The sequence below is a fragment of the Schistosoma haematobium genome, chromosome 1 (assembly GCF_000699445.3).
Source record: "Schistosoma haematobium chromosome 1, whole genome shotgun sequence".
Classification (NCBI taxonomy): Eukaryota; Metazoa; Platyhelminthes; class Trematoda; order Strigeidida; family Schistosomatidae; genus Schistosoma; species Schistosoma haematobium.
In genome coordinates this window covers 46,584,957-46,729,135 of record NC_067196.1, presented here as the reverse complement: position 1 = coordinate 46,729,135, position 144,179 = coordinate 46,584,957, and the positions used below count along the sequence as shown (strand labels likewise).

At 32.3% G+C, this 144,179-nt stretch overlaps 3 protein-coding genes across 7 annotated transcripts in view; all 3 read right to left on the bottom strand.

Moving 5' to 3' along the window:
* Nucleotides 1–13,092, bottom strand: part of MS3_00001411 (uncharacterized protein) — a gene marked incomplete at its 5' end in the record, with an annotated part of 16,475 nt that extends 3,383 nt beyond the window's left edge. The window contains one exon of the mRNA XM_012940253.3: nt 12,876–13,092. Within this exon, the coding sequence (XP_012795707.2) occupies nt 12,876–13,092 (217 nt within the window). The remainder of the gene's footprint in view (nt 1–12,875) is intronic.
* A 42,052-nt stretch (nt 13,093–55,144) lies between these two features.
* On the bottom strand, nt 55,145–78,450 carry QSOX1_1 (Sulfhydryl oxidase 1; the record flags this gene model as incomplete). 3 transcript variants are annotated; one of them, XM_051208867.1, is made up of 11 exons in its annotated part: nt 55,145–56,763; nt 66,669–67,152; nt 68,057–68,189; nt 69,491–69,604; nt 72,548–72,710; nt 73,880–73,963; nt 75,442–75,551; nt 77,588–77,648; nt 77,683–77,804; nt 77,835–77,935; nt 77,985–78,450. In XM_051208867.1, 11 exons carry the CDS (start codon nt 78,211–78,213, stop codon nt 56,592–56,594), a joined length of 1,773 nt encoding a protein of 590 aa, XP_051074268.1. In that variant the 3' UTR covers nt 55,145–56,591. The 3 variants fall into 3 exon arrangements, with proteins under 3 accessions (XP_051074268.1, XP_012795708.3, XP_051074267.1); XM_051208868.1 differs by lacking the exon at nt 55,145–56,763 and adding an exon at nt 63,687–64,965; XM_012940254.3 differs by having other exon boundaries at nt 77,683–77,935; nt 77,985–78,213.
* Nucleotides 78,451–93,095: 14,645 nt separating this feature from the next.
* Nucleotides 93,096–132,741, bottom strand: MS3_00001409 (uncharacterized protein; the record flags this gene model as incomplete). 3 transcript variants are annotated; one of them, XM_051208866.1, is made up of 11 exons in its annotated part: nt 93,096–93,877; nt 94,988–95,167; nt 96,840–97,042; nt 98,009–98,175; nt 98,996–99,236; nt 99,611–99,833; nt 101,103–101,133; nt 102,292–102,335; nt 106,579–106,888; nt 109,312–109,479; nt 112,163–112,246. In XM_051208866.1, the coding sequence occupies 4 exons, from the start codon at nt 98,156–98,158 to the stop codon at nt 93,706–93,708; spliced, it is 705 nt and encodes a 234-aa protein (XP_051074266.1). In that variant the 3' UTR covers nt 93,096–93,705. The 3 variants fall into 3 exon arrangements, with proteins under 3 accessions (XP_051074266.1, XP_051074265.1, XP_012795709.1); XM_051208865.1 differs by lacking the exons at nt 98,996–99,236; nt 101,103–101,133; nt 112,163–112,246 and adding an exon at nt 132,454–132,741; XM_012940255.3 differs by lacking the exons at nt 98,996–99,236; nt 101,103–101,133.
* Nucleotides 132,742–144,179: the final 11,438 nt, after the last annotated feature.

Sequence of the window (144,179 nt, the reverse complement as noted above, 5' to 3'; positions counted from 1 at the left end):
ATAAATTTACCTATGTATTTGCTTACATATACTTATTCGCTTCTCCGCTTCAAATTCGCTCGATGTGCTTATAGCTTTGTGATCGGCGCTGTCCCCTAACTAACTGTAGTTGTCGCTTCTCATTACCTTTTGATTTGAATCACCGTTGAGATTTATATTATAACGGTGATTGGGGTGAATAAATAACGAAGCAAAGTCACTACAATTCCGTATTAATTGACCAAACAAAAAATGTGATATTTCACTGACATAATATAAAACTGTATAACACAGTAAACATTTAATATACCGTATTTTTTTTTAAATTATCTTTTTTAAAATGTTTATTTTCCTGATAAGATCTCTTACATAAAGCAACTGTCAAACAACAAATCCGTTCATATTAAGATTCACTGAAAAAAAATATCCGTGATGAGGCTAATTCAAATTTGGTAAATTAAGGAAGTAACAAATAAATATTTAACATGTAAACTAAATCAGTAAAACTGAATCAGAATTTGTTATGAAATTATCGACGAAATTTTGCAAACATTGTGAATTGGGTTTTGTTTTCAACTGAGTAGAATCATTTGATTTATTGAAATTCCTGATTGAATTCTTTTCAAACGAATGATAAAACTTAAATGAATATTATAATTTTTGTCAACATACGACTGAGAAGTGTTAACGTTTGGAGAAAACATTAATAATGAAATTCCCATCTTTTATTGAATGTAGTCAATATACAATTTTAAAAATATGCTTCATTTTTCCAACATGATCATATGTCACATCAAGCTACATAACATCCAGATTAAAATTTTATACTCACAAAACGTTTTTATTTATTGCTAATAACATTTCGCACAAAAACATTCTAGAAATGTTTACTCATATATAAATTGTATGAAACATTTGATTCTTATAACTAGATGGGTGGACACATACCCTATATTCATTAGTTAAAATTTCGGATTCAGGAACCAATTGGTAGCATTGTGAAAATCATACTTTTTTCTTCAACCACAGTCAATTACTCATGACTAAGTCCACTTAACAAAAAGAGTATTGTTTCAATTGTTTTTTTAGTATAAGGTTATCGAGATTGTTAAGTCTCAATTGATATCATGAATGAATGTATGTTAGACCACCATTGAAAATCTGGAAGCAATGGACAGTCATTTCGTCTTAGTGTGAGATTCCACAGCAGTGCAAATCCACGATCCCGGTTTTCAGTGGTGGTCTAACATTCGTCCACTCAACAATCTCGATAACCGTATACTGATAATTAACATTTGATCGCTAGGGACTGGCTTCAATATAAGTTTCCTGGAATTTTTTTTCGTCAGATGGTTGACTACTGATATTGGGTACGGTGTTAATTTCAATGATTACATAAAATTATTTGTGAAAAATGATCTATAGTGTTCAGTATTGTTTTTGGATTTTAGAATGTTATAATCGATTTAATTGATCATTTGATTTAGCTCCAAATATTTCGTTTCGAACCCTCAAAGATGTACGAAACTACGTTATGGGATATCGATCAAAGTGTTTTATGTAAACAAAAGGGTCCCTTTCAGTTGCTACGTTATTATTAACAGGATGTTGTGAGTTCTTACTTTGAACACATTAAAAAGAAGCAGTTACTGACATTCTGAATACCAATGGTATCGGGACTAGTATGCATTCCACCTTTTGTTACAACCAAATTACACAATTTACATGCAACAGTGGCTTAATCCATCATATTATACCACTGTTGCGTGTTTTACACACTTCGAAAAGGAATCTTCAAAAACGTACTTGACAGTTTAATGGTGATCAGTGGAGCTAATCCGTGTCGGGTAGAAACAGGTGTCTACCTCAGTGCAATGGAAGATGGTCACTCAATTTCGTGGATTGGTTGAGGTTAGACATTAATACCATTGGATGCCGGCTCAGTGGTCCAGTAGGTTAAGAGTTCGCGCTCGAGACTGAAGGCCCTGGGTTCGAATCCTGCAAGCGGTATCGTGGATCTGCACTGCTGAGGAGTCCCACAATAGGACGAGACGGCCGTCCAGTGCTTCCAGGTTTTTAATGGTGGTCTAATATCAATCGGTTCATGATCTCAATCAAAAATGTTTAATGGTAATTAGATTTACTTTTTTAATCTAGCACGAAACTTGAATTCACCATCTCCATCCTGATTGGCTAGTGGTTTGTTCATAATTCAACTGACAGTATGTATTTGTTATAGATACTTTATTATGACTTTTCAGCATTCATCTCAATAAACTACAAAATTAAGTTAAAATTATTTACAATTAAAAGACCAGAAATAAATATTTAGCTTAACAGCTGATCTAGTTCGAAGAAAAATTCCAATTTCTACTACTTATTGGGCAATTGTTGAGTATGATATATCAATGTCATGTTTCGGTTTTTTTAACATAATATCAATTTACAATGGAAAAGCTACATATGCATGTATATCTGGTAGGTAAACAGTAATATTACCACTCAATTTTCACAGAAAAAAATATTTCCGTTGGGATAGTTGTTTAAACCTCAATGATATTATTTTTATCCTATTTCTGACTTGTTCTAAAATAAGAGAACAGGGACCACCTTCATATGGATTATAAAATAAACAACCATGTCTTTCGTGGCAGAAATATACAGTTTGATCAAGAAAGTTTTGAAACTCGGTAAGCGAGACATATCTCATTGTTCAGTTGATGTAGGAATATATTAATAAACCATGGAGATTATTAGATACTCCTTTATAAAAAGATACGACTTGACGGCTGTTGTAAACGTTTTGATTCCTAGATGAATATAACCATAGAATCATGGGATTGATTAATTGGAACTATATCACACCTACATTATCTCAGTTAATGGAGAATTGCATTTTTAATGTGTGGCGACCTGGTACAAGCTGCTTCTTCAAAGATGCAAATTAGCATAATTTTACTTGTATAGAGTTTTGATTAAATTAATATGGGTTGTAATAGTACATCGAACAAAAATTCCATTAATATTTAATAGTGACAAACAAATCTTGTTGTGCTAACATTTTGTCATCCAGGTCAAATTTGATTTTGTCGATATGTTATTGGGTGTGAAAAATGTGATTTTTGTCATATGAACGAATAATTTACTTTGTCTACACATTTAATGTGTGGCTATGACAAATTTAAATTCGTTTATTTAGAATAATTATCTAGGCTATTTGGATTATCAAACTCTACTTTTTATCTAGAGCATGATGAACTGTTAATACCTGAAATGCTCAATTTACACAATTTTCTTTGAATTAATGAATGGCTGCCCCGTCCTAGTATGGGACTTCTCATCAGTGCGCACCCGTGTTCCTGCATGCGGGATCCGAACCCAGAACATTCGATCTCGCGCGCAAATCCTTAACACCTAAACCACTAAGTCAGCATCCAGCAGTATTAATATCTAACTACAATCGGTTCATGATCTTGAGCGACCCTTCATTCATTGTCTGAGGTGGATAACTGTCCATTGGTCACGGTTTCTCATTAGAACTCAGAGGAATCTATCTTGGAGCTAGTCATTAGTGAGCACATTATTGTTATTATTATCAGAATAGGGGTCTGTGGAGATTATGGTATTGTACAGTTGAATTCATCAGTCGAGTTCCATGTGCGGGATCGTGGATGAGCACTTCTGAGGAGACTCATACTAGGACGAGGCGGTCATCCATTGATTTCGGGTTTCCAGTGATGGTCTAGCTTAGATCAACTAGTAAATTCAAGGGTTACAATAATACAATCTCCAAAATTCTCATATTTAATTCTATAAAACTTTAGAAAATATTCGAGCGGTAAACATTGTTCAAATAATTCATAAAATGTTATATAATCGATTGCAGTTTTCGTAATCATGTGTATACGTGTATGTCATCAAGTAACTTATTTATTTCAAATAAGGCATTATCTATCACGGACAATCTTAATAACAGTAATAAATAATAATAGTATCGAACGATAAAAACTAATTACGGCATATTTTTAGTACTTCCAATAAACCTTAATGTCTGTGTTATTGACCCTCAATAAATAGTTGTTTTTATTATTGTATGGTATAATAACAAGTTTATTTAAATAATAGGACAAATACAGAAAAATGATGTTTCATGGTGGACTAGTTTAATGATGGTGTATAGATTATTATTACTTAAACTATTCATTTTGTACATGAACAACATAAAAGCAGTTTTGTTATCACAATCGATATGATATTGTTTATTCAAAAAAGAACATTCTAAATTGAAACGTTGAAGCAATAAACTAGTATTGTTTAACATTGCTTCATGACTTGTATAAGTGGATTATATGGTTATTTAATAACATCTCTCGATTTCATTATAGTTTGTAATAGTTCATTTATGTCATTTCTGAAAGTATTCTTATTCAGATTACTGAATTCCCTCTATGATAGTATACTATATTTATTTAAATTGATTCATTTATACCGTGTTAAAGATATTTAACAGTATGGATCACTGTTCTAAAACATCAACATAATAGAATGAAGACGAATTCACCGAAATTCATTGTTTACACTGTAGTTATAAACTATCGATGTTAAGTCATCAGTAAGATATAAATTGTTATATGCTTTGAAAATGAAGACATAGTATCCTATAAACTAAAAGATGACATGTAATTGATAATTTTGAAAATAATAAAACTGAACAGAATAAAAGCTATTTATTAAATAACCATGACAGAATATCATTTATTCAGATATTTACTAAATTATCCTGATGAAAACAATAGAAACACCGAAAATTTTAAAAACTGCATTCTCATGTGAAAAAAAGGAAAGTGAATAGAGAATTTAACGACAATCAAAATATATGTTCTGAAGAGAAGTTTGCACTTGACCATTGTATTAACTTCTACAAGCTTCAGGTGAAATTTAGAAAGTACTCTTAAACCACCAATAAAAAGGTTTAGATGTTCTATAAAACTTATCGTGTAAAGTGGAAGACGTTCTTCTACTCTGTTGTCTTTCTTTGTTCCCCTGAAATTCACCTTTTAATTCATATCTACCTGAAAACCAGTAGACAAACTTAATGGCTATTAATTAATATCTCACTGGGTTGCTGAATGTTGCATAATAGAACTTTTCGTAATTTTGCCTTTGAATAATTTCTCCACCAATAATCTCTGAATTGATTTTAATATTGTACACAAAATACCATAGTGTCAATGGTCTGCCTTTCACAAACATAATTCTCTAAATTTACGAAAACTCTTCAAATATTCTATAATAATCTCACAATCCATCCCAAAGGACTCCTGTCTCCAAATAATTTCTATCTCACCCACCTATGTTCTTTTTAATTCCATCTTCAAATGACATATATGCTAATTCCCAACTATTCTGAGTATTTCTTTTATTGATTTATATTTCTTCATACTATATCGTACCTTAATAATCTGTGTTAATACGAAGAGGGTTTTAAACAGACTAAGAGGAACCATATAATTAAAATGAATGAATTTTGAATTAGACTTTTATATATCACTTCAATAATATTATAACTTTCCAAATTACCATCGACATACCTGGTTCATCGTCTGCTTGCTGTTATCTGCATTTATAATTTGTTATACTCGATAAATTGAGCCAAACATAATTAAGTACTAGCTACTACTAAATATAACTTCCTTTCATTCTGAAGACTAATAATTTATCACTGAAATTTTATGTTTGTGTGGCATGACTATGAAGAATTGTTGTTTACATGTAAAAAGTTTGGTATTCTTTCATGAATGATTAGAATTCGAACAGTAGGATAATGTAAAACGTTCTTAGTGGAAATTATGATTATTATTATTATCAGCTTTATTCAATATTATATTTTTGGTACAATATAGAATTCTCAGCGTAAAGTATTTCAACAAGTTTCCGTTTCTTTCTTCTTGGTCGGTCCTGGCGATAAATAATGAGTGATCGCCAGTTAGATGTTAGCAGTTCACTAAATGAACATCTGAATAATGTGCATTCTTTCCGTTGTATATTGCCAGCAACCACATAGCCTCTTATTGAGTTTTTTGTAACTTTGACAACGAAAGGTTGTACACTTTTCAGAAACGCAGCAGAATAGGTTATGCGATTAATAAACATAGTGATATATTAAAACAAACAAAAACAGATAACTTGTTGAAATATCTAGATGGCAGGAACAGGTAGCCCAGATGATCAAGCAGGCCGCCCTTGCCAAAACCCATATAATCCACTGATCCTGTTTAATTTAATGAAAAATATTGTTCCCTGTTTAAATTATCTATGCCACAATTTTATGTGTGCTGTAACAAACTAGAGTTCTTCCAAAATGTGTGTTAGTACTAATATGTTATCATCTGACAATATATATTTTCAAATATATGAACTTTATATTCTTTTAAGTTTATATTATTTGTATGCAGGGAATTAAATTACACATGATATAACTAATAATCATAGAGATAATACGAGCTTTTAGATAATTCTTGGTATTATTTCATTTGAAACTGTTATAACATGTAGTGTTTGGCCGAAACGTATGCAGATATAAATCATTCGCTAATTAATTAGTACAATTAGAATGTGAAATGCCCAAGTTATCGTGTTGTAAGAATATTTATTAAAAGGCTTAAAATTTCAAATAAATCTCTATTTTGTACGAATATTCGTCAATATTAGAACAAACAGTTTGACAAAAATTAAGCGCCAAGTATAGAAAAGTCATTATATATGAAAATTATGTTTGAAATAATCTCAGCGATCAAAATTTAAATAAGTCCACCATAATTATTACCCTGAAGAAGTTCAAACAAGCTCGCTGGACGAAACGTTGGAATTATACTAAATTTCAATCGCTGAGATTATTTCAAATATAATTTTCACATATAATAATAATCTCATTTTATATTTTAATTTCTTAACATTCTGATCTAGAACAGTTATTTAAAAAGAATAATCATTTTAGTGGAAATAATAGAACAACCCATTTATAGTGTGACGTAGCCAAAAAGAAAGACTAATCCTATCAGGAAGGTCATATTGTTATCTGAAACGATCAGTAATTAGTGTAAGATTATAATTTTGATATTGATGACCAGTGGTCAGTTCATTTTATAAGTACATCATATTTACGTCTTTTATTTCAATCCTATCATAATATAATGATACATATAATAATACAGTTTATATTATACCTTATTAAATAAATAAGATTGTAATAACACGCATTATGTTCTAAAAAGTTCATTTATAATCATATTGTTTTGGTAAGATCCAAATCCATTCATAAATTCAACATAATTTATATGATATTCTAGAGGATATTAAAAGGATTACTTTCATTGTTGAATTCTTGATTTCATATTTATTAAAATATATTGAGAAAGACATCAATTGTATGGCTGTATTTATAATACAAAACCAAAAAATTTATTTACTAATGTGAAGGTCATTACTGATGGAGTTTATCATCAAATAAGACGATAACATTCTATTTGACTGGGTCATATTATTATACCCCAATTTTACTGCCTTACATTATTTGAGTTAATGGATGTACAAAATGAAAGCTTAAGTTGATGAATATTTTGAAAATCAGTGAATTAGAGAAAAATTATGAGACCGCTTAGATTTAGCATACCACTATATAAGAAATAATATTCGATAACTGTTCTGATAGGATAAATAGTTTAGAATAAACGCTGTCCTAGTGATATATATATATATATATATATTTAACAGACAATGTGTAACTCCATCTCGTTAATGAATAAGCATAAAATGTACAAAGAATTCTTATACAAATAAATTCTTTGTTTAACGACTAAATGATTTGATTTGTTTTATACTCCTTAATAATTTATCCTCAAAATACCGGTAGTTTACCTTACTTTCATCAAGTAAATAATAGTAAGAAATAAACTTTACAATGATATATGTAGTTCTTTCTTAAAGATAATTTGTCAAACAATTAGAAAGGTTGCAACAGTTTTCAATATATGTAATATATACAGGTATGTTGGCCAAAATTCATGGAATGTGTTCATACCAGAAGATTAAATAGTATCTGAACCGTATATGTAGATAAATATTCACTCAATAGAAAAAACACTCAAACATTGTTGTCACTCTTACTGTATAATAGTATTTCTTTATAAGATAAATTAGGATAATATGTTTATCATGAATAAAGTATTTGGTTTTTTCAAATAAGTTTTTCTATCGTATGTTGTTGATAAGTTTTCAGTTGAAGTATATCTGAAATAACTAGTTTGTCGCAGATTAGGAGCATAGGGTAGCTTGTTTTTCCTGTGGTTATTTTGATGACTTCCCTATCTTTGTGTTTATATGCGAAAATTAATTACTATTCTTTGTCTTGTACTAAACAATAATGAATAAAAACCGAAATATTTAAAAATTATATATGAAGCCAAGAGGAACGGCGTTGATGACATATCTGACATTGTATCAGTCACAGACGAATGACAACACGTCAAATTATTATCATGTTATTAGATTAAAAGCAGCAACTGAGCTACAGTTGATAGTACCGGTAAAAAAAACATTGCAATATTTTATACTATCATTGCATTTTTTCCATCATTAGTTACATTGATCTCAGTTTTAATCATCCACTGATTCACTCATTGTAAAACATTGTTCACAAGTTCAACGGCTTTGTAAGAATTTAAATCCATGTTTTTTATTCCTAAGTAAAGTGTACGATTTTTGAGATAGTACACTGCAAAAACGGAGTAAAGCATTAAAACAACGAAAATGCTCTATTCTGAGCAATTTTCTATACATCACCTTCTATAAAATTTTAAATTTTAAATAAAAATTGAGTATTCGCATTTCAAATTAACAAAAATCTTTTTTATAGTTGAATTTGCGAGTCGATCTAAGCCAGACTACCACTGAAAACCTGTAATCACTGGAGGGTTGTTTCGTCTCAGCAGCACACATCCACGATCTCGCGCGCTAATGCTTAACACCTAGACCACTGAGTCAGCATCCAACAGTATTAATGTCCAACTACAATCGGTCTATGATCTTGAGCGACCCTTCATTCATTGTCTGAGGTGGATAACTGTTTCATACCCGACACGGAATGGACTCCAGTGATCACAGCTTCTCACTAGGACACCAGGAAATCTATTTTAAAGCTAGTTACTGGTAAGCACATGATTATTATCCATACTGATAAAAATCTTTGTGTTTGTACGTGTATGTGTGAAAGAGAAACAGTATGCAACCTACTTTAAGTGGTTTGAAGAGGTAGCATCATAAATTGTATTACTGATGACGTATATTAACCAGATAAATAAAATCATAGAAATCCACAACAAATGACCCCAACTACAAATTTATTCATCACAAACACACAAAATATTTATGTTTATCAAAAAATATGTTGTTTTATTTGAAACAAGTAATTCTAGAAGTCATATGAAATAATTATTTATCAGTACTAGGTTGTGAAGATCATGATCCGATCAATGTTAGACTGCCATTGAAAACCTGGAACCACTAGATGGACTGTCGAAATTCTACAGAAAAGTCGCGACCAGTGGAGTTCAACACCATGTCTGGTGTGAAGCAGTAACCATTTAAAGTCAGTGGAATATAGTCGTACAATGTCGTGGATTAGTTGGAGTTATACAATAACGCAGTTGGATGTTGGCTCAGTAATCTAGAAAGTAAGCGTTTGCGTGTGAGCCCGTAGGTCCCGAGTTCGAGTCGCGCGTGGAGATGGTCATCGAGTACTTTCGAGAAGATGCGTACCAGGATGAAAAGGGCTTCTAGTGCTTCTAAGTTTACAATGGTGATCTAACATTGTTCGTTTCACGAACTCAATAAAAGTAACTGTTTTCTATAATATGAAAAAATATTTTCTTGATGGCGTATGATTACTTGTCAGACCATAGTTTTACTAAGAGTTTTTACTTTAACATATCTTCTTAAAATAAAAAGAGAATATTTACAAACCGTTTGCAGCAGTGCAGGCTAGTAATGGGTTTTAAATTAGAACCAGATATCAATCCAGACTCTCTCGATTCCTATTGTTTCTCCTAGTGACGTCAGTTTGTGATTGAAACAGTCGTTAAAATTTACACAAGCATTCCAAGAAAACCAGAATTTGTTCAGGGTAAATTCAGAACTTTGTCTACTATTGTTACTTTTCTCATTAACACTGTTATCAGCCAACAACGATTATTTTCAACGGTCGTCTAACTCATATTAATTGATGATCTTAACAACATTCAGTGATCCCCGCAAACCCCCATAATGATCGTGTATAACTTTCAGTTGAGTATTATTTAGTTCTAGATACCTGAAGTTATTTTTCTAACACAAATCTTTAAGTAATTTAGTCTTTTAACATATTATAAACATTTTTCTCCTCGATTTCGATTTTACAGTAAATAATCTTATTTCACAATTTAATTTCAACAGAAGAAACTGAAACTGTCCCGTAAAATGCACTTTGAAATCAACCAAGAATTAAAAAAATACCAAAGTAAATTGTGAAAACCGATGATTTTAGGTTCATTGTTTATAGCGTTATCCTGCTAAAACTTATGGATGTTCACCGTGACATGAGTTGTGAAGGATAGTTTATCGTTATTCATACGTTCATACGTAAGGCTAGATGTTCAGTATACATCGAAAATATTTCAAATAATATGAATCATTTAATATAAATAAAACAAACCATTGAACACGAAAACGAAGTGTAAATAAGAATGAGAATATTTGATTAGATGACGTAAAAATACTATATAAGATAATACAATGAGAAAATGAAGTTTATTAGAACCATTCAGTGTATTAGCGCAATACATTTCGAACAGTCTGAAGAAACCTATACCTGTTAAGGCATTTACATATAAATAAAATTTAAGTCAACTAGACAAATTGTCAAGCAAAAATAAACAGTAAGCACGCTATAAATTACATCACTCTGGATAATAAACCAATAATACCGGAAAAGATATGGGGTGATTGAATCAAAATGTCTGCAAAAAAGAAATAAAGTGACACAAAAGAGATGACAAACACAGTACGTTCAAAAACGAGGTGTAATTAAACTATTCAAACCCTGGTAACATTGACTCATTATCCAGAGTAGTGTAATTCACATCCTTTCTTCTTTACTATCTTTGTTTTCCTCATCTTCCGATTAGTCTATTTTGACCTTTGTTTTTTGTCCTATTTGAATATTACACAAGCGTTTTACCAATTTATACCAGTTTCACACCATTCTCAGTTTTCCCAGAGTTTATGAAAAATCGTTTTTTTAACGAATAAAATGCCTTATTTTGTTACATATTATCTTTAGAGATTTGTTAATCGGGTTATCTGGAAATAGTTTGTTCAAAAGTAAAAGAAAAAGGTGTTTAAGAAAAAAAATCAACGTCTGACTACGATTCTGTACTATGCAAGTTATAGTATACTAGCCTTCAGTAACAAAAGTCAGGGGGTAACTCAGCTTTGATGATTGATTTCTAAACGCAATTAAGAAGAAGACATTTACATATAATTTGCGCTAAATGAAGCTGAGTAATGAATTTTAATATTTTGAAAAGTTACCAGCTTTATAGGTATTGCTCGTATCTTAATGGTACAAACATTGAACATACTATCACGACTTCCTCCCAGCTACCTGAAAAAATTTATGACCTCCACGAATTAATTGTGATGTAAAGTTAGTTAGTTTCATTATCACACCTTACAATATATTAGTAGAGATAGATACGCTCTAAGAAATAAATATGTAGTAAGATGATATGTATTTTCAATTTTCATTCAGTATGACTGCCACATAAGATTAACTAATGTCAGTTAGGATAACGTTGCATGGAAGCTGACTGTCATGCATATATTGTTTATAGTTTCTGATAATCACATTATTATTTATTACAAATGCAAATATCTAACAAAAATCCAAAACGTCAACTTTATTCAATATATTTGACAGTATTCAATGTAATTAGTATTTAATGGTAAAGTTAACATTAGATCATACTAAAATATCTCATAAACAATAAAGTCTTCAACCTTTTTAAAACGTTTGGTTTTCTTGAATTTCATCAAGACCCACTACATAACAACAATAATTTTTTTTATGATTCCTTTAATTTACCAATATTTAGCAACTGACCTATCTTTGGAACGAATCATATCTAAGTGATTTGTGTCCAGATAAATGACATTTTCATTTTTAAAATCAAGAAAAGCTTTGTAGTTTGATTTTAATTACCAGAGATGATAATACTTGAAATTATTATAAGTTTATTATTATATAGTTATTAGATTTTGACAACAATCGCATGGATAACGGTTCTCTGCTTATTTATGTAGAAAAACTCATTACAGATATTTTTCTCCGTCAACAAACAAGTAATCTATAGTTTTCAGTTAACAATTATACTAATCTTCATGCAAAAGATTTAGGTAACTAACCAAAAAGTATTTATTTCAGTAGATTCTCGTCCAATTTTCACTGTATTTATTATTAATACTGTAATGAAACGAAAAATTTCATGAAACGAATTACAAACCATATTAATAACAGATAATACATTAAAGAAAAACAAATTAAACCTTTTCATGGATAAGTCATTATATGTGAAAATTATATTTGAAATAATCTCATCGATTGAAATTTAGTATAATTCCAACATTTCGTTCAGCTCATTTGTCTAGACTTCTTCAGTGTATAAATACTTGGCGCCCTATTTCTGTCAAACTATTCATTCTAATCTTGATGAGTATTTTGGTATAAATTACTTTTCATAGGTATTTTTTATAGGTAAAAAAAACAAAAAGAAGAAACATTATTTCTCTAAACATGAACTTACATGATCTTGTTTGACGTGGATAATATTTTAATTCACTCACATTTGTTAAATAATCAATTAAATCATGATCAAAATTATATTTCACTGGTAAATAATATGCTTCACATGAATTTAAAACAAACATAGACAATAATGATATAAGTGATGATGGTGATAAACAAAGAATCAATATAAATTTAATAACCATTCGGTTACTATTATTATTATTGTGAAACATTTGATTAAATATTTTTTTTCACTTTCAAAAAAAAATATTTTTTTTCGTTTTTCGTTTATTCAACTAAATAAGATAAACACATATGACATTAATTAGACTAAGGACAATTGAATGATAGATAGTATACACATTAGATAATTATACATGAAATCTCAATAAATTTATAAATTAGATTATTAAAAAATAATTGAGAGTTGACAAAATTTGTGTGTAGTTTTCTTCTTTTTTGATTGGTTAAAACTGTCGAAAAAAATGTTTGTAAGCATAGCAATAATAATAATAATAATAATGATAGAAGAAGAAAGAGGAGCAAATAAACAATACCGAAAATGACTATTGAATACTATGAATTGATAAGAAATTATTTTATAGAATGATAAACACACACATACCCCCCATACACCAATTATTCCAAGATAACTATTGTATTTATTATATTAACGATGAAATAGGTGGAAGTTTTGCAAGAATTTCCTCTTAGGAAATACAATTAATGAAAACAATGTTTCTTGATAGAATGTTTAACTTATTATCATAGAATAATTTCTATTAGTTTAATCCTGTGAATGATAGATAATAAAATACAATGCCCCCAAATGCCCTGGTACGACCGAGAGTGGGGAGAATTCGCTCTCCCTCTCGAAATGCTCTCACATGGCCACGCGTACATAGTCTCTTCCAGGGAAGTCCTACTCACTGCCTTCTCGTGGCGGGGGTGTCGTTTACGAAATTGAGAGGACGAAAGGCGAATGTCCGGCGCTTTAACCGGATTCCAAACTAATGGTGCACATAGGCTCCAGTATCCTGAGGGAACAAATGTAGTATGAACCAATCTTGGTCACCGGCTTCCATGGGACTGCATCTCCTTACGATACTCCACTATCTTGTGGATCAGACCTTCAGGTCGAAGGCTTGGGGAGTGGCCCCTTAAGAATACCACCTGCTTCGGTTCCAGCACCCGGACAGTATCACAGCCCACACACATATCGAATGAGATTTGTGTGGCGCATATGTATTTGGTGCCTCGTTGTACCAATATCTATGTGTTAAAATAAATAAATAAATAAAATACAATACATTTGATAAATGATTCCTAATGTCAAATGGATGACTTTTTTGAAAAAAAAACGTTGTTCACTGTTTTAGAGCATTTTTTACCTGAATAAAAAAAACTTTTTTGAAACTTAAATCTCATTTTAGACGTTTTGTGAATTATTTCATGCTTATATAATGAGATACAATAAAACAATTCAGTTATAGTAGTTTGTTGAGATTCAGTATTACAACTGATCAGTCTCTCTTTCTGTATTAAAATCTTGTACTGATTCCCCCTAATATAGCATCATCTTATTATATTTGGTATATGGTTAGAATTAGAATCCAAAATACACTTTTCCTACTATCCAGCATATCCGAACTAATTGAACCTATTATTTAAGTGGATAATCCATTAGTGGAATGCAGATACAATTAGATCAAAAGTTCCGAATAAGTCGAAACGGACATCCTAGTATCCACTGATAACCGCAAATCAACTATACCAAGGACGATATATTTTATTTGTTTGCTTTTGATTCTTATACACATAAATAAGATTATTCTTTCAGCTGACTGTCAGCAACCATCCAAAATTGTTATCTAAGCAACATGCTTTTTAAAAAGAAGTTTGCAAGTAACTCTTGAAAAAACGTATATGGTGATAAATAAATAAGTCAAATGTTGCCATAACAGTATTTCTTTATGAGACGTTAGTTGGTTAGAGGTAGATGAACGGCAACCCTACTTGACTTAGTTTTCGTTTTAGTTAACATTCTTTGATAAGGCATGCACTGCGTTTAGAGGCAGCTAATGATTCCTTTAAGATTAGAACCTGTGTCATCTATCTTCATAGTCTGAAACGTCGTCAATCATATAGTCGGACCAATTAAAAACTAGACAGAAATCACACTGATCAGTACTCACCAATCAACTAACTGTAGATTTTAGAATGATTGTGATAAAACTATACACTGGACAGTAAAAACAGGTCGATTCAAGAAAACTTAGCTTTACGCTTTGCATCATTTCATTGTCATTTGCTTTGAAGTCTGTGAACCTCCAAAATTCAGTAAACTTAAGTTATGTACAAACACGTTTTCAGTATGTACATCTGTTAGCAATCACACTCTAAAACTATGTCCCATTACGTTATGTAAATAGTTGGTTTGCTGAAAACATTTTGTTAAGTCAACGGTTTACTGTAATCCTAAATTTATATGAATAAGGTTAGATCTCTACTATTTTTCTGAATAACAAGTCAATCCTTACATTTCATTTCATATAATTCTTTCGAGAATAAAGAAGAGAATCATTCGATTTAAGCCTTAAACTTTACTTGTCGATTTAGTTATTTGTCTAAACAAATGTCACATGCATCACATTCACCCCTAACGAGACTTGGTGCAACTGCAACGTCCACCGAATTCAGTATAATATATGATTATTTTTAATGACAACAATAATAAATCAAAATCAGTTATTCAGTTACAACAATATCATATATTGAAATAGAGTTCGTAAATGTTAATTATTCAAATTCACTTGTTTATGATATATGACAACTATGATTTTCATCAAAAATATTATGAATATCTTTGAATCTAATTTCATGTCACTATTTATATGATAACATGACTAGTTTCTGTTACCTGTTACAAATTCTTTCAACTAGAAGTTCACTTTAATTATGTAACTGTAATGGAAATGTACTACAAAACCAATCAGTAAATTATCTCAGAAGTGTTTTTTTTATAGTTTTGTTCTATATTTGCATCAAAGACGATGTAATATATGATGATAAATGATACATAAATGCTGCAGTAGACAACTGTATTTACACATTCATCACTCATTTTAATTAAAATGTCAAATCTGACTTTTTCCTAATAATTCAATCTTAATAAAATGACATGAGAAAGATTATTAGTAATTCATTAATAAATTATTGATGATGCAATGATTATTTTACATGTGGAAAAACCGTGACCGACTACTAAACATAGTAACTTTCACATAAAATCAAACTGATTTTATAAAGTAAGAACAGTATTGATCAGGTGATAATGATATTATCTAGGAAACCAGTTGAAATCAGTTATCATAGTGAATAACTGTTTTTTCCTGTATTGCCTGCACCCTAATGATGCACTTTCATGGTTGAATCAATGATTATAAAGAATTATGGAGCAAACACCATACAACCAAAGCAAGTAGCTAATAATTGGTGCTGCCAACCACTTAGCTTTTATAGTTATACCAAATAAATAAATGTTTGTTAACTATTTTTAAGGGTTTGTTTTATTGATATTCAGTACTACATTAGACTAGTCTCTGTAAACTCTGAGTGGGTGCCTTTGTAATGCTTCCAGGTACAACTTTCACTATATTTTTGTATCGTAGTTAACGGTAAATTCAAAAATCGTGTGTCATCCTCTTTATGTTTCGTTATTCAGATGTGTATGCATCCTAACGTCCATTCCAATAATGAGACTCAAAAACATTGACTGTTACTACATTTAAATGGTCTCCATAGTTACTTATCCATCCTAACAGATTCCCACAATAATATTTTGGTAGCAGGTTATAAGAATGTAGTGATGAGACATGGCAAAAATACATACTTCCTTGGAGGGTCTTGTTGAGTTTTATTTGTAACAATAAAATTTGTAAACACAAGATATATGGCATAAGTACGGTACATATGTAATACAAAGTTGATTTATTTTACTGGTTTGATCAATTCACGTATATAAGATATAATGAAATTGGTAAGGGGTTATATTTTCTCCTTGTTGATATTCAGAACCCCAATTGATGAGTCTTTATTCCCATATGTGCATTCTGAACACATTACTTCATTTTAACATTGTCAAAAGTTTTTGTATAATTAGTACATTCCGCTTTTCATTATATACTGGGGCCTTGAACCTAGGTTATCAGTAACTCGTTCAATGGATATTAATACATTCATACTCGTGGAACAAGTTAGTGTCTATTCGAACTAAGTAGAGCAGTGGATAACGTGTTTAGCGCATGAAGCAAAAGGTACTAGGCTGAAGACTTCTTGTGATTACCAATACTGTAGTGTAGGTTATTAAGCTGATAGGATTTAAATAGGATAAAATCACCGTCTCGATTTCCGCTGGTAGATGCATATCCAGTATACTAAAATGTAATAAATTTAGAAACTTTTCACCAGAATTGTATCTAAGGGAATAGGAAACATGATTGATCATAAGTGCTAACTAATAGTTTTAAAATATTCTTACTGAGCAGTAAACTATAATAAAAGATTTTGGTGGTTTTATTTCCAAGTTATTTCATTTAAATAGGTATCATTACCATGGTTTGATTTGATAATTTCGAATAAATTGGGCATTGAGTAGATTGTTATAAATAAATTAACATATTTTATTCTCTGACGAAGTGGCTTACACTGAGTCATAAAACGTCAGAAAATTTAATTTTTCTACTCATTGAGATATTACAATTATATTAATTTATTTATTTATTATCGATAAGACTTCTGATTGAATGCTACTTGTTATATCGGGTCGTCGCTAATTACGATATCAGAATCGCTTAGTAGTTATACTTGTAAAAGGATGCATCACTGCGATTCCTGCGATGCGAAAGTAAGAACACAAAAACTGGTACATATGAAGATTTATTAAACTCAAAACACAACGACAGTGGTCGAGAATACACTCATTTATATACTGATTCGTACACCCATTTTGATTAATAATTGGGATGGAATCACATATATTAAAAATACATACAGTTAAAACAAATTACATGCTACATATCATTCTGTGCATAGTTGATGTTAATTTAATACAAAGAATATTGTATATTATAGAGAATAAAATGTCATACAAGAAAACAAAAACACGACTAAACCATTCAGCTCAAAGAACAAAACTTCATCAAAACAAATACTACAATGAATAATCAGCATATTGAACAAAGAAGGAGTTAATGTTGAACAAAAATCATAATAAGTAAATCAATCTAAATTTGACTTTTCTTCCTGTCATATCAATTATGATTAGAAATTCAAGTTTTAATTTAATTTCAATAAACAAAGATGAATAAGTTACATTTACATTTAGATGAGACTCATCTAAACTAGATGATGTAATAAGTTTGGATATAACAAAGGAAAACATTCGATAATAAAGAAATCAAGAATACGATATTAGAAGAGTAAAATCAATATAAATATGATAAATAGAGATAACAAATTATATATTAGAAAAACAAAGATGTTTATACATGGAAAGTTAGGGAAATGAATAAACTTTCTCAATAGAAAGTTCGGAATTCTTTTCAAAATACTAACATGACTAACTTTGACAGTTTGAAGACGTTTCATGAATAGCTTTATCCCCAACTTGAAATGAACTCCAATAGTATAAATCTGTTGAATAACCAGAAACAATCTAACCGTTTAACTGTGGTTTACTGAAGACGATATTTTATTATATGCAGAATCTAGAAATTAATCCGTTAATCAAACATTTCAATTTTTGTTAAAATAAAATATACGAATAGATAAGTTTAGGACGAGCATATCTTTCAAAAATCACAACACTTACGTTTGGAATTGTCGATAAAATGAAATAAATTTGTTTATATTGTAATGCGTAATACGGCTTATTAAGTTGAATATGTTTATATATCAATTGAAGCTGTGAGATTAATACATTTGGTTGTCGTTTTGTAACATTAATTTGCACTTCCAGTTGTGGGATCTGAAGGAAACACTATTGAAAATTGTATTCTCTGTTTATTTTGCATAATTATTTAATCAATTGGTGTAGGCATTTATTTCACATTGATAATAAAAAAACTCATGAATTACAGTATGCACATAAATAATTTCGTGCAGTACACAAATTCTATAAGAATAATATGAATTCATTTTATTTCGCCTAATTCACATCAGCTACTTAAAATTCTTGATACATTAAATTCAAGAAAGACAAGTGTAGATTAACCTAATCATACTGATGAAGTTGGTTAGATAAAAAATCCAAATAAAGTCTTTATTATATGCCGTATTTTTCGACTCATGAGGTAACGACGCTTTAGAAGCAATCAAAAGAGGGTTGAACACTATGGTGGAGAGAATTTATAGCTCAGGTGGACATCGGACAAAGCGGATGCCCCCTTCACCTTCGCCTACATGAGCATCAATTAGCAGTCAGACGCCATGATACTTCCCCACTTATATCAATACACGTGGACAACTGCGGACACTCATTCAAGTGGAAAAATGTGGAAATCTTAGACAGAGGAAATTCCAAAAACACCAGAGAATTTTTAGAAGCGTGGCACTCAGTTCGATCAGCAATCAACAAGCACATTGAAATCGTTCCAATTTATCAACCAATCAGGAAAATTATGCACAAATATAGGAACAAAAATCAAACCAATGAGAGACAAAACCAAAACAAAGAAGTAAACAATGACAAATTTAAGGTCAATAAGAACCAATCAACGTCGAGGTGTACAGAACAAGCTTTGAAACGCATATGGAGAAATTCGAACACTTCGCTTCTATCTCAAATTTGTGCTGATGATGTCGTTCAGAAGAACGATGAAAGCTCCACGACCAAACCATCCAGCTCAGAGAAAGAAACTTCATCAAAAAGGTTTAACACTATCTTATTCATAAAGCACCCTGTATTCGAATCAAATATCTTATAGAATACTAAATATTCCGTGAAAAGCTCAAAGATCGATAACTACTATTTTGGTATTGCAATAAACTGTGTATATAAATGTACACATCACTGCGAAAGCAAGTATACTAATAGGACAGAAAGAAGGGTTCATTTTTGAGTTAACGAGGAATTTTTAAATGACCTCCAGTTTTCTGTGACACACCTTGAAATTGTCAGAATAATAAGCAAAAACCGAACTCTTGACTTTTAATATTTGCTAAAATTACAGCTACCGAATATTTGAAACCGGATTTGTGTTTAAAAAAGCAGCTGTAGATCTCTGCTGCTACTAATCGTATTAAACCTACGTTATTGCGTCATCTACTCAACTCTTTTTCTTACTTTGATTGCGGGATTTTTAAAAGCGTATGCGGATAATCAGAACTACATATACAGAAGATCATATGATTAACCTGTTAAGCCAGTAGGTAAATCAGATTTGTGAACCTTTATCTATTCTCCCATACAAATCTAGATTTAAATTAATCAGTAAATTTTGGAATAGAATATCATTTGTTTTTAAAATTCAGAAATTGGGAAATCTGAGACAATGTCATAATATTCATAAAGGGTCAGTATGTTATCGCAGTTATGTTACATAAATTAAAACTTCCAAGTTTTTCAATTTTATCAAAGTCAATATACGTAAAACGACTTTTTTCAATTAACCTAGCTGACATGTTTAAAATCAGGTTATGTAGTTTAATAAACTGGACAAACTTGACGTTTGATTCATATATGAATATATATATACCAAATTGGTTTATGAACAAAGAGTATCGAATTGTAACATCGGTATTTTGTGAAGATTCATATAGTTTGATATCAGTTGGGTAACACTGAAAACCAGAGCGAACAATATTTCACATTTATTATAGTTTGTGAATTAACTGTATTACATTATTAAATTCAAAAAGTTTGGATCATTATATTTCAGGGCATTCATTCATAGGTTTCTTGTACCTCGAGGGTAACAAATATTCTTGTTTACAACTTGTGTTGGGTCATAGGTATTCAGTGCTTTGAATTGTTAGTCTATGACAAAATAATTGCCAAAACCTTTCTGGTTTGATAGGGTTTTTCCGTTATTCATACGGATACATACTAATCTGGTTTTAAATTATGTCGAATCGATGTAATTATTTTTGTACGGATTTTATTTTAATCTCGTTCTGCTTTCATATTAATTAACTTGGTGGTAAGCATTCAACTTAGTGGTGTGATGCGTGCTACTTACATTGACATAAGTGGTATATAACGCGAGTCAGGAATGTAATGTCTGGCAGCAGAAGACTGGGAAGATCAAGAAAGGAAGAAAGCGGATAGAAAGCAATTAGTATAGAAATGCAAGAACAATTAAGTCCGAGAAAATTATTGAACATTTTGCAAATTAAGTATTATAGTATGGTTTTTCTATTTTACCATACTACTAGCATACTAGTACATTAGATGACAAATTAAACATCATACCGATCAGTATTACACTGATAAGATCAGAATGAATTCAATATTTGAATTAATGTAATTTAAGGAACCAAATTACATAGAAGATATATAGTGCGTAGTATATATATATATATATATATATATATATATATATATATATATATATGATATTTGAAAGTGTAATCGTTTTCAAGGAGTCACTTAGATGAACAGCACGTTTCACCTCATTGAACAAAAGTTATTCATTCTCAAAGTATCCTACCAATCTAAAGTCTCACAGAAAATAAATGATAGTAGTAACTTAACGAACCGGATATTAAAATTTTTTACGAAGACTATTGTTCAATGATTCAATAATCAAACCCAATAACCATGTTCAATAGTTAATGAATTTCACAACCATTATTACGTAATCTAATAGCCATAACTGTTTTGGAAAACATCGATAATAATCATCCAAGAATTACATCACAATTTCTATAATATTCTGCTACGCAATTATCGACAGTAATGCATTATACTGAGGTGTATTTGGTCAACTACTGAATTTTAACTCAGAAACATAGTGAAATCTATTAAAAATGGACTTCGACTCTAAAAATGATTTAGTTTTTATTATTTGGTTGTTTAAATCTAAGTAATAACTAACGTACACTCAGCTGACGAGTTCCAAATAGGACTAGACGCGCGTCTTAGCAATAAGAGATTGATCAGCTGCAGTTATAAACATCAATGGGAAGATTAAAACAACCAATATAAAAACGAATTAAAACTTCACCACAGTGCACAAGATATCTGGACTCGGCAGCTAATTGGATAACGTGATGGCGTTCAAGGCGAACGGTACCGGGTTCGAGTCCTATAATGGGTATCAACTCTGGGATGTGGGTACATTCAAATGGCAGGACGAAATGCGCCTACTGGATACCTCTGTTAACCATCATCCATCTTTGCTTATTGGTAATGTTCAGTTTATCATTCTTTTTTTTTGTTATTTTTATACATTAATTCATATACCACATATAACAATTAACTAAATCTTGAAAAAGTGTTTAGTCTTATAAAAGTCATGATAAAAAAGATCTTCATCTTCACTAAGAAAAATTATTGGAGGTTAACAAGTATTTTTCTTCAGTTGATTGTAATAAATATATAAATGCATATAACAATATTGATCTGTGTTTCTTATAAACGAATATAACATTGTTTACAATCTGCCAGTTACGGTTGAATGAACTAAAAAGTCACGATACAATGATCATAATGTAAATAGCATTGAAAGTAGCAGTACAGAACAAGTTTGTTTATACCTAGAGGATGTTTATAAATTTTGTCTCTATTTAGTTGTCACCATTTAGTTTTAACAATTAAAGTTAAAAAAAGGGATATTTGTTTCATTTAAATGAAATGTTTTGCGATAATACATATATGACAAAAAATATCATTACACTTCATTATTATTTAATGATAATCAATGGTGTTATTTGCCGGTCAATCCAATTAAAATAGTAGTAGACATTTCTTGTGAATAAAGTTGTTGAATAAATATTTTCGGTTCTAGTTAGACAAATATTGGTCTTCATTTTTGGCTGATATATTTAAGGTAGTAGACGACTAGAAGTTTCTGTTTATTATATTTAACACAATACCTGCTCTGAAACTTATATCCTTAAGTATGAATGCATCATCTCACTAGTTGACACCTAATTGGGTCGATTATGATGTACATTTTTCAAAAACAATTACCTGAAAACTAGTCCAAATAGTAGGTTTTGAATTTTTTCATGGTTCAATCAACAGGTCATAATTTTCACTGACTACATCATAATTCCTTGAAATTAATGGTTCAACAGCTGAAATAATTCTATCATAGAATACATTTTAGAATATCAGAAAAATTGAATTGCACATTCCTTTCCTTGCGTTTACAACAATTTATGGAACATCTGTCCTTTGTAACTTACAGCAATGAATATTCTTAATTTACATGACGATTGTTGGTGATATTTTAAATTTAGCCAAATGATCTCATAACTCGAGAATAGCGTTAAAAATACTTGATGATATATAACAGTGATAGTGAGTCACAAACGCATTTCATATTCCAATGAAATTATGAACTGATCCAAGTTAAACAATAATTGAAACACCTGAAAACACTGAACTGATGTTTCATCCTAAAATGAGACTAATTAACAGTACTCATTCACGACTCACCAACCTAGAATCTAACCCGGGACGTTCAGTATCGCGTATCGTTATTTTATTATATGATAGTTGATCAATTTGGTTGTTTCAATGAACCTTCACTTTATTAATAATACACTACTTAAAATACAAAAGTAGATATAATTAAAAGTACGAATAATTATCCATTTGAATAGTTGACAATTTAATCAACTAACTGATTATTTGACATGTTGCATACATCCTTCATTATACAAACCGGTTTTGTTCATTTTTTTTAAACAGGTATTTCACTTGGACAATAAGCTTTTTTATTTTCGTAAATTGATCAAAAAATTTTGAGAAATAGATGAAAATCATAATTTATGTTTTCCTGTTAACAATTTTATAAATCAACTTTATTTTGTTCATTTAACATACAGTATACACTTTGTTGTAACGTGAGGTGTCCGAAATCTGATATGGATACACGGTGTGATACGCACTAACTCCCAAACTATTTGAGCGAGAACACAAGAGTGGATGAGAAATTGTACAAAGCTACTGAACGAAATGCACAAATACTCATTCTTATACACACCACTTTATTCATAGGAACTTGACCCATTGACCCCAATCAAATGAACTTGACCTTTAGGTCACTTCTGAATGCCATCTACTGACCTTTTGCTACTACTGTTTAGCTCTCCATACCATACTTCGTCGTAGACACGAAACTAAGATAGATCACTTGATAATATAATAATAATATGATGAATAATAAAATTAAAAGAAACTATACGAATAGTCGATAGAGTACACATTTTCTCACGGTTGCGAAAAAATTCCAATAATCACAATATATATATACGGATTCATTTTAATTTTTAACACCCCTCACAGTTTTCGGAAAAACGAACAAATTGTATTCTCTTACTTTTGCACTTCTTCCGTTTTATCTGTTTACTAAAAGAGCTTATGACATTAAGAATCCCATGTATCAAGAAACAATTTACATAACTCACAACAGTATTTTTCCTATCGCTGTTTTACAAGTGTAGTGTAATTTCAATATAACTTCGTCAAGGGCGAAAACTTGATGAGGTCTGCAATGTCACCTGAAACCGATTAAAAAACTTATGAGATTCTTTAGATTATTTTCCTTCACATATGGCCAAACACTATGAGTGAGTGTGTTATCAGAATGTTAAAAAAGTGAAAAGTTAAAACACCATATGATCATGAAAAGTGTGATTTCCTATTGCGTTATTAGAATTCGAAGAAAGTGGTTCATATTTTTGCATAATCTTTACCGATATCACCTAGCGTTAAGCTAGGCGATCGACTGGATTATGAAGACTTCAAAATCTGAGAAGAAACACGGGATACAGTGGACAGCCAGGATGCAGCTGGACGATCTAGACACCACAGATGATCTGACTCTTCTGTCGCAAACGCAACAACAAATACAGGAGAAGACAATCAGTGTAGCAGCAGTATGTCTAAACATGCACTAAGGGAAAAGCAAGATTCTCTGATACAATACAGCATCCACCGATAGAATCACACCGGACGAAGAAGCTTTGGAAGATGTGAAGACCTCCCCATATCTGGGCAGAATCATTGATGAACAGGGTGGATGTGATGCAGATGTGAAGGCACGGATCGGCGAAGCAAGAATAGCATATCTATAGTTGATGAACACCTGGAGCTCAAAAAAACTGTCAACCAACACCAAGATCAGAATTTTCAATACGGATTCCAAGGCAGTTCTACAGTGTGGAGCGGAAACCTGGAGAATTTAGAAAGCGATCATCCAGAAGACATAAGTGTTTATTATCAGCTGTCTACACAAAATACTTAGGATCCGTTGGCCAGACACTATTATCAACAACCTACTATGGGAGAGAACAAGCCAGATTCAAGCGGAGGAAGAAATCAGGAAGAAGAAGCGCTGGAAGTGGATAGGACACACATTGAGGAAAGCACCCACCCGCATCACAAGGCAAGCCTTCACATGGAATCCTCAATGCCAAAGTAGAAAGGGTAGACCAAAGAACGCATTACGCTGAGAAATGGAGACGGACATGAGAAAAATGAACAACAACTGTATAGAACTTGAAAGGAAGGCCCAGGACAGAGTGGGTTGGAGAATGTTGGTCGGCGGCCTATGCTCCACTGGGATTAACAGGAATAAGTAAGCAAGTTATTTATTCATTCACAGTTATAACATATTTTTAATCTTTAAAATTAAAAATAAACACAAATTTCAAATAATTCTTTGTTACTCAAGTCATTGTATCGTGTTGATACGTTTTTGGCATATTTATTAAAAAGTATTTGAGTTCATTTGTCATATCATGAATATATTCGAATTCGTATTTTTTTAAGAACTTAGATTTGTTCTTAAACAGTTTTACTGCTTATAAGTAGCTAAATGTATTTAACTAAATAATGCTGTCGTGTTTCACTTTGATTATAAAAATTATTCTGATCAATGAACCACCTAAAATTCATACGTAGTTGTTATTGATCCTATTTATAATAAATAATTTAATGCCAAGTCCTTAAGAGTAGGCGGTATGGTTACTTCAACAGCAAAAGTGTCAAGATATTCCTTCTCTTTTAAATTAGACTCATGAACGTTCCTGAAGATTTTTAAAGACAAAGTTGCTTTTTCTACTAACAATTTGCAATTTACGAATTCTTTTCATGGTTTTTTTATAAATCAGACACTCTCAAGCAGTTTATATCATTTGTTTACTGAAAATACTACAATTATGATTTACATAATTCATATTATTTACAAAATGTTTCATATATGTGGTCATTAGTTCTATTTTACATATATCCCTACTCTAATATAATTTATCCTTCTATATTAACAATTTGGGAATTTTATTCATGTATGATTGTATTAAATGTGGTTACAATGGGAAATCCTATCTTAAAAACAACGGATTGTGGTCACATAATTTATCCATCACATTTATTGCATCGTTCAGCAATTCATAATCACTGCAGCACATCATTCACTACATTCACTTACCTTGAATTATTTCGATGATTATTAATATTCATATGTATTTTTCTATAACATCCAGGTCTGCCAATATATTTACAAAGGGAACATAAGACTTACAATATTATTTCTGTGTTGAAAATAGATTATTTAACAGAAACAATAATCTTGCATACATTCATACACAACATATTTATATAGCCAGAGTTTGTTAAAATGTAAGTCATATTTATTCAAAGAATAGAATATAATCTTTTGCAAAGTCCTTAAACCAGTACTTAAATATCCTACAGTATAAGATTTACTTCAAAAATTACACTGTTGTTTTTCTTATTATCATAAGCATAATTCTATGTTGATCAGAATATTAGAGAAGTGTTCTATTCTATGATTATTGATATTTATTTTATATACCACTTAATCTCGAGAAGATTTTCAGAACAAATATACAATAATGCACTAATATAATCATAAACGGAAGATGCACATAGATAGTTCACAATTTTTTTTGTAATTGAGGAATGGATCAATCATAGTAAACACTTTACAAATCTCTATTGAATTTATAGTGTATCATATTATGTATATTCACACTGTCAATAATCAATAATAAACCTATTAATCTCTCTCTCTCCTTGTCTCTCTACATGTAATCGTTCAATTAAGTTACATTAAAACATGAAAATAAACAAGTCCTATGGTAACTAGTAATGTGATACTATAATGTATTTCAATTCTTCAATATATTTTTCAGTTGAATAAGAATATTTTAAAACATGTTTCAACAGCAAACATAAAATCAAGAATACAGATTGAGTGATTAAAACAAGTTTAAATTCATAGTAAAAAAAAGTTAAGTAAATGAGTAGTGAATTATTACATAATAAGAGTTATGTGTTTAAGAGTTATAAAACAATATAAAATGTAAATGAATTCATTCAATAAGGAATTATTTATAGTCATATCATGCAATATCGTCAGTTACAGATACTTAATGATTTAAAACAATCTAAAGAGCCAACTGGAATTTCCTAGTAATAATAGTTAATGTTATTAGCCTGATTGACTTTTCCTATCTATTAATAGTTATGATAAATTAGTCAAAAAAAGGTCATGTTTATGAAAGAGATACAATAAATTAATTATATAATAACTGTAACCAATATATAATCTAATATTTAGTTTTAGGAATATAACCTAGGATACGTTTTATTTTCCTCTGTTCTTGTACACATGCTCTAGGCTTATTAACTATGGAAACCATATGTGTTCATTAGTACTTTTTATTTACATTTCCCAAACTTCAAACTTTCACACTAGAGACTGAGTGTCGTGGGTTTGATTCCCGAATGCAGGGTCGTGGATGCTCACTGGTGAGAAGTCCCATGCTGAGACGAAATGGTTGTTCAGTGATTCCATGTTTTAGACGGTCTAACTTTAATCTAATTAGGATTTCACTGAAATCTCAGTTAGACTTCTGAAACAATGTTCAAAATATAGTCATAAGTAGATTCTGTTGATATTGGGAGTAACCTAAAACGTTGACTTACAACTTACATAATCATTATGAGAAATGAGGACCAAGCACTCAGACCAAGCAGCATTCTTACCCGTTCTCCAGGCGTTGACCTACTAGAAATGGAATGAAATAGTTCAATGATAATCAAGCAACTAGTTGAATTCAACATTGAATTCATTAAAACCTAACTAAAAAACGATAAATAAAAAACTAGAGTCAAATAATCAAAACTAGTTAAAAACGTAAAAGAGTTGCAGTACACTCATCAAAGGAACATAAGTCTCAACAACAAGAAGAAATAATGTGATAAATGCACTAGAAGACAAATGTTTAAAGCTTCACCACCAATTCATCCTACCTCATTAACACTTTAAAATTAACAACATCAAGTAAGTGAATTAGTTCTTTAGTGATTTTTTGTTGACTGAGCTTACAACATATCTCATATATTAAAATATATTAACATTCATTACCATTTTTTCTAAAACCCTACAATAGTTAATAATGAGACAGAACAAAGAGAGAATAAGGTTTCTCAAATTTTTCACTTATGATCAAATAATTAAGATCCCCTGAGTTATTCATTCTTTAAGGAGAAAACAGATAACTCAAACAGCTCAATGAATAATATTTCTAAAACATAGATTTCATTAAACTGCTGCTTTTTTCTCTCATGCTTTCGATTTGACTCAGTAATATGGCTACTATATATATATATATAGTGTTGTGGTGTATGCTACTGATGTTAGATATATAAGTAGTATGTATCGAAAGTAGAATGCCTGACGGCGGGAGGTTGAGAAAATCGAAGAGAAGAGGACGAGGACAGGGAGGGATTGGTATGAAAATTTTTTGTAGGCTTTTGATTAGTTTATTTGTATGTTCATAGATAGTTAGTTAGTAATAGTATTAAATTAATCATAATGAGAACTTTAAACTTTATTATGCTGCATTGGTTAACTAAGTTAAACATGAATTTACCCTGAAAAACAACCTCTATAATTCATGTAAAAAATATGAACTATTATTCACTTCATAGAATAGACGGATTTGTGAATAACAATGAAAGTCAAGACCTATGTTTCATTCCGTTTAGGACTCACCAGCTGTACGATTCCGCTTAGGAGGAATATATGCCGTCAGATGTTGATCAAAATGTTAGCATGATTATCAAAAATAGGATCATTCGAATTCTTCCTAATATTTATGTTATTCGTCTTGATGTAAATAAATATTATGATCCTGAATAATACGTGGTAAAAAATGTAAAGAATCATAACAGTTTTTCACGTTTAGTGGTAGTGAATTTATTAACACACAAAAATAAACAATTATCAGTTTATGGCATCGTTATATGATTTATTATTATTAAGATACATGAACTGAAGTTTGATTGAATGTTTATGTATTTTGTCTGTATGTTTGTTCATGAAGTGACTGAAATGAAAAACTTATCAGATATGCATATATTTATGTTAAGTTATTAACGTATGGAATTAAAACATTACATTAGATAATGTACTCTACTACGCTGTATATTAAATAATCAAGATGGTGATCTAGATAAATATAATTAATATATCCACAAGCCGAGTAACTGTGCAGTTTTTGAAGCGACAGACGATAGAATCAAAGGCCAGATGATGATGATGATGATGATAATGAAGCCTTAATTAATGTTTCAACTTCTGAAGTTTTTCGAAACTTGGAAAAATAGACATCTAAAAATTAAGCACTAGAAATCAATAATCTTATACAATATTAGTGCTAAATAATTAAATAGTGAGTCATGTATATAAAAGACAGTGAAAAAAAAGAATGAACAGAGGATACAGAGGGTAATAATAATGTCAATAATAAGAATAATTATTAAAGTGATAATAATAATTCAACTAACTCCGCCTGTAGCTCTTCTAGAGTTACTGCCGGTCCCAAGCCCGGGTAAAGGAGGAGGGTTGGGTATGGGGTTAGCGTCCCCATCCCGTAGAAAACTAACTCGCTAAAAAAACGCTTACCAGAAAAAATAATTCAAACCATTTTAACTCTGCCCTGAGAGTTAGAAGGTCTTCACTTAGAAGAATTATGACGCTTCATGGTGAAAGCCGAGTTCGTTCGGAAGCCACGAGGCCGGTGCCCCTTCTAACAACCAGAGCAAAAATTTTTATAGGTACATGGAACGTTAGAACAATGTGGGAAACCGGGAAGACCAGTCAACTTGCAACGGAAATGAGGAGATACAACTTAGCAGTACTGGGAATCAGCGAAACCCACTGGACCCAAGCTGGACAGAAAAGGCTAGCTACGGGAGAGATGCTGCTATACTCCGGTCACGAAGAGGAAAATGCTCCACACACTCAGGGAGTTGCTCTAATGCTGTCCAAAGTAGCACGAAATGCACTTGTAGGATGGGAATCCCACGGATCCAGAATCATCAAAGCATCATTCAAAACAAAGAAGGAGGGGATCTTAATGAATATTATCCAATGTTATGCACCCACCAATGGTAGCAACGACGACATTAAAGATCAATTCTACGAGCGGCTGCAGTCAATCATAGAGAAATGCTCAAGAAAGGACCTCACCATTCTGATGGGAGATCTAAATGCCAAGGTCGGAATAGACAACACTGGATATGAAGATATTATGGGACGACATGGACTGGGAGAGAGGAACGAAAATGGAGAAAGATTTGCAAATTTGTGTGCATTCAACAAATTAGTCATAGGAGGCACAATATTTCCACACAAACGTATACACAAGGCTACATGGATCTCACCGGACCACACTACAGAGAACCAGATAGACCATATTTGCATCAAAAAAAAATTCCGAAGGACAATGGAAGATGTGAGAACCAGGAGAGGAGCTGACGTAGCTTCAGATCACCAACTAGTTGTAGCCAATTTAAAACTGAAGCTAAAAAAGAACTGGACAAGTGGACAAACAGCACTACAAAGGTTCAATACAGCCTTCCTTCGAGACACTGACAAACTCAATGAATTCAAGATGGATCTCAACAACAGGTTCCAAACCTTACAAGATCTACTGAAAGAAGAAGAAACTACTATGGAGGACAACTGGAAAGACATCAAAGAAGCATTGACTTCAACGTGTCAAGAGGTTCTGGGCCTCAAGAAGCATCATCATAATGAATGGATCTCTATAGAAACACTGGACAAGATCAAAGAAGGTAAGAACAAGAAGATAGCAATTAACCACAGCCGAACACGAGCAGAGAAAGTTCAAGCACAAGCTGAATACATAGAAGCAAACAAGCAAGTGAAGAGGAGCATTAGAGCCGACAGGAAGAAATACGTGGAAGAATTAGCAACGACGGCAGAAAAAGCTGCTAGAGAAGGAAATATGAAACAGCTCTACGATACAACGAAGAAACTATCAGGGAAATACAGTAAACCAGAGAGGCCGGTCAAAGACAAAGAAGGCAAGCCAATCACTGAAATTCAACAACAGCGAAACAGATGGGTAGAATACTTCGAGGAACTCCTGAATAGGCCGGCTCCAATGAATCCACCGAACATCGAAGTAGCACACACAGATCTTCCCATAAACGTCAACCCACCAACGACGGAAGAAATTAGAATGGCCGTCAGACAAATCAAGAACGGGAAAGCAGCAGGACCCGACAACATACCAGCTGAAGCACTGAAATCAGACGTCGAAGTAACCACAAGCATGTTTTACCCTCTATTCAAAAAGATTTGGGAGGAGGAACAAGTGCCAATGGACTGGAAAGAAGGACACCTCATCAAGATTCCAAAGAAAGGAGATCTGAGCAAATGTGAAAACTACAGAGGCATTACACCACTGTCAATACCAGGGAAAGTCTTCAACAGAGTGTTGCTGAACCGGATGAAGGATGCAGTAGACGCCCAACTTCGAGATCAACAAGCTGGATTCCGAAAGGATCGGTCGTGCACAGACCAAATTGCAACACTACGGATCATCGTCGAACAATCAGTTGAGTGGAACTCGTCACTATACATCAACTTCATTGATTATGAAAAGGCATTCGACAGTGTAGATAGGAGGACATTATGGAAACTTCTTCGACACTACGGAGTTCCTGAGAAGATTGTCAATATTATCCGGAACTCATACGACGGACTACAGTGCAAAGTAGTGCATGGAGGACAGCTGACAGATGCATTCCAAGTAAGGACCGGAGTCAGACAAGGCTGTTTACTCTCTCCCTTCCTCTTTCTTCTGGTGGTCGACTGGATTATGAAGACCTCGACATCTGAAGGAAAACACGGAATACAATGGACAGCTCCGAACCAATTAGACGATCTGGACTTCGCAGATGACCTAGCCCTCCTATCACGTACACGTGAACAGATTCAGATAAAGACAGCCAATGTAGCAGCAGTCTCTGCATCAGTAGGCCTCAGCATACACAAAGGGAAAACCAAGGTCCTCAAATTCAAAGCGGAAAACAGCAATCCAATCACTCTTGATGGCGAAACTCTGGAAGATGTAGAGTCCTTCACATATCTGGGAAGCATCGTCGATAGACATGGAGGTTCAGATGCAGACGTAAAGGCGAGGATTGGCAAAGCAAGGGCCGCATTCCTACAATTGAAGAACATATGGAACTCAAAACAACTTTCAACCAATATCAAAGTGAGAATCTTCAATACGAACGTCAAGGCAATTCTACTGTATGGAGCTGAAACTTGGAGAACTACAACAACCACAATCAAGAAAGTACAAGTATTTATAAATAGCTGTCTACGCAAGATACTCAACATCCATTGGCCGGATACCATCAGCAATAGCCTTCTGTGGGAGAGAACAAACCAACTTCCAGCTGAAGAGGAAATTAGGAAAAGACTATGGAAATGGATAGGACATACATTACGCAAATCGTCAAACTGCATCACGAGGCAAGCTCTAACTTGGAATCCTGAAGGGAAGCGGAAAAGAGGAAGGCCAAAGAACACGTTACGTCAGATAATAGAAGCAGATATGAAAAGGATGAATTACAACTGGAAGGAGCTGGAAAGGATTGCCCAGGACAGGGTTGGATGGAGAATGCTGGTGAGCGACCTATGCTCCTTCACGAGGAGTAACAGGTGTAAGTAAGTAAGTAAGTAATAATTCAACTCGTAATGGTTCTACGATTTTCTCGGTGGTGTTTTTTTAGCGAACTCTGATCGATCATAGTTAGCCATATTTCATCTATCTAATAAAAACTTGTGGCGTAATAACTTTGTCGGGTCAATCCTTGCAGGATACACATATGCTAACTATGACCGATCGAATTTCAATCGAAAATATTAAAAACAGTCTAATCCAAAAATCGCTATACTTGTTTCATAAGTGAGTAGCTATGCTGATTCATTAGCTGATTTAACAACGCGTTACAAATTTGGAGAGAGAGATACTGCTTTCGGACCCCGAAATTAACATCAATTCAGATTAAAAGTTCCAAGACGAAACACACGCTTTGGGCTTCACTCTCAGAGATATCCCATCTAGTCTATAAAAATGATAACAAGAAGTAATACAGTTTTTTTGCAACTCTGATCTGCCCAGGGATGACCCATGAGTATTACAAATTTCTTCTAAGCACGTAGACTAGGAGTGTATTTTCGAACTCTTGTAACTTTTACTTTATGTAAAAGACCTAATCAAACACCGTAGGGAAATATTAAAGATTTATTGTAAGTTCCAAGAAAATATTTAGTTTTGTCTACCACATGGCCACTGTCGATCAAGTGTGATAAAATGTAGTTAAATATTTTCTTCATTTGACCTTTCTTAGTGCAGACCAAATCCTATCGACCAAGTTGTAATGTAACCACAAGTTTAAATAACCATTTTCGGATGCAACGTTCCCACATCTCAACTTGGTCGATAGAATTCTATCTGCACTAAAAAAGAAATGATATACATAAAATTGGTCACTACCCAGTGATCAGTTGTTTGTGAATACATCTCAGTCCTGTAGGAGGTAAGTCGTGGTGCAGATAGTTCAGTAGCGAAGTCTCTGACTGTGAAACTGATATGCTTGGCATAAAATCCGTCAGGGATTCCTGGAAAACCTTGCCAGCAAGTGCCAATTAGTACAAAACTTGGGTTTAGAGTTTCCTGTCAACCACCTTCAACTATCACCTTAGATATTCACATATTCTTTTCCTAAGTTGCGTGGCGATAGGTTCAATGCAGCTCTTTCTTTTTGGATGACCCAACTCGTAGACGTACATCGAAGACGCGAAATCGGGTAATTTATGTTTGAGTTGATATTACCGGTCCACCGGAAAGTAACAAAATTGAATTAATTTATTAAATTTTTTTTCATTTCCCTCACAAATCTATCATGTAGACTATCGCTAGTCACATCCTCAAAAAACTGTAATTTTAGAAAAAGGGTTTTCGTGTGTATGATCCATATCTACGAATTCTAATATTGTGAATCCATGTGCTTCTTTGCAAGCCGCCAATATAAATAAGCAATTTTATTCTAATGATTCGCCCATAAAATGACTTCATTGGTTCAATACTATTCCTATACGCATATAAAGTTTACTGTATATTATAGCTTAGTTTGTTAAGGATTAGAGTAAAATACTATAATGAATGTACCAGTAGTAATTAACTATACCCTTCAATAAATCTTCATGTGAAATAATAAATCCTGATCCTATGTTTTATGCTGTCACTCCTCAGTAATGCGCACTACCCAACCCAAGAAAACTTATACTTCCTTGGGGTTCAAAAAGTAGTCACTATAAGTGACTTTGCCAATCAACTTTTCTGAATTCTACTGACTATCTTCAAGAATGAGTTGCTTACACTTGATAATTATTTAGTCATAACCGACTTATTATTTAGTGTTGATGAACTTCTGTGCTTCAAGTACAATGTGGCTATCAATCCGCGTTATTTATCATCAAGAAGTTGTTTGTTTAGTGATTACTGTTGAAGATAGTTTATACGGCCTCATAGTATCGTTCACTACTAAAACGCTTATAAATTTTCAAACCCATAACTGATATCCAATCTCTATTCTGTTTAAGAAGTGAACGAAAGAAGTTTCTAAGTTATTTTGAAGGTTAATATTTCTAATATTTCCAAAATGTAATTGAGTTTCACTTTTATTTCAACTTAATTGATGTAAATCAAAATGTACTATCCAACACATTGTTTTCGTATGCGAATAACTCGGTAAAATTTTAAACAAATTAAGCATGGCGTACAAAGTTAATGATAAATATATGCAAAGTAAATAAATCCTGAAGAAATGACTTACATTTATTTACGAAACATCAGAAATACAATTTTCTACTTATTAGAATATCACAGAAACATTTTTTTTATTTTGGTAAAATGATGGTTTTCGATTAATAGATTTCAATTTTTAGATCTAAACGTTCAATACATATGAAGTACTGATTGATTCGAAGGTGAAAATCACATCAGTATTTCAGAAATTAAAAATATTAAACGTTAGTATCAAAGTTGAATTTGTAAACATAATGAGTCATAGAGATATCATAACCTTTAAATACGTGCTACCCATATCCATTCTATACATTGATGACTCATCACTGTATAATTTATCCAGTTACCCCATGGCATTTGGTTGGTTGTATTAAACAAAGTTATTAACAAGATGGAAGTAAAATCAGGATAAAATAAATTAAATCCCATTTATTTTCACTGAACTTCATGTATAGAAAATGAAAGGTATAAAATTTAGCTGCTCATCATTTAGGACATCTAGAATAGAAGTAATTAATAGGCTTACAAGTAAGTTCAGTAGTTAAGATAGTCGATTCAGCACTTGATAAGACTAGATGCAAGACCTATTTGTCTATCAAAATAAAATGATTCAAATGATCTCCAAATATCTCCACCTAAATATTTACTTGATAATCTGCTTCAATTTCTACTAGAATAAGTCTCTAAAGGATTCAAAACACTAATCAGTGACACGTTACCGGTCCTGAGAGTCTTTTGAATTAGCTTGACAAAAAGTTGAAATGTTCCTCAATTATATGAGCTTTATTTATGGATTAACAATAATATTTCTGCAAACAAAAAATCCCTATTATTTTGATATATTTACAAATACATGCGGACTGATATTTAGAATCATAATTGCTTCAACAATTTACAAGTTTATTAGTGATGGAATTTCAAAGTTTGGATTTCCATTGCGTCTCTGAGATCAATTCTGTTCCATGCCTGCAAAACCTGGTCTCTCCTAGTTAAGTATGTTTGGAGATGCTCTGCTTTCTTCATTTACATACTAAGCCATTTGACATCAGATCCGAGTTGGGAATATTCATCGAAATTCAGATTTGCAGAAATTCAAACTCCACCAATGTATTAAGGCAAATAAGTATCAGAGTATTTTATATCTACTCATTTATAAACTTCATACACGAATGGAAATGAAAACGATACTGTCAAACAACATAATGGAATTAAAAGAAGATGATTGAAATAACTTGGAGAGGCATATGTATTACATCGTAAACATGGTTGATGATTAAATTTGAAATACAAGCTAGATTTTATTAGCATTTTAATAAATTGACTCTAATCTATGTTTGAATATTAAATTTTGTTTCAATTTTTTTGTGTTTATATGTGTTCCATCGGCACCCCTCGGCATTGCACATCCACAAACTTGCACGTGGGACTCGAATGCAGGACCTTTGGTCTCGAGTGCGAATGCTTAACCTCTAGACTACTGAGTCAGCACCTATTGGTGTTAATGTCTAATTCTAATTAATTCATGATCGTACGCAACTCTTCATCCATTGTCTGAGCAGTCTTATACTAGGATGAGACGGTCGTCCAGTGTTTCCAGGTTTACAGTGGTAGTCTAGCTTAAATCGACTCGTGAATTCAACAGTGAGAATGATTTTCTTTTTCCATCCTGATGGTTACAATTAAAATTTTATAACTGAAAAATTAAATATAACATCATTCTGTTTGATTATTTAGAAGATAATGAATGAATTACTTGTGTTAATATTTTTTTAATTGATGAATACAATTCATTTATTAGTAGCTAATGTTGAAATATCTTAAATTGTTTTTTAAAAGGAAACTCCAGATCTTTATCATTATACATCAATCAATCAACATTAATTAAATTTGCGGTAACATTAAACAGCAGTTCCATGTAATATCCTGAGGTTACAATTCAAGCCATCTATCATATCATAAAAATATCTAAAGTATACAAATCATATATTTCATTGAAGAGAATGTTATACAAGTGATGACTTAAAGAAAAGAAGGAAAGAAAGAAGGAAGAAAGAACTGATTTACGTCAATTAAACATAATTCAATGGAAGTTCTAGTGAAAAAAAGGCTTAAACAGAAATAATTAAAAAGCGTTGATATCAGTCTGACCTCATGGATATTATAGTATTCAACTGCTTTTACGCTACTTTTATTAAAAAAGAAAAGACTTTTAGGAAAAAAACGAGCGAGACTAATGCCAGTATCTGATAATGAAACATTAGAAAACAAGAACAATAAACTTAGCAATTATGTACAGATTGAAGTAATCTATTATAAAATAGATGTAAAATTATACACTTTATGAGGCAATTGCTGTAAAAATTACACTAATAAATGTACCGAAATAGTTAACCATATTATCTAGTGAATCATTGTATGAGTAAACATACGTACTATACATTGTAACTAACATTCAGTATAATGGAAGAAAACTTTGAATATTCACTTATTGAGGTATAAACTCAAATAAAAGCATATTGAAGTAATTTTCATTAAAAATTAAAATGAATACAGAACAAACAACACAAAATTGAGAATAAATAAGCTATTTATTTTCAATAGTTGAGATCATGAGTCAATTGAAGCTAGACCACCATGGAATACCTGGAATCACTGGACGGCCGTTTCGTTCTATTGTGGGACTCCTCAGTAGTGGGCGTCTAGGACCTATCGGTCTCACGTGCGAACGCTTAACCTCTAAACTATTGAGCTGGCATGTTTGATTAGAGAATAAATTCAAATTAGCCATTTGATCTTATTAGAAATATATCCTAGCATCATTCTAACAATCGATTAGTCTTAGTAAAAAAAGTATCAAATTAGCTTTATCAATGCTTAAAAGTTTAAACAAACAAGGAATAACAAAATTTACAGAAAAAAATGAATTCATCCTATTTCAAAGCTACTGTTCAGCTGAAAACAGTCTTAAATTATAAGAATTAATATAATTACAGACAATGGTTTGACATAAACTAGTTAATAAATTGAAAATAGACATTCAAAACGGAACAGAAAGTTAAAAAGAAAAGAAATACCATACAAAATATTCGATTAAATATAGATAAGACCAACGAGTATTTATTTGTCTAAAAAGACAGTCATACAGAGTCAAACAGATGAGATCATATTTAATAATGCTGAGAATGAAAATGATGACATAACCACTATGAGAATAACAACTGGTTGCATAATTATTACCAAAACCTAACCAATATTTGCAGATATATAAGATTATATGAGATAGAAAGATTATTTAATTACAATCATAATCACCATGGTAAGAACAGGATTATCACACTTTCCTACTGTACACATAGATCACGTCAGAGATGTTTAATAATAATTATCTTCACTAAGCGGAATAAAATTGTCAGCAACTATTCATTGATGAGTTTAAACGTTTGGTAGATGCTCATTCTTGGCCCACTATCCACTTAATGCCTGGTAATCGCTCTTCTGGAGACTTTACTACTCAGAATCGTACATATGAAGTAATTTCAAACAAACATCAATCGACTAAAATGCTGAGTGGACAATGTTCAATCAATATAGAATATTATATTTTGACTGGCGTCGTACTATTCCATTAATCATGACAATAACGGTTGAGGATAAACGCCATTTTTTCCTCTAATTATGAAAGTGAGTTATTACTTGGTTGAACGAGAATTGAGAACATATTCAGTTTATTACAATCTAACATATCCTGAAGTGTTTTCTGTCATTTAAATGAGTATGTATACTTTTGTGAAGTTAAATAAGTGCACATGGTGTTGAGAATAATGTGTAAAATCGATTCATATGTAATAGATTGGGAGATTAATATATCTGTCAGTTACAATATGTGTACTGTTTTAAATATTATGATTTTATATTCGAGGTGACTAAATGACATATAGATTCACTGCTTAACATTAATCTTTTTTTTGAAAGCATAATGTATATCAGTATGCGTTAAAAAGGTTTACTGGACACCATTTTAATGTGAGAAGTAATTTGAAAAATAATTTAATTTCCAAGTATAATACTCACCTTAATTTGGTCAGTATGTATGCATGTTTAAAAACCAGATAAATAATGAATTAAATGTATGTAATATATTTTATGAATCAAACAAAAAAATCCTGTTCCAGAAAGAATTCTCCAGACAAAATGAAAACAGTAACAAATTAATAAATCGATTGTTAGTTGGGTAGAAATCTTGTCAACTAATCTGTTGTCAAATATTCGAAACAATATAATTTAATTCATTACCCAAACTAAAGTAATGTGGTACAGAATGATTAATCTAGTGGAAACAAGGAGCACACAGCATGGATGATCTTTCTAACTCTTTTTAGTATGACTATGAACAAGTATGTTGTAAGAAATAAGTCATCTGTTGTTTCTAAAAAAAATTCTCTCAAATCACATAGACTTGTAATTCACAATGGATTGATTACTGTTTGTGACCAGCGTCATGTGTATCAGGTCATTCTTAGTGCAGCTAGAATTCTGTCGACCAAGTTGCAAGGTAGTCACCAATGCAATTCGTCAGAGAGCATCGATTTCCTCAAGATCACGGATACAAGTGCCAAATAGGTCCAAGCTTTCTCATCGACTACCTTCAACCACTGTAATATAGAGGCTTCTTATGTTGGCAGATATAAGTAGTATGTAGCACCAGTCAAAAGTGAAATGCATGCCAGCAGAAGATTGGGAAGATTCATTTGAAGAAGACAGAAAGGAAAACACGAATTAATTGTAATAACGACACCTTACATTTGGAATTTGGTTAAACATTTTTATATTGAGTATATTTAAGTGATTTTAAAATATTTAAACAAATCGATTTCAACTAGTAGTTTAAAGTCATTAGAATGTCTCTCTGGTGCAGTCAGTGTTTACCATTGTTGTTATTAAATACAGTTTATTCATTCATGAGTTGCAACAGTCTGAAATTGTCTAACCAATAATCAGTCATTCAATCACTTAGTCTCATTTAACTTGTTTTAAATTGAGATACAGAGATTTGGTTTTTGTGTTTATTAGAATTTCCGTATTTCTGTTCAATTTACTAAAAATCTATTTACTTAATTGTCTTTTAAACTAAAAGCAAAATAGGAATTTAGATACCTTATTACAAATTTCATCGGTTTCCTTTTGGATTCTTGCCAAATACCGGGTGAAAGTCAACAATTTTTAAAAATAAATTAAAGTCATGAACACTTTTCGAAATTCCAACTGTATATAATAAGATTTGTGTCTGAAATAAACATACAAAAATGTTACCTGATGTAGCAAAACCTTTTTTCATAACTCCGATGGAATATAGATATATATATATACCTAGAGATTCGATACTTTCTACATATATGTATCTTGATGTTTAGCACTCCTTAGTAAAGTATATCTCTAAACGTGGTGGACTTGAGTCTGCTTTTGAATTTCGATACCTAGTCAACAGATGCCAAAATTTAAATGAAAACTATTATACTCATTAATTTCAAAAGATGAACATAAAATAAAGCATATGGCGGTGTTCAGGCATATCCAAGGGAGCACAATACATAGCGTTTAACAGGATTCTATATGAAATGGATAAAATGAAATTGTTTAACACCTCAAGGGCGATTATGTTATGTTAATAGTTCGATTCGCGCAAATTTAGATGAAGCTTTGTAGTAGTTTGATGAAAAATAAACTTGTCCAAGGAACTTAATTGAGAATAACATAGAACTGATAAATAATTTTTCAGTTACTGCCTTTGTGAAAATCCTCGTTATTCACCATGAATAACTGTCCCCATAAATTGATAAATCTGCTTAAAATTATAATCGACATTGTTAAACAACTGACTATTCTATAAGTAACAATGTTGGTAGTAACAGTAACAATAACGGTATTGATAATAATGGTCATAAATTCCTTCGAGATTTTTATTTCTATTTAACTATTAGCACGATGGAATTCAGTAGAGTAAGATAATTTTGAATATCATTTTAGATACATGTTTAGATCGTATTAAAAATCAACATTTCAGAATGCTCACAGACTGAACATATCTTTGTTAAAAAACGAAGAATATTTGAGCGAACAATTGTTTTCAATAACTTCATCATCAGGCTCTACAGTTATAAGTCCATAATTATAATATTTTACAAAGGCCAAAAATAAGGTATGTATTAATGAGTTTGACAATGTTATGTGTTAAAAAAAAGGTAATAAATTGAACTCTCCAGAAATGACCAAAAACAACTTTAGTTTGAGACTCTTCATCCAGAGAATAATTTATTGAGTATGATAAAAGCCAAACGTTTGCGGAAGGCTAATTTAAATGTTTTTCACTATATGTATCATCATTTCAAATAATTATTTTTAAAAATGATACGCTAAACTTTCACTTCAGCTTCAGTTTAACCACCTTTGTTGATTAAATTCTTGGAACTCATTGTATTTCACTTTCTTTTATCAAAACATGAACTAACCTCGTTGATCAAATCTCTCGATCTTAAAAAAACTTATGTATATAACTCTGAAACAACAACTTTCAAGTTACTTCAATTTTTTCAGTGGAAACTTTAAAATGACACTATTAAGACAACAAAATTGTTTGAATTTTTTGAGATGACATTTCGGGCCATATAATAAACTGGCCCACACTGGAAATTCTATTTTTTCTATATCAACTAATGATAACAAAATCGGAATTTAATAATAGTGGAGTCTGACTAATTATTGTTGAAATAAAAAATGTATTATTCACTTGGTGTTGTTTACTCGTAACTCCGCCTGGAGTCCCTCCGGGGCTACTGCCGATCCCAAGCCCGGATAAAGAAGGGGGGTTGGGCATGGGGTTAGCGACCCCATCCCGTAGAAAACTAACTCGCTAAAAAAACGCTAACCAGAAAAAATTATCCAAACCTTTTAAACTCTGCCCTGGGAGTCAGGTCTTCTTTTAGAAGAAATATGACGACTCATGATGAAAGCCGAATTCCTTCGGAAGTTACGAGGCCGATGCCCCTTCATACAAGATGAAATTGAACCTCAAGAAGCACTGGACAATGGGGCGAACAACATCACAAATGTTCAATACGGCCTTTCTTCAGGACACTGACAAACTCAACAAATTCAAGATAGTCCTCAGCAATAAGTTCCAGGCCTTTCATGATCTACTCAATGGAGAACGAACTACTGTGGAGAGCAACTGGAAGGGGACCAAAGAGGCAATCACTTCAACATGTCATGAGGTCCCGGGTCACAAGAAGCACCATCAAAATTAATGGATCACTTTTGGTACATTGGATAAGATTCAAGAAAGGAGGAACAAGAAGGCAGCAATCAATACCAGTCGAACAAGAGCAGAAAAGGTCAAGGCACAAGCTGGATACGCAGGAGTAAACAAACAAGTGGAGAGGAGCATCAGGACTGACAAACGTAAATATGTGGAAGATTTAGCAACGACGGCGGAAAAGGCTGCAAGAGAAGGAAACATGAGACAATTGTATGACACGACAAAGAAACTCTCTGGAAATCGTCGCAAACCAGAACGACCAGTGAAAAGCAAGGAAGGTGAGGTAATCACCAACATTGAAGAACAACAAAACAGGTGGGTAGAACACTTCAAAGAACTCTTGAATCGACCAGCTCCACTGAACCCACCCAACATCGAAGCAGCACCCACGGACCTCCCAATCAATGTTGGCTCACCAACAATTGAAGAAATCAGCATGGCCATCAGACAAATCAAGAGTGTCAAAGCAACAGGACCAGACAACATTCCAGCAGAAGCACTAGAAGCAGACGTAGCGCCAACTGCAAGGATACTCCACATTCTCTTCAATAAGATTTAGGATGAGGAACAAGTACCGATAGACTAGAAAGAAGGACTTCTGATCAAAATACCAAAGAAAAGCGATCTCAGCAACTGTGATAACTACAGGGGCATCACTTTTCTCTGAATACCGGGAAAAGTCTTCAACAGGGTATTGTTAAACAGGATGAAGGACTGCGTAGACGCACAACTTCGTGACCAACAGGCAGGATTCCGTAAGGATAGATCGTGTACAGACCAAATAGCAACTCTACGGATCATTGTGGAACAGTCAATTGAATGGAATTCATCACTCTACATCAACTTCATTGACTACGAAAAAGCATTTGATAGCGTGGACAGAACAACACTATGTAAACTTCTTCGACACTACGGCGTACCTCAGAAGATAGTCAATATCATACAGAATTCCTATGATGGATTAAACTGCAAAATCGTGCATGGAGGACAATTGACAGACTCCTTCGAAATAAAGACCGGCGTCAGGCAAGGTTGCCTACTCTCACCCTTTCTCTTTCTCCTGCTGATCGACTGGATCATGAAGACGTCAACATCTGAAGGAAAGCACGGGATACAATGGACATCTAAGATGCAGTTGGATGATCTAGACACCGCAGATGATCTGGCCCTTCTATCCCAAATGCAACAACAAATACAGGAGAAGACGAACAGTGTGGCAGCAGCCTCAGCAGCAGTAGGTCTCAATATATACAAAGGTAAAAGCAAGATTCTCCGATACAACTCAGAATGCACCAATCCAATCAAAATTGACGGAGAAGATTTGGAAGATGTAAAAACCTTTACATATTTGGGCAGCATCATTGATGAACAGGGTGGATGTGATGCAGATGTGGAGGCGCGGATCGGCAAAGCAAGAATAGCATATCTATAGTTGATGAACATCTGTAACTCACAGCAACTGTCAACCAACACCAAGGTCAGGATTTTCAATACAAATGTCAAGACAGTTCTACTATATGGGGCAGAAACCTGGAGATCTACGAAAGCCATCATCCAGAAAATACAAGTGTTCATTAACAATTGTCTACGCAAAATACTTCAGATCCGTTGGCCGGACACTATTAGCAACAACCAACTGTGGAAGAGAACAAAGCATATCCCAGCGAAGGGAGAAATCAGGAAGAAGAAGCGCTGGAAGTGGATAGGACACACATTGAGGAAAGCACCCAACTGCGTCACAAGACAAGCCCTCACATGGAATCCCGAAGGTCAAAGGAAAAGAGGAAGACCAAAGAACACAGTACTCCGGCAGATAGAGATAGACATGAGAAAAATGAACAAGAATTGGATGGAACTAGAAAAGAAGGCCCAGGACAGAGTGGGTTGGAGAATGCTGGTCGGCGGCCTATGCTCCATTAGGAGTAACAGGCGAAAGTAAGTAAGTAAGTAAGTAAGTAAGTAAGTAAGTAAGTAAGTTGTTTACGTGTATCTCCCAATTGTGATTTAGGACTGCAACTGATCAGTCTCTTGTTGGTATAAATGCATCCTGTGCAGGTACATCCGGCTGACGAGTCCCAAATAGGTCGAAACTAGCGTCCTGAATTCCACTGCTAGCCACTATCCATTTTTGCTGATAAAAAATCTTTTGTTTGTCACATGATGAAAGATGGTCCGATTTAGCAGTATGCATATATTATGTACTAAATTGAATGTAAGTTTTTAAAATAATGACATTATAACCCAAGTAATAAAATATTATTTTTATGCTAAAGTTAGTTTAAATAAAGTACATTTCAAATACTCATTTTCGTGTTGGTTTCTTGAAACTTCCCATTGGTGTTTACGACTGCAATTGATAAGCCTCTTATTGGCACATGTGCACCTTGTGCAGAATTCCTTGATATTGCCTTAAAACACAAGCTTTATAAACAGAGATGGATGATGGCTTTCAAATAAGATGAAACACACATTCTGGATCCCACTGCTAATCACCATCCATCTCTACTTATAATTTCAAATAGTGTTTGTTACATAAATTCCTAATTTTCATCCTGAACAAAATACCAAGTATAAATGAGACGATACAGCTACTTACATCCTAACAGTAAATTCAATCACATTGTCGGTAAGAAATGAAAAAAATTTTTTTTGGTGATTTCTAGATTATTTCAAATTTTATAATTATATAAATAAACTGATAGTTAACTAATAAATGAGTTTGTTTATCTGTTCAATCAAATAGGGGTTCATACACTAACTTCATAATTAGATTTATCATGAATTAATTGTGGTATATCAAGTAAAGTCAACATAAATTTACATAATTCCTATATTTCATCATCATAACTAATTATAAACATGATAATAAATAATTAGCATGGATAAAAGACAAAACATCATGCATGAACTATGTATAAAAACTGGGTACAAAACGAATGTTATTTTGTATTGATCAAGAGATTACTTGTAAATTTCAGCAATGTTTTTCGATAGAGTTAAGCTTACTGAACTGGATGACTTAATTGTAAAGTTTTCAGTGTTGTTCTGATGAATACAATCAGCCCTTTCTACAAACAGAAGATTGCTTTGATTTTGTCACAAAATACTACTCGTAGTAAACGTTGAATATGTTCCTCAAAGTGGCATTGAAAGTTTTTCAGTTAAAGCTATTTAGGTTATAAAATGCAACATCACCCGAATAAATTACAAGATTTCCATTAATCTACCGGTCACGCTTAGTATAGACAATACTCTTTAAAATGATGGATGTGGATTTGACTGCAACAGTAATCACAAACATATAAATACAGTGAGAGCTGGATAGGCTGTAATGAGATTGGATTAATACAGCTGTCAATGAACCAGTCAGGTTCGAGATCATTTAGTTTCGTATTTCTTGTTAAATTCACGAAAAAAATTTCAATCATCAGTCACATTACAAATAAATTTTCAGAGGATCTATTTACACAGTCCTATTAACCTTATGGCATATAAGAAAGAGTCTGTTTCATTGCAGCTGAGTATATTTTAAATCCAAAAATACTTTAAATGTATATATGTAAATCAGTGGGGATAGATTTCTGACTTATTGAAACTGTATTCATAGAAATCAGGCTGTTAGTAATGCATTCGGAAATAAACACTTGTATTTACTTTATCAGGTTAAAATTAGTGTATATTGAAGTCAAACAGTTGTCCCCATAACTTCTAGTGAATTTGTGTAAAAACTTATTTGAACTCAGACTGATGAAGAAATCTCTAAAATTTAAAAATTATTATCAGGAGGGGGTTTCTTTAGAGATTGTGCTCACTAGTGACTGGCTTCAAGAGGCATTTCCCGGAGTTCTAGTGAGAAGCAGTGACCAATGGAGTTCAACCAGGTCTGTTGTGAGATAGCAACCCACTGAAGACAATGGTAGACGGTGGCGCAATTTCATAGATTGGTTGGAATTAGACATTAACACCATTGAATACCGGCTCAATAGTCTAAAGGTTGAGCGCTCGTGCGTGAGACCGAAGGCCCTGGGTCCGAATCCCGCTAACAAGACTGTGGATACGCAATGCTGAGGAGTCCTATAATAGGACGAAACGGTCGTCCAGTGCTTCCAGGTTTTCCATAGTGGTCTATCTTCAATTGGCTCATGAACTCAACTATTAAATTATGAATTATGCTGAGTCATTGAACCCATTTGATTTTCATTGCCGTTTTTGCGCTTCTTTGTTTAATTTGTTTTCATTAACTTATAATTGACATTAGCAGTTCAAGGTCACACCATAGTTCCTAAAGTTCACTTGTGTAATATACATGTTTACTTTAGTAATTCAAGCGTTCAGCCTTATAATAAATGATAGAAACGTAAAAACACTATTCATTTTAATGTACCTAATAAAATTAAGATGATTCATCAAGCAACCAATACAAAAATGAATCGCTTAACTAATATTTCATGAACTATTGACAAGTAAATGTTTGTTTAATAAATTATCGCAGAAACTCTTAAAGGTTTTGATAGAGTTTTTGTCCTCTAAGCTAGATATGTGGAGAAATTCGAACGCTTCACTTCTATCTGAAGTTTGTGCTGATGATTTCGTTCAGAAGAACGATGAAAGCTTCACGACCAAACTATCCAGCTCAGAGAACAAAACTCCATCAAAATCATCCACCTGAGCTAAAAATCTTCTCCACCATCTCAACTCTTAAAGTCTAATATACGATGTATGACATAAACTTGTGGCTACCATTCTATGCTTGTTACTATTAATTTCAAAATAAGTATACTTTGATACTATGAAAAGATTTATTGACTTCGGATGTGCTATATATTATCAAGTCTTTGAAATACAATTAGAACATACTTGAATTAAATACTAGACTATCTCATCCAAATAAAGTTCTAAAATTTAGCTACATATGTTTTAACCTAAACCTGGACAATATTTTGTTCAGTGTAGTAATTGGAGGTGGGGGGGGGGCTTACATCAGTGAACCATTTTAACAATTATTAACCAACTACACTTTTCTATACTTGAATTCCAGAAGTAAATGAATTCCATCACTTTCACAAATAGTATCCTTGGATAAACCTATTTTTATTTTTATTATTTAGCAGAAATTAATTCACGCATTAAAAAAATAATTATTCTTTTCAAAGAGTAATAATTTTTAAAATTGTATATAAAGAGTTTATATCGAGAGAAGAATAAAAAATTGATGATAAAATGAATAAATTTGTCCAATAGCCTACTCAAAAAACTACAACAATCGATAGACATTTACATAATATTGAGTTTACAGATACATTTATATTCTCTGTTACCATCTAGACAATTTAAAAATATGGAATAGAAGCCTTATACAACTGGAAAGTTTAATAATTTTGAAGATTTTATTTATGAATTAGGCGAGACTATAATTTATGGACGAGCCAATCAGATGCGTTTTAGAGATTTCAAGGTTAAGGCGATAACTTCAGTGCTTAATGCAGGGAATTATGTACAAAACGTGATAATTGAGTGGCTATAACAAATAAAACGGCGGGATTATAATTTGTTGACGAATCAATCAGGTATGAGATAATAGATCTCGGATTTTAACGCGAAAGCCTTTCATCCATTTGGCTAAATAAAGTTCTGGCATTGTAGCTGATGACAGTTCGTGATGAAAACCTTATATATAATTCCTAACTAAGGCAAATTACGACAATTATTGCGAACTGGATAATAAAAGCACCAGTAACACTGGCTGCAGCCAGGTACTACAATATATACGGATGTTTGGAGAGCGTACAGACTTCTACATAGGCTTGGTTATGTGCATCGTGTCGTTATCAACAAGTAGCATTTTGTGTACTCAACAACCGGAGTGCAGATAAACAATATTGAAGCTATGTGGTCGAGGCTGAAAGAGTTTTCGAGACTTTATCATGACTCCAGAGGCCGACTGTTCTGTAGCCGTATGGATGATTTCCTCTACCGTATGCATTACGATTTTAGAACTTCTGAACCTCTTTCTAACCTTGACAAGTTTTTGAACCACGTATAAGAAGTGTATTCACTTTATTTCCTTGTTTTTGTATAACATATTTTTACTCTATACTGACTGTTTACTGATTGGCTAATATTTCTCAAGGTCGCTTAAGATTCGTTCAAAGGTCGTCCATAAATTAGAGTCTCGCCGTAATTTCTTGTAGACTGTAAAACATGGGTAATTTCTCAAGATAACTGATGTATGGTTAAATCACCCTAAATTGTATGTTATCACTTTCTAAAAACAATATATTATCACACAATTAACGATGGACTGATTAGATAAATAACCATACTTATCAGAATGGGGATTTGTGGAGACTGTAGTAATTTTAACGATTGAATTCATGAGTCAACATAGGCTGGACCACTATTGAAAACCTGGAAGTACTGGACGGCTGTTTCGTCTTAGTACGGGACTCCTCATCAGTGTGAAAAGCATTTTCTTCTTCATGATCAGAGTGCAACAGCATCTTTCATGAATCTAGCCTTTTCTGCCAGCTTGGGTACTATGGGTTTAATTTACTCAGAAAACCATCAGGTTGTATTTCCTCATTTCTTCAGCTATTCTACTGGTCTCGCACATTATCCAGACATTCCGTGTACCTATATTAAATGGTTGAAATCTTGTTTTTTTGATTAGCACTTTTTTATCAAGGTTGCCTAATCCTCTCCCTTTACCCATGTTTGGGACCGGCGGTAACCCAAAAAAGGCTACAAGCGGAGTTTAAAGGAGGTTCTTTATCTGAAGTATGGAGAACCACATTGTTGATTGATCGAGGAGGCCAAGTGATTGAGGACAAATTGAACAGATTTCAAATCTTTAAAAATGGTATTTCCCTTATCATAGATCATCTTTATTAATATGTGCCTTTTTGAAGGCTGCACTTCTGATAGTCGCCCTTATTGGTGTGAACCAAATATTATCAGAGAATTTTATATGTGGCCAAAATTATGATTCAAAAACATTGACAGCAATTTTGTCATGTATTATGACAAATTAACGTTTATAAACAGGGTATGGTTACTAGCAAAAGAAAGAGAAAATATGGTCTAATTTCCTTGACGCTTTCTGTCATTAAAGGACATATAGTGATTGGTAATATTTTGTTTATATTATCAGATAAACTGAAACTTAGCTACTGACACTTTATGAATACAAAGGTCAATTTTCAATCTTCTGATTTATATAGTTTCTATATTCTTAAGTAGGGTAGAACTATTAATGAACGTGGATTTACTTCCGATGTCTATCTTGTATCTAGTGTCCAGAAAATGGAACACAACTTAATTGATTTTGTTAGTTAACCTTTAGAAATATAGAGTATTCATAATTTATTCAACAGAAATTATTAATATTCATTTACTTGCCAATCTAACATTACTACTTTTGTAAGTATTAATATACCACATAATACAAGTAAATATAAGGTGTAACGAGTATATAATTTCCAAATCTAAATATCCCCCTTCCATAGAAAGTTATTTTATTTCTTAATTCTGAAATATGTTAACTACGATTCAGTCCTTCAAATTATATAGAAAAATTTACAAGTTTCACCTAGATGAAGAGAATAAAACGAATTTTTTTGAAAGGTTTCATTTTGGTTTTCCACTTTATTAATGTTAATGATACGAGTAGAGTTTGCTTTCAGTCTATTGTTCTGTAAATTGATCACATTGTAGTTACAGCTAACTTCACACTGAAAAATCCACACAACTCCATGGTAACTTAGTGACATTCAGAAATACTGAAGTTAGAAAAATATTAATACACACTTAAGTTTCTGAAAGGGATTGAATCAAATTCATGCAAATTCTCAAAGTGATGCATACCTTATCAGTTTTGAGGTGAAAATAATCATTTAGGAAATGCAAATCAGTAAATTCATATTTAGATTTGGTTTATTTTCCTTATCTAAAATATACTCTCAAGATATGAGTTATTGAGTTGAATTTTTTTCACATACTTACATTACCTAAGGAATCATTATAAACAAGGAAGTCTAGTGTCAACTAATTAAAATCTTGTATAGAGAAATCAAGTATTGTCATGAACTTAACTGAGATAAATCGACCCTACAAAAATCATCTCTTCCCTATTTTTACCCTGTAACAAACGCGATAAGGTATATTGCTAAAAAAAAAACTGTTCACTATTTTTCAAGGACAATAATAATAAGCGATAATTCATCTGTTTTTCAAGGACTGAATCTATAAATAATTGAGCAACTAGTTAAATAGATTATTACAAAAATGTATGGTACATTAAGTGTAATCAGACTGATTATATGAAATAATTAACTTTTTTAATTTCTGCTTATTTTAAAAGATACAGAAACGTGGACAAAGAATGTTCTTTTCTAGTAAATGCTTACCAAGTTATACAGGTTGAATTTCAAATGATTGATGTGAAAGAATAGCAAGGTTAATGACAAAGGTATTATTAAGTAAAAAAAATAGCAATATGTAAATCAAGGATAACAAACTAAATCAGTTTGCTAGTCAGTTAGTCAGTCGTACGTACGTACATCAATTCGAACTGCAATACCACATAAGCACTGAGATGCAGTTGTCGATTCAAATCCCGTAGTGGTAGAGGTAGTAAGAGTATAAGCAGTAATCCGAAAGATTAGGGTTTGAAGATATTATTCAAGGAGTATAATCCAGCGAAATAAATTTGGAAAGAGAAAAAAAGGGACGTGAATAATTCAGTAGATTAGAGTTTAGGAGAACACAAAGAGTGGATGCACATGCGTCATTGCAATCGATTTTCAGCCGTGTCATTCAGTATCTCTAACCATCAGTTGCTATCATATCGCGGACCCCAACCAGGTAGTCTACACCTATCAACATGGCTCAGTCCACTTGCCAGTGACTTCATGGAATTGTGTCATGTTTTGGCCTGGGCGCCCCTGGCTTTCTTCCAACCTACTTCTACACTCTAAAACATTACACATCGGGGCAGTCGGTGGTTTGTAAGTGTCAAATGACTAACGTGTAATCCATTCACCTGAGTCAGGTTCCAGGTCAATTAATAATAAGTATAAGCATTGTAGTTTAAGAAATACAATGATCATATCAAATATTTAACTAACGATTGTGTAACGCATCAAATGATTTGACCAAGAGGTGATAGTGGTAGTAATTATTCAGTAGAATAAAATTAATAAAATGTAAATAAGAAAGTGTATTGGATCATATAATTAGGATGATCGTTGACTTATTGAACTCAAGTTAAAACGAAGTATGAAAAGAATTGGAATCTCCATCTTCTGGATATAGATGCTTGATAGTTTTTTTAGTTAGATGAACTACTGTTTCAACAACAGTATACTACAAACCACCAATTATAATATAAACGTCATACGGCTGCATTAGTTAGTGACTTTGAAACAATAAGTGTTGAGTTTAAATCTAAATGTGAGCATCAACACTGTGATGGTGGGACATGCAACTAACGAATCACAGATAAGACGAAACACGAGTTCTGAATTCTACCGTTAGTCACAGTACATCCATTCTATTGCTCTATCCATTTAAAATTCTCAGATATGGACTGATTTCGGCGGATTATTCCTACAGAAAAATGTTGAAAATAGCTGGTATATGTTTGCTTTATGGTCCATTCAAATTAGACGAGCTAATCATACTAAAATGATGTGATGATCAAGAATTATGGATGCTATTCACAGGGTAAATCAATCGATTACCAGTTGGTTTATTTTAACAATCATAGTGATTTCTAATAATGTAGAATTTCACTTACACTACGGTCACATTAATTAAATTTAATTCTACTTATTGATTGTTTGGTTTTCTGTTAATCACAGTTGTAACTAAATTTTTTGTAAGCAGTCATCTTTTAGCCATCATTGCAACAATACATAAATTGATCGATTCGCTAAATTTCTCACTAAATCATTAGCGACCAAATATTTTGTTGACAATCACCAAAACTTGGAGTTATTTATTCGTTTAGAAATAAAAAAACCTTCAATTGTTTTCAACTGAATAGAAGAGACTTTTGAACAAAAGGTAAGATAAATTTTAACAGAGAGCATTTATATATATATATATTACTGACTTTTTAGTGATTTAGTTCGAAACGTTTTCTCTTAGGTTTACGTCACTTCAAACTTAAGTAATTCATCTCATGTGTTGTGTGAATCTACGGTTAAGTTAATACATAATGTCTATTGTTATGTGTTGAATAACTGATTTCTATTAGTAATAATCAGTAATAAAAGTTAATACTACTTTTTTACTACTAAATAGATTTATAAAGACTATTGTATTCTGACTCAGTAACTGTCTTATAATCGTACTGACTAATCGCAAGATAATAATCTAACACGTTTCGTTCACGTATATACAGTCACAGACATATAATAGTAAAACATATCGTTCTAGTACAAAACAGTTGTTAAATTCTTTCTTCGGCTTGAAACAAACTAGAAAACGATTCAACATGTTTTGTGAAAAAGTAAGATTTTGATATGATCCCGAGGAAATCTGTTATTTTATTTGCGAATCATTTAGGTTGCGAAGTTTAAAGTAGAATAATGGATACTGAAAAATTAACATTATTTCGTTATATTTAACCGTGAGACACAAGCACCGAATAGTGATTCCCTCATGAAAAACTAACATTCAAATTACTTAATCACTATTTATAGTTGAATACATATCAGTCAAGATGTTACTGTAATGAAAAATCAAAATCTTTTATAATAGATCAAATGCTCCATCTGAGTGACAATGATATGTCGGCTATGACATTTGATTAGTCTGGCTGTGTTCTATATAACTGAATTATGCAACGTTGATATCAAGCTTCCAATACCGGGTTCTTTGATATGTTATGTACACTAAATGAATCGCTATTAAAGACAACACTATTTTGGTGGATATAATAGACTTATTAAAGCAAAGAAGTTGGTAAGAGCGAGACAGATGAGTCGGTCTGAGCCAAACTCGATGAGTAGTAAGTATACATGATGGGCTATTGAAACGACGTTAATAGTTGGCAGCTTGCCTTCGGCCAGTTTAGATCGTTTAAGCTAACGAGATCAGCATGAGATATGGAATACATTGTGAAGTTTATTTTTGGACAATAATTACTCATACAAGCTTAATATTGTCGAAATAAAAGCCAATAGATTTCTATAAACAAATAGTTGCAGTCTATATTCAAGTGTTTATATATTCATACAGTTTATTAAATCAGTAATTTTATGTAAATCTGTTATGTTATCTATATTCCCCCTGTTATAAGCTTTATTTTGACCTATATATTATTATTGTACGATTTACAGTTCTTAAGTTATGTTCAGTTTATTGACTACTGCCTCCCACGTTAACAGCGGTATCATTATGTTATATATTAATGGGGCACAAAACCACAAACCATTAACAAAATCAATCGAAAACCTATGAAAAAGCTAAAAAAAACCGTATCAATTACCGAAAAATATTCCAAGTTGTTTATACCACTATTAGATAAAACAGAAACTTTACAAAGTGTACTTTGTTATTACATTATCATACGTGTGCTATTTATGGGAAGTGTACTGACTCATAACTAAATGATCAATTTACATGGGTTGGTTTAAGTAAATATGGAAAGAATAAAGGACCATGATACCTAGTAAATTTGTGTTCTAGTTAAGTAAATATTTTAACACTTAACATGATCACAAATATGAAGTAAATAAACAACTAGAAATGTAACAGAAGGGGTTTTGTGGAGGATGCAGTAATTTCAATAGTTGAGATCATGAGTTAATTGAAACTTCCAGGTTTTCCATGATGGTCTAGCTTCAATTTACTCATGATCTCAACTACTGAAATAGAAATGTGTCGAAGTGAAGTCTAAATGTATGTTTTAAAACTTTAGTTAGGTGACCGGTTATTAGTAATCATAAATTGACTGAGGGATTGGAAAAATAGAATGTGACAGAATTGGGTACAGTTATTTTTACTAGTAAAATCTAGAAGAATCGATGTTATCCACTGAGAGAGATTAATAATAATTAGCTGTTGTGTCTTTAAGTCCGGCTAATTATCACGTGACTTATCCACCATTCGGGATACGACTTATACTATCTTAGCACTGTACCAACTAATGACGTTAGACCAGTATGAGCGGCCTAGCGTCCTTATTAATCCTTTGTTTTTCTAGCCCTTTCAGTTGAGTCCAGAACACTAACACCAGCGTCCACTATGCGAGTTATTTATTTAAAACATACTTGGTTTAGCCTAACAGACCACATCACACCATAAAATAACACTTATACAGGATCAACCCAAAAAGTGTCCATGAACGTGGGAGACTAAATAATAAACTGAGTATAATTTAAAAGTAGTAAACCGTAACATAATAGTCTATGAGTCAAAATAAAGCTTATAATAAAAGGAATGTAGATGTATGTAATCTAGTGACTGAATAGTTATGCAATAATATATATATATATATAGTACTAGTCCATCGATAATTCTTAAAAGTTACCCATTATTTAATCTTCACTGGGGTATAACATTAGCCGATTAACCGACCTATAGAACAAGCCCTGAAGTTTTGATGTTAATTGATTGAAAGTAACAAGCAGGAAACATTGGATCTATGTTTCTTATCACTTATCATTGAAAGCAAAACTACAATTTTTGAAGAGCCGATTCTTCCTATGGAATTCAAACCCAAATTAATTAATGTTACAGACTAGGAAGTTACCACTGAGCAATTCACGTTGTGAATAGCATCCTTCAGGATTAATCGATCAATAATTAGTCAACATTGATATGTTCGTTTAGTTACTTTAGTTCAAATCAAATACTATCAATCTAGTTTCATTATTTTCAATAAAGGGAATGAGCTGTGGTGAACGAGAACACAAGTGTAGACAACCAATAATGTCTCATTACCAAAATTACAGAATCTCTTGGCGAAATATGAGAACCGTACATTGAATACTTAATTTGCAAATTTCCATCATGTCTCTCACATTGTATAAGATTTTTTCGATTCACAATTACTTTCTAATCACGTTTCTTTTTTCTTCAAGTCGACCCTCATAGACTTCTGCTACCAGGTTTTTCACGTGCAATTGGTGTCACATATATAAGTAGCATACACCACAAAGCTACCTCAATAATCTCACTTTAACTACATACTATAACTTAATTCGTCGTCATTTTTAATAATTGTTATTTATTTATTTGCATCCATAAGGAATTATTATTTATCAGGACTATAAATTTCAACTATGTTAACTCATAAAACATTGTTTTATTGATTAAATTAAACTGGATAAATTATCAAGATAGAACAAATGATTGATGAACTGAAGTTGTAGAAAAATCCACCACTACATACACACAAAACAAGTACATTATGGAAGACGTTAATGTAATATTTTAAAAAAGCAAAAATACCGTGTAAAAAATATAGTACATTAAAACAAAATGCAACAGGCTGATAAACTTTCAAAAAAAAGATACACCACGCAAAACCTTAAAAATAAAGGAATACATGAATATATCTAAAGAAAACAGCGTTCAAATATAACCCTTTGAAGGTATTTACGAGAATGCGATCACCGAAAACAACAACAGTAGTAGTGATACAAACTAATGGTCTCTAATGTTTACTTACTGATACTCAGTTTATTCTATATATAGGAGAAAGAGGTGGAGAATAGCAAACTACCAAAATAGAGTGTCATAATATTTAAAAGCAAATCAGAATAGACAAAAAAGCTGTAAGAAATAAGAATAGAATAATAAAAATGATTAATAAGCAATGGGAAAAAATAGTAGTTCATCAAAGTCAGTTTGATGTCTATAAAAGACCAAATTATTTGAAAGGAGAAAGTCGCAAAAATTACTTTGAAAAACAGTTGGATCAAAGTTTTTATTCACTAATTATTCACAAAAAATAAATCTTCGAGAATTACCATTGTTAACTTTTTCGTTTGGTAACATAAATTATATTTAGACTGACTGTCCACCTGTATACTGTCCTCGTCTTCGACGGAACAATCGACGACGACGACACAGGAAACGCAAACCAGCAAGTAAAATGACAGCTGCTAATATTGTAAGTACAACGGAAATAATGGATATTATTAACAGATCGGGAACTGGTTGTTCAGTTTTTAACTCCCTGTAATTAGGAAAAAACATAAAAGAAAATTAACAATCGAATTAGTCTCAGCTAACAATCATTAAACATAAAGATAATGTATTTAAGTAGTTGAAAAGATGATTAACTGTAAAAATACATTATCTATTTTATTGTCCATAGTCTTAACATAATAAGTCAGTCTTAGTAAACCGTTTACTTACTGGAAAATGTTGCAAAAGAACTAGTCAAATAACCAAGAAATGTAAATAACTATTTACACCTCAGAACTGTCGTCATTTATTACATCAGTCAAGTTGTTCATATACAGTTAGTTTGGTGTTGTAGTAGCTAGACGAGGTGACCTAATACAATATTTAATAATAATGAATTTCAAGCTAGGACTAAAACGTATTCAACTGCTTGTTTATTTTCAGTAGTCAACCAACCAGAATCAAATAAAAAAACAATCTACAAACTTTATAAGCAAGGATGGATGGTGGCTAGCAGTGGAATCCAGTAAGCGCGTTTCGTCCTATTCGGGAATCATCAGCCGGATGTGCCCGCATACCAGACTTCATGCCCACTCCGAGACTCAAACTCAATACCGTTCGCTGCAAACGCCATCACGTTATCGACTTAACTACTGAGTCCTAATAGCTACTAGCTTGTGTAATGGAGTGAAATTTTAATCCATTTAAACAACAAACACAAGAGTGAATCAAATCTACAAACTGATCAACACTTTAAACATTTGATTAGAAAAACAAACTTTAAGGAATCAACGAAAATGAAATCGAACAATAAATAATGACTTCACTTATATATTATTTCTGATAACATTGTATTTACTTGTAAGGATATGTACTGTCCACTTGTTGACATTCAGGACTATAATTGATCAATCTCTGTTGACACTCTGAGCGTATGATACGATATTACCATCAAATAACAAGTCTAGAATACTTGGATTTAACTGCCAGCAACGATCTAAATATGCTACAAACTGACTGTATTTGTTGGTCTATAACTAAAAAATTTTGAAATAGATGTTATCGAAAGCCGGACTCACTCGAAGAATCAGCAACTCATTATCTCGCATTAGTTTTAAAAAGTACATGAATTAAGAAAATAACGCACACCGAACTTCAAACTGTTTGTTAGTTGTAAGGTACTTATGAGTCAGTGAAATGTTTACGTTGAATGTACAAAAAAAGAATATACCGCTAAGAATCTTTGAATTGAAGTGAATTATTTTTTCATGTGCTGCCTAGTTCTCATTTTTCATACAGACGGTTTTAATGCAACCAACCCGAATTAAACAATCAATGTACTTATAATAATGGTTTATCACGGTAAAGGCAGCAAAAAAAGTACTTATACACACAGTCCAGGCTTCGTTTCATGAATGACAAGAGTTTCTTCTATTTGAATAAGATGAATTCGAGGAAATTTTGATAGATTTGGATGAATCGTATAGATAATCTAGAAATCAATATGCGGATCAATGGAGTGATTATAATGGATTGAATGTTCAAGCACAGAACTCCAAACCTGTTTCTTCTTACTTTTGTAGAATCGAAATGGAATATTTTCTCGTATCGGAATTGAAAACAAACGCCGACTACAGCCTACGTGTCTTGTTCCACAAGAGCAGGGGTTGTTTACAACTCGGTTACGAGATCATACTCCATTTTGATTCTACAAAAAACAGAGGAAATTGATTAGGAGTTTCATACTTGAACATTCAATCCATTATATTCACTTTACAGATGCACATATTGATTGCAATATTAGTTATACAATTCCTCCAAATCTATCAAGATTTCTTAAAAGTCTAATCTTACAAACCTATGTAACTAAACACTCTGTTCAGTAATATTTTATTAACTTCTTACTAAGTAGCATTTATATAAAAATTAATATTAGATGTAAAAATAAATAACGACGATTAGTCCAATTACAGAAATTAACAACATCAAGAGACTAAACATCAACCTATATCAAATACATAGATACATGTAATAACAATTACTACAAACCGCACAGCACTTTACGCATAGTCGGTATTTATAAAAACAATCAGTAGCCCCTCTGAAAGCAATTGATTCATTTTAATTTGAAATAAGTTATTGGAATTCTCTCTTTTTGTCAAGAACTGATAAGTTTATCTACTGAAACGTTTTATACTTGTTTCGATGGTAGAGTTACGAACTAAAATATAGTTCTTTTACTCATAACAACGAAACAATTCATTAACATATTTCTAAACCATAAAATGTGAAAAGTTAAAACTAGAGGGTACAAGTAATGCAATTATGTAAATATGTTATTGAATGATCCGTAAGAAAAATCCGGTATTTATTTTAAGGCTTCATAGTATACAGAGGATTCAGTGTATTGTGAAACATTTTACACTAGTTGATAACATAAGATGATTGTGTCTGAATTAGAGACGAGACGTGTGGGTAATCGGGTGAGGGAAATGAGACTTAATTAGTCCGGTTTATAAAGTACAGTTACTCTTTAAATATTTTTGAATACCAAGATAGGTAAGAGATATTTTACAACCGAATCTCTCCCTAATCCTTAGGTTTGAATACTATTTAAAACAAAAGCTGAAATATATGAGTTTCTGTCCATTAAATAACATCGGTGCTAAAATAACAAAACTAAAGGTTATGAAAACAGCAAAGTTTTTCATATCACGACGTTTCCATTTTCTGTGTCAGTCCAACAGTGGAAATATAAATCAACCCAAGATGTTTTATAACATCATCAACAGCACGCACCGTAAAAAAGCATAGTTGATTATAGTTTATATAATGGTACTAAACCAAATAAAATGGATAATATTGACAGGATATAAATATTGTTACAACCCAAAGTTTAAAATAAGATCAGGAAACAATGTTCCAAATACAAAGAATATAACAACAGCCAGGGGTCGGCTTGGATAAATGTGTCCTAAATCTTATCAAGAGAAAGAATACAAACTTCTCCAATCTATAAACACCCATGTCTGAATGAAACTTGATTTCCTCGAGATTTTATTCACAAGCTCTCCACAGAAGTTGGATGATTGTGGAAACTGAAGTTTTGGACACTGCACCGTTTAACATGATTGCACAGTACTTATTATCATAGGATTTATGCTCTTCCTCATAAACTGATATAATTAGCGATCGATGACCGTCAGATTAGAATACCTTCACCTCTGAGGCTTTACTAGATATTTTTTTATTTACTATTTATTTGAACACATAAATACTGGTACAAGGGGGCACCAGATATATATGCGCCACACAAATCTCATTTGGTTTTTGTGTGGGCTGTAATATTGCCTGGGTGCCCAAACCGAAGCAGGTGGTTTTCTTAGGGGGCCACACCCGGAGCCTCCGACCTAAAGGTCTGATCCACAAGGCAGTGAAACATCGTAAGGAGATGCAGTCCCATGGTAGCCAGTGACCAACAATTGGTTTATACTCCATTTGTTTCCTCAGGGTACTGGAGCCCATGTGCATCATAGGTTTGGAATCAGGGTTTTCCAACTCCCCTCAATGAACTCTCCGTGTCCGCCAACCCGGTTAAAGTGCCGGATATTCGCTTTTTGTCCTGTCAATATCGTAAACAACACTCTCGCTACGAGAAGGCAGTGAGTAGGACTTCCCTGGAAGAGGCTATATACGCGTGGCCATGTGAGAGCATTATGAGAGGGAGAGCGAATTCTCCCCACTCTCGGCCGTGCCAGGACATTTGGGGACACTAGATATTTTAGCTACCTTTAATAGTATTTATAGACCAACAAAGACCTCTGAAACAGACCTGTCAGATTTTAAAGCTCCCTGTTGTTTTAAGTTATTCTGCTAGATCGTAGTATCACCAACAAACCGAAATAGATCAAACTCTAAAAATAAGTATATTGATCTATGTAATTAACTATTTTACTCACTACAATTAACATACGGATCAATGAATTCATTTTATGCTGTCTCTGCCAGTATGGAACATCACACCTATTTAATGATCCAGTTGAATGCAAATATTATTTCAAAAACACACAGTATCTAATCATAATATTATATTGATGTCTCCTTTTAATAAATTTATTATTATTTTCACACTTTAAAATAAATATTGGCGATAATTATGAGGAACTACTGTACAGAACATAAAGAATACGGAATTTTATAGTCAGTCAATCAGTTAGTCAGTAATATGTGACGTGGAACTTGGGACAAATGCACATCGGTTCAAGTTGTCACACAGAATCGGCACAGTGATGAGGTGAAATTATCATATTAAATTTGACAGCAATAAAAGTAGTAACCGAATTACTGGTAGAAGAGAAGTTTAGGTTTAGAAAGAAAAAAGAAAAGTATAAGAAAACTTCGGAACTCATGACAAAATTTTAATAATGCTCAAAATATCCCAATAACTTCTCTACATTAAAGTTATTATTATATTTAGTCCACAAGATCAGTATTTTCAAGTAACTAATATATACTATTAAAAGAGATTTTCCTCCAGTTGATATTAAGAAAGGAATAATGACAGTATAACAAGAAAAAGAGTAATGAACAGTTAAACAGTGAAAACTGGAACGATTATTCAACTGTCATTATCATCCTGCTTCATTAAATGAACAAATCATCAAGAAATTGTTAATTTAAATAAGATCACACTTCCCTTACACATTTACGAAAACAAAAATGTAAATTCCTATAAAATGAAATAGAAATACATAAAACATATCACACTACATAAGATCTAATCTATGCATTTATTTTCAAATCAAATAATTTATCAAGAAAATGTCATTAATCTTCTCTTACTTACGTTTACCAAACGATGAAAGTAAACAGAATAATCAGTCTTAATTGATTTACAGCATTATGCGTGACTATCAGGTGTGTACTTTTGAATGCTACAAGTCATATGTCAGTTTGTTAAACTTTACAAATTCTATTTACATTTAACCTTAATAGATATTCTTATCTATGGAAAAAGGTATATATTCAGTAAACAGAGTAAGGATACAACGAAAACTACATTTCAATTAATGAATATCATGAAATAAAGAATGATCATTTTAGTGATTGAATTTCAGCATTTCAGTTTGATGGTGGTAAACAGTAAACTCTGCTGAACTTCCGCATATAGATCGCATAAATTTGGTTAGATGTATTAAGAAAATGAAACCACATCAATGAAAGACGAAAAGTTAGTCTAGATTGCAACATAAAACTCAATCTAATTTTTACTTACAGATAAAAAGAAAAACACTAGTCAGCCATAGCAGGCTACTTATGTTGACAAATATGGGTGGTTTCCGCTCCCAGCTGAGATCTTGTTTACTACAATAAAACAAAAGTATTACCAAATTAGTTTTCTAATATTCTCATCCACTACTATCAATGAGTTGTTCTCGAAACCCTTATCCTGAGTTGACTACTCCACAAGTCAGGGTATTTTACAAGAACTTCATAAATTAATATTCTATTGCACGCAAGGTAATGAGATCATATGTGACATGGAAAGTAGACTCAAAGATGAAGTTACATTTTGTGAAAAAAGAAAGGTATTGGGGATATTCAATGTATTCCTCGAAAAATGGATGCTGAAAACGTTGGGAAACATTTTGTCCAATCAGCGTTGAATAGGAGGATCTCAGTAACGTCTAGAAAGTGAAGAAACACGTGACACATTTCTCACTGGATGATTACCTATCCTGCTACTATGTTCAGTATGGTTCTAAAAACTTCCAAAACACCAAAGCCATACTGTACATAAACTAACCCTCGAGTAAAGCAATCTTTTCACAATTTGCCCATTTTCTCTCGCATTCAAGTCGTCCTGTAGATCAAGATGTGGTTATTAGAAGAGCTTAGGAAACCGATTCAAACGTTCAATAGAAGACTTTTCGATATCATGAACCTATGTGCGTAACAATAATCAACTCAAAATATCAACAAACCCTGTTATTATTATGACCATTGCTATTATAGATTATTTGTTGTAAGCACAAAATGGCACCTTGATTATTCATGTATTAAGGCAAACTTTATGTACTACATTATCAAAACTGTCGCTTTTGATAAGAAAAGTGAAATATCACACTTTTCTTAAGGGAACAGAAACCTGTCACTTTATATACGACTTTGTAAAGTTAAGTATGTGGAAAACTTGTCAAAACATTTTCAAGCTTGCTGAAGTAATAAGACACACTATACATACATACGTTTATCATAAAAATATTGATTATACTAACGTGAATAATTTGATGCTGAAAACGGACACCCATCATGTGCCAATAATATAAGTATCAGTCAGTCACAAACCAAAGCAGGACTTTGCACATATGTAGATGTGTACAATGTCCTCGAACCACATTAGCATAGCGACAAGATTCAGTTATTCGGATAAATGCCATAGTTGTCAAATTAATTATAATATCAACAATTGTAGAAAAGATTCTACATAGAGAACATGATTCGAGAAGAAAAGAACGAATTTGTAGGATCAAAAGTATTAGTATTTCAAGTCCCACAATAGGACGAAACGGCCGTCCAATGCTTCCAGGTTTTCCATGGTGGTCTAGCTTCAATTGACTCATGATCTCAGCTATAGAAAAATGTATCCCTAGATATTCTTCTTGTAACCACTCATTTATAAAATCTATCCTCAATCTTAAAATATCAGCCACATTGTAGAGTTAATGAATGAAATTTCATCACTAAGTAATATAAAAAATGATATTAACCAGTATTGATCAGGCTACAAACATGAATATAATTATTGGAAATAGTCAGATGACTTTCAATGTTTATCAAATATGAGATGAATGTGAACAAACAAGTGTCATTTTGGAAAATCATAAAAACAAATATATTAATGTAAGTCTTTTTTTCAAATAAATATGATATTTTAAATAGAATTAATATATAACTTGAATAACATTTAATAGCACCCTATAATTATGGTTGTCAAAATCTAATATGATTATTTAACTAGAAACTGGTAAATTAACTATAAAAACCCATTAATATCCAAAGTTAGAAAATATTAAGTTGATAAACAACTAAGTGATGTATTACAAGTATACTGTTAGTTTTTTATCCCTATACATGACACAACCTGAAAACGTTTGAACGATATAATCTTTGGCATTGGATAAGTTAATGATTATGGGATATTTATAGTATTAAAGAGATCACTTTGTTGCATATTGCCTTTAAATAATTTAAATTAGTGTATTTAAGTACGTTTGCATTCATGTCATAAAAAGTGACTAGATGCTGATCAATTCTTCTTGGGTAAAACGAAGAAGTCACTGATATTCCAAACTTTCAAGCAGTAAGTGAATTTGAAAATCAACTCACAATAATCTAGTATCCATGGAATCATAACAGAAAATGATCATAACATAAACTTAATAAATCATAATTATATAGTTGAAATCATCAGTCAATTGGAGCTAGACCACCATGGAAAACCTGGAAGCACTAGATGTCTGTTTCGTCCTGTCGTGAGAATCCTCAGCAGTGCGCATCCACGATCACGCCTCGCGAGATTCAAACCCAAGACCTATCAGTCTCGCCCGCGAGCGCTTAATATCTAGACCATAATTACTCATCTTCATGACAAAAACTCCAAAGTAATCAGATTCACATATCTAATAACTTAACCTAAGAAAATTTTGTTTACCAATATCTATGCAGGAATAATTCCTTTTAATATAAAATCGTGATTAAAAATGGTCCGTAAAATGAACTTCTTAACAAACAATTACAAACTAAAGTTACTAACATTTAAATTAGAAAAAAATAATTGAAAATATTCTATGAAATAATGTGCAAAAATAAATGAACAAACGTGTTCATCGTGCTCTAAGGACAATGAAGACGTGGAAGCACAACATAACAGAAATAATTAAAAACTTTCTCTACATTAAACAGTTAGTAAAAACTAAAGGTAAACAGACTGATAACACAAACTGCTGAAATAAACCGTAATTATAAACTGAAAATAAAATTTGTTATAAAGTGCTATCACAAAACCATGAAACCATAAAAAATAAAATAACTACAAGTGTGATTTCATGTACTATCTTATCCAAAAAAGTTTACAAATGTTCATCACATGCCAAGCAAATAAACTGTGCAAGTGAAATAAATAAGTGCTGCTTTAACACAGTAATCTGTATTGGTTGATGATTATTTCATCCCAACAGAACGTGTAATACTGAAATAAGATAGAGGAGAGAATTATCTAAACTGAAATAGATTACTACTGAAATGATTTATGAATATCAGAAAACTTGGGTAACAGATACTTCATCAATGTAGTCAACTAGATATGTATCCGAAAGTTCATCCTTTTTAACAAATGAACTTGGAGTAAAAAACCACTAACTGAATTGTGCCTAAATATTCTCTATGCTTAACTTTGTCTAAAACTAGTTTAAAGTTTAATAAAGTATATTATTTGTTCGAAACAAGTGTTATTTCAGCGTTTCTCATCATATCACGAGGGCCGATTTTATTTTAAAGTATCCTCATAAGAAATAACTACATAAATAATACATCGATTCACGTCTATGACAGACAACTTGAGCATTAATTTGCATATCCGACTGCATAATCGACTTTATAAGGTTTTATTTATCACATACACACTGGCTAATATAAATCAACTACTTCAGTCTAGACTAGACTGATTGATAATTCGAAATTCTCACTAAAAAAGATCACGGTGCATAACTTAGTATAAACATTGAAACAAAATGTAGATTAATTATTGAGATATTTATACCATCTGAACAAGTAGTGTGATTTAACTAACTAACAAGAATAACACTGTTTAATTCCTTACAGTATAGACACAAAGTTGACCTCAGATACGATTGATTTGACATATATAGTAGTGTTAAACGACAATTAAAAAGTGAACCGAAAAATATTTTGTATTAATACCATATTTGTTAAGCTAATTATCAGGAAAAATGTGACTTTAAGCAAACGGAATTGGAAAAAAACTGGTGAGAGATGAAAAAAGTCATAAGTGAATTATCTAAAGTGTTGAAATCGTATGTAATACTAAACTGTATTCAAAGATTTTAGAACACTGTCTTAGTATCTCGTCTGATTTGGTGATTTACGGCTTAACTTTCATGTTTAACGAGAAAATATGAAAATCGCATATATCATGTGACTACGCATTTCAATATTAGAATAAAGCTTGATTATTTTTATATATACCGCATAACGAATAATAACAAACGAAGTAGATGGGTCTGGATAGAAGTGGCCGATACTAAAAAGCTAACATATTTTAATATGTAATGATAAATAGCTTGAGTAATCTTGATGAAACAGTTCAATGACTGTATAAATAATAAGAAAAATATCATACGTTTGAAATAAAACGCTACTCTTTGAATGAAAATAAATTACTAGTCTGGACATTTTACACACTCAATTTAAAGTAAAATAGGATAGTGATTACCGAAATACTATCGTCATTATGTTACATTTCAGAAAAACAAGACTGACCAATCATCATATTAAAGTTTACCAGTTATATAAATAATAGAAACGTCATGATCCATCTTGACAATTACGAATATGAGAGCTAAACCAAATACTTCCAACAGTTAATAATATTGTATTGAATATCATAAGATGTTATTTTAAATTCAACTCTTAATTAACACGGTAAAACTTAATTTGAAGTTCAAATTAATCTTAAGGAACAATCTGTGGTCAATCATTGAATAAGTAGCGTTACGCGATGTGCACAACATTAGAAAATGGCATTAAAAGTTAAGTCAAACAATAATAATCATCATCACTGAACAGTCCATTTATGTGTATAAGTCCGATAATCTTGCATTATGATGAAAGTAGTTGAATTATCACAATAAGTAAAATAACAAGGAGACTTACACAGCGTTAGTTATGAATACTGTAGGTAAATCCACATACTTCCAAGATGATGCACGATATCGCTCAACAAGGAATTGAAACAGTGATTCCTCGGTCTCTGGAGTTTTACCTAATTCCAATTCACCTGTTGAACTCTGTGACCAACAGGCAGGACATAAATAAGACGGTGGGAATTGAATTTTAGGTGCAGATGGATCTTCTGATGGTTGACCAGCTAAATGTTTATTTACACGATTATGTAATATATTCAACCATAATACAGTATCTCTAGGAGTCTCTGGAGCTTTAGGTAAAGTAGGAATAACTGATTCATTAAGCACTAGTTCATGTGGATTAGGAGTAACACGATTTTCCGGTAAGACAGACTCCCCTGGTCTTACTACGTTTGCTGTATTCAATGCAAAATGAAATGCACAGTATGAGCATGAAAAGAACTGAGGGACGAAACGATTTAAAGCATGAGCGACTGAATCTACTTGATGGTCTAAAACAGAAAAACAAAGGACATTTCAACATTTTCATTTTGATAAGAATGAATTATTCAGACGTGAATAGTATACTTCATAATAAATATTTATATTTCGTCAAACCTATCAAAAACACTTATTTTATCCAGATTTGTAGAAAATTTCTGATGATTTACTGTAGAATATTATTACCCTCCTAAATACCGGAGTACAATACTTTTAATTCTAGTTTCATTCGGCTAAAAATAATTTGGAATTAGTTAGAAACAATATGGAAGATACTATTAGTTAACTTTCACTGCTTCTACCTTATGAGTATACTAAGTGAACAGAAAAAATTCAAATTAACAAAACTTATTAATAATTTGCGAGTTTCGTTGTTAAGTTTAAAGTCATGTCTTTTATGTGAGAACTAATAATCATACACTGCACTTTAAAGTTAATGTAGTGAACTTCAAAACCAAAGATTAATTTATATACTAAAGAAAATAACCTAATTTAGAGGGAAATAATTTTTAAGCAAAAAGATAAAAGCTTGAAATACATTTTATCTACTTTAACTTGGACAGTTCATAGATTGTACAACCAGTTCTCATATTGAATGTTTGACTTCCAGTTGAATCTACTAAGTGAGTTGCATTAGCATAGTTTTTCAAACGTTAAAGGACTTACCAGAATATTACATGTACAAATTATTATCAGCTTACCATCTGGTTGGGTAAACTTAACATGTACAAATAGAATGCAATAAATTTATAAAGGCAAGACAAGTGGATAAAATCGCAACATTTATCCACTTGAAGATTTCGTACACTCAAACAACTGACACGGGGATAATAAAAAATCTGATTTTTAAGCATAAATTTTTATGATAGTAAATATAAATATTGACTTTTGAAAAAAAGTAAATTAAATATTAACCTGGACCGGAGGATGATAACAGATATTGCTCTACCGTTAATGCATGAAATAAAGTCCATAAACCGCATGGATATCCTCGAAAATGTGGTTTGCTTCCATTACATGCTATAAATGGTCCTTTATATGTAGGGAACTGATAGAGATTAAAAAAGGGACAGTAAATAAATTTCGTAATTAGGAAGCATGAAACGAATAAAGTTCATGTTACATCATAAGCAAACGAAATGAACAATTCATAATAATATAGAAATATAATACATTTTCTCTGATATTCTCTACAAGATAATAATTCCTTTTACTGTTAAACATCTGTGTAAATATTTTGTTAATTTATTTAATATGAAATTTAAGAAAACTAAATAAGAATTCTAAGCACAGACTGACTACATTAAACAGATGAATAGCTAATAATATATATAAGTTGATTATATATTACAAACAGTACTTAACTGAACAATTACTAAATTATATATACTTCGGCAGATAACTTTGTTTTGACCTAACGTCTTGTTAGTGCATAGTTTTATCACCTAATTTAGCATTTACCTAAAAAAACAATACTAATCAAAACAGACCAGAAATTCTAGATTTCATTGTAAGTTATGAATAAAATATAAAAGCCTCCATATTCTTCTTCAAGAATGAAAATTTTGTTAGATTTACGTCATTTTAATTATACCTAAATACCTAAGCCAATATTTTATCTGGCTTAAATTAAACAAAAAATGATCTGAATTGTATTCATATCTATATAATCACGTCAGTTAGCATAAAATCAATTTTGGACTGGATAGTTACGTCAGAGAATCGATTTTTTATTTGGCCTACATAATTTATACTTAAACTGTAATAATAACAATGGTAATAATAATAATAATAATAATAATAATAATAATAATAATAATAAAGTATACTGATATAAGAGTTCCAAAATTCTGTGAAAAATGAACTTTTCCCGAAATTCTACCTAATTTTCTCTGCATATTTATTATTCTCTTATTTTAGTGAAATAGCTTCTAATAAGAATATGAAGGAGGATTTGCTTTATCTATTGATTTACATATTGTTGTTTTTTTTTAAATATGAACCTGAAACTGTTGTAATGTAGGACTTTTATAAATATCAGTAAACTGCACTATAAAAAAACTTAGGTGTGAGTATGCTTCTAATTATATACTGAAATAGGTTATTAACACTTCGGGATCATAACTAATAGAACTAAAAAAAATTATACTGAGATTTATTATCAGATTGTATTATTATGTCATTCGATATGTGTACGCGATCAAATGAAAACAAACGTTTTCCCTTTTCAAATATGTCTTTTGTTAGTCCATGAAATTAGGTTTTTCTGAACATAAATTGATAAGGCATAGTATCTAGCGGCGGAGGTAATACATAACGTGGAAATAAACAGATGCTGACAGAACATACTTGAATTCCTTCAAGATACGCAATCCATTCTTGACCCGTAATACTTGTTTTAGAATTTAACCAAACGGAAATTTCAGACAGGTGAGCTTTATATTCCTGAGAAGCCGGAAGAATCTTGAATCCAGAGAAAATAAAATAATTAAAAAGTAATTAAAAGAATATAATGCTGCCCCTGTGTTATACATAATATTTATACTGTGGAAATCCTTTGAAACTTAAGTAAACGAATGTAGCCACTGAATTTTGATTCACTGGTGTTTAAAGCATGAAATTTTCTAGACTAATGTTCTAAAACATTGTTTGCCTACCACTTCCCAGAAATGAAAAAGAAACACAAAACTTCATGAACAGTTTATTCCGTATAAAAAATTTCCTGTAAAGATAACTCGTTATTTATTTCTGGTGCCTCTATCCAAAGAAACATGGGATAATCATTCAGATAAAAACCCGTTAATCCTAATTACTGTAGTAAGGAAATTTTTCATTTATAATTGGATTCCCAAAGCGGAATAACTTAAATTGAGATATGGTAAAATATTCACTACTAAACCGTCTGTACATCAAAACCTCAACTAGGAAATATAACTTTTGTTGACTTTAGATTTGAGCAATAGGCATATTTGATCGATTGATATGATCTAGTTCGAAAATATTGTCAATCATAATCCAGAAAAACTATCAAAATAAGATGAAAACAACCATGATAGTTTGTCGTCTCACGGCACTCAACCTAACTCAATCTCTTACATAAGAATAATTAACATTCGTCTATATTCGTTTAAATAACTTCTACAGCATGAAAATTCGTAACAGTAACACAAGTGGTCACTAGTGCTACAGTAATAATGATAATACCATCATTTTGTTGCCAAATAGAATAATTTATTGCCTGCATTGTAAAAATTTTGCAGAAGAAATATCATCTTATGAAAATAATTATCATTAGTTAGTTGGTTGTGACCAGTTTCCATTATATGCGATAGGTACTGTAAAAATTAGTAAATTATTCATCGAAATTAAAAATTATTTTGTTAGTTTGCATAGAATGATCGGTCACCATCGTTACGCAAAAATAAACAAGTAAAATAAATATAACTACTAATTAGCAGTTAGGATCTGATATGCAGAAATGTATGAAATGTTAATAATGACGATTTTATGACAGTTTATATTCCAAAAGTTACTACATATGTACATATTTAGGACTTAAAAGTTTTTAATATCTAAATTTGATCTAAAGAGACATTCATGATTATGCATTGCATAAATCGCTGTCAATATTCAAAGATTCTTAATGTTGATGTTCGACAAAGATCTATTTGAGGTTTTCAAAAAACGGTCAAATTCAAGTCGCCAGAGTATGTAGTCGAAAATTTTGAGAATGTGAATCACGCGACTGAACAAAAAGAAATGGTAGCTATTTTCTCATTGTGATTAAATCAAATGTACCGATAATAGAAGCTTTTACCAGATGGAAGATTATTTTATGATAAAAACCATGGTCCATCATTTTCTAAATACTTTCTCCACCTGATGTTAATCTATGAGCAAAACAATTATTCACAGCATAATAGAATATGATTGAACTGTATTAAGTTGATAATTTCAAACTTATTGATTGATACTATTTTATTTGACTTTGAGTATTAGTAATCCTTCACTAATGATCAAAATTATGATAGGACACCCAATCAATAGTACCATTAAGCCTCTAGTAGTACACTGGCTAATGCTAATTGACTTGAGGTAGATAATATTTCAAAAGAATAGTTCAAAAAGCAATAAGTTTGAGATTAGTATATGTTATTTAATCAATCAAAACTTATTTTCGGCATGTTCACGCTTTTTAGAGCTGTAAAAATGTTTTTCAACAACGTAGGACGACCTGCGGAAAACACAAGTGGTAACACTAATTGTCGAAGTAGATAATACAACACGCATTGATACAGTGAATTTAAACATATTTATTTAAAATCAATCGAAATAAAAAGTGAAGAAAATGGTGTGTAACCGTTCTGTCAATCTCCAGTCATCTGATAACTTTAATAATGTACGTCTTACACATAGATGGATGATCAGTAGATATATATCAATTATTTACAATATTTTGACACTTATTGAACTTAAATTTTGGACGAATTATAAATAAGCTTTAAATTGTATCACTATACTCTTATCAAGTCAATCCATACAGTTCAGTGATTTCAACTTTTATTACCGAAAGACTTTCAAATGAGTTTATCATATGAGTAATTTTTAAAATGTTAATGTCTGGACGGAATTATCTTGCATTACTGTGGTAAAAAGTGTAAGAATTAAGAAGGCTGTTAGTTACTACTATTTAGTGAGAATATTATTATTACAGTTTCATAGCGTGACGGATTATCATCAGACGGACAAACAACCATAAAGATTCGGTGAAAATAAATTTATTGAAGAAAAAAGTCATATTAATCACTGATACTCTAAAAAACAACTTAGGCCCTGTACAGGACTGTCAGACACGTAAGATTTGTCATCCTTTCTTTAGTGTTCAATTAAAATGTGAAATTTAATATTTTTGGGCATACACGGTTATTTTTAACACAAAATGAAGGTGTCCCATTACCTTTTTTAAAACCCTTTTCACTTAAAAGTGAAAAATAACCAAAACGTGAGAAGTAAACTAATGAAATTTTAGACTTTTATCCTTTGTGGAAGAATGATACTTAGAGTAAAGGAGATAATTACACATCATTTCATATTTACAATAATCACTTTATAAACTAACTCCAACAAATTCGATTGAAGCAAGAACAATATATATGGTAGAATAAGACAAATCAATTCATTCCCGATTTTTCTCTTCAGCTGCTTACAACCCGGGAACAATAGTAATAGTTATCTAGAAACAAGTTTATACTTCATATTGCTATCAATGAAGAATCATAGAATAACAGCGATAAGTATGGAAGAATGTGTAAACTCTATGGAAAAAACTCATATATACTTAAAATTAATCCGGTGAAATACGTTTCTAATTATTATAACGAACACTGTTTTTGGTTTAAAACTTACCTCATATAACATGTCCAAAAATTCTTTAAGAGCTTCTAAGGCTGGTCCCTCAATTTTATCACGTGCACCAACGTCAGACTGTAGTAGCATACTTAGTGACCGATAGATGTCAACCGCGTAAACCGGTGGATATTTAACTTGGATTGGTGTTGTTTTAACATCTCTATAACAAATTTTTTGAGAAATACTGTAATAATATATTGATCAATGACCGCTTAAAAAATACCCCCACAATGTATTCAGCTGATTTATTGACAAAAGTATTATCAAGGAGAATCGACATCAGTTTATGACATAAACTTATATTCAAGTTACTGGTGAAAACACTAGTTTCAGGCTAGCTTCATCAAACCTTTTGTACAGAATAGTAAAATACAGAAAAAAGTATTTGTATTTCAGATGTGTTTCACTTTAAGTGCCTGTCAACAGTGAATTTATCACATGCAACGTTTACATGACTTGTGACTACCTACATATATTAAATTGTTAGATTCGTATATCTTTTTATCTTAGACTCCTTGTTCTGTGTTCGATTTTATTTACCATTAGTAAAATTTCAAATATATATATATACTGGACGTTCATCCCCTCCGTTTGGGGACCAATTTGTTTGTAGTTCACGTAAGCCAATTACTTTAAAGTAGTTGAATCAGAAAGTGGATCTTGCTCTGATCCTATGCATTTCCATTTAGTACAAATAATTGATTAAAGACCATGTAATTTAAAGTTTTAGCTTTGAGAACTCAATTATTCCAGTCAAACTCATAGTCAGCGATCAAATAATCCATTAAACCAACTAATCAGCACATCTGATCGGCATAAATAGGTTTTAAGTGTTTTTTTACCCCTCCCCCCAAAGGACTATTCTGTTCAAACTGTCAACTTTAACATTGTCAAGTACATCTACTTATCACTTTAATCCTAAGTCTCCAAATTATACCATAAAATTACCTCGTACCACTAATCTTTTTCCTCTCGAATCATATTTTTATGCTCAATCTTTCTTATTGTCATTAATGCTGTAACTGTGTCTACCACTCTAGGATTTGCCCTAACTTCATCTCGTTTCGCTAACAGGGTGTGGCAACTTGAACTGTTTCACATATGCACCAGGTTTTATGTTAAGTATTATTAATTGACTGAGTGACGTAACAAATTACTATCCGATAATAATAGGGTTTCCGACTAGTTGTGCAGCAGTAACATCAAGCCATAAATTCAGAAAAATGTTCCACTTTATTCTTTCAAGACTTTACGAAACCAAGTTGGTTTTTGATAGGCATATGAACAGACACATAAAATTAGCATGATTAGACATAGTTAGGAACTCACATTTCTGGCTGACTGTTTTCTTCCAACCTTGGTTCACTACCTGCGATTCGTTCAAGTACCATCCTAACCTGTTCCTCGGGTCCCCTAATAAGTTTTATGAAAGTCAATATAAAGCAAAAAATACGTAGACGCTTTCATATTATTAAACATATCTAACAAGATTGTCAATAGTAAACTATATAAATTTATTCTATTTATATAAGCTATGGAAAATGAATACAATAACTTTTGCTACAACAGAACGAAAGTTTTGAAAATTGGGACTGATTTTTCGAACTATTAATAACCATAGTTTTGTTGTATAATTAATTAGCAATTAAAATACTATATAATATATATATATATTCCATTTACCATATGCTTTCAGTTAAACCATGAGCTACTGTTACACGAGTTACCATTCCTAATTCAATGCTACTCTATCACTTATAGTCTTTTCTATTCACAGTCACCATTGGTTTGTTTAAGTAAAAATGTTATTTTCCATTTTATGGTGAGTTGTGGTCCAGTATTTCTGTATTCAAACTACGTCTGTTTAAAATATAGATATAAAAAGCGGTTGGTTGCTACTTTTGAACTTAAGCCAGTACATGGAAAAGAGCTTGTGAATGGCAGACCATCAGAAGTTTAACTGCCGGCTCAAACTCGGTAGTACTGATCGTGCATGTAATCGGTCAATTCGCGGACACTAGGCTGTCTAGAAAATAGTAGACGCAAAATAAACCAAATTAAAATTAGGAATTTGTTTGACAAACTGACAAGTCATATTAGTCAGCAGTCTCAAAACATAATACTTTGTACGTTTGATCTTAAAATAATTAAACGATTCACGAAAAACTAAAATAAGGAACGGCTGCTATTTAAAACCAACCAAAGTGCAGTTATATGCATAAAAAATTAGGTTGGACATACACCAATATTGAAAAGGTTGTCTTCGTGAATATTCATCTGCTGAATGGCTTAGTTAATAATACTTGGACTATTTGGATTCATAAATAATCAAATTAAGAAGAAATATAAAATCGCTGTCACACTTGTTACCATGGTCCACTTAAAGTCAGAGCTATGGGCAAGCAAAATTAAATCTCAATATCGACTGTCAGTTTCCCCAAACTTTTAAATTTTCAGTGTCTCATTCGAGGAAAGATAAACAGTTTTAGGGAACCGTAAGTGAGTAACATTCTCGGTTGTTTTTTTACTCGTCTTTTAGTCATACCAAATTATTGTTTGAAAATTTACCAAGATATGTATTTTTATGGAACTGTTCAGATTTATATTTGGCCCGTTATTGAAAAAAAATTTACTAAAGAAAATATTATGACTAACGGGTCAGTAAATGAAGTGGTTCATCCACCAGTAATTTACTATTCTCCAATTAATGCTAACGTTTACACTGAACTAAATGGAGTTATTTAAACATTATCAACCCATTAATTTTTTAAGAAAAAAGTATTATAATAAAGACGCTGGTGTAGTATTTGATATTTATAACTAGCGTATTGATGCAAATATTGAAAATTCACAAAACTGTGTACATATTGATGTAAGAGAATTCTACTTACTTAACAATTACTTCACCAGAAAGACGATTCGTGACATCTATTTCCTTTAAGCCTGGTTTTACTACGCTTTGGATCTCTCGTTTTAGAAGGAGACTATAATCCAGTAACAGCTTTAAAGAAAATACAGTAAAACGACTACATTAATCAGCCATTGAGGATTTAAGACATTAGAACTGAAACATGTCTACCAAGAATGAGGTATTTAAAGTCGGTTACATGTTTGAATTATTAACTTTTGACATGTAGCATCTTAAGCTAAAAATATGAACAACGAACTACGACTGATACCTAGATAAAGCATACTAAAGTTAATAATCCACTATGGTTTAGAATAAAACTGTCCTTTCAAAGTCTGTATTTAAGTACATACTTTATTACAATCACTTTACAAAGTTTAGCACCAAAATCCTTCAGAACTTTTTCTCACTAATTACCAAAGTGTATAGTCGCCTAATGTACTTAATATATGCAAAACCACTTTACCGAACTCAGCTTAAAAATCAATTCTTACGCCAATAACAAACTGGTTGGCGAATGTACCCATTTTTTGTCATTATTTCGGCTTAGTTTACAACATTATTTTGCACTTTGTATCTTTTAAACTCACACATTTTGTAGTACATTAGTGATCAGCTTAAATGTAAGCAAATTTACAGTAATCGAACTACACACCTGTAAGCCTCACCAGTGTTGTAGTTAAAATATTGGAAAGAATAGTCAAACGGACCATAATGGCATTTATGGAAACCAATAACTTGTCAAACATAGAACAACATGGTTTTAGAAAGGGTTAATCTTGTACAACGAACCTCCTTATAGCAAGGGAGTTTTGGATAAAGGCGCTAGACAACGAAAACTCAGTGGATGTTGTCTACATAGACTTCAGTAAGGCTTTTGACAAGGTGCCAACTAATAAACTGCTATTGAAGTTGGAAAACTTTTGTATTTCCGGACCTCTTTTAAAATGAATTAAGAATTTCCTAGTAGGTCGTAGACAGAAAGTACGAATAAATTTCAAGTGCTCCATCTGGGGACCAGTACTTTTTGGAGTACCTCAAGGTTCCGTCCTAGGTCTCTTACTTTTTATAATGTATGTTAATGATCTTCCAAGTATAGTACAGTCTCCAGTATTATTATACACTGACGATGTAAAGATCTGGCGAGTAATAACTGGAGACACAAACGCATGTGTTCTTCAGGCAGACTTAAATATGATTAGCTGGTCTAAAGTCACTGATGCTTATCAACGCGGCAAAGTGTGTCTACATGCACTTTGGAGATTCAAACGTTAATAGGTAAAACATAGGAGAAGTGCCATTACCCATGGTACGGTCTCATAAGGATCTAGGGGTGACAGTGAGTCATGATCTTAAGACGACGGTCCACTGCTGAGAGGTCACAGGGGTTTCGAACCCTCTGAGCTTTAAAACGAACATTCACTAAGTTAGATACTACCATGTTCACCACAGTATACATATCCTTAGTGAGAACTAAGCTTGAGAACTGCGTTCAGGCTGCAAGCCCCTGTTTGAAAAGTGACTCGAATATCCTAGAAAAAACACAGAGGGCAGCTACCCGTGCAACTCCAGAACTCCGGGGTTTACCATACAAAGAGCGGTTTGAAAAACTGGATCTCTTTACTCTGTCCTATCGCAGACTAAGGAGAGATCTAATTTTGATGTACAGAATACTGAGAAATGATTTTGGACCTAACTTATTCTCTTTTTCTCCCCACTAGATTGGGACATCTCAGAGGACATAGCAGGCGAGTAGAAAAGCCAAGAACGAACAAACTACCTGTGGCATACAGGTTCTCACACCGAGTCATCAATACTTAGAACCTGCTGCCCGAAACAGTGGTGTTCGCACCTTCAATCGAACCTTTCAAGAAAAGACCGGACACTGACAGAAGCATACTAGAAAAGGAATAACATAGGCCGTAGACCTTCTGTCCTAACTACACAAATCTGAATATGACTTCAGTTGTAATGTGACCTTTAAAATGGAAAGATTCGTTCAATATTTCCCTTGAAAGACATGATAATAGCAATTAAGTGTCTAAATCTGTTAAGCTACATGTAAACACTTAATTAAATGTTCAAGTCAGACAATCTACATAAAATTTTGAAATGGTCTCGTAACTCACCAGAGCGTTTACTTCTATATCACTACCTGTAACAATTATTGGATCATTAACTGCTAAGTCCCTATAAAAAGTGAAGTTTCTTGTTTTTTACTTACCTTGGGAGTTGAAGAGCAGAGACATTTACTAACTTAGAGGCAATGCTTTTCCGCAGTAATGTCATGTTCCACTCAGCTGGAATTTCTTCGGACGTTTGTTTACTATTTTTCGTGGACAAGAACTGGGAAATAATTATAAAACAGTACTTTACCCTAAGAGTGGGAACTCCTTGTACTTTGAAACGATAACATAAATCCATATTAGTTTCATCTTCACAATCCACAGATCCGAGATGAAGTGCCCAATTCCAATCTTCAAATAATCAGTAAAGTCACCTTGAGAAGAATGAATATTGAGTTACTTTTTACAGAGCGGCAGAATTGGGAAAAAGGTTTAGAGTAGCTTATACAGTGTCCACAAGTCTTGCGATAGAAAATCACGAGCCAGATTCCCTCCGATGTTTTGTTGTCGAAATCTTCGGGATGCAGGACGGTAACACCTTCTATTTGGCTGTAGGCAAAACTGTGAACCGTTCGAAGAAGTATGTTCAAGACGAAAACGGTGATCAACATTACAGGCTTCAGAATCATATCAAAAAGTTATGAGTCAGACAGAAACACATCCACATTTCAAATCTGGCAACAATCGGCTTTTGAGGTCAACTGTTCCAATAATACTGTAGTTCAAAATGACTGTGATGACGATTTACAAAAAGACTGAAAGTTCCCCTATTCGTCTAACTTAAGTAAAAAAAGTAACGTTCAATAAGAAGCAGGTAATATGGATTGAAAGAATACATGGGTTTTACTTTGTACATTTTCAAATTTCCAACCCTAAAATACTAAATAATGGAGGTCTCCTAATGATAGAAAAGATGCTATGCATATTCTGAAATTGAGAGCAGCTTTTCCTGTAACACCATTTCAAGCAAAAGGATACGAGCCTAGTCAAATCAGAAACCAGGAATGAAGGATTTCGTAGATATATATGTCAGGTTATCGATCACTCACACTTTGAAAGTCTCAGTTTTCCATCACCTAGGTTCAAAATTATACATTTCTGCTGTTTGATCATAATCAACCTTCTTTGATGTTCATTAAAGGTGCTATATCCGGTATTTTTGATAATGTTTTCGTTTATTTAGTGATTCAGTACTGTTTATCAGCATAACCTTTGCTGGAAACATCGTTTCAATCTTCTTAGGTACTCTGGTAAAAAGCCATGTCCTTTTATGCAGCATCCGCTCACTAAATGAGAGGGAAAATGTTGGATAGTTCATTCATGTTCGTCGTCGAAAAGAAGATTCACTACAAGTCTAAAGATTTGGTTTCGGGGATTTTGCAGGAAACGATAGCGAAAAATCCCAATAAATGGACACTGCGAATAACAGACCACCCATGGACCAGCCAATCAATGTTGGCTCACCAACAATTGAAGAAATCAGCATGGCCATCAGACAAATCAAGAGTGTCAAAGCAACAGGACCAGACAACATTCCAGCAGAAGCACTAGAAGCAGACGTAGCGCCAACTGCAAGGATACTCCACATTCTCTTCAATAAGATTTAGGATGAGGAACAAGTACCGATAGACTAGAAAGAAGGACTTCTGATCAAAATACCAAAGAAAAGCAATCTCAGCAACTGTGATAACTACAGGGGCATTACTCTTCTCTGAATACCGAGAAAAGTCTTCAACAGGGTATTGTTAAACAGGATGAAGGACTGAGTAGACGCTCAACTTCGTGACCAACAGGCAGGATTCCGTAAGGATAGATCGTGTACAGACCAAATAGCAACTCTACGGATCATTGTGGAACAGTCAATTGAATGGAATTCATCACTCTACATCAACTTCATTGACCACGAAAAAGCATTTGATAGCGTGGACAGAACAACACTATGTAAACTTCTTCGACACTACGGCGTACCTCAGAAGATAGTCAATATCATACAGAATTCCTATGATGGATTAAACTGCAAAATCGTGCATGGAGGACAATTGACAGACTCCTTCGAAATAAAGACCGGCGTCAGGCAAGGTTGCTTACTCTCACCCTTTCTCTTTCTCCTGCTGATCGACTGGATCATGAAGACGTCAACATCTGAAGGGAAGCACGGGATACAATGGACATCTAAGATGCAGTTGGATGATCTAGACTTCGCAGATGATCTGGCCCTTCTATCTCAAACGCAACAACAAATACAGGAGAAGACGAACAGTGTGGCAGCAGCCTCAGCAGCAGTAGGTCTCAATATATACAAAGGTAAAAGCAAGATTCTCCGATACAACTCAGAATGCACCAATCCAATCAAAATTGACGGAGAAGATTTGGAAGGTGTAAAAACCTTTACGTATTTGGGCAGCATCATTGATGAACAGGGTGGATGTGATGCAGATGTGAAGGCGCGGATCGGCAAAGCAAGAATAGCATATCTATAGTTGATGAACATCTGTAACTCACAGCAACTGTCAACCAACACCAAGGTCAGGATTTTCAATACAAATGTCAAGACAGTTCTACTGTGTGGAGCGGAAACCTAGAGAATTTAGAAAGCGATCATCCAGAAGACATAAGTGTATATTATCAGCTGTCTACACAAAATACTTCAGATCCGTTGGCCGGACACTATTAGCAACAACCAACTGTGGGAGAGAACAAACCAGATTCAAGCGGAGGAAGAAATTAGGAAGAAGAAGCGCTGCAAGTGGATAGGACACACATTGAGGAAAGCACCCACCTGCATCACAAGACAAGCCTTCACATGGAATCCTCAATGCCAAAAGAGGAGAGGAAGAGCAAAGAACACAGTACTCCGGCAGATAGAGATAGACATGAGAAAAATGAACAAGAATTGGATGGAACTAGAAAAGAAGGCCCAGGACAGAGTGGGTAGGAGAATGATGGTCGGCGGCCTATGTTCCATTAGGAGTAACAGGCGAAAGTAAGTAAGTAAGTAAGTAAGTGACATCTTGGGCTTTTGGTAACATTAACGAAATAGTTGATGAGTACACAGATAATGGACAGTGACAGAAACGACATAATTGATCACTCATTTTTCTTCATTACGTGTATCAAAACTGAGCGAAGAGTACAGATTATTGAAGGGCATCAAGTATCCGGTGTAGCACGAAATATGTGTATACACTTCAGACATCTACATTACAAACTTCTGGATTTCTAACCTGACTTAAAATAGACTTTGTAGCGGTAAATAAATCTCCAAAATAAATAGCTCTAAGTTTTCGACATTGGATGCTGACCATATGTTTTAGTGGACTCATCTAGCTGAAGGCGACAAAGGTTAGATCAACTCTTCAATAACGTCAACCTGCATCATGGTTCTGCGACGAACATGTTGCAACGAATGAGAGAGGTTATAGGCCTAAGGACTTTCGATGATGGCCTATTTAAACACCTTTTCTCGTCTAAACTTCCCCAACAGGTGCAAGCGGTTTTGGTCTCATTTCGGAACAACGCCTTTGACGAACTGGCTGCATCTGCCGATCGTATCTTAGAAATTACGAAATCTTCTACTACCGAGGTATTTTCAGTCAAACAAAAGCCTCACACGACTCAGAATGACATAACCGAGTTATGTCATATACTCGCGTAGTATCTTAATCTTCGTAACGACCGTAATCGCTCGCACACCCCACGTAGAAGCATTTCACGTAAGCGATCTGTCTCTAGACCACGAGAGACGGATAATCCTGACTGGTGCTGGTATCACAACAAGCTACCTTGAAAGGTACAACTGTCTTTTCGAAAATCGACTTGGTTAAAGCGTATAACCAAATCCCTATGGCTACTGACGACATACCGAAAACAGCTATCATAACTCCCCTCGGACTCTATGAATTTTTGCGAATGCCTTTCGGTCTAAGAAATGCTGCTCAAACATTCCAAAAATTCATAGACGACGTTTTTCGAGGTCTCAACTTCGTACATGCGTATGTTGACGACTGCCTAATCGCAAGTCCGGACAGAGAATCACATCTCAAGCATCTGGATCTTGTTTTCGACCGACTACGAAACCACGGCATTACTGTAAACGTTCAGAAATGCCAATTCGGAACCGACTCGTTAGACTTCCTAGGAAACACTATAGATGCTCAAGGCATTTTACCCCTTAGGACCAAAGTGGCGGCCATTCTGGATTACCCAGAACCGACCACCGTCAAACATTTACGAACGTTAAACGGCCTTGTAAGTTTCTATAAACGATTCATACCGAAATACGCGTTACCCATGAAACCTCTTACCAACCAACTTCGTGGAAATGCGAAATCCATTGATTTGGACGACACCGCACGAAAAGCATTCTCCACAATTAAGGAACTCATCGCTAAAGCAACAATGCTCGCACATCAGGACGCTCAAGAACCCATTGGCATCGCAGTAGACGCATCCGGCTTAGCAATCAAAGGAGTCTTACAACAATGGGTTAACAACTCCTGGCAACCTTCAGCATTTTTCTCTAGACGGTTGCTAGACACCGAATCGACGTACAGCACATTCAGTAGGGAACTCCCAGCTATGTATTGTGCTGTACGACATTTTCAACACTACATCGAGGGTCGTGAATTCACTCTTTTCACTGACCATAAACCACTCACCTTCTCTCTAAGCTCTACTTCAGACAAGTACTCTCCCCGTGAGTCTCGACAACTGGACTATATTTTGCAGTTTACTTCAGACATTCAACACATCTCTGGAGCAAACAATGTAGTCGCAGACGCGTTGTCTCGAATAACTTCCTTGAATAGTTTCCAAGGAATCGACCTTGTGAAACTCGCCGAGCTTCAAAAAGAAGACAGTGATCTTCAGCACGAGTTATCGTCTACAACACTCAAGTTACGTATCAAACAGATGGGAACAGGTAAGGAAATCTTACTGTGTGACACATCTACAGGTATGGATCACCCAATTGTGCCGAAACGTTATCGACGCAACGTCTTCAACACATTGCACAAACTTTCTCATCCAGGTGTTCATGCAACCATCAAGCTTATGGCAGAACGGTTTTGCTGGCCTGGCATGAATAAAGACGTGAGAGAGTGGGCACGCAATGAATGTCCCTTAGGCTCATTTAAAACTCCCGATGCTTGTTTCGACCATGTTCATCTGGATTTGGTAGGACCTTTACCAGATTCAAATGGATACTCTTACCTCTTAACCTGCGTAGACCATTTCACTCGATGGCCAGAAGCAGTACCTACCAAGGACATCACTGCTGAAACAGTGGCCCGCACATTCGTCGAACGCTGGGTAGCAAACTTCGGCTGGCCTTCAACCATCACTACAGATCTCGGACGTCAGTTTGAATCTGAACTTTTCCGTCGTCTGACCACACTTTTAGGAACCACTCGCTTCCGAACGACTGCCTACCATCCACAAGCAAACGGGTTGGTAGAACGTTTTCACTGACAACTGAAAGCTTCACTATCAGCTGCAAAGGTTTCACAGTGGACCGACGCTCTTCCACTTGTCCTACTAGGTATCCGCAATGCAGTGAAAGCTGACATTGGATACACTGCGGCTCAACTCGTTTATGGAACGACACTTCGACTTCCAGGAGAATTCGTGGATCTTTCATCCTCTTCAATGAGCATGGATCTAACCTCCTACACGAACAGGCTTACAAACGCAATGCGTTCAGTTAAACCTGCTTCCACTCGACCACAATCAACCGATGTCTACGTTCAACCTGACTTACAATATAGTACACACGTTTTCGTTCGTCGAGACTCACATCGACTACCATTCGAATCAGCATAAGAAGGACCTTTTAAACTTCATCAACGTGAATCTAAGTACTATATGGTCGATAAGAACGGAACAAACGATAGCATCTGCATCGATCGCTTAAAAGCAGCGTATTTAAAAGGAAATCCTATTCACGTCGATTTTCCTTCGGTACAATCGCACAACACGACTCCTACACTCATAATTCCTCAACCGAAAACCAACACTAGCGATGATACTCCGAATGTATTTGAAAATAAACTTAAGACGACGCGTTCTGGAAGAAGAGTAAGATTTCCAGAACATTTAAACGACTACTACACGTAAGGCACTACTCGACATTTTAAATTATCTCGATCTTCCTTTTTACGATACATAATATTAAAAAAAACAATTTTAATATTCTTATACGTTCGTATTTTTACTTAAAAACAAACAAAAAACAAACAAAAAAATATTTTTTTAACGCTATTACGTGTGCTTGAGTTTATTTTCCATTTTTTTCGCTGACATTGTGTTTTTACGCACATACGAGTGTATTTCGACATGCACTTACATTTTCTTTTTTCTTTTCCGGGACGGCTGGAAAAGAACAATGCAGTTTACGAGGAATCGAAATTTTTCGTTGTAACTTTTTCTTTTTTTACTATGTTGTACCTCCGTCCCATATAGTAAGGAAAGACGACCAGACGCTGCTACACTTAGTAAGCTATCAGAAGAGTGTTTACCAACGACAAACTCGTTGGGTTTAAACTTCTGGCTGGCCACGTCTTAGGGTCGTCACTGCCCCACTAGGGGAGGAGTGATCTGTATCGGTAAATAAATCTCCAAAATAAATAGCTCTAAGTTTTCGACATTGGATGCTGACCATATGTTTTAGTGGACTCATCTAGCTGAAGGCGCTCGGTCATGCATCCGCACCAGATCACGTGTGGTAACGCCGTGCTCAACATCAACCGCAATCGCTAGCCAGATTAGATCAGAGAATTCCGATATATTGGTAATCTCCAAATACACTCTTCCGATCTCCTCGACTCTGTCTTTTTATTTCTCTGGGTGGGAACGAATTATATTAGGTGTTACTGGTAGAAGCGTTGTCAAACACTGAATACCTGTGTCATCTTCAACTTCAATTCAATGCTTACAACCGTTGTAATACATTGCTATCAGTTGGGGCTTGCCCGCTATTTTAGAACTTTTGATTTAAAAATGTAGTATATGCTGGTTTGTCAAAGCAGAGTTGCTTTGTAAGCCAGTACCTATCCACATATATCCTGCCGCTGAAATTGTGTCGTGTAGTTAGCAGTCAAAAAGTTGAGGGCAACTTAGCAAGTTGCAGACGAAATTAAAGTGTGACCTCTCTGATTCATGAAGACTTATTCCACGGCCTATAACTGTGGATATTCGGTAATCATTAGGTTTTAAGACATTTTTTCCTTCACCAATACGACCAGATTGTATTTGCCAAAACTGTCCGTACTAAACAAATGGATGACCAGGTTAAAATAAAGCACCAAGAAGCAATAAGTGACTACTGAAATGTAACATTTTCAGTCTCTTGACCTAAGAGTTTAGAAAACCAAAGGACTGGTTATTCAGATGACCTTCGGAACGAAAACCTTTTTACCATGAGAGTATGAAGGGATCGTAAGATAGTTGTCTATTTTGGTTTAATCCAAAATACTGTAATCAGCGCTTCGGAGACCTGTCCGAACTGTACTAAAACGTCGTTCTAAACTCTTAATTAACAACTCCACAGGCTTTTAAACGTTCTGGTTCAGTAGTAACAAACCCGACTTTTTCACTTCAAAGCATATCGTTGAAGGTCTAAGCTTTCTCCCGTGACACTATATACTAATGTGACACATGCTCATCCTTCTGTAATAAAATGAATTCTTTTAAAAATCCTCCAAAGTTTCTCACACGTTAGTGCTGTTATTTCTTGAATTTTCCTTTGTTCTATACGTACTCACTTTTATCCGAATTTTGTGCAACCAGGTGTTTATATTTCTCAGTTTTCTTTGACCAAGCACTTCTTATGTGATTCTGGTGAATATGTGATTATATTACCTCATATTATTGTATAACCTCGGACCATTAACAATCAAAGCTCGTTCGACTGATTTCAAATTCAGAATGTACGGTTGTTTATTGTATTTGCAATTTGGCTGTCTTTTGAGAACATTTATTAATCAACTTGATTCTTGAGGTGAGAAATCTAATTTTCAGGAATATTCTTCCTGATTCTCAAGAACGTAACAGATGTGATTGTTATTGGCGTTTTTTTATGTTGTACGTTATTATCTAGAAATAAAAAGCTGGACTGAATACTGGCAGAACGGTATTTTCGAAGACCACTATTTTTGACTTAATTTGTAGGGCCCTTTATTTTGTCATCATTTAAGTCGGACGATGTTTGTTGACAGCCTCTCCACTTTAATGGCCCGGGATCTGACTCCAAGGAGATCGTAATGGATGATTGTTATTGGAATATATATGTTGCCCACTCTCGTATATAATCATAGAACTAAATCACGCTAGTCAATAACGGAATTATATAAGTCAAATAACGAGAATGGACTTTTGAATACATATATTTTTTATGTAAAGTGAATGGAATAGAAAGAAGCAAAACGACTCGCAGTGGAGATGGCGGGTTAGCCAAATCCATTTAGTCAAGCGTTAATCAATATACATAGGCACACAAAAATACGTTACAGACATGTGATGAGTAATAGGATGAGAAGTGTACACACACCTACGCGCTCATATAAAAACTGTCAAAATTGATAAGAGAATAATTAACAAGGTCAAAACATAACTCAAGTGGAATGAATAGATTGGCCTGTCCGAAGGCGAGAGCAAGATAATATGGGCTTAAAACAATAACCGACATTACAAATTTTTATTAGGATGCAGTCCTGCACGGAATCCAGTTCTGCATGATCGTTGACTATGAGTGACTGGAAAACTAATTTCGCACTATATAAAGACACAGTAATTTGTTTTAGTCTTATGGATCTTGACTTTTTATATCGTATTCTGTATTGGGTCTAAAGTTCTTAATTTCGGCCGTTACACGTGCTCGCGTTTATCACTCACCGTCACATTATCTCACAGACCTTTGTCTTTACCACACATGCCCAGGCCCTCAGTTTCCGCTCTACTGTTTCTCAGCGCATACGAACAATCGTGTGTAACCTGGAAATAACATACGACCTAACACTGAGCTAGCAAACTTACCCAATAAAAATGAACAGAAATCTAACCAGGTATTTGTGAAAATAGTGGAGCTATCCGTTTGGGCTAATTAGCCAACCGCTTGCGTTATTTGGGCCTTGAACTGACTGACCGTCACCATAGTGACTTGTAGCATACAAGACGCCTAGTGACACTAACACTAATCAGGGAAACTACTGGTTTCATAACTTTAATAGGTATTCATGAATGCAGCCTCATGAATTTTAAGAATGCAAACAACCATCTGATTAGATATTTTGAAAAATAATCTACAGTGCTCAGCAATTCATTCAAACTGAATATAACGTTACCCGCGCAAACTCGAAGGATTGCAGCTTTTCTTTACGCTGTTTGTCTCTTCATCAATTCGTAGATTTCCCACTAGAAATTAGTTATATATGGTAATGATGTGTGATGTACTGAGAGGCTATATTTTATAACCAAATACCCCATAGCCAAAATGTTTTCGACATTCATGGTCGATAATTTTAACAACATCCGATCAGTTCGTAACTAACACATAAAACAATTAGTCCCTTTGATAAATTTCGATAATGATATTAGAAGACGAAGATTATCAGAACCATGTGATATATTATTACTCTTATCACTATCGTTATCTCCTCTAACCCCATTTCCTGTCTAGTTGACCTTTCATTTTTATATATAAATGCTCTTAAAAAGTATATGTGTGACCAGATTGTTCGAAATGTATTGTGCTAATATATCACATAGTTATGACCTACCTGTAAATGCTTTTTTGTTATCTGCGTTCTCTCCTCGCCGAGTTACTTACTTAGTTACGCCTGTTATCCCCAGTGGAGCATAGGCCGCCGACCAGCATTCTCCAACCCACTCTGTCCTGGGCCTTCTTTTCTAGTTCCATCCAATTCTTGTTCATTTTTCTCATGTCTATCTCTATCTGCCGGAGTACTGTGTTCTTTGCTCTTCCTCTCCTCTTTTGGCATTGAGGATTCCATGTGAAGGCTTGTCTTGTGATGCAGGTGGGTGCTTTCCTCAATGTGTGTCCTATCCACTTGCAGCGCTTCTTCTTCCTAATTTCTTCCTCCGCTTGAATCTGGTTTGTTCTCTCCCACAGTTGGTTGTTGCTAATAGTGTCCGGCCAACGGATCTGAAGTATTTTGTGTAGACAGCTGATAATATACACTTATGTCTTCTGGATGATCGCTTTCTAAATTCTCTAGGTTTCCGCTCCACACAGTAGAACTGTCTTGACATTTGTATTGAAAATCCTGACCTTGGTGTTGGTTGACAGTTGCTGTGAGTTACAGATGTTCATCAACTATAGATATGCTATTCTTGCTTTGCCGATCCGCGCCTTCACATCTGCATCACATCCACCCTGTTCATCAATGATGCTGCCCAAATACGTAAAGGTTTTTACACCTTCCAAATCTTCTCCGTCAATTTTGATTGGATTGGTGCATTCTGAGTTGTATCGGAGAATCTTGCTTTTACCTTTGTATATATTGAGACCTACTGCTGCTGAGGCTGCTGCCACACTGTTCGTCTTCTCCTGTATTTGTTGTTGCGTTTGAGATAGAAGGGCCAGATCATCTGCGAAGTCTAGATCATCCAACTGCATCTTAGATGTCCATTGTATCCCGTGCTTCCCTTCAGATGTTGACGTCTTCATGATCCAGTCGATCAGCAGGAGAAAGAGAAAGGGTGAGAGTAAGCAACCTTGCCTGACGCCGGTCTTTATTTCGAAGGAGTCTGTCAATTGTCCTCCATGCACGATTTTGCAGTTTAATCCATCATAGGAATTCTGTATGATATTGACTATCTTCTGAGGTACGCCGTAGTGTCGAAGAAGTTTACATAGTGTTGTTCTGTCCACGCTATCAAATGCTTTTTCGTGGTCAATGAAGTTGATGTAGAGTGATGAATTCCATTCAATTGACTGTTCCACAATGATCCGTAGAGTTGCTATTTGGTCTGTACACGATCTATCCCTACGGAATCCTGCCTGTTGGTCACGAAGTTGAGCGTCTACTCAGTCCTTCATCCTGTTTAACAATACCCTGTTGAAGACTTTTCTCGGTATTCAGAGAAGAGTAATGCCCCTGTAGTTATCACAGTTGCTGAGATTGCTTTTCTTTGGTATTTTGATCAGAAGTCCTTCTTTCTAGTCTATCGGTACTTGTTCCTCATCCTAAATCTTATTGAAGAGAATGTGGAGTATCCTTGCAGTTGGCGCTACGTCTGCTTCTAGTGCTTCTGCTGGAATGTTGTCTGGTCCTGTTGCTTTGACACTCTTGATTTGTCTGATGGCCATGCTGATTTCTTCAATTGTTGGTGAGCCAACATTGATTGGGAGGTCCGTGGGTGCTGCTTCGATGTTGGGTGGGTTCAGTGGAGCTGGTCGATTCAAGAGTTCTTTGAAGTGTTCTACCCACCTGTTTTGTTGTTCTTCAATGTTGGTGATTACCTCACCTTCCTTGCTTTTCACTGGTCGTTCTGGTTTGCGGCGATTTCCAGAGAGTTTCTTTGTCGTGTCATACAATTGTCTCATGTTTCCTTCTCTTACAGCCTTTTCCGCCGTCGTTGCTAAATCTTCCACATATTTACGTTTGTCAGTCCTGATGCTCCTCTTCACTTGCTTGTTTGCTTCTGTGTATTCAGCTTGTGCCTTGGTTTTTTCTGCTTTTGTTCGACTGGTATTGATTGCTGTTTTCTTGTTCCTCCTTTCTTGAATCTTATCCAGTGTATCAACAGTGATCCATTGCTTGTGATGGTTCTTCTTGTGACCCAGGACCTCATGACATGTTGTAGTGATGGCCTCTTTGTTCCCCTTCCAGTTGCTCTCCATAGTAGTTCCTTCTCCATTGAGTAGATCATGAAAGGCCTGGAACTTGTTGCTGAGGATTATCTTGAATTTGTTGGGTTTGTTAGTATCCTGAAGAAAGGTCGTATTGAACTTTTGTGATATTGTTCACCCCATTGTCCGGTGCTTCTTGAGTTTCAATTTCATCTTGGCGACCAGCAAGTGATGATCTGATGCTATATCAGCTCCTCTCTTGGTTTTGACGTCCTCCATCGTCCTCCTGAACGTTTTGTTGATGCAAATATGGTCGATTTGGTTTTGTGTAGAGTGATCCGGTGAAGTCCATGTGGTTTTGTGTATGCGTTTATGCGAGAATATGGTGCCACCTATGACCAGTTTATTGAAGGCACACAGGTTTGCAAATCTCTCACCATTTTCGTTCCTTTCTCCCAGTCCGTGTCGTCCCATGATGTCTTCATATTCAGTGTTGTCCGTTCCAACCTTGGTGTTGAAATCTCCTATCAGAATGGTCAGGTCCTTTGTTGGGCACTTCTCGATGATTGACTGCAGCCTATTGTAGAATTGATCTTTAGCGTCTTCATTGTAGTCGTTGGTAGGCGCATAGCATTGGATGATATTCATTGAAATACCCTCTTTCTTTGTTTTGGATGAGGCTTTGATGATCCCTGGTCCATGAGATTCCCATCCTATAAGTGCATTTTGTGCTTGTTTAGACAGCATCAATGCAACTCCTTATGTATGTGGGGCATTTTCTTCTTCATGGCCCGAGTATAACAGGAGCTCTCCTGTAGTTAGTCGTTGTTGTCCAACTTGTGTCCAATGTGTTTCACTGATCCCAAGTACCTCTAGGTTGTATCTTCTCATTTCTGCAACAATTTGGAAGGCTCTCCCAGTGTCCCACATTGTACGAACATTCCATGTACCTAAATAAATGGTCGCTCTGGTTGTCAGAAAGGGCATCGGCCTCGTAACTTCCGAAGAAATTCGGCTTTCATCATGAGGCGTCATAGTTCTTCTAAAAGAAGACCTTCTGACTCCCAGGACAGAGTTTAGAAGGTTTGAATAATTTTTTCTGGTTAGCGTTTTATAGCGAGTTAGTTTTTTACGGGATGGGAACGCTAACCTCATGCCCAACCCTCCTCCTTTATCCGGGCTTGGGACCGGCAGTAGCCCCCGGAGGGACTTCAGGCATAGTTAAATAATACCAAGTGACATATATAATCAAACGTTTTAAAAACAAAAGACTGACCAAAACCCATAATCGCCAAATCTGATGAAATTATGTGAATGACGTTTAAGTCGGTATTGGGTGCATTGAGTGTTATTACAATAATGAATCCCGACATTTTTGAGTTGTCATATGCGACCACCTAATCGATGAGATCTTACGTGAAAGTCACATTACAGAATGATGGTCTAGTTCGATATTTGTACATTTATCTTTGCTACTATAATGATAGTAGTAATCCTAAAATTGTGGATTTTTGTTTGGGATACCAGATACCTAGACTTAGATGTCATATCTTCACAACCTTTTTGGCAATTCGAATTTCTCATTTTCGCATCAAAGGTGTCCTTTATTTCAGATCGTGTTTCCTACTTGAGAAAACCTTAGATGTCATCGGTCCTTTTTCTCTTCGTTACGCTATTTTGTGACATTTATCAGTGACATTTTTGTTCTGTATATGTACGCTTGAGTTGTGTGCTCGTTCTTTCGTGTTTCCAAGCTACTCGTGAAATATACTTTTCCCTCGTTTGAAGTTGGTCTTCTTCATCCAGTTAGCATGGCTGATGCTCAGTGAATAGTTAAGCTTGTCTTATTCTTCTGTTGTTGACTTCGTTCCATTCTCCGGTTTCGACTATATCATCATTTGCTCTTCAAACGTAGCGACTTTTCATAATGTAACTACATAACCTATAAGATCATACGTGAAAGTCGCAACATAGTCTGCACTGACTCGCTTCATCGTGACAGTCAGCAAGGATCGTTTGGCTGAGAAAAAATACCACTATGAAGTTGAAATTGCTGAAATCAAACCTACGTCATACGATCTTCCCTTCTTGATCCTAGAACTTACTGTACTCATCCAGCCCACCTGGTAGTTCCTCCTTCAAATCATGAGTCTGGACCATATAAAACAACCCCACCTGAAGCCCCTCTGGGGTTACTGTCAGTCCGAATCCCGGATAAAGGAAGATAATTGGATATGAGGTTAGCGACCCCATACCGCAGAAAACTAACTCGCTAAAAAACGCTAACCAGAAAAAATAATTCAAACCATTTAAACTCTGCCCTGGGGGTCACAAGGTCTTCATTTATATGAGTTACGACGCCTCATGGTGAAAGCCGACTGGATCGACTGGATTATGAAGACGTCAACATCTGAAGGGAAGCACGGGATACAATGGACATCTAAGATGCAGTTGGATGATCTAGACTTCGCAGATGATCTGGCCCTTCTATCTCAAACGCAACAACAAATACAGGAGAAGACAAACAGTGTTGCAGCAGCCTCAGCAGCAGTAGGTCTCAATATATACAAAGGTAAAAGCAAGATTCTCCGATACAACTCAGAATGCACCAATCCAATCAAAATTGACGGAGAAGATTTGGAAGGTGTAAAAACCTTTACGTATTTGGGCAGCATCATTGATGAACAGGGTGGATGTGATGCAGATGTGAAGGCGCGGATCGGCAAAGCAAGAATAGCATATCTATAGTTGATGAACATCTGTAACTCACAGCAACTGTCAACCAACACCAAGGTCAGGATTTTCAATACAAATGTCAAGACAGTTCTACTGTGTGGAGCGGAAACCTAGAGAATTTAGAAAGCGATCATCCAGAAGACATAAGTGTATATTATCAGCTGTCTACACAAAATACTTCAGATCCGTTGGCCGGACACTATTAGCAACAACCAACTGTGGGAGAGAACAAACCAGATTCAAGCGGAGGAAGAAATTAGGAAGAAGAAGCGCTGCAAGTGGATAGGACACACATTGAGGAAAGCACCCACCTGCATCACAAGACAAGCCTTCACATGGAATCCTCAATGCCAAAAGAGGAGAGGAAGAGCAAAGAACACAGTACTCCGGCAGATAGAGATAGACATGAGAAAAATGAACAAGAATTGGATGGAACTAGAAAAGAAGGCCCAGGACAGAGTGGGTTGGAGAATGCTGGTCGGCGGCCTATGCTCCACTGGGGATAACAGGCGTAAGTAAGTAAGCAACCATATGAAACAGATAAACGAACAACGTCGAAAAGGTTTTAGTCAATTAGTTAATCAGCAAAATGTAACACGACAAAGGAGTGAAAATTGTCAAAGGACAGAATAAGTTTATACCTACCAAACTAGGAAGGTAAATTGGTTGTCTAATGTTTGAATCACTCAGTCTCATAAAATGAAGCAGCCAAGAAATTTCGTACAAATCTTGTGCTGCAAGACATCAGGTGGTTAGTCTGTAGGAAAAGAAACTTTACTAACGATCTTGATTTATAATAGAACCGTTGTAAGCTAATTTATTCCAGGTAATTCAAACTATGAGTTGCAAGTGAAACAAACAATATGGCTTCCTCCCAGTTTGAATGGTACTTAGAACAAAGTAAACACAGGAATTAAGAACCCCACGAATACGATAACCCACCAAGATAATTAAATAATGAGTAGAGTGAATAGTAGAGAATTAATCTAGGATCAACAAAAAACTTAATATACCGATACAAGAACTAATCACGATTTCTCGAGTGTAAAAATCAAAGGTTCATCGTCATATAAGGTGTACACATGACAGATTTTGATGAATAAACAAGATCCACAACCCTGCACTGAAAGGTTAGTATTTATGATTTTATGAAGATGAGAAAATATTTTTACTATCTAAAAGACAAACTTGTATTATTAAATGTTCTTTGACGTTAAACGTATTTAAAGCATACTCTCATTAAATATCAAATGACATTTACTTTTGAAGGAAAATATTACATGGAGTTAAAACTAAAATAAAAAAGGCAAAATCATATTTTCTATAAAGTATGATTGTGTATTTCTATTTGTTTGACAATAGCAGATTTCAAAAAATATTGGCAAATTAACAACATACAAATTTGGATGTTATTTTATTGGCAGCACTATAGGACTTGTGATTTTCTCGCACATCAATTTGACATTTCAAGTGATTATCTGCAATTCATTATTTTTATTTCGAATATTCTTTCACCTGATTATTTCTGTGAATTGTATAAAATCTAAAAGAGCGATTACATGTAAGTTTTATAGAATTAATTAAATCTCAAATCCTTATAACGTTTCAGTAAGCTAATAATACTTGTAATATACGTAGTTGTAGTGCGTACTACTCTAGGACATTCTGCCCTTTCGAAATTTCCTTTAACCATTTCGTAGTACTTCCCATCACTAAGAGTTAAAGACTTCAGTCGAGGACATTTGATTCTGAAACAAGAAAATACGAAGAAGGTCTGTATTAAATGTACAGATGATAAAATATCCTAGACGAACTTATGTAACAGTATCCAAGTTTCTCAAATTATAGAGGAAATGAATATTTTTACTTTACTTCTTATTAATAACCATGGGGTAATATTTTCGACAGTGCTTAATAATGTCAAATTGGATGGGAGTGTTGTCTTATTCGGGAATCGTCTGCTAGATATTTTCGGATCACAGTGATGATATTCGTAGTGAGAATTGAACCCAGAACCTATTGCTTCAATATGAAGAAGATTTTTCACTAAGCTTCTGAGTCATAATTGTTATATCAATCATTTAATAGGATGTGAAATTAATACTCTGAATTCTACTGCTAGACACTCTAGAAAATACGATTAACTTGTCAGTACAGGAAATATTCAGGTATCGTTTCATGGGATGAGTAACCCGACAGAGATTGAGGGTGATCCTGATTATTAATAGTACAAATACAAAAACATTACAAATAAAAATATTCACTTAGAAGATGTCCCCTAAAATTACTTCGGACATTTCTATCAATAATCCAAAATACTGATAACTGAATAACTGTAATCTCCATATGAAAGGGATCTTAGGTATTAACGTTTTAATGTTGTTAAACACAACATTATGAACGTCCTATTTGTGTACATGAACACTCAAAAACACTATTACACTTCATTGGCACGATAGTTATTGAAGCTTGAGAAGAATTTCGTCGGCCAAACTTTCATTCAAATACAATTCACTTCAAATAAGATATGCAAATCGATGGAAATGTCCTACATGTTTTTTATCAAACAAAATAAAACTGATTTAATTTCATTATTTTTCAGAGTTTTATGAAGATGAGAGCATTATCGAATAGTCTATGATGTAAACTTAGCACTGAAGTTAAATTGAACCTTCTCATTTGTATGCTACATAGGAACTTCATAATCTAAAGAAAAGTAATGATTATTGTTCAACTTCTTAAATATGAATTACTTTTAAATGTTGAAATCCTGACATAATTGTTTATCTGTCATTCCAAATAAACAAATTACTTATTGAATATTATTGTTAAAACAATGTATCACTAAAAAAACTCACCTAATTCGATCAATGAATTTTCTACTTTTATCACTAAAACGAATAGTATCTGGATCCCATTGTATTTCTAATGCTTCTAAATTTGGACAATATCCGGCAAAACTTTCCAGAATTTTATCAATATGAACTCGTGTGTTGTATTTATAAAACCAACCATGTGATGCTCCAAGTACACAAACCCTGATCCAGTTCACAAAAAAAAGAGAATTTTAATTATTTTATATAAAATGATGTAATTTTAAACAAAAGTAGCCATTCATAAAATAGCGCGGTTGAGTAACATAGAAGATAGACTACTAAATAGAATAACTCATGAACTAAGACTGAAGAAAAAAATGTATTTTGTAGCAGTTGCTGAACATCTAAGGTAAAGTGTTTTGTAACCGATTTTGTACCCCCAAACATGTTATAGCAAAGCTTATAGTGTGAACAGTTTGTTTCTAGGTGTAAAATTATTCAAGTACTAGCGAAATAGTTCATAAGGTATTTTTGGTTGCCTTAAGCAATACGGAAAGACGAAGTTTATAGAGTAACTCACTCTTCACTTTTCTTTTGGTTAGAAACCTTCGTATTTTAAAATAAAGTTTAGTTTATCGTTCTTTTATTTTTACATGTTTCCTAATGATATGTGCAGCGATATTGTTAGTGATAGTATTTTGCTTAGAAATAATACTGCTTAAAAGTGAGTTATTTAATCCTTATATGTACCATGTTGGCTTTAGGGAAATAGGGCTTTAACAAAATATGAAGGCCTCTTGCTAAACTACTGATTACTAATTTATAAGAAAAGAACAAATTATTGATGTGAACTTAGATGGCTCTCTGTAGGTGTTAAATATGCTCAAGTTATGGAGAAATACGTCCATGAATAATTTTATAACTGCATCATATCTTCTAAGAATTTTTGAAAATATATATTTACCCTAAACAGTTGTTAGAAAGGTTAAAATGATTGTCACTGTGGATGATCCCGTTATTTCTAAAAGCCTAATAATTTGACAAAATATATGAATTATCTTTTCGTTACTTTACGTTTTTCGCCAAGTATTATTTTACGATCGCCTTTTCTAATTTTATAGCTTTAAATTTGATTCATTTATATACCATCAGACAAGGTGGTTTTACTTTGAACAAACACCTCTTGGAACTGTATTAGAAAAATCTGTATAAATACAATTCACTGACCGTTGTGAAATGTATGTTTATCTACGTAGAAAACAATCGTCAATTACACTTAGACATTTGGATATCGATATCTTACTGGTCTAAAGAATAATAATCCTTGCTATTTTACTGATTAGAGTAGATCACAATTTATGTTTGATTGTATTAAATGAGCAAGGTCGTTTTATAATAGTCTTATCAAAACTAAAACGATGTTTAAAAAAAAAACAGAATTTTGTGATGCATCAGTCAGCTTATTGCGATTTAAAAAATATCGCATACATTTATTACCTCTTTTCAGATTTTCTTGTACCCACATTTTTTATTACTTTAACAAGTTTCAATCGTCTATTTTTTCAACTTTATTCATCTTCCGAAATTTTACAACTATCTTCCAACGTCAGTGGTCATGTCTTTGCACACCAGACGTAGTTGACTCCTCCATTCAGAACTTTCTATAAGACTTCTCAGAATCTATCTCAAACCTTTAAATACTAGTAGACATAGTAGTTAATCTATGAAATATTTTGAAGGCTTCCTGTTCTGAATCAAAAGTCTTCTGGTACTCCTTAGTTTTTAGCGATTTTTTCTTCAATGAAAGCCTAAAGATTAAATTATCTTAAAAAAAATTTTCACAAACCACACAAATAAATAAATATTGCGGAGTAATAAGGAATGAAATCCATACTTTATCGCACCAAGATATGGAATCACAGTAGTCCAAAAATATTCAGCTAAAGTAGCTTTTCCATGTAGCATAAGACCATGTAACTGATGACCATGAAGCTTAAGAAGATTTGTTATGGACTGTTCGTTAAGTGCCGGTGTATGACTCAAATCAATAGCTTTGACTTGCTTAAATTTACCACTGTCGCATAGTGTATTCAATATCTAGAAAAACAAATAGTGTGATTATTAAATTGAAATTTGCAATTGTTAACTAGTTCATATATTACCAAAACATGAAGTTGTCTACTTCAGACCTTTCGGGAGTGAAAAAAGCCGACAATATTTTTCAATGAAGGTTTCTAAATAATTATATTGTAGACAGTGTTGTTACAGGCTATTTTGAAACACAGGAAAAATGGAACATAAATGGGTAAAACATTCTTAGTTTTATGGATAGTTTGTTCCTGTATTCAATAAATTGAAAGCATTTAACTTCATTTTCTTCTGTATTTCTTGACTTTTTAAAATTATTATAAATGAACAGTTAAAGAGATAACACTGAATTTTTACAAGTACGTCAGCTAATCGAAGGTACAATCTCTAGCTAAGTGTGGTTTTCAACACACTTCTTTAAGCTTTACCTGTACATAAAAAGACAACATGAATTCAGTAAATGGTTAGTTGAAATAACCCGAAGTACAAACCTTTTTAGAATAATAAACTCTTTTGCTGTACAATACAAATTATTCTATTGCTTTAATTAAATTTGAAATGGATTGGATTATCCTGTTCTCCATATTTTGAATGAAACTTAAGCTTAACTCCATGGTCGAGTGAATAATACGGATGCATTTGAAGCAAACGGTACTAGGTTCGAGTCCTTGAGTGAACAACAACTTGGATCCAAGTACATACAGCTGATGAATATCAAGTAGAGTAAAACACCTCCTGGATTACATTGCTAGCCAAATTCCATCTATCCTATTCCATTGTTTGTTGAAATTTTCGCTACGGTGGAGTTTAAAAATAAAATCAAACACATTTCAACCTTCTCATGATTGTATTAATTAAGTACCTGGACTAGTAAGTCAAAAGAACGTTCTGAATTTTAAAAATACAGTCATAAGTTGTCATATGTTTAGCAACGAGTAAATTAATATAATTTCGAAAAATTTATAAATTACTTACATGATCAGTAAAAAAATCTGTATGACCTGCTGCCAAATAAGTAAAATATGGTATACGTGTTAAGAAGTTTTCAAGGCATTCAGCAGATAATTCTGTAGATGTTATATCAAGTTCACAGATTCCTGAATTTTCCCATGGTACAGCCATCATAAATTCATCTTTGAGACCTTGTACAAATAAATCACAATTAGAATTATCAATAAACCAATTAATACAAGTATATAACACACATAATTGATAGGAAAAAAACCTCACTAACGATACTATAAAAATTACATCATTCTAAAACCGTTTGTTGTATAAAAAAAAGAAGATATTCATTCCTTGATAATCTTTCATATTAATATTTCCAATAAAATTAGTCCATTTTCATAATACGATCAATCGGGACAGATATAGATTAGTATCGTTTGAATGTTAAGATCAAGACGTTATTTGAAAATTCATTTTGTATGTAGGTAAATGTAAAGCCTAAAAAGTTATCTAATGTTCTCCATAGCCTCTCATTAAGTGAAATATCATTTCGTTTTGGTAAATAACTCATAAATGTTTCGATTTTGAGTGGTTTTTCTATCCCTCTCATTAGGTTCTACATATGATCCATAGTATCTAAGGTATTCGCTCAGGATGCACATACTAAAACAGGGATTGATCACTTATAGATCTAGATAATAAAAACGTAGAATTACAAAGATTTACTAATACCTTTGAAAACACTGAATATGCCAGTGACTCATTAGGGTAAATATTCAAATAGGCAAGGTAATGGAGTTATAAGTAATATGTTCGAGTACCACTGTAGACATCAACATCAGAATCCGTGTACATACTTCTAATAAGTCCCAGACAGGATGAAATGCGCGTTCTGGATACCACATACAATTTACTCCTAATTTAGCACATAAAGTAATTTATTTGGGAACTCGCAAAGTTTTTTGGTCACTTTTTATAGGATTCAATAATTTTCTATTTTAATTATAAACTTACGTATTCTAAATTTAAAAAAAACGATTGCACAGTTTTAGAAAATGATATCATTGATGAAAAAATTTCTTTAGTTGAATCGTCTTTATTTATTCTTCTGTGAGTCAGTGTGTTATTCTCAAATAAAATGAGACAAATTCACTTGGTATTATTTTCTTGTATCTTCCCATTGTTATTTAGGACTGCAATTGATCAGTTTCTTGTTAGCATATGTGCATCCTGTGTGGACTGCCTCGATATTGCCCTATAAAATATAAAATATGCAAAGATGGATAGTGTCTAGCAGTGGAATCTAGCACGAGCGTTTCATCTTGTTTGGGACTCATCAGTTGGATGTGCCTGCACCTCAGAGTACATCCAGACAGTACAGACAGTTTCAACAAATGATGAGTGAAAAGATTTTTCATAAGTATGATTCATTTTACTCCAGATAAGCTTTTTATTCAGATAACTTTTGAAATGATCAAGGCATGTTGCATCAAATGTTTACCTTCCAATTTCTACAATAAAACATGCTGTATTTAAATTGACAAAGTATACACATTTAAATAAGAATATAAACTACTATAGTAATGCATTATTTTAAATAAAAACTTTAGAATGAAAAATTTCTCTTACCACAATGTTCTAGAAGTAGGGTTGTCAACTTTTTACAATTTGCGATCAATAATGTAAATGATGAACCCTTAACATTTAAACAAAAATTAAGCGCGACACATTCTAAATGAATACAATTACTGGCTAATAATTCCACATGACTATCTTCAATGAAGTTGATACCAAATAAATTGATAACACGTAAATTAGGTGTATGGGCTTTAATTTTACTTATATTGATGACCTGAAAAAATAAGTAAGGAAAAGAAAATATGTGATAAATGTATACTTTCAGTTTCCTCAGTCACTATTTTAATCCATAAGTTAGCGAAGGCACAGTGTAAATTTATCAAGCTATTGTAAATTTCCAATAACCCACATCCATTTTCTAAAAAAATCACTAATACCCAACTGCTGTGATCTATCTTCACACTTTTAGACTGTTGCCACATATTACTAACATTTCTAAGGTGATCACAATACTATATGATGGTATATAACTACAACTATGAGAATAACACAAATATTAATGAAGAGGAAATTAAATAGAATTGGTACTTTCCCAATTATACTAACCGTTATATTTATAGTGACAATTAGGAGTCTAATTTATCAGCTAAAAAACCAAACAGTGCTGAGTTTTATTATGGCAATCTTGAGTTCACAAAAATAGATTTTATATCATTAACTAAAGACATAATCTAACAAGAAATAATTTCTACAATTTCCTAAGCTATATTAAACAATAATGAGGAAGAATATATTTGTAAAATCTCAGCGAATGAATTTGAAGTAAATCCAACGTTTTGCCTAGTAATCTGGTCCAAGCTTTTTCAAGGAAATAAATAGTATAACTAAATGGCAAACAAATTTTAACTTTTGAAGTCAAGAGACGTAACAAGATACTCAATTTCTCACTTTATGTTTCATTATCCTTATTATCAAGAGTCTACCATGTACTCAATTTATTTTAAATTATCGATTCAAACCTTGGCGTTTCACATCGCCTTCTGAATTCGCACACCATAGCATTTGTTTAATAACGGTTATCATGTTGGTTGATCTAAGAAGCCCAAGAAATTATTTCGAAGCTAAGCCACTAAAAATTTAACTCCCTCATGTATAAAACAGCATGATACTGAACATCATTTTGTCGTTTGCATTTGAAATTAACAATTATGTACTGAGAGAGATTTATATAAAACAGATTATTAGTTCAAATCACTTAAACATTGCAAGCTGGCTTGTACTAAATCATCAAAACAAAACTTAATTGAATGTGTGGAAGCTACTCTAAAGTCATATTGGCTATAATAATGTTTTTTCTAGAGTATACTTATAAGAGTAATAATTACTTTACATTGTTATTTACACAATGATTCCTGGAATGGTTTATAAAGAGTTATAAAATTAAAGATTATTTTCAAATATTTAAAAGACTCCATAAAATGATGAATAGAGCAGTTGACAATTGCTTTAACCTTATGACAGATAAAAATATATGTAAACATACATTTGATGGCTTTAATGTGTAATAAATAGACCTAGAAATAAAATGGGGAGAATAAAAACAATACGTAGTCACTGTTACTCACCTACTCAATATATACAGTATATTCTACGATTGCATTGCATTTTAATTTTAAAAAATACATCTACAATCTACATTGATTTACATAAAAATTTCTGCCTAAAATGTGTATAGTTTGCACTCATATGTATCAACAGTGTCGACGTTTTTTATTGTCATTCATGTAATACATAGTGCATATTAGTTATGTCCATAACTAACAAATCAAATCGTTGCTTAAGCTCCCGTCACGTCAATCTGGTCTGATGTGTCTGCAAACTATCCTTGTTGCATGTGATCTGTCAATTGAAAGATATTATTATCCTATTATATTAGTGTGAATCATAATTTTTATTCATTTTGATAAGACACACAATACTGGTCGGTATGTTTGTGCGTTTCATTTAATAACTATAATCCCTTTAGTTATTGTACTAATCAAATTGTTATTTTTACGTTTAGAAACAGATCAAGTTTAAAGTCAAGTTATCTTTCATCTGGACTCTGGGGTCGCCAGTATCCCGTTTATAATTACCTGTAAGACAAATTAAATCCTACAATGTATAAGTTTAAATTCTACAGTAATAAATAATTTCCATCCCTGAAAAAAGAATAATTCTCATTTTAAATTCCTAATTTTTCTTTACTTTATTCTATTTAAGATTTCTGATTAAGCTAAAAGCGATTGGTTGAAAATTGTGATGACCTCAAACATATCATCAAGCTACTGTTGCTAGAGCATTTGCTTTCAACTCCGAAAAATATACGACCTTACTTGACGACATACCCTTCGAAGATTCCCTTAATAACTCATAAAACTCGATTCATTTATGCAAACAATTTATTTAACTAGTATATATCCTTATTTATACTGTAAAATATCTTCTTTTTACCAACATGAGATTCAAGGTCTCAAAATAAATGAAACTGTGCGTATTCACTGAATCCTAAATAATGTTGAATTTTCTGTCCTTTTTCTAAATAGATTGTCTATTTTTCTCTAAAAAACATTTGGTTTGTTTGCTAGCTGATTATTTAGCACATAAGAGTGCGTAGATGTTTTATCCAAGATTGAAATTACTTAAATACACAGAAGAATTTTTTAGAAAAAAAAACTACTCTCACAACTCACTTCATAAATTTCTTCTTCTTCCTCTGTGGCTAATTCAAATGTTCCTTTAAATAAATAAAAGAAACATTCTGTAGTTAAGTTTTTTATTAAATTTCTTTATTTAATTACCTTAGATAAACAACTGGTCTTGTGATTTGTAAAATTGATGTTTTACTAGAGGTAAGTATTAATAAAATCACATTTCATGATAGATCATAATGAGCACCGAGTCAAACTTATTCCATGATTTACGTCAGTTCAACTCTGTATATCCAGTCTGTTGTGAACGAGAACACAGGTAAGGGATAAACAATGTACTTTAATACGAAGTTACAGAGTATCCTGGTAAAATATGAGAACCATGTATTGAATACTTCATTTGAAAATTTTCATCATTTGTCCTTCACATTCTGTATGATTCTTTCTATTCAAAATTCATCGTAATTTCATTTTATATCCTCTTCAACTTGATCTTTTTTTGCCTTTTACTGCCAGGGTTTCTACTTCCGATTGATGTTACATGCTACTTATGCCTGTTAATATAAGTAGCGTGTAATACAATTCTACTATCCAATCAACTGTTTTCTTAGCTAACACTCACATTTAGCCAATATCTACGTATCAGGTAGAAATTTGAACAAATAGTTGTGATTTCTAGAATTTATCAAACACACACTATTTAACAAAATGGATTGTATTTTAGTATTCTGAAATCGAAATGCTTAAACAACATTTATTATAATCGTTTACTTATTTACAAGGTTTAATACTTTGATTTCTTATATGTGTGATATTTAATGCATTGAATTTCTAAATCATATTTTATTTTATGTTTCTTTCTGCATACTTCTTTTTATACAGTGTACTTGCAGTTGGCTTTTATTCAAAAGTTTATTTATTATTTATTTATTTGAGCACATAAATATTGGTATATAGAGGCACTGAATATATATGCGTCACACAAGTCACTTGATTTGTGTATGGGCTGTAATATTGTCCGGGTGCCCAGGTCGTAAAAGGCGGTTTTCCTAAGGAACCACACCCTGAGCCTTTGATCTAAAGGTCTGATCCACAATGTAGTGGAGCAACGTCAGGAGATGCGGTCCCATGGTAGCAAGTGACCAACAATAGGTTCATACACCATTTGTTCCCTCAGGATCATGAAGCCCATGTGCACCATTAGGATATTCCAACTCATCTAAGTGGATCCTCTATACCCACCAACCCGATTATAGCGCCGAACATTCACTTTTCGTCCTCTCAATTTCGTAAACAACACTCCCGTCGCGAGAAAGCGGGGTACATTATCTTGATGACGTTTATGGCTCATTGTAGGCAACCATTAACTATTCAAACGTTTTCAATAGTGCAATATATATATATATATATATATATATATATATATATATATATAGTTATGTTTACATGATATATTTCATTACTTTTTCAAATGAAATTGAATGTTTATCCTTTCTAGTAAAGAGAATAACAATTTCAGAATTTCTATGATGTTAGTTAAGTAAACAAATGTAAAAAAATGGTATATTTATTACTATCACAACAACGTTCTTCTTTAATGAACCATATGACAGGATGAATATTTTGGAAAATAAACTAGAATCAGTTACATTTTTGTAAATGTTTAAACTTTCAGTAAATTTTGTTTATGGAAGTAAAATTTTTTTCTTTTTCTTCTTTCTTCTTTTTTTTTTGATTTTCATGTCAATTTTGTAGATTGAACTTCTTGTTTTGTAAAATGGTCACTATTTAAAACTATGTATTACTTGTATATATGACGTATTTTATTCAGTTGAATACAAAAACAATATGTACTTACTAAATTAGTTCACTTAATAAATAGAAGACAACTAGCTTTTTAATGTAATACAGTGATTTCTACTAACTTAACCGTAATTTTACATTAGATTAATAACAGAATTGATGTTAGTAAAACTCAAACGCCTAAATATATTCAGAATAGTGGAAAAATTTTCTCTAAATCCTTTAATATGAATAGATGGTTTTACTTTAAAGTTGTAGTAAGGTAAACAAATGTTTTCAAACAAGTATAGTTTTTTTTAATGTAGGGGCTTTATGGAGACTGTTGAGCTTTATAGTTTACGATACAAAATGACCGTATTTAAACAACCACTTAAAGCAGCAAGTACCAGACACTTCTTTCGTCCTAGTTTTAGACTACTGAACAATGAGCACTCATGGCCTCAGTGAAGATTTAAACAAGGGACTTCAAATCTTACGGAGAGCGTATCTTGCATTTGATCCACTGCAGGACCGTAGATACTGATTAATAAATTTCAGACTAAGATGAAATAACTGCCAGTTGCTTTTCAGTGGCTGTCAATCTATATTTTATTAGTAAAACACTGTAGTTCGTCGTATGAATTGCGGATGATATTGACGATTTTCTCGGGTACTCCATAATGTCGAAGAAGTTTCCATAATGTTCTCCTATCCACAATGTCAAACCATTTCTCATAAGCATTGAAGTTGATGTATAGTGACAAGTTCCTTTCAAATGATTACTCAACGATGATCCGTAGTGTCGCAATTTGGTCTGTGAACGACTGATCGTTGCGGGATCCAACCTGTTGATCTCGAAGTTGGGCGTCTACTGCCTTTTTCATCCGGTTGAGCAACACTCTGTTGAAAACATTTTCTGGTACTGACAGTAGTGTCATTCCTCTGTAGTTATCACACTTACTGAAGTCGCCTTTCTTTGGTATCTTGATGACGTATTCTTCTTGAATTCGTTGAGTTTGTCAGTATCTCGAAGGAAAGCTGTACTAAACTTTTGTAATGTTGTTCCCCAGTTGTCTATTGCCTCTTTAGCATCAGTTTCATCTTGGCAACCACAATCAGGTGGTGGTTAGAAGATATTTCAGCTCCTCTCCTCGTTCTCCCGTCTCCCATTGACCTTCTGAATTGTTTAATGATACAAATATGATTGATCTATTTTTCTGTAGTGTGATTTGGTGAAATCCATGTAGCTTTGTGAGGGAATATTGTGCCACCTATAACTAATTTATTGAATGCACATAGATTTGCAAATCGTTCTCCAGTCTCGCTCCTTTCTCCTTGTCCATGTCGTCCCATGATATCTTTATATCTGGTGTTGTTCATTCCGACTTTGGCGTTTAGGTCTCACATCAGGATTGTCAGGTTCTTTCCAGGGCACTTCGATATGATCGATTGGAGCCTTATATAGAACTGATCTTTATTGTCGTCGTTCCTATCATTGGTGGGTGCATAACATTGGATAACATTCATTGTAATTCCCTCCCTCTTTGTTTTGAAGGATACTCTGATGATTCTGGATCCATGAGATTCCCATTCTATAAGTGCTTTACGTGCTTCTTTGGACAACAGTAAACCAACTTTTTATGTGGGTGGAGAATTTTCTTCTTCGTGATCAAAGTAAAACATCATTTCTTTAGTACCTTCCCTTTTCTGTCCATCTTGAGTGCAATGGGTTTCACCTATTCCGAGCATCGTCAAGTTGTATCTCTTCATTTCTGTAGCTATTTCGTCTGCCCTGTCAGTCTCCCACATTGTCCGGACGTTCCATGTACGTATAAAAATCACTGAACTGGCTGTTAGAAGGAGCATCGGCCTTAATACAATTAGAATCAATCCTAAGGATTTTTAGACTTTTACTGAAAGTGATGAGTGAAATTGTCTTTGAAAGACGTAGTATTAAAACTACCAACGTTTGGTTTGTATTGTTGTTATTTAAGTAAGAAATAATTTAGACTTATATGTATGAAAATAAATAACTTTAAAAGCCTAATAACTATTTTACTAAAACTCTCTATTGTCAATAGGAAGACACAATATTCATCTCATTTGGTTACACCCTACGTATTTATTGTTTATGTATATCACGCGATCACGTCTTTAAAAGCCTTTCCATTGATAAAAGACTATGAATATGAAGTATTGACTCTGACTGTTCGGATTAATCCTTTATTCTTGCATTTATGCAACATGTCTAAACAGAAATTAAAAATCTTAGTCACTATTATCTCTATTATTTTTTTATCTACGACCTTGAATCGCACTTGGTGTGCAAAATTAGTGGTGTAACCTAGCTGCTGAAACCTGAGTCTGAGGATACGATTTCTTAGCTGACATACACGATTATTGAACATTAAATCGCGAATCGATAAAAGAAATATGTTTCCATGTTTATTTATGAGCTATCAAAAAAAATTTTGATAATGAATGTTTTAATTTTCGTTACATTCCGAAAAACATTCTAATTTTTGAATGAGCTCAACAAGAACTTACCAATTAAGTGCAAAATTTCAACCGCTGATAAACATGAATAGATTTTTCTCATTAAACCTTCCATAAATATCACATCACTTAAACAAATACATAAATATTTAATTGATGAAGGGAATGAAGCCAATTCGTTGAAATCATGTAGTTGCATAGCATTAGAAAAATCTAGAGTTAAATAGCGAAGATTTGGACACCGATTTCCAAGTTCCTCTAAAACTGGTATAGTGACTAGATCGCTGGATAGTTCAATACACCTTAACCCACTTCCAGACCTATGATGAATGAGATTTAATAGCTCATCAATTGACCTTACCTGAAAAAAATTAAAGTTTTAAACAAAATCATCGTGATAAGAATAATGTGCTGCATATTAAACGAACGATAATAATTTATACTAAAAAAAGTTGATCATAGAGTTATGTTCATCAAGTGATCATGATTTTGATTAACTGTATGAGGTAGACAATTGTGATAAATACACAACTTTCAAGTATACATAAAGGTATTATTGACTGCTCCGGGATTTCTCATTTGAACTGTAGCTAGTTATAGTTATGTTATCACAAACCTACAAGCAAGTCAACAACACAAATTCATGTTGTTCAGTAATTGATTGTTTTACAAACTTATTATTTGTGCTTCAGAGAATATATCGTCAGCTAACAATGTTTATAACACTAGATTTTTCTGTAAGAAGCTTGGTAGTAATGAGCACTGTCATCATAATCTCTTTGGGCTTCCATCAAACGTGAAACTCAGAAACTAGAACTTTACCTATTAGAAACTTACATTCACTTCATTAATGACTATGATTTAATTCACGATTTTACCAAGCATCCAGGAGATGAAAGACTTTATCAAGTCACGTTTAAAGTTACACCTAGTGAGTGGACAAAACAAAAGAACTGGTTAAAATCATTCATACTTGAGTGAAAAGGCAACCCGCTGGCTCTCATTACTGTCGTTTATGATAATCATCATTCACTCAATGATGATTAAATTTGTGCTAAAATAATCCGATGAGCATAGATTGAAGTTGGAATAAAAAGAATTTAAACGATTCCTTATAAATACCTTAGAAACATATTGTTTAAATAAATACTTTTCTTTTAATTACATTTAATCATTGGAATATTTTAGACTGTATTCGTTGCATATATTAGGATGAGTGAGAAATCTGAAGAAAATTCGTTTTCGTTTTAACCATGGTCAGATAACGTTAAAATGTAGTCGTTTTGTTTTTCAAACAATACCCGATGTAAACAAATGTTCGTTTTATTGGTCTACAAGATATATTATGTCAGTAAGAATTACCTTATTCGTTTGAATACCACCTAACAACATCTGTTGTTAAATATGTCTGTTAGCAGATTGTGATTGACTGTTCAAATCCCTTAATGTTGATAGTAAGCTATAAAATAATAGCTTTACACTATTTAATTATACATACTTTAGCGTATTCATCAAGTCCTTAACGTTGATATTAATAACTCCATATGTTCAAAATGAACTATTTTGATTTAGTCAGTGATTATCTGACAATCGCTACACTTTACAAGTGGTACATTTTACTATATTAATTAAAAGGTTAAAGAAATTACATTTATCGAAAATGTAATTAACTTGATAATTGTTGAAAGGAGTTAAATGTTACTGGTTGTTTGATCTAGTATATCATTAGTCACTTGGAAATAACCCAATCAACGAAAGCCTTTTAGTTCAAGCTATTTTATTCTAACTTTAATGAATTTGATTGTGAAACAACAAAGCTAGAATTCATCCAAGTCCCTTTTAAATGATCTACCTTATTGTAAATTATCAATATCATGTCATCATCAGTAAAATGCATTTTCTTTTTATTTATATTTTAATTAAATAAATAATCTATAAAATGTAATTTTGTTGACACAATTCATTAAGGTTTCGCCAATACACTTATCAGTACCTCTATTTCCGCACAAGCATCATTGTATGTACAATAGGAAATCGTGCAGTTTTAATCAATGTTGCGCTGTATTGTTGTCATTACCGATTATATTATGTAAGATGATTTTTTTTTACTTATTCATAAAAATAAATATCATAACATTGCAGAAGACCTTTCTGTTGTTAAATTATTGGCAGGAAAAAGCAAAAGGCTTTCAAAAATTGAAAAACGTATAAATTCAGTCAATTTAACTAAGTCCACTCATCGTCACCTCATTTAATCAATTTGACATACAAAAATGCTTCAACATACAAGATTCTACAAGTATACAATAATTAACCAATCTCTATACATATTTCATTGCAGGTCACTTTTTATCTCATATGACTTAAAAGTATTCTAGTATAGCGAAAGTAAGTAACCATAATTATATATACTTTAGTTTGACTAGATAATTTGTCGAGATTATAATTTATGGACGACCTTTGAGCGACGCTGAAGTGGCCTTGAGAATGTTCACCAACTAACTAGGGCTAAATGAGGTTTTTAAACCAATGTGGAGGATAAGGACTATGATTTAAAGTTGATGGTTAGTGTTACGAATTAAATTTAGGTTTTTCATCACGAACTGAAATCAGCTAAAATGCCAAAACTCTGTTTAGCCGAATGGATGAGTGAACTTCGCGTTAATATCCGAAACTTGTTATCTTACACTTGATTGGTTCGCTCATAAATTATAGTCTCGACAATAATTTCACTGGTTATTTGATTCATATTTATCATCGAAATCACTTTAAAAATTCACTCACAAATATTCCACCATATTCAGGTCGTAAATTAAGTGACTGCCACAATGAATGATCATATGCTAACCGACGCCACATTTTGCAAACACGTGCAATATTACACAATTCTGGATGACTTAAATGCGAAAAAATTTGCAGCATGATTTTCTCAGGTAAACGTGTTATTAAAAACTGAAGAAAAAATAGAGAAAATAAGATTAATTTAATCAAATGAAGCACAATAAAGCAATTAACATTGTATGTTTTTGATGGAGTTTTGTCCTCTGAGCTGGGTGGTTTGGTCGTGGAGTTTACATCGTTCTTCTGAACGACATCATCAGCACAAATTTCAGGTAGACATTTTCTTCCATGACCAAACCATCCAGCTCAGAGAACAAAACTCCATCAAAATCATCCCCTTGAGCTACAAATCTTCTTCACCATCTCTTAACATTGTATCTAATAGACTCGTATAAACGATATTATTTTTTGTACAATAATTATTTACGTTGTCACCTATTGCATAACTTTATTCTTGCCCATCCATTGGGATTCAATTGTTGAATTAATTTTACCTCAGTCTTATTGATTGCTTATACAATCATTTATTTTTTTATCGTGATTACTAGTAATTGTGTCCTTCTTATACTTATTTTTATATGATTAGATATTACACTATAATTTATATTTCCTTGTTCTGATAGTTTCTCTTACCGTTTACATTATTCATCACAATTTTATTAGCTAAAGAATGTAAAACGTTTGCTATTTATAATTCTAGGCAACTAGTAATTGATGACTGCAGCCCTGAAATAAGGTAGCATTATTTTATTCTTGCTACCTTTTTATTATTCATTTGTATAAACACTATGAATAGAACCAAGTAAATAAAATCTAAACGTTTTCTAATGCGTTGACATTAAGAAACAATTAAATGGAAGACGATTGCAAGATATTGTGGGTTGGTTGAAGTCAAACATTAACACCAGCTCAGTGGTTTGGAGGTCAAGCATTCGCGCGTGAGACCGACGGTCTTGATTTCGAGTCCTGTATGGATGACCGTATATGTACACTGCTCAGGAGTCGCATATTAGGACGGAATGGCCGTCTAGTTCTTCCAGGTTTTCAATGGTGGTCTAACATTGATCGATTCATGATCTTAATTTAAATGAAAGATTTATTTTTTAAATTATCATTTAGAACCAAACATCAGATTCAGTATTTTTTTTACATTTTACAGCAGTTCGTCAGGTAACTTAAATTTTGAGTAAACCATTAAAAATAAAATATTTTTATATGTAAACTTCAAGATTTTATTTCAACATTAATCTAACATAAATGAAATGGCACATTATCTGTTGTAGTTAGAGTTCAGTTTATTAAACCATCAGTATTTGTTAGTTCATCTGTTCAGTAATGCTAAATACATTAGTTATATAATAGAGAATAGTTTAAAAAACAATACATTACATGTTTAAAAGCTTAACAACGAATCGATAAGATTTCTTATAATAAAATACTATCGTCAACACTTGCCTCTAATTTGTAATTAATTTATTTCTAATATAACGAAATAGAAAACGTTTTTCTTTTCAAAAAAAAAAAAAAAATAACCAACAGGAAAGTAGATATCATTACCAAGATTTGACTTGAGAATTTTGATTAACTTGAGTATTGGGTAAATTGTTTTAAATTAGTCAATATATTTGTAATATTCTGATAAGTAGAAAAAATAGATTTTCTGACGTTTCGTGACTCAGTGTAAGCCACTTCTTCAGAGAATAAATAACCAAATCAAAATTAATCCAAGTCTAAATAGTAACGTTTACATTGAGTCACGAAACGTCAGAAAATTTAATTTTTCCTACTCATTTTGACATTACAAATATATTAATTGATTTACAACGAGGAAATAATTTGATGTTAAGTATATTTCAATAGTTTAAGTTGACTATAAACATTAAAACAATGATCGTCTTAAATTTTCATAATAAAAAAATAATATTCGAAAATTTACAGAACTGAATTAGCTGCCAAATAAAGAAACTCATTGAAATGATCTCAAGGCTAATAGATAAAAACAAATAGATTCATCATCAACTGACTTCTTTTAGTGCTAACCTATTAAGAATGAAATTTTGAACAGTTAATCACAAGATATATGATACATACTTTTAATCACTACATATATTCCTTATTATCTTCAAATGTTCCAAGTTGAATTAGGCATAATTCAAAGAAAAAACCTTCAGAAAACTATACAATCAAGCTGAGGAGCAAAATTTCAGACTTTTGATACTCAAACAATTACTCGACCTTTTACCAGTATTTTATCCAAGTTCAATTATTAGTCCTTTTTCAAAAAGAAGAAATAGTTCTAACCGTCACATAGTAGATGAGCTTATAAAGTGAATAATAATTTAGATAAAACAATGAGAAGGCGGAGTTAATCTGAAAAATGTGATGTATTTGTGCCATAGAATGACTTAAAGATTACCAACCTTGAATTTACCTTGATAATCCTTAAGTCATTCTATGGCCTATGATAACGCTACAATTTTTAATACTTTTATATGGTGTAAAATTGTTTCTCTTCCCTTTTGTTCCTTTTTTCTTGAACTTTCATTTAGTTGACCTTTATTAATTTTCATATAGAATATCCTGGCAAGTATATGTGTAACCAGATTGTTCGAAATGTATCACGTAAATACATCACAGTTTTGTTGATCAACTCCATCTTCTCATTCTTTGTTCTATTAAAATTTATAAAATGGACTAATTGCTTTAAATAATAATTTAAATAAATTTTAAAATAAGCCAATTATAAAATCAATTTTTTAATCAGTTCAAACAAACAAACAAAATTATGACATACATCTTCATTAAATACTGATGTTCTACGAAAATTCGATGCTCTTCTCAAATCTCTCACTACATCCATAATTGATTTGGAAGTCATTATTTTTGAAAAAAAAAATTGTATATTATTTAAAATAAATAGAATAAATCCACAGTATTGTAATTTGTAATGCACAATTGTGTTAATTTATGATAAATAATATTAAAAAAATAGGGAAATTTTATTCATTTCATATGAATCACTGATTGGTTCAAATTTACACAATTATTCTAGTCTGGATTGTTCAATTTTCAACTAATCAATATATACATGTATATGTGCACAAAAATGTTGTTCATCTTCATGTTTATCGTTAGGCAAAAATATCATAAAGAAATTATCATTATTATTATTATTATTAAAACCAGTTTATTGGCCTCGTAAGGATCCTATTGATTATTTTTTTTCCTTCTTCTTCAATTTACATATGAAAATTGAAAATGTCTTGACTAACTATAACAAATCTTTATTAAGTATATCTTGACAACTAGTAATCAAAGAAACTTTTAAATGGTAACAAAAATGAAACATTTTTAATGTGTTTTCTGTTTACCTGTCAGATATCGAGTATTATGGAGTGTTTGTGTTCAGTGTTATTTTGTTTTATGTCATATAATTTCTAGTGTTGATAATTCTAGGTACCGTTAAATGTGTTATATAAATATGATACTTAAATATAAATAATTAAATTAGTACTACTGATTTAAATTCATGTTTATTACTATGAATGTTTTTCAACCATAAATTACAGAAACTTAGGAATCATCATCAAACTAATTAATTAATATATTAATCTAGGTACTGGGAAAAGATTTAAATTTTAAACACCAGTGCTTTTCTTTGAAATCGAGATTCAGTTAAGAAAATCTATAACTGAATATTGAATAAATACAGAAGTTTTACTGAATCTATTTCTGACATTTAGTGAAAGAACAGAGTCAAACTTTCAGCTACAAATCCTTTCTACCATATATGCATGAAATTAAACAATATGTCAGTAAACAGTTAAAAACATTATTAAAAAGGAGTGAATTCAAGAGATTGTGTTTTTATCCCAGTCACTAGACGAACTGACTGAATAATTATTTACAAAATGGGTAGGTGCTAGGTTTGAAGTCGTTACGAGTTCACTTCATCTGAGAACGGAACAAGGACTTGGTGACCAAAGACCAATAAGCTAGCTATTCGATGCGTCTCAGCCTCGCTAACTAGAGGAAGAAGTCAAAGCTTGAAATGGGGAAGTATATTCCACAAAAGCCAGAAGCACGAGCGTTACCAACAAACACAATTCAAAACGTATATATACAAAACAAAATCGTCCTTGGGGAGAGTTACAAAATAGCATACTAAAAGACACAACAGACCAATAGCATTTAAGATTCTCCCTATTGGGAAATACGACATGAAGGTGAAAAGAGCGCTTTTGGTACGTAAACAAAGAAATTAAAATCCTCTAAATAAAATCACAAAATTAGGTCCTTTTCCAAGTGAGTTCTGGGGATCTAACGTCCCCAACAGTAGGATATTGTGAAGAATCTAGGGTTAGCGCGCTACGTGTAGAAATATTCAGAATAATCAAGTCTAGTTAAGTACCTAAGACATGATGTGCCTAATCAAGACTAACTCATTCAAATACTATAAATTTGGATAACAAAATACATTTGGATTCTATCTAAAAACACTACTGAACAAAACTTCTGATTAGCATTTTGTTTCACTTAATCGTGAGGCAATAAGGCTATTCTGTTGTATCATCTTGCTCAAATTATCAGTTCGTCTAGGAACTATTCACACTCCTAATCTTAAAGTTAGAATGACACAAGGCAAATGTTTTAAGTTCTCATCGATTAATGCAATATTTCACCAAATATATTGATTACAACCACTTTTATTCCTTTTATTTAGACTTACTTCCATTTTCACCACACCTTTTGTTTGATCCTAGAACGATTTATAACTTTATTAATACAATCCTATCAGATTAATGTGTGTTCAGCGTTAAAAAATCAAAAATTTTCGTTAAGATACTATCACGTAAATTTTCTTCCTAGGAACAGGATTGAAGTATAACCTGACTCATAAATGATTAATAAAATTGACATACACATATATTAAATTACTGTATCAAAAGTATTGGTGGGCGGACTTTGAATATGTGTGTATTACAAGGAATGTTTCTAAAGTCTAGTAGTCCCCAAGTTAAACACTATGTTTATTGTTCTTCTCCAGTCTATATGTACGAAATAAAACATCAAAAATTCACAGTCATATAATATACCCTTGAGAGCCAGGGTAATTATACATTGATTTTCAGGAGAACCGGACACCATCCAGAATTTCATGTGACAACCCAAACAGTACAGCTTAATCCCGTTTAACAGGAGAGCCAGACACTACCCGGGCTTAAAATTGTAGCCCAAATCGTATGACTCGATCTCGTTTCCCAAAAGAACTATATAGGCTTTAACGCTACAGTCTGAATAGTACAGCTCAATCCTGTGGCGCAACCACACAGGTACCAAGCACCCTGGTGGGCCATTCGAACCATTAATATACACACCCATATCACATGTACAATTAGTCTGATCAGGGTGGCCGAGCGGTCCAAGACGCTGCGTTCATGTAGCAGTCCACTCCGTGGACGTGGGTTCGAATACCACTCCTGACATTACAAACATCAAAAAGGATCATAATTATATCTTATAAGACGTAATTCCATAGACAGTGTCAGATATTTGTAGATATGATTGATTTCTAAATAGAATTTCCAAGCAATCCAAATGTTAATTAAGTGATCACCTAATATAGACATTTATATGTGGTGCATTAAATGTATTTGTAGTACAAGTATTACCTTAGTTCTGATAAAGATACAAACATATTTCTCAGTAAATCGGTTGTCCTTAAACTGGCGAAATATGTTAAGCAGTTGCATCAACAGGATAAAAAAGACACACCATTAAAGTTGTTACTATATTGAGTTTCTATAAACAGATACATTTCGTAAAATTGTTTAATGTTCCTCATACATAACTTGCTTATGCTTGGATATTTAATATTTTACTACCATTGAATTTCTCTGTAAGTGTAATAATAATCAAGTTGAACAAAGGAAAACATTTCATTACATAAATTATTTCATTTACGATGAAAACATCTTTTAACACCTAAAAGAAATCGACGTTGCATTTAAAGAGCAACAAAACAACTGGATGCCTAGCAATAAACAAGATTAGTTTGACAGGTTATTTTCCGTAATATAAAATTGAAACAGAAGAATGCACAGATTTTATCTTTGATATCTTATTAGCTTATCCATGATTTTTTACATTAGTGACCTATGATGTTCTGATTAATGTGTGTTTATTAATTTAACTGCTTCTGTGAAGCTAGCTAAACAAGCCATGCTAAAAGAATCTCATCCTTGCGTCCTCACAACTGCATGTCTTCGTGTTCAGGAAAACTGTAAAAGAAATTTATAAATACCTTCATTCTTCTGTCTACATAGTAACAGTAATTAAGAACGGCCTAAAGAAACCAGATTTATCTGTACAAAAAGGTGTATTCAACCGCTATGTTCACCATATAGTCGTTCCGTTTTTCATGCCATTCGTGTTATCAGTGCATATATTAAACTTTCACTCCTAATCTTTAAGCCATTTTATAGCCTAGAGTAGTGTGACAAGTTCCTATTTTTTTCTATATTATGTTGAATTTTTCCTTTCTTTAGTTACAATTATCATTTATTGTTTATTTAAACTCTTATCTATCTTACTCTTATCAGTTTCATATAAATGGCCTTGACAAGCATATGTGTAGCCGGATTGTTCGAAATGTATTGCGCAAATACATTACATTTTTCAGAGCAACTCCACTCTCATTATTTTATCAAACGTGTATTAATTCTACTTTTACGCACATCTTTAACAACCCTCTCCTACGACATACTCTTATTGCATATTCATCTTTCTTACTTTACATAACATCATTATTGACGTTTTTTGTTATTATTACTACTATTAATGTAAGCATTAAGATCACAACAACCACGTCATAGCATCCCATAACCACATATCTTTTTGCATGTAGTTTTAACCTTTTGATTAGATTTCACAATTTTCCTTTTTCTTGCTTCTTATGTAACGGATTAACTTTACTGATAACAAACTTTGCTATTCACCTCACAATCGACATCAAAGCTAATATTTTTAATTCATAACACCGACTAATTCAACCATTACTTTTAGATGTATATCCTAAACATCCTGTCTAAAGTAAAATAACTTTTATGAATTTATAACTGTTGGAGATGAATAACAAGCTGCTGTAAATAAATACTCCCTCAAACATTCTTTAAAGTATCCTCAAGTGAATAGTATCCAGATATATATGTGTAGGTCATTCTTATAGTTAAATATATTAATCATGCAATGTTACTTGCTTGAATTTGTTAAGGCGAACAATAAAATAATTACCAAATTGTGAGACAATAAACAAATCTCGTTACTAACAAATATCCTTCCAGAACGTTTTGAGTTCATATGTGTTGTGGATGCAGAGGAATAGACCAATAATTATCATGTTAGGTCCAATGGTGTCCTTGGACTTTAAATGGACATTTCCTATTGGTCGATATCTGTTCACTTGTTGAATATTGTACAAAATGTTGTTTTCTATTTTATGGTACGATGTGGTGTGCTTGATTGGTAGATAAACAAAGTATGTTTGAAATATAATGATTCATATCTCCGAGGCTGTGACTTGTGTTCTGGACTCAACTAACTGGGCTAGACAGGGAAGTGGGACCAATCGAGACTCTAGGCCGTCCGTACGTGTTTACGTGTCACTGTAACCGATCGATAACACAGGGTAGAAATCGACAGCAACTTAAAGTCATAACAATATGTAAAGGATACATAAGTTCATTGTGTAATAATATATATGAATAAATGTAAGGCTTATTTACCTTTCTTAAATGATATTTCTGTTGTTAGCTAGGTTTACGTAACAATCTTTGATAAATATTGAATGTTTCACCAACGTTTATTTGTAAAAATATCTGAAGACTATCTTTCAAAAAAACGGCTACCCAGTCAACTTCATCAAAAATTAGCGGTCGAATGCCATGACATATCCTCGCTTATATCAATTTATGTGGACAGCTGTGGACACACATTCGATCGGAAAAATGTTGTGATCTTGGATAAAAAAAATTCTAAAAACACCAAACAATTTTTAGACGCTTGGCACTCAGGTCAATCAGCAATCAACAAACACGTTGAAATCGATCCAATTTATCAACCAATCAGAATAATTATGGACAAATATAGGGCCGAAAATCAAATCAATGTGCGATACAATCAACATAAAGTAAATTATGAAAGCTTAATAAATGTAGAAATCAGTCTTGAACTACTTAAATACAAATAGTAGCTAAAGTCTATTATAGGAAACATACTGTGAAAGACTATCAATGTGATTATGTTGTACGTTTTCGAAATTACTTGTTCTTTATGTTACGGTAAGTGAAAGTCCAACAGAACTATACATACCCAGACTAGCTCTCTTTTAGACACTACAGAGTTCACAATAAACTCAGTTGACCATAAGCTATTAAAACATCCCATGAGAAATAGACATTATTTCACATTTAAGAAATTGCTCTCATGGAAACAATATTAGAACGTGTGGATAAATCACCTCAAATCCTCGAATGTCATATAAAAAATGGACCAGAAAAATTGTCTTTAAAAAATCAAATACATCTTTGATCATATAATATATGGGACTCATAGACTAAGCTATATCTTAAATGACTATACCAACGCCAAAAAATTATATTTGCATTTTTTTTATCTTCACTTGTAGCAAGACAGTCTTCACAACCTTCATACTGATACTCTGAATATATGTAGTTGAAAGTCACGTAAAGACAAAGTAGTCATCATCATAGAAGCTAATAAAATAACTATATCAGTGACTCTGAACTCATCAGAACATAGAAATAATCTAAAGACTAACCTCTAAGCCGACATTGCTCACAAGTTCGAAACTCAGACAGCTATTCACAATCGGAAGGGTAAGACAAGTTTAATAATATAAAAATATGATTCTAATCTTAGTCATTTTAATGCCTGAAAACATAGGAATCTCGTAGACCGAGTAAATCCATAAAGATGTGATAAATTGATAAGCTTAATAGACTGAGAACTCATTCTAAATGACTGTCAACGCAACTTCACAAAATACTTAATCGAAGTTATTATACCGTATAATACATCATAAAAGTATTAAGACCTACACCATAGTTAAAAATTAACATTTACGCCCTTATACGATTAAAAGCACTTCGAAACTTAGCTTAATTAATATTCCAAATTATTCATATTTCAGGAAGATCCTTATAGACCAAAGCCACCAATAAATCAAGATTTTTGATGTTTTCAGACTTTTATGCAAACTAATGTACATGGCAATATTTGTGTGAATAAAGCAAAGGTAGGAAAACTGGTTGTACCTGATATCATAGACTTACTATCACTTTTTATCAACTGACAATACATTCCGATCGATAAATTTAAGAGTGGATCACTAACTACTCTATTAAGTAGTCACGCAAGTAATTCGAAAGATTTTTCTGGCGGCAGGAAATTAAAAAGATCGAAGAAAATTGAACGAGAACAGTGAATGATTGCTATGGAAGTGAAGGAACAATGAATTATGAGACGATTGATTGACATTTTGCAAATGAACAGTTTACTGTATGATTACTACAATATGATTATAGAAGGCGTTTCTACCTTCGGTCATAAACTGATGATCAAAATACAGTGTTTCCTGAAAATTATTACCAAAAACTCATTCCTTTGTTGAATTTAAATTCTGTTAGCAATCAGTAAAATTTCTCTTGGAATCAAGATAATATCTTACGCTTTTTATGACCTCTTTTTCACGGTACAAAAAAATATATCACTATGCTTAATCTTCTAGTGGCTAATAACTATCATTTACATAGATTGTTGCATTGACATGGAAAATCTCCAATGAAGTTTGTTTATTAACAGTTCTGTTGTAATAAATTACCTTCCTCAGTTATTATCAATAATAGATGACATTTTAGATATACTTTTGGAAAATATCCTTCAATTATAAGTATTCTTCTTACGGCATATGTTTTTCAGTTGGTAAATGTAGTAGGATACTCTAAAACAAGCATAGAACTTGTTACTTAAAAATACTTTACGAATAATTTATTATGCAAATATAACTCTAGTCGAACATTGTAAAATAAATTACATGCGTTATAATGGATATACTGACTAAATTTTATGATGAAGAGTTTCATTTATTTTGCATTTTTGCTACTAATACCTGGTGTTCAATGTACTAAATAAAAGATATCAAATTACCCATGTCAATGTTTAAAATAATTTAAAAAGCCAAATTAATTTTTTTAACAGATCTCTGTGGATACTAAGCTGCTGTCTACTAAATACTTACAATTCGTTAAAGCAAACACAATGGACATCAAAGTAAAGATCCTTAATCCTAACTCTAAACTACACATTGATCAATAGAACTGATTATGTAATCAGGACTAAATGACATTGTTATCACTAACAGATACATTTGTAAAAGAATAGGATTCGATAATTTAGGTATATAGCTATGAGATACATCTTCGACGTTTTCAACGTCGAGTGATTTGTCGAGCTATAGCCTATGATGTTGAGACTATAAGTTCAAAAAAATTGGGGATAATAAATTCATTTAAGATTATTTCACTCTAAATCAATATTCATTAAATGGTATGAGCCAACATTTTGAATACGTTTATATAAGACTGCAACATCCTTACTCACTAACTCAGTTATCAGTTGATTTACTAACCGTATGACAGAATAAAACAGATTTCGTATGATATTCATCACGAAGATTGAAACAACTAGAAGTAACAATGGTAAGACTATGAAGTTACTTTCCAGAGTAATTTGTTCAACAACTGCCTGTATATAAACTACTGTTTTCATTGTTTTGTTTTGTTTTTTATTTTTCAGGATGTTTCTAAACAGAAATCTTAATTTTCACATATATTTCACTTTACTGACGATCATAATATTTTAATAGCCAAAAAGTATGTATTCTTAAAATTTTACAGTCATCAGAATCCTCCTTCAGTATAGCATTCTCACTGTTTAAAGAAATGTTTATCTGTATACATTTAAAAGTGTTTAAAATAGTTTCCATCTAAACGAAAATAGTTGTTGTATAACCCAAAACAAATACTTATAAACTTATTTGGATTTCTGAAATTTATATAACTTACCTTTCTAATTGTTTAATTTAGTCAACAGTATCCAAAAATAAAAAGAATATCTGTCTGAATTCAATACAAAGATAATTATAATCTGTTGATCATTTTCAGTTATAAATACAGCTGTGAATTAATTTTTTTCCCTTATACGTTTCAAATCACATATCATTAAATAGATAGACAAATTTGTTAAGATAGGGTTTTAGTTGCTAATTATATTAATTAGTTATTTTGCTCAATTAAAAATGATACATTTTATTCAATATGTACAACTTCAGCCCCTCCCCCCCCAAAAAAAAATTATATTTAACTTATCAAAATGTTCCTTTATAACAGAATGCTTCCCATTGAATTGATATACATTTGTGCATTAATAAAACGGTATATAATAATCAATATCAATATTGGTAACAATAAATAGTTCAATAATATCCTTACACATATTTATATTATACTATTTTACTGTGTATGACACAAGAATATGAGGGATTAACTTAATTTATTTGGAAAGATATTACAATATAAACAACTGGATGATTTATATTAGAATTATAAGTACCGTTATAAGTTTATCTTTTCTTTTTTAAGTGGTAGACAAGAACCAAAATGTTAAGTTTAATCTATCTAACTGTTTACCTTAGAATATTAACCAATTGTTATTATTATTATTTATTTTAACATTAAACATTTGCCTACACTATTTGTTTATTCATCATGGACATTTTATTGAATAATTGAATAGTCAAAGAATGTAAATAATTCTATCTCATAATAAGCAAAGATAGATAGTGGCTAGCAGTAGAATCCATGACGCGAGTTTTGTCCTATTTAGGACTCATTAGCCGGATGTACCTGCTTATAATGCTTGTAAATTAAGGCAATACCGAGGCAATACGCACAGTATGCACATATGCTAATAAGAGACTGATCTATTGCAGTCTTAAGCATCAATGGTAAGATTCAAGTAAAACAATACCAAGTGAATTGATTCTATCTCATGTTTTGATCAATATTTATCTATAAGTGTTATTTGATTAATCAATATTTATTAATTTGGTGTTTTCTTAGAAAACAGTATGCCATGAGATATTCCTGATTGGGCTACAGATTAGCAAAATTCTTTCATAATGATTTTGACGAATAAATAATAATAATAATAATAAAATCATTTTCCCCATTTTGACATTTAGTTAGTAAAGAAGGAACGAATTGAATGAAGAAATTTGTTTTCAATTAGTTTTTCATCATGGCTCTACACTACTATATATATATATATATATATATATATATATCGATTATGAACTAACACTGAGTAATTTGAAAAAAAAGGATTAATTATAATCAAAAAGTTGCTACATTGGATAATGTATAAGAAATGAGAAGGAATTAACAAAATATTTTGATGAAAGCATAGTAGTTGTGTGAGAAACAAGAGACGAATGTTGAGAATAAGTAAAATACAAAAAGTGGAAGAAATACGAAAATAGTTTATTAAAGTTCTGCTGCAAACTCCCATAAACCGATGGTCAAGGTGGTAAGAATGGTTGTACAAACCTCTTTTGGTTGCAAAGATTAGGTTTGTGAACATCGATTGCAACGTCTTCAGCAATGTGCGAAAGATGAACTCGTAAACCACGTGGCAAATTTGATGGAATATGGTGGATAAACTTAAAAGGTTTATTCAATTCAACTTGATGATCTGTGTGTACCAAGTGAGCGAGAATCGAACACGTAATCACTCTTACCTATCCTTTCCTCAACCAAGACAGATGTTCTGTTATGCGACAATGGACTTGCCGAATTGTATATCTTATATAACTGGCTTCACAGTAGCAGTTGGATTGGCAAATACACATAGATGTGGCGAATTCAGGCAATCTGTCTTTATTAACCGTTATTATTATGTAGTGGTTAGATGTTTTTTGTACCGCCTTTCTAAATCTTGGAATCACAATTTCTTTGGTAGCATCATTTAGGAACTGTAATTTTAAAAACAGTATTTTCTTCAAAACTGTAGGTATTCTTGTCCTTCTTTTCATATCCTTTTATGTGTTTGTCGATGAATTTCGTTGGGTATCCATTCCTACCAGGCAATTTACGAATATTAAACAATTCACCTACAATAATGTCATCCGAGCAAATCATTCTAGTACGATGAGTCAGGATCTTCATCAACTTTATTTTGTATCTGATTGTTACAGCACTATAGAAATGAATATAATGTCCAACTGTAGACTTTCTATGTATACCTCTTTTTAATGTTCCATCTGCTCTTCTAGTTGGTTGAACATCTAGAAACGATATGCGATTATTCTGTTCTTCTTTTAGTGTAAAAGTAATCGATTGATTGATTTTATTAAATATATTAGGTAAATTCTACTTTTCATGTTCTTTTTCTAATACCATGAAAGTATCATCTATATAGCGACAATAAGATGACAATGGCTAAATGTGTCCTAGAAAGTGGACCGCTTAAGAAATATATATATATATATATATATATATATATATATATATATATATATATATATACGGTCATATCTAAAGTTAACTAAATTTTAAAAAACTATATATACATTGTTGATCAAATTTTATTACAACAGGATTTGGTGTGAACTATGTAGATCTCACCAGTTCATTGAGCAATGATTATCACATAAGATAGATTTCTCTATAAAACATGTTTCTAGATAAGATATTTCAAAATCAAATTGCCCTCATAAATTAATATACATGCACAATCCATGATTGCTAATTTGGGGTCTTCTAGTATAATCAATAAAAATTGGATCATGCAAAATAAACTAGTCGGGACGATGTTTGAGGCTAAATTTGCTTGAGAAATGAAATTTCAATTTACATGATATTATCTAATTTATCTAATTAGAAGCTCATATATTACAAAAAATTATTAATGGTTCAGATAGCGATTTTCTAAAACTTCAGTTGATTCTGTTCGTTAGAATAAATAAAATAACATGTTCGAGAGTTTTTCGATTAGGAATCACACTTTTTGATACACATTCAGTTCATATTTGTCGTCCACGAGTTTGATAACACCAAACAGGATATTGTATAAATCGTTTTTCTCTTTGCTGTTTCCTCATGAATATTTCGGATTGACTAATGTAGGACGTGAAGTGGTCACCGTAGATAACTCTGAATAAATGGTACTCGACTCAGTCTCTGGAGGGATGATGCGTATTACAAACTAATATATAATAGATGTCCAATACGTCATAGTTTTCAACAGTCTATTGGTTGTAATCATTCCGTGATAAAAATGATAACTATACAGAACTGTATTATACTTACAATATGACAGGATCTTTTTTGCTTATAATTTACTGTTTTTCTGATAGCCCATCAAAAACCTCTCTTAAGTGACGTGACATGGAAAAGCAAGTATGCACAAACGATTAACATTTTTGTAAAACTTTTTCAACATAGCACTGTTTTTGGATAGTAATAATTTTTACCCGTTTTCCTTTCATATATTTCCCAACATGACTTTAAGCATTTGTTGCATTGTAAAACTGTTTATACCTTGAGCCTCCATTCAGACCACTGCCATGTTGATTGAATAGATATTTTTCTTGGTAAAATGATTTTATTGTTGTCAGAAGTTCATTATAACTATACTTAAGCAAAATGGATTGACTAATGACAGAAAATACGATGAAAATTATTTATATTTCTGAGCTCTACAAATAAATATTTCAGTTTCATTTATTTGTTTTTAGCGTCTTCTGAAGTTACCTTCAAAAATACACTGTTCAATCTCACAGACACAAAAGCCAAAAAACAGTAAACAGTTGTTTCGTTTTAGTGCGGGACTCATTAGAGTTGAGCACTCAGAACCCCACCAGGAATCTGATGCAGAATAGCCAGGTCCTATGGCAACCCATTATCATTTAAATTACAGAGTAGGCATTCAATGATTCACGTTAGCAACTTCAATAAACTTTTGCGCCGTTTCTCGACCAACATTCATTATCTTCAGTTGGTATGTTCCTGACTTACGGTTAATCTCTATTAGTGAAATTCTCTCAGTTTAAAAATCCAGGGACAGCCTCTCAAAATTAGTCACTCGTGGGTACATGATTGTGGTTAAACAGACAAACCAAAAGGTCCTCGTTTGATGGTATAAAATCTAAGCGCTCGTCAACATATCCGAATTCTTTGAGGTCGATTCTTTGTGGGGTCTAGGGTGTTCGCTTCTCAGTAGTCCTACGTTAGGACAAAACAACTTACAGCGCTTCTCGGTTTGAATTGGTTGCCTTAATTGAGTCTGCCTGTGATCTCAATAAATTATTTTATTTTAGTTAACTTTTCTATTTATAAGATATAGATATATAACCTATGGGGTTAACAAACAAATATTTAATTTGTAGTGCTGTTTATATATAGTAAAATTACACTAAATGCCGAAAAATATAAGATCAATAGAAGCACAATTTCACCTTATACTTCAAACCTATCACTAACTAATTAGACCAATTAGTCTAATTTTTGCAGCATGTTATATCGTCACAGATTTAAATAAACTAAAAGAAACCATAATACATAGAAATGTAACAGACAGCTGTTTCATCCTACTTTTGCGTTTTTTCAGCAGTAAGTACTTATGATATTGAATGAGAAAAAAAAACGCACTATATTCTATCATTATTGGCAAAATAGTCATTTCTATCTTAAATTAACTGATGCTATAGAGGAACGATTATCCGATTACAGATGTTTGTTGAAGCTTACCATTATTAGAAAAATGGAGAAGCATTTCATGCTAGAAAGTACTAGAAACCCATGCAGAATTCGAAACATACTTTGCATTTGTGTGCAACAATGTAAATCATGTTTTGTGTGTTAGACCTGACGTCATCGTTCATGCACATATAACACTCTCTCCATTTTAACGAGTATACTAAGTTCATTCACCTTGTTTTTAAAAGAAAAATGCATGAATCATTACGTTATAAGTCACTTCAATTATCTACATTTACCTAATGAACCAGCTAATACTTTGGGATTTAAAAATATTCGAATGTCAGAATGTCAGGTTTGTGTATAATGATTCGAACAAGTTAATTTTAGGAATGTTTATTATTTATTAGCATCATTATTAATAGTAAATAAATGAGTTAGATATTACTTTATCGAAAAGAATCGTTTAATATAGCAAATACACATATCGGTAGAATTGTACTGCAAAACAACTGCATTTATACATAAGTTATAAACGTTTATACACCTGTTACAAGTTAATACCGGTACTAGAAAACAAAAATACTTGACAAGCTTTTAGTTCAATAATGTTTTTATAAACTATTAAAAAACTTATTACAGTTAATTTGAATTATATAAAAATCATCAAGCTTTCATAACGGTTATGCAATTCCTTGATTATCACAAATGTATGTTAATAGCTCTGAAATATCGATTTATGTTTCAACAGAAATCTTGAATGTCATATTCATAATATGGTATATATAACGAACGTTTACTCAAGTTACCAAAACCATCCTAATCTAATAACAAAATATCAAACTACTGACTAAGTTGGGATGATAATAATATTTTCTTAAGACATTCTATAAGAATAAATAGTGAGACTGATAAGGAATATATATAACTTTATTGTACGAAAGGCCATTCAAAACAAATCTTTTTGCCAATATTATCTATGTGAGACAAACTATATTATTATTGCTTAGTAACATATATGTCTATGACTTTTAAGGAATTTAGAATATAAATATATAATGAAACTCTTCAGTATTAGTTCATCAATATTTCTTTACATTGAATGTAACTCAATAAAAGACTGAGACCTCTGCTCAAGTTGGCAAACATCCAACTAACTGTAGCTTAATATTAACTAAATATTTTAAAACGATAAATGTTCATAACATGTAAAATCAACTTGAAATTTGAACTTGACAAGAAAAGAAAAGTATAACTTAAGAAAAAAACGTGAAGAAGAACATTTGAATAATGGTACTGATTTGAAGTGTACAATAAGTAAAGACTTACGTTCCAATCATTAAATGATATCTGTTACTGTTAATATTCTATTCAACTATGTATACACTTATAAACTTATTGAATTATGTATATTATAAGATTTTATATATACTACTTATGATACGAAAATAGGATAAATCTACAATGTTTTCTAATCAACTCCAATCAAATTCATTCATATATTAATATCACGAAAAAATTAAATAAATAATTCTTTTCATTTTTTTCCTTCTATTACTTCTTGTTTCATAAATGATTTTTGGCGGTTTTTAAGATTTAAAAAAGTAGTGATTTCTTCTTATAACTAAATCACTTTATATCATGAATAGACTATATAACAAAATGTGTAAATGATTCCAAAATATCAGAATTATGTTTGATCATTTATTGATTAAAGTTTTTCGTGAAAAAAAGAAGGAATATCTATTACTTCTATTCATAACCAATAGATATCCGACTAGTCGGAATAATTTTAGAATTAGTATGAAACTAACTATATTTTGGTTCATGATACAAACCCAACTTAGTTAAAAGTAATTTTTATTTAAAATAAAATAAAGACAGTGGCACAATTGAGTGGATTGGTTGAAGTTAGACATTAACACTCATTGGTTTACAGATTACGTGGTCACGCGCGAGAGATCGATAGTTTCTGGGTTGGAATTCCGCGAGCGGCATCGGCACTGCTGAGGAGTCCTGTACTAGGATGAAACGGTTGTCCAGTGTTTGCAAGTTTTCCATGGCAATCTAGCTTGAATTAACTAATGAACCCAACTATTAAAATAAAGAATGTTATTGGCCAGAATAAAATGTATTTCTTAAAATGAAATTATTGAAAAAAAGGTTTTCATTAATTAAACAGCATATTTTAGTTGTATATGAGTTTTTAAATAAAGATTTTAAAACTCACAATAGTCAATTGAAAGTATGCTATTAGGGAATTATCAATGAACAAGTAAAATAAAGTGTATATTTATCGCAAAGAGAAAAAGTAAAAGATCTAAGCAACTAGTGTTAACAATAACTGAAGCGTCTGGATTAAATTCAGCTGATCAGCTGATCACCAATAATGGATTGATCAAATAATGATGAAGTATAGCTATTTAAACAACTTTCGTATTTATAATTTAGTCCGATAACTTTTGTTGCTAATGAGTTAAAAGTAAAATACAATAGGCTATGAATGATGCAAATGACTTTAAAATCGAACGTCTACGAGACAATAATTGGACGTGTTTCGTTTATCAGTTAGTTGGTTATTTCCTATTTTATGCTCATCTCGTATCTTTTCTTACCTTTTCGTCTGCGTCAATTTTTTAATAACAATTCATAATTAGTTATGTATTACATTTGAGGGTTGTATACACTTCAGATCAGACAGTTGAATGACTTTTTTATTCAGATATTAAACCAGTAATCAAGTGAACAGTATCTACGAAGATTCACCATACTACAAATTAAAACTATCGGTTCTTATCTATTTCAGTCAGTCAGTCATTTACAACGTAGGATCTGGCACATATATGCATTGGTCCAAGTTGCCACACTTCATTAGCACGACAAGATTAACACCAAATTTATAGAAACCGTTGTATCAATAGTAGTAATATACAAAAAATTGCACACAACAATATGATAAAGAAAGAAAGGATTAATTCGTAGAAAGAAAAATATACAGTAATTTTAATCTCGTAATTTAAGGGAAAACAGATAGTGTATACACCTGCGCCACTGAGATTGATTCTGAGCCATGTCGCTCAGAGACTCCAGCCACTGGTTACGGTAGTTGCACGGACTCCAACCAATTAGTCTACATTTACCAACATGGCTCGGATCAGAAGTTAGTGAATTAATGAACTGATACCACTTTTTGGTTTGGCCGCCCGTAACTTTCTACTATCCTTCTCCAACACTAGTCAGAATTTATTAGTCTTTTATCGTTTTTTTAATTCTCTCCTTATTTAATCTATCGTTTATGATTAAGTAACACTAATTATTTACATCCATCGTATTTGAACTAGTTTTAGCGAAATTCATTTAAAGCTATATAAAGATAAAAATCACAAGAACTATTACGAGCATGATAAATAGACGAAAAAAAGGAATAACAACTCTATTTATAGTCGACTGATTGAGCATTGGCCAATGTTATATCTATCTAGTCCATTAATCTTGATGGGATTCTGTCGATCAAGTTGCGACGTGATCACTGATGTAAAAGACTCAAAATCGTGTTAGATAGTAAGGAGTAGTGAGTAGGGCTTCTTGCTGAGTAATCGCAACCATCTAGTTAAATAACTCTATTTAATAACCACTGAATGAATGGGTTATTTTAATTCATTTATATTGGTTGTGTGAATCTTCCCATTGATGTTTAGGACAACGAATGATCAGTTTCTTGTGTGGATTGCCAAGTCACAAACAATTTTACGCAGGAATGGATGGTGGCTCGTTCTATCCGGCTCTTATCAGCTGCATTTAGTTGGATTCCAGAGTTGATGTCCACTCCGGGACTCGAAGTAATTAAACTACACTCCATTAAACAAACAAGTGGTTACCTGAACTCATTAGATAAGTGAATAATGCTATAGCGTTTCAAGCGAACGGTAGTGAATTCGTGTCTCAGAGTGAATATTACCTATAGAACCCAAGTACGTCCAGCTGACAAATCACTAATAAGACGAAACCCATGTCCTGGATTTCACTGTTAACCACTATCCATCACTGCTTAGATTACTCGTGAATGTGTTTATTTAGTTTTAAAAAATTTATTATTTTTTTCATAATGGCTAAGAAGGGTGAACAAAACACCACTATAATGTTGTCAACTAGTATGTATCACACTTTAGTTTTAGAACATTTGACAACGTTTCACATTTGTTTTAGCTTAAACACCTTCAGATTAACAAACATAATTTCTCTTTACGAATTATTACTTCAAATACATTAATAGAATTTAACATCTTTTATATTTCAATAGTTGAAATCATGAGTCAATTGAAGCTAGACCACAATGGAAAACCTAGAAGCACTGGACGGCCGTTTTGTCCTAGTATAGGACTCCTCAGCAGTGCGCATCCACGATCCTGCATCGCGAGATTTGAACCCAGAACCTATCAGTCTCGCATATTCAAACAAGTAGGAATCAATCAAATGATTTTAAATAAAGCAAGAACAAATATTGGTGCAGAATAGTATGAATTCATATTATTTCGAGGTTTCTCGTCAGCTGCTTACAAACCAAAAAATGTGATAGAATTTTTACATTGAGATAGAGTGAAAACAAATGACATAGATGAGTGTAAATAACTGGGTTACAATAATAACTATATATATATATGTATATATATATATATATATATATATATGCTAGAACAGGTCAGAGGTCAAAAGGAATTAATTCGGGTTGGGTGGTGTAATAGTGGAATTGAATAATCATAAGATAAGTTACGTAATAATAATTAAATAGAATTTGAAAAGTTAAGATAATTTAGGAGGATCAGGTGGTGGAAATTTCCATTTTTTGGTTTGTAAGCAGCTGACGAGAAACCTCGAAATAATATGGATTCATACTATTCTGCACCAATATTTGTTCTTGCTTTATTTAAATTCATAAAGGGAACCAATTGCATCAAATGATTTTAACTTAAATTCATTTGCATTCTATCTGGTTGCATGACCCGATAGGAAATTTGAACAATTATTTCCTTTACTGAATCATTATTATCAAACATTATGTAGAATGAAGAGATTCTCATTAAAATAAATCATAAATAATAAAAATAATTTATAAAAAATCGATAAAACAAATGATGAAAATACATGATAAGGTAAAATAAAAGAGTTTAATATTAATTCAATAAACTTATTACCCATTACATTTATTAACATTAATAATCAGTAATTGAAACTGGTTAATTAACAAGTCGTAAAATAATTAATTAATTCATTCATTAATTCTCTTTAGTTACTTATACATAATTATTTATATGTACAATCAGATTTATTTAGTATTCAAATTAAGATTTCATTTTGTTTATTGTTATATCTCGATGAGAATAATGAATGGTAACTGTTGGAATCTATTTCTGGACTTATACTAAACATTGATTTTTAAATTGTGCAATTGTTAAATAACTAAACTACTCATATTCGTGTTTTTCTTATCACAAGCTTTATTTCGACCTATGAACTATTATTATACGGTTTACCATTCTTGAGTTATACCCAATCTATCAATTACTATCTCCCTTATTCACAGCCACATTTGGGTAAATCTTGTACAAATGTTGTTTCCTGATTTATGGTACGATGTAGTCTGTTTGGTTTGTATATAGACCCATTATTTTTGAAATAAATGATTCATATCGCAGAGTCTGAGATTTGTGTTCTGGACTTAACAGACAGGGCTAAGCAGGAAACAGAACCGATAAGGACACTAAACTGCTCGTACGGCTTTATGTGTCGTTGGTCCGATCGATAGTTCTTTTCTCTAATTGGCTATATCATTACGTTATATAATGATAGGAATACAATACCATTTACTAAGTTTATTAATCAAAAATGATACTTTGCATCTGAAAACCTCAGATCTATACATATTTTACCTTTGGTTAACTTCAAATCTAGTTAGTATATATGTTAAATGTATACATTCTATCTTTAACTATATTTAAATGAATTGATTTGATTCAACGTATTAATGATTTCTTGTTTAGGTGACGGTTCGATTTAACACTCGTTCATTATTACTATTCGTTATTTCATTTCATTTCACTTCATACTTTACACAATCTATGATCAAACATTTTATCTCTTTCATCTCCAACTATTTATATTTGATTCAATAGTTAATATTACACTTCCGAATGACCTACAATTTGGAACACGTACATAATATGCAATAGTAATTTTATTACTAACGAAGTTGTTTTGGAAACAATTCTATCTTTCGACAGATACATTTGCTTTGAACTTGGCTATCTTCTTGAATCAAGTATTTGAACTAGTAATTGTAGAATCTGAAAAGAATATTCTATGTCTAAATATATCTTCCTAATAGTGGGAATTTATTTATAACCAGATGAAATTTGATAATTAATATATTTCTTTGTTATATCCCAAACAGTAGAAAAATTGTATTGCTGACATTTCGTGACATAATGTAAACCATTTCTTCAGATTAAATAAATAACTGAATTATTTAACCGAGTTGTTTAGTTATTCTAAAGAAGCAGCTTACATTATGTCACGAGATGTCAAAAATAAAAAAATTTGTTTACTGTTTGGGATATAAAAAAAATATATTGATTATTAACTTTCTACTCAATATTTCATTTATTTAAAACCATCAAGTTTCAACCTTGGCATTGATACCTACAAATGAAATATGAATGTAATTGATACTGTGTTAGCTTTATAATTAATCTAGAACAACATATATCAGCGAACATTATATCTCACTCTCTATATTTTTCTAATCATTGACCTATTTCCGATTATGTAATATTGATTTGAGCCATTATTATTCTTATCAAAAACTAATACACCTGTTATCACACTACCAATTTGTACTTTTCACATTTTACTTATTATGCAATCTTTTCCATTGTTATCATTGACTTATAAACTACCTTCATTGGTTTAATAATTTCGTATATGCATATAAATATTACTGTATATTAGAGTAAAGCCTGATGAGGATCCAACCGAAAACAATATTGTTCGCTTATATATGTTGTTCTAAATTTACAATATGGGAATATTTCAAATTATAATTAATCAACAATATTTTCCACTTAATAAGTAAGAAAATACTCTAATATTCCCTATTTTAAACAAGTTAAACCGTTTCAATCACTAAGGTCTTACTATTCATTAACAAAATTTGTATAATGCAAACATTTTATATTAAATAAATACAACTTACAGGTTGTTGACTCATTGTTTGTATTAATAATATTAGTTTTCACAATGAATTAATAACTGACATTGTTTTTAATTGATTTGAACTAGATGTTTTGATTAAAATATTATATACTACTTATTATAACAAACAATGATTGTAACTATAGTATCAATCAAATAAATTTCCAATTATAATCATATTGATATATGGCTAAATTTGAAAGGAATAATCATTTGTACAGTTAATATTCTATTTATATATATATACATATACCACTGATATTAATGATCAACACTGTGTAAAGATATATTCTTTCAGAATAAATAAACTGAAATTAATAATGTTGACTTTTTTCCTACTTTAGATTTTATTGGTTCATTATTGATTTTATGTAGAACCAGTAAAAATGAACTGATTGGTCAATATTATTCATCTTTTTTTTGATATAATTTTTTTTCTTGGCTATTTTTCCCTTCTATGTTCATGTTTATGTTCCTTTTGTTATTTCTTGTTTGTCTTAGTTATTTTTATATTATAATAAAAATAGAATAATGATAAATAGCTAAATTTTAAATATATATATATATGCCATTTTCATTAAATTCTTGTTTCTAGGCAAAATTTCCATCAAACAAACGAATAGAAGGATAAAAGATAAATTTACCAATAACCCAGTATTCAAGGTGTTAGTTTATATTAAAAGAGTAACAAAAAAGCTATAAAAAATAGTCAAGAATAATTTGTTCCATATGAACTAGATAGTTTAATGAATTCTTAACACAAACGATAGATTTAACATTATTTTAAAAGGTGTTCATCACATAGTGAAATTAAGCGAATCACAATTGTTTCGTTCTAGTTTAAGACTTTTAAGTGGTAAGCACTCCAAATTTCATAGCTGTTCAGTACTTCCTGGTCTATAGTAGTGAAATGCAAACACATTTCAACTGGAAGCTATTTTTTTCTTAAGTAGTCAGTGTATTCTTGTGAATGTTAATTGGTTCGCTTACTTGATTTCAAAAGGTCTAGTTGGAAATGCCATAATTACAAATGAATTCCGAAGCTTAAAGTCTACTTCTCACCAAATACAAATACTCATGACAAAAATTTGAAACTCTGGTATTGCACATTATCAATAAAAGATTTAATTTAGATTGGAAAATTGTATATCCCCATCAAATATTATTGATTTTCGTTTTGACGTGGATGTGTTCATTAGTAATTCATTGAGAATAAAAACACTTCATCATTACTAATATAATTCTGGATCATAAAAATTGATCTTATCCTAAAGACTTGAACTCACATCTATCAATTCTACAATAACAAATTATACTACTAAACTAATTCAGCTGCTACTGATTTTCGATAAGAATGAAATATTTTGAACTGACTAGCCACCATCTTATAATCAATGGAATGTTCTTCAGTTTTCAAGAATAAATAACGTCTATCAAGATGCAAGTGAATATTTTTATTGATATAAATTAAAACACTGCAGATATCAGCGATATCCTTCTAAATAACAGTAATACTCATATTGTAATTGTCTATAACTTTCAATGAATTGATTCATCTTTCTATTTTTTAAAAATGATAAATTTTACTGAAAATCGGATTCTGAAAAGGTTTATATTAGATCGCTTTATTTTTTCATTGTTATAGTTCGATATTGTTGTTACTTTCAAATTATAATCCTACAATATCTCTGGCATTTGATGCAAAAAGGACATTTAATTTTTTTAAACATTTCTTGCTACTACTACGGTGGTGCATGCTACTTATATTGATATAAGTAGTATATGACGCGAGTCAGGAATTTAATGTCTGGAGGCAGAAGATGGAGGAAGATGAAGCAAGCAAGAGCTAAAATAGAATGCAATTTGTATGAAAATGTAAGAACAATGAAGTCTGAAGCATTTTGAGACAGTTGGTGGACATTTTGCAAATGAACGATTTAATATATAGTTCACAGATTTTATTGATATGCTTTGTAATTATTTGTCAAGTACATTCGATTGTTCCACCCGTGTTCTTGTTCACTACACTACTACTAGTACTTGTTATTCAGACTCACTTAGGTGTGAATGAGAAGTTTCAGGTATTTCTAAATAATAATAATTTTCAATAAGGCCTAGATATAATCTCTGACATCGGAAGTTCATCATTATTGATAGTACTAAATTGTATTTAGTTTGAACTTCGTTTAGATTTCAAACTTCAGCTTAAGTTCATATTAGTATATGTTGAAATGTAACGTTCTCATCCACTCTATGTATATCGGCCTCATAACATAAATTCATGTAATCTATTCCACTTCATATTGATGAAGCTTTATATCAATATGCTTCTGATCATGAAGGAAAAAAACTTACCTCATAGTTTTAACAATCCATTTCACACAATTACTCTGAACAACAAAATTATTCATTCGTTTTGAGATAATATGACTTTTTAGTTGATTTGAAACTTTGATGCGTTCAACGTTTATAATTTTCTTGATTTTTTTCAGAAAATTCTTATTTTGAATCGACCGTACTTGCTATGAGATATTACACAGCTCAGTTTCAATATTCTACTCTAAATTAACATCTTTTTTTGTAAAAATTGTGTCAGTGAAAATATAACTTTAGATTAAAATACTTTTGGATTCCTATAAAAATTGTGTTACTTGTTCGAAATAAAAGTTGAATTTTTGTTCTGTATACTTAATCATTATTATTTAAACACATAAACATGAATACAAAGAGGCACCAAACAGATATGCGCCACATAAATCATTCGATTTGTATGAAGGCTGTGATACTACTCTGATGCCCAGACCAAAGCAGGTGGTTTTCTTAGGGAACTACACCCGGAGCCTTTGACCTAAAGGTCTAATCCACCAGGCAGGAGAACAACGTCAGGAAATGCATTTCCGTAGTAGCCGGTGATCAACAATAGGTTCATACACCATTTGTTCCCGCAGGATCCTGTAACCCATTCGCATCATCGGTTTGCAGTCAAGGTTTTCCAACTCCCCTAGGTGAACTCTCTGTGTCCACCAACCCGGATAAAGCGCTGAACATTCCCTTTTTGTCCTCTCAATTTCGTGAACAACACACACGTCGCTAGAAGTCAATGAGTAGAACTTCACTGGTAGTGACTGTATACGCGTGGCCATGTGAGAGCATTTAGAGAAAGAGCTGACTCTACCCACTCTCGGCCGTACGAAGGCATTTGGGTGTTTATGGTTAAATGTTTATGTTCATTGTTGAAATACATTCTAATACTTATGAAATATCCATTTTTCCTAAGGTTGAAAATAGAAAATCATTTTCTGTTCTTTTTCATATTTAATGTTTCAAACATAAATAAAAAAAATTCTCAAACATTATTTAACCCATTACACTAACTCCTATTTCAAACTGAAACTCTACAATTTAATATTACTTTAAATACAATATCTTCAAATGTAGTTGACTTTTTCGAATGTTAACATTACTCAAATTTTATAAGTATAAATCCATCTAAACAACTAGAACACCATAGAAGTTTCTTGATGGAAATGCTAAACAAAAAAAAATTGTACATTTGCTAAACAAATATGAATCATAAATATCAAACATTTAAAATGCTACATGCGTAAACAAATCTAAATCTTTGAATTCAGTAGTCTTCGGTAGTGTTTTTTCCAGTAATAGAAAATTATATATAAATACACTTGATATTGTTTACTTGAAGCTTTCGACTGATGTTTAGGACTGCAATTGATCAGTCTCTTATTGGCATATGTACATGCTGTGCGTATCGCCTTGATATTGCATTAATATACAAACATTATAAGAAAAGATGGATAGTGGCTAGCAGTGGAATGCAGGACGCGCGTTTCATCCTATTTTCGACTCATCAGCTGGATGTGCCTGCATCTCAGTGTTGATGTTCACCCCCGGACTCGAACCCAGTACCGTTCGCTTAAAATATCATCACGTTATCCACTTAGCTACTGAGTCCTGATAGCCACTTGCTTGTGCTATAGGGTGAAGTTTAAATTTACTTAATATTGTTTACTTGAATCTTTGCATTGATATTTAAGACTGCAATTGATCAGTCTCTTATTAGCATATGTACATACTGTGAGTATTGCCTCGATATTGTTTTAAATGGTTTAAAATAATTTTTTTTGAACTGTCAGTAATTCTCAGAATAAAATATCATTACAATAGAGGTCTTATGGTTCATTGAAATTATTCTGTTCTGTGTAAATGTTTATTTTATGTATTAAACTTTTGTATTCACTTTAACAGAAACTATAGAATTCTATTCATGCACTCAATACAATATACCTACAGCAGTTTTTTTCTTTAATAATAAATTTCCTATTACCTATTATTTTCAAGTTTATTTTGTACAATTTAGATGTATCATTATTGATCTACTACCTAAATGTTTGTTTTAGGAAGTTATAGATCTGTTTCGTGTTGTTTTGTTTACTTTAGTACAAATACTGAAATTTGTTATTATTAGGAAAAAAATGTTGTACATCGATGCTGTTAGTTAAATGTGCATGGCAACCACAAAATTGTTCTTTTTTTACAATGAAGAAAATCAAAAGTATATATTAAGTTGTAAACAGTAAATAGTGAAAAGTAGTGTAAATATTTTTTCTTTGAGGTTTAATATAAGAATATTGATTAATTCAAGAAAAATCAAACATTACAGATAAAAGAAAGATGAAGTTATAAAAGGAAAGAAAAACGATTAATTGAATTGTTTGTTTTTTAATACAGAATTGCTAGGTTTAAAGCTATCACGAGTTCACTTAATGTGCGAACGAGAACAAGACTTCGTGACCAAAGACCAATAAACTAGCTATTGATGCGTTCCAGCCCCGCTAACTAGAGGAAGAAGTCAAAGCTTGGAATGGGGAAGCATATTCTGCAAAAACCAGAAGCACGAGCGATACCAACAAACACAATTCAAAACGTATATATACAGTGCAAAACCGTCCTTGGGGAGAGTTACAAAATAGCATACTAAAAGACACAATGTACCAACAGCATTTAAGATATTTCGCAGTGGGAAATACGACATGAAGGTGACAATAGCGCTTTTGGTGCGAAAACAAAGAAATTAAGATTTTCTAAATAAAATTACAAAATTAGGTCCTTTTTCAAGTGATTTCTGAGGATCTAACGTCCCTAACAAGAATATTTTTTTCTATTTGATGTCAGATTATGTTTTAGAATAAATAAGTTAGAAGCAGTATTAAATTCTTTACAATGTTAAATGATGAAACAGACATTTCATCAAGTAGCTCAACTTCATACTAATATCCATGTACCTTCATTCAACTTAGTATATTTTTATTATTCAGCTTGGAAAAACATATCGTTTCTGGTACGAACAGAATGAATGAATATCAGGTGAATAAAGCAACAATATTTGAAATGCATACTTAGATTAAATGAAATTAGATTATGATAATAACAAACAGGAAACTTTTGGTGGTATTTATTAGCATAATGTGTAATAACTAAACTTAAAGGAGAATCTTATATCTAATTGATATTTAAAAAAACAATCATTCACAACATATACCTGACATAAAAAAAGAAAACATGTATACACCGGACAGTGATGATTACAATTTATTGTCAGCTGAATAATATCTGACAATAAATACGACAAAACCACCAAGTGATCGAAAGACTACAATCTTTCTATTAGTTCATTGGAATTTATATTGTTTAAACTCGTAACTATATTCTCCATCATCTACTTTGATAACAGTACGATATAATTATAGTAAAGACAACATAATCTTATATTAAGAAATAGACACACATTTTATTAAACCTCTTAACAATAAAGATATGGTTTAATTTTACTTACTTTCTTACACCTGTTACTCCTCGTGAAGGAGCATAGACCGCTCGCCAGCATTCTCCATCCAACCCTGTCCTGGGAAATCCTTTCCAGCTCCTTCCAGTTGTTATTCACCCTTTTCATATCTGCTTCTATTTCTCGACGTAATGTGTTCTTTGGCCTTCCTCTTTCCCGCTTTCCTTCAGGATCCCAAGTTATTTTTGCCTCGTGATGCAGTTTGATGATTTGCGTAATGTATGTCCTATCCATTTTCATCGTCTTTACCTAATTTCCTCTTACTCTGGAAGCTGGTTTGTTCTCTTCCACAGAAGACTGTTGCTGATGATATCCGGTCAACGGATGTTGAATATCTTGTGTAGACAACTATTTATAAATACTCGTACCATTTCGATTATTGTTGTAGTAGTCCTCTAAGTTTCAGCTCCGTACAGTAGAACTGTCTTGACGTTCGTATTGAAGATTCTCACTTTGATATTGGTTGAAAGTTCCATATGTTCTTCAATTGTATGAATGTGGCCCTTGTTTTTCCAATCCTCGCCTTTATGTCTGCATCTGATCCCCCTAGTTCATTGATGATGCTTCCCAGGTATGTGAAGGATTCTACATCTTCCAGAGTTTCGCTATCAAGTGTAACTGTGTTGCTGTTTTCCGTGTTATATTTGAGGAACTTGGTTCAACAGGTTATCTATAAAATCTCATGACCTCAAGTTTATTATATGACCTTGAAAACCCACGGCAAAAACCGAAAGAATTCAGCTAGATCATATAATTTATAATGGTCTCCAAATAGCTTGTAGTTAATGTATATAATTAAGAATATGATCTAAACTGATCTCGTTAACAACATGTCATTAATAAAAATTTTAACATTTTATCAATTTCTGTACACTATCTTTTTACTGAGAATTTAGATCGATTTCGGATAATTTGATTTTTTACAAAATTATTGTATTTTCTCATACACTAAACAAAAGTAACCTGATAAAGCATTAGTAATAAAATGTAATAAACCATAATAAAGTAAAAAAAGGAATCACTAGTTGTTTCCCCATCTGTCATTCAATGTAACTCATAAAATTTTAACTACCTAATCAAAAAACACTTTATCCTGCTTGACTTTAAAAAAAAGGTAAAAATGGATGATGGCCAACAGTGGAATCTAGGACGCGCGTTTCACTCTATTTTGAACTCATCAGCTGGATGTGACTGCATCCCACAGTTGATGTTCACACCGGGACTCGAACCCAGTACCGTTAGCTTAAACTACCATCACGTCATCCACTTAGCTACTGAGTCCTGATAGCCACTTGATTGTGCAATGGAGTGAAGTTTGTATTGTTTGTTCGAATCTTTGCATTGATATTTAGGACTGCAATTGATCAGTCTCTTATTCACATATATACACCCTTGCAGATTGCTTCGATATTGTACAAGCTAGTGGTCATGAAAATTCAGTAGCTAAGTGAAAAACGCAATGATATTTTAAGCGAACAATACTGGATTCGAGTTCCAGAGTGAAATTCGACTCGGGGATGCAGGTACACCCAACTGACGAATCCAAAATAGGATGAAACGCGCGTCCTGCATTCCACTTCTTGCCACCATCCACCTTTGTTTATAATTTTCTTGAATTAAAGCAATATCGAGACAATTTACACTGCATGTACATATATCAATAAGAGGCTGATCAATTGCAGTCCTAAACATCAATAGGAAGATTCATACAAACAATACAAAATGAATTTAAGTGAGCAAACATTTAATATCTATATTTCAAAATCTATGAATATCAAATGATTATCATACTTGAAATTGAATAGTTAGAACAAAACAAAATATCCTTATTGACATCAAACCAGCTGACATTTGCACACTAATTATTCTGCATACCTCTAGTGATTTTAATGATTAAGAATTAATCTTTCAAGAAGATATTTTTGTTATACAGCTAAATTTACCATTAAATATCTTTAAGGTATTTACATAATTTGGTTTTTATCGACTATATACGTCATAAAAATAAACAAAAATAATCTTTAAAAAATATAAATCCTACACATGATAACATATCATGAAGGAAAACTATGAAATTGTACGCTTCCATTGTTTTATACAAGTAAAGTTTCGGTAAAATCCTTTTGACTATCAATTTGTTATTGGTATATCTAAGATAATAATATATTACTAGAGACGAAACTTATAAGAAATGACATTAAAATATTGGAAAAAATAAAAGAAATTTAGTTGTTTTTTTAAACAAGTTACGACATTTGTAAATGACAATTTGAAACGAATAGACGGAGAGATCAAAATGAAGCTATATATATATATATAACCTATGGACGGATTATTCCAAAAATAGAATTGTTCTATTTTTCGGAGACTAAAAGTAAATACAAATGTGCATACCAACTTATGAACCTATTATAATTTCATACTGTTTTTTTGTGTGTAAATTTACTTAAATTACAGCGATAACTCTACCAGGACATGCAAAATTAGTTTCAGATATTTATTAGGGTTTTTATACAACTATTATTATGTGTATGTGTGTGTCAGCAATCGATAGACGATATCCTTTTAATTGAATTGAGATTATTTCTAAAGGGTATATTGAAACTTTGAATTTTTATTGACATTTGTGATAAGTATTATTATCGTAATTGTACTTATTTTAACTGAAGTACAGTTTAACATACTTGTAACATTTTAGTACTGGCTTGTTACTTGACATTTATTACATATAATTATTGTCATATTAGAATACATTATTATTCCTTCAATACTAATGAATAAGAAATGTATAATGTTTAAAGGACAACTTTAGAAATGGAAGTATAATTAAGGATAACAAGTATCTCTTTGATAGTGATTGAGAACTTCTGTATGAACAGAAGAACTATTTCTACTTTCCATTAGTTCTTAACTAATTTTATTGTTAAATCATTTTCGTTAACCATCTAGATTCTTTTTCGTAATTACAATAAAACTATATGCCTTTAGTTTTTATTATGAGTAAAGACATTTAATTGTTTCATCTTTCATCTGAATAAGTCAAGAGAAAGTTATGAAAACAATAAAGCTGAGAAAAAAAATTAGGTAATTCATATACATAATAGAGACTTTAATAACAAAACTAAATCTATCAAATGAATTGCTGACACTAATATGAGTTCATTCACTTATTAATTCGTCGATAACAACAGTAGTCTAATAGATTTGGGTTACATTTCATAACACAAGTCTGCTTAATTAATATAACAATAACAAAAATAATAATAATATTAATGAAGGCCAAGGTAATGATAACGATAGGACGTACTTCTTTCGTATTATTATTACTGCATTTCCCTCTTATATTCTCATTATTTTATTCATAAATGCTCATCATATCAACTCTGTGACCTTTAATGACCTTTGATTATTGTAATAAAACGTATTAATCATCTTACTATATTCACTAAATCTATTGTTATTATTCGTATTACGTAATCTAGTATTATAACCTTCCCATTACGTCATTTTGGTTATTTTTTGTTCACATTTCCTCAGGAGATTAGTACTTTAACAAAAAAAATTTTAGATTAAGTTCACGAACCGAATGATGTTAGACCACCGTTGGAAACCTGGAAGCACTGGATGGCTGTTTCGTCCTATTGTGGGACTTCTCAGCATTGAGCATTCACGATCCCGTTCACGGGATTCAAACCCAAGGCCTTCGGTCTCGCGCGCGTGAGAAGCCGTGACCAGTGGAGCTAATCCATGTCAGGTAGAGATAGGTATGCACCTCAGTACAATGGAACATGGACGTGCAATTTTGTGGATTGGTTGAGATTAGACATTAACGCCGTTGGGTACCTGCTCAGTGGTCTAGTATTTAAGCGTTCTCACGCGAGACTGAAAGCCCTAGGTTCGAATCCCATGAGTGGGGTCGTAGATGCGCACTTCCGAGCGGTCCCACAATAGGACGAAACGGTCGTCCAGTGCCTCCAGGTTTTCAATGTTGGTCTAACATCAGTCGGTTCATGATCTCAATCCAAAACTTAATAATCTCCACAACCCCTATGCTGTTAAAAAAATTTCATATATATACGATTGTAATGCATGATAATAAATTCTTTGAAAATAGATCCCTTCGCTGAACTTCGTGTTTTTAATTTTTAATGTTTAAGTAGGAATTATCTGACAAGAATAATATTTAAATTCTATCAATATGAAATTATTATTTGATCAGTAAGCCAAACAAAGTGTATCTATTTATTAGCTGTTATTTTCAACTATATACTGACAAATATACTTGTACCAAAATCGATTTTTTTTTTCTCGGTACACTTAAAATATTAATTCTGAATCGGATACAAACAAGGAATGAAATCATCTAGTAAAATATTCAATACACACAAGTACTAGATATTACATATGCGGATTAGTAATATTTAAAAGTTGCTAAACTCCTACAATAAATAATACAGTTGAATTTAACAACAAAATTCTGTCATGTACTTAACATTTTTACATGGTACACATATATTGAAGAGAATAGAACTATGTTGTAAAAATTAAGATATTTAATAAATCCAACAATATTTTCTTTTCCATATAGAATATGACAGTGTACATTTATTATTACCAATAGTAATACTGTAAACGAACTCTAATAATGATGTTTAGACTAGTCGTTAACTCCTTCAAACCAAAATGGTTTCTTAGATGTAAAGAACATCGTGACTTGATCTCTTCTCAACAAATCGTTTTGTCTCAATTGAAGTTTATTTGTTATTAAACTACATAGTTAATAGTTGGCGAGCTTTAACATGTCATGGTTTCATCTAAATGACTCTATTTGTACCAATGAAAAACATTTATAACAAAATAATATTATTTGAGAAACCATTAAAAATCTGGAAATTGTTTTATTCTAAACAGTATGCACCCATGACCCAATAAGGGATCATGAAAAAAATTTTCAGGTAATACGACAAGCATCAAACTGGTTAATATGTGGTGTGTGCAACTGATGTCCATAGATATAAGTAGTATGTATCATCAATCGAAAAAGGAATACCTGGCGGCAGGTTATGAAGATCAAAGAAATGAGAACGAGAATAGAGAATGATTGCTGTGAAAACAAATGAACAGTGAATTCTGAAACGATTCATTAATATTTTGAAAATGAAGTATTTATGGTATGGTTCTGTAATTTTGTGTTCAAATACATTCGATTGTCCCCGTTTGTGCTCTCGTTCACGAAAACTAGAGCTCCTACGCTTTCAACAGTTGTTCGATTGATGTTTATCAAAGGAGATAAATTTCTCCAATGTCAACTAATCATTACAACCAACCACCTATATTTTGACTATTGTTTGAAAAAAATATTGATTAAATAAACCTATTATTTCTACTCACGATAAGCACTAGACTTAAATAAACAAATAAAATTATTTATATTACATCTGACTTTCACTATTTGGTTCCATTCATCTTAATTACACGAATCGATACAGAATAAATGAACCGTATTTCCTTTTTGATAAAATGTTAGTGTATTATTATCAACTAGACATTGAAAATCTAACCAGAAATAAGACTTAAATAATTTAACAAAAAAATCCACACACACACACTTTCTAAACCATATTTTCACTATAATCATCTTGAAGCACATTATCCAAAAGGAATAAAATTTCAATAACGTTCCTTATTCAATTGTCTTTTTAATTATTCAGTGAATTGTAAGAATGATTATTATCATTCAAGTTTTATCAACAACAAAAAATTGATTGAATTACCACAATCAATCTGTCATGTCAGTTCTATGTGCATTACCAAAACAAACTTTAGAAATCGAAACTGAATTATCTAGAAACTGGATTCATGAT